Source organism: Panthera tigris, chromosome X, assembly GCF_018350195.1.
Source record: "Panthera tigris isolate Pti1 chromosome X, P.tigris_Pti1_mat1.1, whole genome shotgun sequence".
NCBI lineage: Eukaryota > Metazoa > Chordata > Mammalia > Carnivora > Felidae > Panthera > Panthera tigris.
The window spans coordinates 44,532,320-44,659,945 of NC_056677.1; the positions used below are offsets into that span (position 1 = coordinate 44,532,320).

Genomic DNA, 127,626 nt, shown 5'->3' on the forward strand with positions numbered 1-127,626 from the left:
AAAGTAAGGGGATGGATAACCATCTATCATGCCAGCGGACAACAGAAGAAATCCAGAGTAACCATATTTCTATCAGACAAACTAGGTTTTAAAACAAAAACTGTAAAAGAGATGAAGAAATACATTATACCATAAATAAGGGGTATACACAATAAGAATATCTAACGGTTGTAAATATTTATGCCCCCCAAATTGAAAGCACCCAAATACATGAATCAATTAATCACAAATATAAAGGAACTCATTGATAATAATACAATAATAGTATGGGACTTCAAAATCCCAGTTACAAAAATGGACAAGTCCTCTAAGCAGAAAATCAGCAAAGAAACAATGGCTTTGAATGACACACTGGACCGGATGGACTTAACCGATATGTTCAGAACATTTCATCCTAAAGCAGCAAAATATATTCTTCTCGAGTACACATGGAACATTCCCCAGAATAGATCACATACTGGGTCACAAATCAGCCCTCTACAAGTACAAAAAGATTCATATCATATGATGCTGATTTTCAGACCAGAATGCTATTAAACTTGAAATCTACCACAAGAAAAAATTTGAAAAGACCACATATACAGGGAGATTAAAGGATATCCCACTAAAGAATGACTGGGTTAACGAAGAAATTAAAGAAGAAATAATAAAGTACATGGAAGCCCATGAAAATGAAAACATGACAGTCCAAAACCTTTGGAATACAGCAAAGGCAGTCATAAGAAGGAAGTATATAGCAATCCAGGCCTTCCTAAAGAAGGAAGAAAGGTCTCAAATAGACAACCAAACCTCACACCTAAAGAAGCTTGGAAAAGCACAGCAAATATAGCCCAAACCAGCAGAAGAAGGGAAATAATAAGGGTTAGAGCAGAAATCAATGATATTGAAATGAAAAAAAAAAAAAAAAAAAGAAAGAAAACAGTAGAAGAGATCAATGAAACTCGGAGCTGGTTCTTGAAAGAATTAACAAAATTGAGAAATCCTTAGATGGATTTATCAAAAAGAAAAAGGAGAGGACCCAAGTAAATAAAATTATGAATTAAAGAGGACAGATAACAACCAACACTTCAGAAATACAAACAATAATAAAAGAATATTATGAGCAATCATATGCCAACAAATTAGGCAATCTGGAACAAATGGAAAAATTCCTAGAAACATATAAACTACAGAACTGAAACAGGAAGAAATAGAAAATTTGAATAGACCCATAGCCAGTAAATAAAGTGAATCAGTAATCAAAAATCTCCCAGCAAACAAGAGTCCAGGGCCAGATGGCTTCCCAGGGGAATTCTATCAGAAATTTAAAGCAGAATTAATACCTATTCTTTTGAGTCTGTTGCAAAAACTAGAAATGGAAGAAAAAACTTACAAACTCATTCTGAAGCTAGTATTACCTTGATTCCAAAACCAGACAAAGACCCTGCTAAAAAGAACTATAGACCAATATCCCTGATGAACATGGATGCAAAAAATCTCAACAAGATACTAGCAAATATAATCCAGCATTACATTAAAAATTAATCACCAGGATTAAGTGGGATTTATTCCTGGGCTGGAGGGCTGGTTCAACATCTGAAAATGAAACAATGTGATACATCACATTAATAAAAGAAAGGATAAGAACCATATGATCCTGTCAATAGATGCAGACAAAAAGCATTTGACAAAACACAGCACCCTTTCTCGATAAAAACCCTCAAGATAGTAGGGATAGAAGAAACATACCTCAACATCATAAATGCCATATATGAAAGACCCACAGCTAATATCATCCTCCATGGGGGAAAAACTGAAATCTTTCCCCCTAAGGTCAGGAACATGAAAGGAATGTGACCTCTCATCACTGTTGTTCATCATAGTACTGGAAGTCCTAGCCTCTGCAATCAGACAACAAAAAGAAACAAAGACACCCAAATTGGCAATGAAAAAGTCATTGAACACAGTGGAGGGGAAGGAAAAAATAAGATAAAAACAGAGAGGGAGGTAAACTATAAGAGACCCTTAAATACAAAGAACAAACAGGGTTGCTGGAGGGGAGGCAGGTAGGAGGATGGGATAAATGGGTGATAGGTACTAAGGATGGCACTTGTTGGAATGAGCACTGGGTGTTATATGTAAGTGACGAATCACTAAATTCTACTCCTGAAACCACTAAAAAATAAATAAAATGAAGTAGTATTTACAAAAATAAATAAACAAAAATAAAGAGCTCTTCTACCATCACAGCCCTTATGCCTCGTTGGAATCCTTTGGGGATGTGACAGAGAGGAGGCAGCTCCGTGCAAAACTATAGTGTAAGGATGTACAATATAGTGATTCAAGAATTCCATATATCACCTGCTGGTTATCATTAAAGTTCACTCCTTAATCCCCATCACCTACTTAATCCATCCCCTCACCCTCCCCTCTTGTAACCATCAGCTTGTTCTCTATAATTAAGAGTCTGTTTCTTGACTTGTATTGCTTTTTTCCCCCTTTGCTCATTTGTTTTGTTCCTTAAGTTCCACATATGAGTGAAATCATGTTATGTGTCTTTCTCTGATTGACTTATCTGACTTAGCATTATACTCTCTAGCTCCATCCACGCTGTTGAAAATGGCAATATTTCTTTCTTTTTTATGGCTGAATAATACTCCATTGTGTATACATACCACATCTTCTTTGCCCATTCACCTACTGAAGGACATTTATGCTGCTTCCATAATTTGGCTATTATAAATAATGCTGTTATAAACATAGGGGTGCATGTATCCCTTTGACTTAGTATTTTTGTATTCTTTGGGTATATACCCAGTAGTGTGATTACTGGATCATAGGGCAGTTCTATTTTGAATTCTTTGAGGATCCTCCATGCTATTTTCTGGAGTGCCTGCACCAGTTTGCATTCCCACCAACAATGCAGTAGGGTTCTCCTTTTTCTGCATCTTCGTAAGCAACATGTTGTTTCTTGTGTCATTGCTTTTAGCCATTCTGACAGGTGTGAGGTGATAGCTTATTGTAGTTTTGATTTGCATCTCCCTAATACTATTTGATGATGAACATCTTTTCATGTGTCTGATGGCCATATGTATGTCTTCTTTGGAGACATATCTGTTCATGTCTTCTGCCCATTTTTAAATTGGATTATTTTGGGAGGGTGAGCTTTATAAGTTCTTTATATATTTTGGATACTAACCCTTTATCGGATATGTCGTTTACAAATGTCTTATCCTATTCTGTAGGCTGTCTTTTAGTTTTGTTGATTGTTCCCTTTGCTTTGAATAAGATTTTAATTTTGATGTAGTCCCAGCAGTTTATTTTTGCTTTTGTTTCCCTTGCCTTAGGAAACATATCTATAAAGAAGTTGCTATGTCTGATGTCAAAGAGGCAACTGCCTGTGTTCTCCTATAGGATTTTTATAATATCAGGTCTCACATTTAAGTTTTTAATCCATTTTGAATGCATTTTTGTATATGGTGTAATAAAGTGGTCCAGTTTCTTTCTTTGGCATGTTGCTTTCCAGCTTTTCCAATGCTACTTGTTGAAGACACTGCCTTTTTCCCATTGGATATTCTTTCCTGCTTTGTCAAAGACTAGTTGACCATATATTTGTTGGTATATTTCTGCATTTTCTTGGTGTTAACATTCTTGTCAGCAGGTTGAGAAAGAAACAGAATAAGGAGATCTCACAGGGGGCTTTTGGCAGTCATGCTGGTCAGTGTTGTACATCACTTAGGCCCACTTTCCCTTGACAGGATTCAGTCTACCAGCCACAGTGACCTGCTGGAGGCCTGGGAAACTCCAGGAGGAAAAGAAAAGGAGTTTGGAAAACAGCTAGTCAGTCTGTGCTATTGGTATGACAAATATGTTCACAGGACAGAATATACAAATTTATCTATGTATTTTCAAAATTCCCAGCCTCACACATAATGAAAGAAACGTGTATTTTAATTATAGTAATATACCATCCATTCTCTATCATATTGACAAATATGCAATCATTTGAAGCACACTGTTTTGGTGAGGATGTGGGGAAAGGGAAATGTCACAGCATTCTTAGTGTGAATTTAAATTGATATAGCATCTAGAGAGGGCAATTAAGCAATATCTGCCAAAATTATATGTGCATTTACACTTTGATCCAGAAATCCTACTTCCATGAATTTATCCATTGGACATATTTGCACAGGTGTGGAAAGAAGTTACATATAAGCTTATTCAGTGCAGTATTGTCTGTAATAACATTAGATTGGTAAATCCATAAGTGTCAATCAGCAACAGACGTGTTAAATAAAAAATAAGAGAGAATATGTCAATGTAAAAGGACACCATGCACCTATATTTTTAAAAAAAGTATAATGTTATTTAGCTGAATAGGTAAGTGTACATTCTGAAACTATATTGCAGGAATCCAATCCTGGTTCTTCCTGCTTTTAGCCATATTAACATTGGCAATTTATTTAAATTCTATGTGCTTTAGTTTCCTCATCAAGAAATGAGGATAATTACTTCAGTGGGTAAGATGAGATTAAATTAATTAAGCACTGTCTAATTTTTGCCCACATTATGATCACCCAGAACTATCTCCAAGATACATTAAAAATGAAAGAATGCAGGTCCCAAAAGCTGTTTGGTATTGAACCATTTGTATAAAAAGGGGAGTGGTTAAAATATGTAAATGTTTATATATGTGTAATATACTTCTGCAAGGAAGGACATATAAGAACCTAGTGGAAAAGAGTGCTTGTCTTTGGGGACAAGAACTGGATGCTTCCACAATTGGGGTGAGAGGCATACTTATAACTGACTGTTTTGAAACTTTTGTATTTTATACCATGAAGGCATGTATCATGTAGTCCATTTTTCTTTTTTGTTAAAGGCAAGAACAGAAAATAAAAAGCAATAACACAGACCAAGTTCTATGCAATCTGAATTTGTGACCTCTATGCACGTACAGCTGTATAATGTGTAAACTGAAAATGTGGGGTTTCTTGTTAAAAAATCGGGAAAATAGTTTTTCCTCTTTCTTCCATTGTCCTTCATTTGACTTGTCATTGTGTTTTGTATTTGCAGTTTAATGTTGTGAAGGTCCTCAGAGGTGTCTGGGGGCCCTGCCCCAGACCTAGCAGTCTCAGTCCTGAACCTTCCTGCACCCACATGCAAGTCCCACCAGAGGGAGGAAGGTAGTAGCAGCTACTTGGGCAGGAGAGCGAGAGGGAGTCTGGGTGAGTGAAAGAACCCGTACCAGTGAGGCCAGTAGCTGGTAGGACTGAACCATAGGAAAGCTGAAGCTCCAGGCCCCAGCACATACTGCATCATCCCATGAGACATCATTTATTTACAAAATATAAATTCAAAGAAAAAAGGTTAAGAATTTCAAGAATCAACATTAACCCACAAGCCCAGGAACCCATTACCAGCATGAGCCCCGTGGGACCAACTATACTGGTTGCAGGTCCTTAAAGTCGGACCTGCTACCATGTCTTACCTGTGGCTAACTTCTCTGGGGTTTCAGTTTCTTCACCAATAGAATGGAGAGTGAAGAAAAAAAAAACCCTCATAGGTGTCTTCGTGAGGTTTCAATGGGATTTTATATGTAAAGTGCTTAGCATAGTACCTGGCACACTGTAATAAATCATTATAAGTTGAATATAATTATTAAATTATTAATGAGACTATATATTACATTATCAATTAAAATGAGTTAATATTGTATTGAAATTTGAAATTATTAAATGCTTTATTAAAATAGTTAGTGAACACATGCAAACATTACAACAAATAGAAACATAAACCACAACAGATTAAACAGCAGTACTCCTCCTACAGTTTTGGATAAAGTAATGTGTCCTAGTCCATCCTTAAAGCCCAAATATGTCAGCTGTTCACCCATCTGCAGATAACATCAGCACATTCAGAACAAAGCCTCTGACCATTGTGAATCCATCTTGGGAAAAATTGGTTCCCAGATGCTGAGTTAAGTACCTGAGTTCCCATGGCAACCAAATATATCAGGGAGAAGCATCTCCTATAGCAAATGCAAGGTAAGGCTTTCTCTAAAATGGTAGTCCTATAAGTTGGTGGAAAGGGTTTGTGCCTGTCTTCTAGGTATTGTCTGCTTTACACCAGGCCCACACTGTCTACATTAAAAAAAAAAAAACCTCAACTTTAAAAAAATGGGGTGCCTGGGTGGCTCAGTCAGTTAACTGTCCGACTCTTGGTTTTGGCTCAGGTTGTGATCTCACGGCTTCGTGAGTTCAAGCCTCATATCGGCCTCTGCGCTGTCAGTGCAGAGCCTGTTTGGGGTTCTCTCTCCCTCTCTCTGTGCCCCCCCAACACACTTGCACTGTCTCTCTCAAAATAAATAAAATTAGAAAAAACACCTCTTTGGGTGCTGTTTTCATGCTTCCATGGAGCACCAGTGCCCATAGGTTCAGACATCTTCCATGTCACCAGCCCAGAACACCATCCTTCTTGCTTCCACCTGTCCTTCTTTCCTCATGGGTTTGGGTGCCTCTTCTTTTCACTTACCTAAGTACCACCATCCCTGTACTTACTCTTTTCGTTGGAGTTATCCCAGGGTGTGTTACTTTTCCTCTCCCCATTAATAGGGTGACTAGGTGGGACAGTAGTTGTGGGGAGATTTGGGGATCAACAGGAGAAATTAGGGCATGTTTGTAGCCTAATGAGATGAACCACATATGGTGAAAGGTGTTAGTTTGCTCCATGCAATGAGCCAGTACTCCAAATGTTGACCTTTGAGAAAATAGTGTTGGGATAGGAAATCCAGTATGGGCCCTGAGTGTTCCTTCATGTTTGTGCTGGGTATGCCAAGAATTCAAAGCCCTAACTACTCTTTACCTGGGAAGACTTCTCAGGGTTGTTTTTATATTGAGAAAATTGAGGAATGAGGCAACACCTCCCCAAAGAGCAGAATTGATTATGCTCACTATAAAAGAGTATATCTCCCAAGCTCAGAGTTCTCCTCCTGTATCACTACCCTCTGCATGTGTAGACATCCAGTTAAGTCTACTTGTGTTGCCCTGGGAAACTTAGGGTACATGTAGAACCAGTAGAAGCATGATGCTCTGGCTACTGTTTTTGCTGCAATAAAATCCTTTGTCTCTCACCCAGGAGTCTTCTGTCTTCGGTCAGCTTCCATCAATCTGTGGCAAGTTAACTTGTGAACTTGAAAGTAGGAAAAATTTCAGACTCTCCACAGTCCTTGTCACACAAATTTAGTACATCACTCCTCTGTTCACTTTTGCCTTTAGGATAAAGGTCAACTCTGCAAGCATGGCCTTCCAGGCCCTGCATGGCCTGGCTCTGCCTACCTCTCCAGGTTCTTGTGCCACTTTCCCCAAAATGTCTCCACTCTTGAGTCATATGGAGGAGAAAACTAGTGGCTGGCATCTTATATTACAAGGAAACCTCAGTGTTGCTGAACACATGGCCTGCCACTCATGGCCAAACCATGTTGCTCTCTCATTCCATATAAACAGCTACGTCACCCAAGGAAAACTCAAATCCTATAATAGTTTTTTCTAGCATGATCTTCCTGAAACACATGCGCAGTTCCCCCCATCATGCATTTCTTCACTGCAATAACTAATCAATGCACCTTCTTTAACTATTTGTGTATTCCTGTTGCTCTTTGGCTGTAGGGCATTGACATATACAATATCAGTTATTCTTCAAATTTATCAAGCATGACAATTTTTTTAAGTTTAATTTTTTTTTATTTTTTAAATACAATTTATTGTAAAGTGAGCTAACATGCAGTGTACACAGTGTGCTCTTGGCTTCGGGAGTAGATTTCCATGATTCATCCCTTACATACAACACCCAGTGCTCATCCCAACAAGTGCCCTCCCATCACCCATTTTCTCCTCTCCCCCACACTCCCCCATCAAACCTCAGTTTGTTTTCTGTATTTAAAAGTGTCTTGCACTGTTGGTGGGAATGCAAACTGGTGCAGCCACTCTGGAAAACAGAGTGGAGGTTCCTCAAAAAAAATCAAAAGTAGAATTACCCTACAATCCAGCAATAGCACTACTAGGAATTTATCCAAAGGATACAAGAGTGCTGATTCATAGGGGCACATGTACCCCAATGTTTATGGCAGTGCTTTCAACAATAGCCAAATTATGGAAAGAGCCCAAATGTCTATCAACTGATGAATGGATAAAGAAGATGTGGTTTATATATACAAAGCATTCCAATTTCTTTCTTGCCACAGGGATTTTGCAAATACTGTTCTCTCTGCCTAGAACACTGCTCTCTTAACCTCCTTAACCTCACTAATCCCTCTGTAATTAATTAATTCCACAAATAAGTGTGAAACAGTTACCTGGTGTTAAGCACTGTGTTAGTTTTGAGGACTGTATAGCAGGATGATCAAAACCAGACATTTTCCTAGATCTCCTTTTGCTTCCAGTGAAGCAGGTAAAATAAAAAATAATTCAACACCACATTAATGCATATATATCTTCCTTAATTTACAATGTGGTTATTTTTGTTTCCTTTCCCTTATGTTCATCTGTTTTGTCTCTTAAAGTCCTCATATGAGTGAAGTCATATGATTTTTGTCTTTCTCTGACTGACTAATTTCACTTAGCATAATACCCTCCAGTTCCATCCACGTAGTTGCAAATGGAAAGATTTCATTCTTTTTGATTGTCGAGTAATAATCCATTGTATATAAAAACAGGGAGGGGAACAAAACAGAAGAGACTCATAAATATGGAGAACAAACTGAGGGTTACTGGAGGGGTTGTGGTAAGGGGGATGGGCTAAATGGGTAAGGGGGCACTAAAGAATATACTTCTGAAACTATTGTTGCCCTATATGCTAATTTGAATGTAAATTTTAAGAAAATTAAAAAAATAAAAAAAATTTAAAAAGAATAAATTAAAAAAAAATTACAATGTGGTTATGCCCTGATAAACCCATTGCAATTTGAAACATTGTATGCCAAAAATGCATTTAATACACTAATTTACCAATCATCACAGCTTAGCATAGCCTACCTTAAATGTGCTCAGAATGCTTACATTAGTATATAGGTGGGGAAAATCATCTAACACAAAGCCTGTTTTATCATAAAGTGTTCAATATTTCATGTAATGTATTGAATACTACACTGAAAGTTAACAACAAGATGATTATATATGTACAGAATGATTGTAAGTATATTGGTTGTTTACCCTCATGAACACATGGCTGACTAGGAGCTGTGTCTCACTGCCACTGCCCAGCATCACAAGAGAGAATATTACCATGTCTCTAGTCCAGGAAAAGATCAAAATTCAAGATTCAAAATTCTGTTTCTACTGAATGCCTATCACTTTTGTATCGTCATAAAGTTGAAAAACCATAAGTCGGCCATGATAAGTCAGGGACCATCTTTATAGAATTCTAAAATGACTTAATCAGCTTGATACTAAGAATCACACTCTTGTGAGTTCAAAATAATAGGAATTTAGTCTAGACTTGAGGGTGGGGGACAATTGAGTGGCACTAAAGTCAAGTCTGAAGGATGAATGGGATATTAATTAATGGCCAGTCAGGAATAGCATGTTGAAAAGGCCCTGCGGTCAGAGTAATTACCGTAGGTTCAAGGAATGGAAAGAGGTTTATGTGACTGAAGTGCAAGGTACAAGTAGGAGAGTATTGTGAGATGGGGAGGCAAAGAAGTATAATGGCTGATTTGGCCTATATTTGGCCGTCAACTCTCTCACTTACTAGCTTTGTAACAGAGGTCAAATTCCTGAACTTCTTTGTGCCTTATCTGTATACCATGGCATGATTAAAAACTGCCTTATAGGGTTGTTTGTGAGAATTTGGTGACATAATACCTGTAAAGCTTATAGGACCATAAAAACTGATTACAAGTGGCATTCACTAAATGTTAATTGTTATTATTAGGACTATGGTGGTTAGGCAAAGATGGCAGGGCTGGGACTAAGTGAGATAAGAGCTATGCAAAATTTAAAAAGGCACTTACTTCTTGGTGCTGACCCTGTATTTGGACTACTCAGAGTTTGGGCATTCCCTTACATTTTTGAATTTTAGGTGCTTATCTTTTCCCATCCTAGTCCTGGCTCTTAGTGAGAGATAGGACCATGCATACCATATTAAAGCCTTTGATTTTTCTTCTATGAGCAAGGGAAGATGTCTGAGAGTTTTAACCAGGTGGAGTGAATGGGGTATGCATGTGGCATGCCATAATGTTTGTTTTATAAATATTATTTGAAAAAAAAATATGGATTAGAGGGAAGCCAGAATCAATGTGGATAGTGGCCAGTTAGGAAGCAATTTAAATAGTCAACGTATGACATGATGAGACCTTAGACAAAAATGGTGCCAGTGGAGATAGAAGCACATAGACAATTTTGATAAATATCTAGGAATAAACCTCATAGTACTTGACAGTGAATAGCATGTGAAAGGCAGGGTAAAAGAGGTAATAAGGTTGTTGCCTTGATTTCTGGTGTATATAAATAAATGACCGTGATACCATCGGAAGAGATGATAACACTGGAAGAAATTTAGGAGAAAGAGCATGCATTTGTCTTTTGTCATGTGGAGTTTGAGGTGCTTTTGAGATACTTGATTGGATATATTGGATAGAAAGTTGGTTATTTTAGTCTGGAGTTCTTTTGACAGTGTGGACTGAGAAATAAATGTCCTTGGTAGCTTACAGATGATGATTAAAGATTAAGGTCTTAGTGGCACTTCTTTAGGGAGAGCATGGAGTGATAAGAAGAGGCCTTGGAATCAAGCCCCAAGAAACTCAAATATTTAATGCCTAGATAGAGGAGGATGGCCTTACATCAAGGAGATAAATAAATGGCCAGAAAGGCAAGAACACCAGGAAATTAGTGACAGTGAAGTGAAAAGAAAAGAGTGTTTCTAGGATAAAATCATGTTCTGTGGGGTCAGAGGAGGAAGGATGGTCAAGGGATTGAAGATTGGAAATTTTTCATTGCCTTTAGCAATCCAGAGGTCGTTGGTTATATTAAATAGTGGGAAATATTGCAGGGAGTGATGGAGTGAAAGTCAGATGTAAGCTACGAGGTAAGAAGTAGGTAGGGTAATGGTAACAGAGCCATTTCTTTCAAACATCTGGTTGTGATGGGAGGCAGAGAGCACAATTTCTGGAGTATTCATATGTTAAAGGAAGGGTGACTTTTTTAAAAAAGAGAGAATTTTCCAGGTTTAAATTTTCAACAATTTATTATGAGTTTTTTTCTTACTGGTGCCAGGCATTGTGCTAAATTCTTTACATATATTATGACATTTAATATTCAGAGCAATCTGTAGTTAGAGGGATTATTATCTCCATTCTACAAATGAAAAAACAGAGGCTTGAAGAGGTTAAGTGACTTACCTAACACCACACTGTATCTAAGCGGCAAGGCAAGATGCTGGAGCTAGTGTGACACCAAAGTCTATGCACTTAACCCCTGCAGTAATCCATATCCTTGAATTTCAGCTGTGTCTCCCCCATTCCTTCAGTTCTGCCTGTCTTTCCTCTACTTTAGCTGTCTAAGAGATCCGAGGTAACCAGAGCAACACGGAGAAAACCAGACCTCCCATCATGCTAGAGGGATAGTGAAACCTCTTTGAAGTGGAGGTGAAGGGGCAGCACTTCCGGTGGTGTCTCCGACATTTCTCTCCCACTGGTGAGTTTGGGCGGCGGTGACCTGCCATTCTCTCCAGCCTACGTTTTTTTGTAACACCAGGGATGGAGGATGGCGATTTGTCCGGAGATTCAGGATGGTGGGGTGGGGGTGGGGGACAGACGCTTGGAGGTTTTGTCTGTCTGGCTGCTCTACCTAACTTCTGAAGCATGGTCGCCAAGCTCAAGGACGTAATCACACTGTCTTCTATGAAACATGAAGATTCCTTCACAGGGTTCACTCACATCAATGGAGAATAACAGAGAAAGGAGGGATTCTCACTGAAACCTGGCTTGTTTGAGCTGTGGACAGAAGTACGGACACCTGTGCAGATGGGGTTTATGTTTTAAAAGGCGGCTTCTCAAATATATTTTCAGTGCCCTTTCAGTCTGCATTTACCTACACTTCTGATAGGATCTGAGGACCCGTAAGGAAGTAAGTCATCAGTGTCGTCTGTGCCTTCACATAACCTTACAGCAAGGAGGGGACACACACATTAATCAAAAAAATAACATTTGGGTCTCTTTTGTTCACTGCTCTATCGCTAACACCTAGAACAATTCTAATTTTATTAAATTAATGAAATAATAGTTGGAAAAAAGACATAATTATATGTTTAAATGATAATAATACCAAAATTTATTGAGTGCTTGTTGTGTGTCATGCAGTGTCCTAAGTGTTTTATATGTATAAATTAATTGTGGTATGTGATATGAAAGAAAGCCACCCAGTGCTATAACAGGGTGACCTAACCCAGTTTGAGGGGCCAAGGAAGACCTCCCAAGGAAGGTCATTTGCACTAAGATTTGAAGGAAGAGTAGGCTTTAGGTGAAAAAATGCAGCAGAGATGAAAATTATTCTAGGCACAACATTCTAGAAATAACAAAAAAAAAAAAAACAAAAAAAAACTTTGTGAAGGGGAGAGAACTTGGCTGCATTGAGAGATTGAAAGGCCTGTGTGGTTGGGTTTGGGTGTTTTTGTCTAAGAGTGATCAAGAATTTTAAATTAGAGTATGATATCAGTTTTGCAGAAAATAGTGTCTACACAATAAATAAGAGATGGAAAAGATGTCAGTAGGTCAATAAGGAGAATATTGTAGTAGTTCAGGTATGGCATGCTTAGTCACTTGTATAAGAGTAGTGGTAGTAGAAATGGAGAAAAGTGGAGAGATTTAAGAGCTATATAGAAGCTACAGTCAGCAGGACTTAATGTTGGACAGAATGTCAAAGATGACTCCCAGGGCTGGCCTGTACAACTGGATAGATGATGATACCATCTGCTAAGACCAAGGAAGACCAGGTTGGGAGTGGGGCAGTGAAGATCATGTTATGCTGACTTTGAGGGAAAGCAACAATTATGGATATAGATGCAGGTATGATTTTAGATTTGTTAGTAGGAAGCTGAGATGGTCCCTCCTGAAGATTTTTATTTTCTCAATAAAATAAGAGGTATGGTCAGCTTCTGAGAGTGAGTGGAAAGGAAAAAAGGTGTCTGAGGAGATTTTAACTTTGAAATTGCCATTATTGGTAATTGGAGGGAGAGCTGATTGGAAAAATATACAGTAAATTTATTGGACACTATCTAGGGCTTGGTTGAGGTTGATGTCTGTGATTGTACATGGTACTGGAATCTCTTCATTTGATTTTTAACCAGAAGCCTGCTTGCTTCTTGACTGCAGGCCTGGGTTCATCCAAACTTTGATATGAGAAAGTTTCTGTGTTGGGCAACTGAGTAATGCAAGTGTCCTTAAATGAAGAATTGAATACAGATATGTGCACATATCTGCAGGTAAGGGGAGTGCGTTTAGATGAGATCTAAGTTTGAGGTGCTTGTAGAAATATACAGGATGAGCAAGTGGCAATTGGACATTTTAGTCTGGTGGTCAGGAATGAGCTCCAGACCAGAAATATATATTTAGGATTCACCTCAACTATCAATATCAGATTTTGAATTAATTCATCAAGGATGTAAGAAATAGCTGATGGCCAAGAGTGGGATCTTGGGAGTACTAAGAGACTGAGAAAGAAATTTCAGAAGCATAGGAAAGTAACCAGTAAAAGAAAAAAAATGGAATCACAGACACAAAGGAAGGGTGTGTGTGTGATGCTACAGAGAGGGAAAGTCAGATGAAACTGAGAAATGAGTCCTTTAATTAAGACATCCTTGTGACCTTATTGAGGAGTGTGTCAGTTGTGGCAGGTGGAGACCTTTAGGGAATGAAGTGAGACTGGATTAAATTGGAGAGTGAGGAGGGGAAGCCTATTTTCTTTGAAAGGAAAGGAGGAGGAGAGTTTGGTAGTTAGAGGGGGATGCAAAGGAAGGTTATTTAGGATGGGAAATACTTGAATACATTTTTTAGAATGATGAAAAGGAGGCATTAAAAAGGGAGAAAGTGAAAATGTAGGAGAGAGTCGGACAATTTTTATCCTTCTAATCTCTTAGTCTCAGAACAATCCTCCAGGGAATGTACTGTCATCCCTGTTTTGCAGAGATGAGGCAATGAAATGAAGAATTTCAGTCACTTTTCACTGGTCACACAGCTAGTAAGAAGGATCCAGGACTTGAATCTGGTTATAATTCCAAAATGGCTGCACTTACCACGGTACCATGTCACAAACACCTTGAATATTGCTCTCTCTTAGAACAAAAAAGTTGACATAGTAGCTTCAGTACATTAAAAAAAGTTTACCCTTTTAATGAAAACCCGCCTCATTCTGACAAGTAATATGAGGTTCACCTTTTCTGTAATGACTATTAATGCCAAACACTAAGCGGGATGTTTCATATTCATTATTTGATTTAATTTTCACCGCATTATGGTAAAATAGGTGTAATTAATTAAATTTACTTTAAAGTGAAGAAACCAAGATTCACAGTGGTCACACCTCTTGCCATACCTTAGTACCATTGATTTATTTGTTTAATTTCCCCCCAAAAGACCAGTTTACCTGTGTTTTCCAGAGTCTCTCCAAATTAATAGACAATAGACGATACTTTAAAAAATCCAACTTCATTGACGCATACTCCACATACCATAAATTTCACTCATTTAAAGTATACAATTCAATGTTTTTAGTAGTATTCACAGAGTTGTACAATTATCACTACAATGTAATTTTAGAATGTTATAATCACACTCAAAAGAAACCCCATGCCCATCAGCAGTCACTTCCCATCCTTCAACACTTCATCAGGCAAACACAAATCAAATTTCTGACTTCATAGATTTCCTTTTCTGAACATCACATACAAATGGAATCATATAACATGTGCTCCTTTGTGATTGGCTTCTTTCAGCCAGCATAATGTCTCAAAGTTCATCCATATTGTGGTATGTATCAGTACTTTATTCCTTTTTATTGCTGAACAGTACTCTACTGAATCAATATGCCATATTTTAACCATCTATTCATCAACTGATGGACACTTGGGTCCCTTACAACCCATGGCAACTATAAATAATGATGCTAAGAATATTTGTGTATAAGTTTTTGTTTAGACATATGTTTTCATTTCTCTTTGGTAGATACCTAAGAGTGGACTTGTTGGTCATATGGAAACTCTTATATTTCAAGTTTTGAGAAGCTGCCAAACTGTTTCAAAAGAGGCTGCACTATTGTATATTCCCACTATTAGTATCTGTGGGTTCTAATTTTTCCACATCCTTGTTGACAATGGTTATTGCCTGCCTTTATTATTATATTCCTCCTAGTAGATATTCATCTTTTCATGTGTTCATTGCTTATGTGTATAAATTCTTTGGCAAAATGTCTGTTCAGATTATTTGCCCAATTAAAAATTAGGTTACTTGTATTTTTATTATTGAGTTATAAGAGTATATTACATATTATGGGTACATCTTTTGTTGGACATATGACTTTCAAATATTTTCTGTGAGTTGCATTTTCACTTTCTTGGTTTTTACCTTTGAAGCACAAAGGTTTTTTTTTTTTTTTTAATTTTGATAAAGTCCAATTTATCTATTTTTTTTCTTTTCTTGCTTGTGTTTGGTGTCATATAAGAAGGCTTTGACTAACCCTAAGAATTTTATACTTTTTGTTCTTCCATTTCAGTGTTTGATCAATTTACAGTTTATTTTATATATGGTATGAGGTTTGAGCCTAATTTATTCTTTTGTATATGGATATCAAGTTGTCCCTTATCTTTGTTGAAAGACTATTCTTTCCCTGTTGATTTTTTTTCATACCCTTTTATTTTTTTTATTTTTTTTAACGTTTTTATTTATTTTTGAGACAGAGAGAGACAGAACATGAATGGAGGAGGGGAGAGAGAGAGGGAGACACAGAATTGGAAGCAGGCTCCAGGCTCTGAGCCATCAGCCCAGAGCCCGATGCGGGGCTCGAACTCACAGACTGTGAGATCGTGACCTGAGCCGAAGTCGGACGCTTATCCGACTGAGCCACCCAGGCACCCCTCATACCCTTTTAAAAAATCAATTCGCCATAAATATAAGGATTCATTTCTGGACTCTAAATTCTATTCCATTGATCTATATATCAATCCTTACACCATTGCAACAATGTCTTGATTACTATAGCTTTGTTGTAAGTTTTGAATCAGATAGGGTGAATGAATTCTTCAACTTTATCCTTTTTTCAAGATTATTGTGTTTTTTCTTTGTCTCTTGAATTTTTATATGAATTTAGGATCAGTTTTTCACGTATGAATTTTAGGATCCATTTCTTATTATAAGAAAAAGCCAAAGATTGCCAGAGAAGATGGCAGCGAAGGAGGATGCTGGGCTCACTGCATCCTGCTGATCACTTAGATTCCACTTACACCTGCCTAAATAACCCAGAAAACCACCAGAAGACTTAGCAGAAAGGACTATCTGGAGCCAAGCGTAGACAAGAGGCCCAGGGATGAGGGTAGGAAGGGCGGAGAGGCGGTGTGCTACACAGATTGGAGGGAGGGAGCCGGGCAATGGAGGGGCAACCTGCCCTGCAAGGCAAAATCCCCAAGTCCAGCTTGCAAAAGCGGATGGGCTGGACTGCGTGAGTTCTGACAGCCAGCAGGACTTAACATCTGGAATGTTATAAGTCAACAGCTTTACTCGGAGAGCCGGAGGGCGAGAGGACACCAGGAGGGAGAGGTGTTGAGCCCTGGAGGACAGAGCTCAGCTCTGCGGGGAACAAAGGCACTGGCCAGCGCCATCTCCCTCGCTCATCCCCCAGTTGAAACCCCAAAGGGAACCAGTTTCTGTCACTGAACTTGCTTGCACCGTGCAAATGCCCAACACTGTGCTTCTGTGGATCCATCCCTCCAACGGGTCTGCCTGCCTCCCTCCCGGTGCTGCAGGGCCCCTCCCACAGTGGACCACCAATGGAAAAGCAAGCTAAGCCTGACCCTCCCTCCCCTGTGCACCTTGTGGATCCAACCTGGCTAATACACCAGATCCCTTCAAAGCAGCACCATAAGCCTGGCAGTGTGCAAGTAGCCCAGAGAGGGACCACACCACTCCACAGTGAGTCCTGCCCCTGGGAGAGGGGAAGATAAGTTATACACCAGTCTGACTGTGGCCCCAGCAGTGGGCAAGGGACAGACATCAGGTCTGTCTCTGGCCCAGCCCACCAACACAAGTTACTCCAGACAGCACAGGGGAAGAGCCTGCAGTTCTGCGACACCCCAGGAACTATCCAAAATGACAAAATGGAAGAATTCTCCTCAAAAGAAACTCCAGGAAGTAGCGACAGCTAACAAATTGATCAAAAAGCAATTTAAGCAATATAACGGAACAAGAATTTAGAATAATAGTCATAAAATTATTCCCTGGGCTTGAAAAAACTATACAGGACAGCAGAGACTCTATTGCTACAGAGATTAAGGGATTAAGAAATAGTCATGAGAATCTAAAAAATGCTATAAATGAGGTGCAAAATAAAATGGAAGCGACCAAAACTCAGATTGAAGAGGCAGAGGAGAGAATAGGTGAATTACAAGATTAAATTATGGAAAAAGAGGAAGCTGAGAAAAAGAGAGATAAAACAATCCTGGAGTATGCGAGGAGAATTAGAGACCTAAGTGATGCAATCAAACGCAACTATATCCGTATAATAGGAATTCCATAAAAGGAAGAGAGAGAGAGAAAGGGGCTGCAGGTGTACTTGAACAAATCATAGCTGAGAACTTCCCTGATCTGGGGAAGGAAAAAGGCATTGAAATCCAAGAGGCACAGAGAACTCCCTTCAGACGTCACTTGAAGTGATCTTCTGCATGACATATCACAGTGAAATTGGCAAAATACAAGGATAAAGAGAAAATTCTGAAAGCAGCTAGGGATAAACACGTTCTAACATATAAAGGGAGACTGATAAGACTAGTGACATATCTATCTACTGAAACTTGGCAGGCCAGAGAGGAACCACAGGAAATCTTCAATGTGAAGAACAGAAAAATATGCAGCCGAGAATCCTTTATCCAGCAAGTATGTCATTCAGAATAGAGGGAGAGATAAAGGTCTTCCCAAACAAACAAAAACTGAATGAATTCATCACCACTAAACCATCCCTACAAGAGATCCTAAGGGGGATTCTGTGAGTGAAATGTTACAAGGACCACAAAGTACCAGAGACATCACTATAAGCATGAAACCTACAGACATCACAATTACTCTACCCCCTATATTTCTATAACAACACTGAATGTAAATGGACTAAATGCTCCAACCAAAAGACATAGGGTATCAGAATGGATAAAAAGCAAGATCCATCTATTTGCTGTCTACAAGAGACTCATTTTAGACCCGAGGACACCTTCAGATTGAAAGTAAGGGGATGGAGAACTACCTATCATGCTACTGGAAGCCAAAAGAAACCTGGAGCAGCCATACTTATATCAGACAAACTAGACTTTCAATTAAAGGTTGTAACAAGAGATGAAGAAGGGCATTATATAATAATTACAGGGTCTATCCATCAGGAAGAGCTAACAATTATGTCTATGAATTGAACACCGAAACCCCCCAATAAATAAAACAAGTAATCACAAACATAAGCAACCTTATTGATAAGAATGTGGTAATTGCAGGGGACTTTAATACCCCACTTACAACAATGGATAGACCATCTAGACACACGGTCAATAAAGACACAAGGGCCCTGAATGATACATTGGATCAGATGGACTTGACAAATATATTTAGAACTCTGCATCCCAAAACAACAGAATATACTTTCTTCTCAAGTGCACATGGAATATTCTCCAAGATAGATCACATACTGGGTCACAAAACTGCCCTTCATAAGTATAAAAGAACTGAGATCATAACATGCACACTTTCAGACCACAATGCTATGAACCTTGAAATCAACCACAAGAAAACGTCTGGAAAACCTCCAAAATCATGGGGGTTAAAGAACGCCCTACTAAAGAATGAATGATTCAAACAGACAATTAGAGAATAAATTAAAAAATATATGGAAACAAATGAAGATGAAAATACAACAATCCATACTCTTTGGGATGCAGTGAAGGCAGTCCTGAGAGGAAAATACATTGCCATCCAGGCCTATCTCAAGAAACAAGAAAAATTCCAAATACAAAATCTAACAGCACACCTAAAGGAAATAGAAGCAGAGCAGCAAAGACACCCCAAACCCAGCAGAAGAAGAGAAATAATAAAGATCAGAGCAGAAATAAACAATAGACAATACAAAAAATCTGTAGAGCAGATCAATGAAAATAAGAGTTGGTTTTTTGAAAAAATAAACAAAATTGATAAACCTCTCTCCATGCTTCTCAAAAAGAAAAGGGAGATGACCCAAGTAGATAAAATCATGAATGAAAATGGACTTACTACAACCAATCCCTCAGAAATACAAGCAATTATCAGGGAATACTGTGAAAAATTACATGCCAACAAACTGGACAACCTGGAGAAATGGACAAATTCCTAAGCACCCACACACTTCCAAAACTCAGAAAGAAGCAGAAAACTTGAACAGACCCACAACCAGCGAGGAAATTGGATCAGTTATCAAAAATCTCCCAACAAATAAGAGTCCAGGACCACATGGCTTCCCAGGGGAGTTCTACCAGACATTTAAAGCAGAGATAATACCTATACTTCTCAGCCTGTTCCAAAAAATAGAAAGGGAAGGAAAACTTCCAGACTCATTCTATGAAGCCAGCATTACTTTGATTCCTAAAGCAGACAGAGACCCAGCAAAAAAAGAGAACTACAGGTCAATATCCCTGATGAATATGGATGCAAAAATCCTCAATAAGATGCTAGCAAATCGAATTCAACAACATATAAAAATAATTATTCACCATGATCAAGTGGGATTCATTCCTGGGATGAAGGGCTGGTTCAACATTCGCAAATCAACCAATGTGATACATCACATTAATAAAACAAAAGAAAAGAACCATATGATCCTGTCAATCGATTCAGAAAAAGCATTTGACAAAATTCAGCATCCTTTCTTCATAAAAACCCTTGAGAAAGTCAGGATAGAAGGAACATACTTAAACATCAGCAAATCCATTTATGAAAGGCACACAGCTAATATCATCTTCAATGGGGAAAAACTGAGAACATTCTCCCTGAGATCAGGAACACGACAGGGATGTCCACTCTCACCGCTGTTGTTTCACATAGTGTTGGAAGGGCTAGCATCAGCAATCAGACAACAAAAGGAAATCAAAGGCATCAAAATTGGCTAAGATAAAGTGTAGCTTTCACTTTTTGCAGATGACATGATATTATACATGGAAAACCCGATAGACTCCACCAAAAGTCTGCTAGAACTGATACCTGAATTCAGCAAAGTCGCAGGATACAAAATCAATGTACAGAAATCAGTTGCATTCTTGTACAGTAACAATGAAGCAACAGAAAGGCAAATAAAGAAACTGATGCCATTCACACTTGCACCAAGAAGCATAAAATAACTAGGAATAAACCTAACCAAAGATGTAAAAGATCTGTATGCTGAAAAGTATAGAAAGCTTATGAAGGAAATTGAAGAAGATACAAAGAAATGGAAAAACATTCCATGCTCGTGGATTGGAAGAATAAATATTGTTAAAATGTCAATACTACCCAAAGCTATCTACACATTCAATGCAATCCCAATCAAATTTGCACCAGCATTCTTCTCGAAGCTAGAACAAGCAATCCTAAAATTTGTATGGAACCACCAAAGACCCTGAATACCCAAAGTAATTTTGAAGAAGACCAAAGCAGGAGGCATCACAATCCCAGACTTTAGCCACTACTACAAAGTTGTAATCATCAAGACAACATGGTATTGGCACAGAAGCAGACACATAGACCAAAGGAATAGAATAGAAACCCCAGAACTAGACCCACAAAAGTATGGCCAACTAATCTTTGACAAAGCAGGAAAGAATATCCAATGGAAAAAAGAGTCTCTTTAACAAATGGTGCTGGGAGAACTGGACAGCAACATGCAGAAGAATGAAACTAGACCTCTTTTACACGATTCACAAAAAATAAACTCAAAATCAATGAAGAACCTGAAGGTAAGACAGGAAACCATGAAAACTCTAGAGGAGAAAGCAGGAAATAACCTCTCTGAGCTCAGCCTCAGCAATTTCTTACTTGACACATCTCCAAAGGCAAGGGAATTAAAAGCAAAAGTGAACTATTGTGACATCATCAAGATTAAAAGCTTCTGCACTGCAAAGGAAACAGTCAACAAAACTAAAAGGCAACCAACTGAATGGAAAAGGTATTTGCAAATGACATATCGGACAAAGGGGTAGTCCCCAAAATCTATAAAGAGATCACCAAACTCCACACCTGAAAAACAAATAATCCAGTGAAGAAATGGGCAGAAAACATGAATAGACACTTCTCTAAAGAAGACATCCGGATGGCCAACAGGCACATGAAAAGATGCTCAACGTCGCTCATCAGTGAAATACAAATCCAAACCACACTCAGATACCACCTCACGCCAGTCAGAGTGGCTAAAATGAACAAATCAGGAGACTATAGATGCTGGAGAGGATGTGGAGAAACGGGAACCCTCTTGCACTATTGGTGGGAATGCAAACTGGTGCAGCTGCTCTGGAAAACAGTGTGGAGGTTCCTCAAAAAATTAAAAATAGATCTACCCTATGACCCAGCAATAGCACTACTAGGAATTTCCCAAAGGGATACAGGAGTACTGATGCATAGGGGCACTTGTACCCCAATGTTTGTAGCAGCACTTTCAACAATAGCCAAATTATGGAAAGAGCCTAAATGTCCATCAACTGATGAATGGATAAAGAAATTGTGGTTTATATACACAGTAGAATACTACGTGGTAATGAGAAAGAATGAAATATGACCTTTTGGAGCAACGTGGATGGAACTGGAGAGTGTTATGCTAAGTGAAATAAGTCATACAGAGAAATACAGATAACATATATTTTCACTCTTATATGGATCCTGAGAAACTTAACAGAAGACAACGGGGGAGGGGATGGAAAAAAAAGTTAGAGAGGGAGGGAGCCAAAACCTAAGAGACTCTTAAAAACTGAGAAAAAACTGAGGGTTGATAGGGGGTGGGAGGGAGGGGAGGGTGGGTCATGGGTATTGAGGAGGGCACCTGTTGGGATGAGCACTGGGTGGTGTCTAGAAACAAATTTGACAATTAATTTCATATTTTAAAAAAAGCCAGATAAGATTTGATAGGAATTGCATTTAATCTGTATGTCAATCTGAAAAGTATTGGCATCCATCTTAACAATATTAAGTCTTTTGGCATATGAACATGCAATATCTTTTAACTTATTTAAATATTTAATTTATTTTGATAGTATTCTCTAGTTGTTAGTGTACAAGTATTGCATTACTTTTAAAAAGTAGACTAGTTTGTAGAGCAGTTTAGGTTCAGAGCAAAATTTAGCAGAAACTTCAGTTTGTTCCCATTTACCTTTTTGTCCCCACATATGCACAGCCTCCCCCATTATCAACCTCCCACAAAAGAAAGGTGCATTTATTGCAACTAATGAACATACATTGACACATCATTATTACTCATCGTCTCTATTTTACATTAGGGCTCATTCTTGGTGTTGTACACTATATGGGTTTTCCCAAATGTATAATGACATATATCCACCATTATAGTATTATAGAAAATAGTTTCACTGCCCTAAAAATTCTCTGTGCTCTGCCTATTCAGCCCTCCCTTCCCCCAACCCTTGGCCTTTTTACTGTCTCCATAGTTTTGACTTTTCCAGAATGCCAGATAGTCGAATTATACAGGATATAGCTTTTTCATGTTGGCTTCTTTCACTTAGTAATATGCATCCAAGGTTTCTCTGTGTTTTTTCATGGCTTGAAGAGCTCATTTAGTTTTGGTGCTGAATAGTACTCCATTATCCATACCACAGTTTATTTGTCTCTTCACCTACTGAAGGACATATTTGTTGCTTTCAAGTTTTGGCAGTCATCAAGAAAGCTGCTATAAACCCTGTGCAGTTTTTGTGTGGATATGTTTTCAACTCATTTGGATAAATAGCAAGGAGGGTGAATTCTGAATTTTACAGTATTTTAAAAATTTATTTCCAAGTATTTTATACTTTTTTGATAATATTACAGATGGAATTATTTTCTCAGTTTCATGTTTGGATTCCTCATTGACAGTCTATAGAAATACAATTGAGTTTTGTATTGATTTTGCATCCTGAAATTATGCTGATCTCATTTATTAGTTCTAACAGTGTTTTTGTTGATACCATTGAATTTTTAATGTATTGCATCATGCTATCTGCAAATGGAGATAGCTTTAGTTCTTCCTTCCAATCTGGATTCCAGCCTTTCTTTTTCTTGCTTGATTTCCATGGCTAAAACTGTCAATACAATGTTGTATAGAAGTGATAAAAGCAGACATCCTTGTCTTTTTTCCTGATAAAAGAGGGAGAGCATTCAGCCTTTCACAATTAAATATGATGATAGCTGTGGGGTTTTCATAGATGCCTTTATCAGTTGAGTAAATTTGTTTCCATTTCAAGTGTGTTGAAAATTTTTATGATGAAACGGTGTTGGGTTTTAAAAGTGCTTTTCCTTTAACTATTGAGATGATAATGTCGTTTTTGTCCTTTATTACATTAATACAGTATATTATATTAATTAAATTTTGGAAGTTAAAACATCCTTGTATTCCTGGGATTCATCGCATTTGGCCATGGTGTATGATCCTTTTTGTATGTTTCCGTATTAAGTTTATTACTATTTTAGTTGGAACTATTTATATCTATATTGATAAGTAATATTAGTCTATATTATTTCCTTGGCATATCTTTCCCTGGTTTTGGTATCAGAGAAATACTGGCCTTACAGAATTAATTGCAAAGTGTTCCTTCCTGTTCTATTTTTTGGAAGAGTTTGTAAAGGATTAATATTAATTCATCTTTAAACAATTTAGTGGAACTTTGTGAAGCCACCTGATCCTGTTTTGTTTTTGTTTTTGTTTTTGTTTTGTCAGAAGTGTTTTGACTACTAATTCAATCTCTTCACTTATAGGTTTATTCATATTTTGTATTTCTGTTTTGAGTTAGCTTTGATAGTTTGAGTGTTTCTAAGAATATGCTTTTTTCATATAGGTTATGTAATTTGTTGGCAGACGATTGTTCATGGTATTTCATGTATAATTTCTGTAAGGTTTACTGATGGTCCCTATTTCATTCTTGATCTTAGTAATTTGTGTCTTCTCTCTTTTGTTTCTTGGTCAATCTATTTGTCATTTTCTTTATCCTTTCAAGGAATTAACTTTGGCCATCATTGGTTTTTTTCTATTGGTTTTCTTTTTCTATTTCATTTGTTTTCACTCTAGTTGTATATTAACCTAGCCTTCCTTTGGCTTGCTTTGAGTAAACTTGCCTTCTTTTTCTAGTATCTTAAGGTAGAACTTTATAAGATCCTTGTTCTTTTTTAATATAGGCATTTGCAGTTATAAATTTCCCTCTGAGCATTGCTTTAGCTGCATCCCATATATTTTGTTGTGTTTTCATTTTCATTCACCTCAAAATATTTTCTAATTTCCCTTGTTATTTTTTTCTTTGCACTATTAGGTTTTTGGGATTAGCATTGTTTAGTTTCCACATATTTGTGATTTCTCTAAATTCCTGTTTCTTATTTTTTCTAATTCTATTACATTGTGTTTGGAGAAGATAATTTATATTATTCACATTTTTTAAATACACAGATTTTTTATTACCTAGTATATTATTTTTCTTGGATAATATTCTGTGTGCACTTGAAAAGAATTATTTATTATTGTTGAGTGGAATATTCTATGGATATCTTTTAGGTCAATTTGATTTATAGTATTGTTCAAGTCTTCTATATCTGTGTTAATTATCTGCCTAGTTGTTCCAGCCATTATTGAAACTGGGGTATTAAAGTCTGAAATATTACTGTCACCATTCTCTGTCTTTATTTATGTCAGTTTTTCTTCATGTATTTTGGGGATTTTTCTATAGACATATGTACATTCTATTTGTTAATTCTTTATAATGAATTGAACCTTTTATCATTGTCTCTAGTAACAATTTTTCCTGAAAATCTATTTTTTAAATTGTTTTTTGGAGAGAGAGAGAACAAGGGAAGGGTAGAGAGAGAGAGGGAGGCAGAGGATCCAAATTGGTCTCTGCACTGACAGTAGCTAGCCCAATGTGTGGCTCGAACTCACCAACTGTGAGATCATGACCTGAGCAGAAGTTGGATGCTTAACTGACTGAGCCACCCAGGCGCTCCCCATTTTTTAACCAGTATTTTAAAAAGAAAAGAAAGAGAGAGAGAGATAGAACACACAAGCGGGAAAGGGACACACACACACACACACACACACACACACACACACCAAAGCAGGCTCCAGGCTCTGAGCTGTCAGCACAGAGCCCAGCATGTGGCTTGAACTCATGAACCATGAGATCATGACCTGAGCTGAAGTTGGACGCTCAACTGACTGAGGCGCCTGGGCACCCCTCCTTAAAATCTATTTTGTCTGATTTTAATATAACCACTCCAATTCTGTGTTATTATTATTATTTTTTTTTTTACTGTTTGCATAGTATATAATTTTCTGTCCATTTACTTTCACACATTTTGTGTCTTTGAATCAAAGTGTGTCTCTTGACAGGATAAGTTAGATCATGTTTTTTTAATCCATTTTGCCAGTCTCTGCATTATGATTGCTTTTTGTGCTCCATTTACACTTACTGTTATTACTTTTAAATGGGATTTATGTGTGCTATTCTTCTGTGTATGTCTTATGTCTTTTTTTATTTATCTATTCCTCCATTTATCCTGTTCTATATTAAATGGATATTTTCTAGTGTACCATATTAATTCTCTTCTTTGTTCTTTTACTATGATTTTGAATGATTTTACTAGTGTTTTCAGTGTTGATTACAATTAGCATCTTAATTTAAAGCAATGTTATTCACCCATCTTATGGTTGGCCTCCCTCTCTCTCTGTAACTTTTTTCCCCTTCCCCTCCCCCATGGTCTTCTGTTAAGTTTCTCAAGATCCACATATGAGTGAAAACTTATGGTATCTGTCTTTCTATGACTGAAAGTGGGTGATGGGCATTGAGGAGGGCACTTGTTGGGATGAGCACTGGGTGTTGTATGGAAGCCAATTTGACAACAAATTATATTAAAACAATGTTATTCAGATTAATATTAATTTAATTTCAATAGTATATAAAATCTTTTCTTCAATATATCTCTGTTTCCTACCCTCTCCTTTGGATTTTATTTCAAACAAATTACATTTTCATGCATTATAGGCCCATCAACAAGTATTATAATTATTGCTTTATGCAGTTGTGTTTTACATTCATAGAATAAAAATATTATAAACAAAAATACATTTATACTGTCTTGTACATTTACCTATGCCATTACCTTCACTGGCGCCCTTTACTTCTTAATGTGAATTTGAGTTAGTGTCTAGTGTGGTTTTTTTTTTTTTTAATTTGAGACTGATGGGCTCCCTTTAGTATTTTTTGTAGGACTCATCTGCTAGCAACAAATTCCCAGTTTTTGTTTACCTGAGAGTTTCTTAATGTGTCTTTCATTTATGAAAGATAGTTTTGCTGGACATAGAATTCTTGGTTGACAGTCTTTCTTTAACTACTTTAAATATGTCACCCCACTGTATTCTGCCTCCATGGTTCTTGATGAGGAGACAGCTGTTAATCCTGAGGATCTTTCATATGTGATGAGTCATTTTTCTTTCTTTTGCAACTTTTCTTGGCATTCTACAGTTTGAAAATGATATGGATAGTTTTGCATCTCTTTGACTTTATCCTATTTTGATTTGATTGAGTTTGTAGATGTGCAAATTAATGTTTTACATCAAATTTGGGGAGTTTTAGACAATTATTTCTTTAAATATTCTTTCTTCCCTCTTCTTTCTCCTCTGTTTCTTGGACTCCCATTATGTATGTGTTGGTATAGCTGATGATGTCCCACAGATTCCTGAGTCTCTGTTTACTATTCTTTTTTTTTTTTCTCTTCCTGATGGCTCACAATTGATCTATCCTCAAGTTTGCTGATTCTTTCTTCTGCCAGCCTAAATCTGGTATTGAGCCTTTCAGTGAATTTTGTTTAATTTATTGTACTTTTCACCTCCAGCATTTATATTTGAGCCTTTTAAATTGTATTATTTATTTATTTATTTATTTATTTATTATTTATAATATAATTTATTTTCAAATTGGTTTCCATACAACACCCTGTGCTCATCCCAAAGAAGTGCCCTACTCCATATGGTATCTGTCTTTCTCTGTATGGCTTATTTCACTTAGCATCACACTCTCCAGTTCCATCCATGTTGCTACAAAAGGCCATATTTCATTTTTTCTCATTGCCACGTAGTATTCCATTGTGTACATAAACCACAATTTCTTTATCCATTCATCAGTTGATGGACATTTAGTCTCTTTCCATAATTTGACTATTGTTGAGAGTGCTGTTATAAACATTGGGGTACAAGTGCCCCTATGCATCAGCATTCCTGTATCCCTTGGGTAAATTCCTAGCAGTGCTACTGCTGGGTCATAGGGTAGGTCTATTTTTAATTTTCTGAGGAACCTCCACACTGCTTTCCAGAGCGGCTTCACCAATTTGCATTCCCACCAACAGGGCAAGAGGGTTCCCATTTCTCCACATCCTCTCCAGCATCTATAGTCTCCTGATTTGTTCATTTTGGCCACTCTGACTGGCGTGAGGTGATATCTGAGTGTGGTTTTGATTTGTATTTCCCTGACGGGAGCAACGTTGAGCTTCTTTTCATGTGCCTGTTGGCCATCCGGATGTCTTCTTTAGAGAAGTGTCTATTCATGTTTTCTGCCCATTTCTTCACTGGGTTCTTTGTTTTTCGAGTGTGGAGTTTGGTGAGCTCTTTATAGATTTTGGATACTAGCCCTTTGTCCGATATGTCATTTGCAAATATCTTTTCCCATTCCGTTGGTTGCCTTTTAGTTTTGTTGGTTGTTTCCTTTGCTGTGCAGAAGCTTTTTATCTTCATAAAGTCCCAGTAATTCATTTTTGCTTTTAATTCCCTTGCCTTTGGGGATTGATAATAGCTTTTAAACCCCCTATCAGTTATGTTACTTATATCTGTTTCACTTAGATCTCTGACCCAGCCTTATCTTGGTCTTTCATTTGGGATTAATGCCTCCATCTTGGTATTTTGTCTAAGTCTCTGCCTTCTTTGGTGTGTTAAAAAAGCCACTTATGTCCTGCTCCTGAGAATAATGGATTTGTAAAGAGGAAGTCATGTTTGTCTAGAGCTTGGAACTTCACAGAATGTCTCTGGTATGTGCTGTATGCACACTCTTCTGTTGTGCTTTAGCTGCTCTATCCTTTAAGCCAGTCATCCACAGAGCCTCTCTTTGCCTGCAGTGGCAGTGTTTGGTCCTTCACCAGAGTGTGATGAGTTTTAAGTATGTGTGCTCTGGTCTGCTTGTTAAATGAGACCTGATACTACTTCCACTAGAACTGAAGCCCTGCTGAACTCTCTGGTCGGGAGATATAGTGTGTGCCAGAGTCTCTGCTGGTTTTCTGGGAAATATGCCCATTGCTCTGGGACTGAGGCAAGCTTGAATGAAAATGGCAGTCCCACCAGAGCATGAGGTTGCTGATCTTGGTGTAAGCATGTTAGGCAGCCAGTGTGGGCACTGCACTGCTTTCCACTGGTGTCTCTGTGTTTATGCTGAGGGTCAGGGGAGGGAAATGGTGCCAGTCAGCTCTTTTGTTCCCAGAAAGGCATCTCCATGAATGCTGCACTCCAAGAGGAGTGAATAGTCTCCCCATTGTGTGTCCCACTGTTTTTTCAGATCGCTTTTTCTGTACTGTCTACCTTCAGGTTGTTTGCCTGTCTTCTCTCCAGGAGCAGCGCAGTTGCTTCCAGGCTCTATCCCAGCCAACCATGCTGACTTTTAAAACTCTAGGCTTTAGGGACATGGTGTGGGAAGGGATTTGTGCCTGTCTTCCGAATGAGGGACCTGCTGTACTGGAACTGGGACAAGCTTGAGCAAGAAGGAAACTTGGGTCAGAGTGCTGGGGTGTGGGGCTTGGTATAAGCAAGTTAGGCAGCCAGTGTCGGTGAGCCAATTCCTTTTAAGAAATCTCTGGTTCTGTTGCTTGGAGAGCAGTTACAAATATACTTTGCAATGTAATTTTTGCACTCTTAACTTCATCTTAGCATCTGTTTTCTGAAATCTCATCTGTGACAGAGATTAATATTGCAGGAGATGAGAAGTGGACAGATTCAGGATACAGTTTGAAGGTAGAGTTGACAGAGTTTGCTGATGGATTACATATGCCATATAAGGCAAATACTTATTAATATTTATTTTAATTAAATATACAGTAAATATTACTACTATTCATTAACTTCAAATCTGAGAAATTCTATGCAATGGGGTGTGTCACATTTCCTTGCCCTCTTGAAATTAGACATAGCTATGTTCCTTTCGCTGATAAATGAAATATAAAAGGAAATAAAAAGTGTCACTTATGTTGGAGTCAATTAAGAATTGATTAATGTTTCCCATGCTTTCTTCTTCCTGCTGCTGTAACTGGTGAGGATTCAGAAGTTATAGCCTCCATTATCTTATGTCCCCAAATAGGGATAATGTAGAGAAAATATCCCATCTTATCCATGAAAAACATGTACAATGAGCAAGAAATAAATGTTAAACCACTGAGATTTTTGTGTATTTTATTACTACAATCTAATATTGCTCAGCCTGACTAAAATAGCTACTGGTACTGGAAGTGGATTGCCACAGAAACAAAACTCACAAACAAAACAGAGGGCTTGCTGTCCAGTACCACCTGCATCCATAGCCCTGGCTCCACCAGCACTAAGAAATAGACCAATTTTTACAAGATGTAGTGCTGTAGTGTGCCTGATGGGATACATTCAGTCATGACATCTGAATTTTCCAAAATGCCTTGCTCAGAAGATTCCAGACCTTGTGGAAGTGTATTTTCATTCAAATAACATAGTGGTGATTCCAGAAGCCACTGGGTCCCCTGTAAAGCTCCAATGTTTGGATCTTAGTGACAATGCCTTAAACATTATTTGCCCAAAATTTTGTCATAGAGCTTTGTGTCATTTTTGATTAGCTAATAACCAACTGCAACACCTACCTCTAGTACTCACTGTGGACCCAAATCGTCTATGGTGTGTGCCTCAACATCTCTTCCAGTTGCCTAGTCTCAATGAGCTCTTTATGGCTGGAAGCCATCTTGCATGTTTGCCACTTGGCAGAGACAACAAGAACAAAAATAAGCAAATGGGACTACATCAAAATAAACAGCTTCTGTGCAGTTAAGGAAACAAAATGAAACCAAAAAGCAACCTACTGAGTGGGAGAAGATATTTGCAAATGATGTATCCAATAAGAGGCTAACATCCAAAATATATAAATAACTCATAAAACTCAAATCAAATTAGTCAGAGAAAGACGAATATATGACTTCACTTATATGAAGACTTTAAGAGACAAAACAGATGAACATAAGGGAAACAAAAATAATATAAAAACAAGGAGGGGGACAAAACATAAGGGACTCATAAATATGGAGAACAAACAGAGGATTACTGGAGGGGGTATGGGAGGGGGGATGGGCTAAATGGATAAGGGGAATTAAGGAATCTACTCCTGAAATAATCATTGCACTATATACTAACTAATTTGGAGTAAATTAAAAAATAAAATTAAACAAAAGACAGTAAAATAAATAAATAAATAAACTGATTAAAAAATGGACAGAGGACCTGAATAGACTTTTCCAAGGAAGACATACACATGGTCAACAGACACATGAAAAGATGTTCAACATTACTAACCATCAGGGAAATACAAGTCAAAACCACAATTTGATATATCACCTCACCTATCAGAATGGCAAGGATGTGGAGAAAAAGGATCCTTCATATACTGTTGGTGGGAATGCAAATTGGTGCAATCACTATGGAAGACAGTATGGAGGTTTCTCAAAAAATTAAAAATAGAACTATATTACGACCCAGCAACTCCACTTCTAAATATTTATCCAAAGAAAATGAAAACACTAATTCAAAAAGGCATATGTACCCCTAAATTTATTGCAGCATTATTTACAGTAGTTAAGATATGGGAGCCACCTAAATGTCCATTGATATATAAATGAATGAGGAAGATGTAGTATATGCATACAATGGAATATTAGTCATAAATAATGAAATCTTGCTATTTGCGACATTGATGGACCTAGAGGGTATTATACTAAGTGAAATAAGTCAAATAGAGAAATTCTGTATGACTTCACTTATATGTAGAATCTAAAAAACAAGACAAACTAACAATCTAACAAACTTACAAACTATCTAGGAGTTTTGGTCATAGATACAGAGAACATAGATAGCTATAGAGAACAAACTCAAACAATGGTTGCCAGAGTGGAGGGGGTAGAAGGGCGCATGAAATAGGTAAAGGGGATTAAGGGGTGCATTCTTCCAGTTATAAAATCAATAATGCACAGTGATGTAATGTATAGCATAGAGAATATAGGGATAAAAGGTATAGATGTGTAATTTAGAAAAATAAATTGTATGAGAGCTAGATCTTTGAGCAGGATTTTGTCAGCTAAGTTTTCAATTTGGTTTTGGATCTCAAAGTTTTTAAAATAGAGACAAGAATGTGCAGTACTAGGGAAATCTGGAAGATGTTGTTAGTTGACTTTAAAGCAAAAATCTGGAGTTTCTACCATAGTTTTCAATAAAGTTCTTCAGTTTTGGGGGAGGGGAGAAAAAAATCAGGTATAAGTCTGGCTAGGCAACAGATCAAGATGAAATGCAGAATGAAGACATTGTGCTCTCCTTCATGCTGGCTATTACAGCACTGGAAGACACACTGTTGTAATTCCTGAGCCTGTGCTTGATGGTCGGCATGAAGTCTCCTTCGCTAGGACCTTCTCTTAGGGAACTCTTGGTATTTCTTGAGATTACTACTGTAAATCTCTAAGTCAGAGCTACCTCACCAGTTTTTTGATCTTTTAAAGGAAGCACAGGGATATTTTGTTCATCATGTGTCTCCTTGGCAGTGTCTCCTGACATCATACCTGGATGCTTGGGCACAGCGCCTGTCCTCTGGCACTCACAGCATCCATGCAGCTTGTTAGGTAGCATCACCTCCTACATTATGTGGGAGTTCCCTGCTGATATTGAAATGACGTGTTTTGAAAGACTAACATCATGGTGAACCAGGCCAATGTGCTTTTAAATTCCAGCTCTGCCATTTGATAGCTGTGTGATTTGGGGCTTATAAAGGTTATTTAATTTGTCTAAATCTCAGTAACAGGGTGAAATTAATACTAATTCGTAGCACTATTGTGAAAATTAAATAAGGTCCATTTAAAATACTTCTATTACTCATAAATAATTCATAGACATGGAGACAATGTGAATTATTTTTATTGTTTCACTAGACTGTTAGAAAAGGTTGGGACTATGTGTGTCTTCACTTTTGTACCCCAAGCATGTAGCACAATGTCTAGCCTATTGCTCATAATTGGTTTGTTACCTGAACTATGTAATAGAAATAGAGATGCCGATGCTTGAATATTTAAACCCAACAGAAAAGGAAGCCTGCATTCAAATTCATTAAAATCAATTTATTTTAATTCTTAAAAAATGTATACAGAATTGCACAATGTAACCCATGCACCCACCATCCAGCCTAATAAATTAAACTATATTTATGTTAATGTTTTGTGTTCTTTGAATCATTATTATGGTTCTGCAATTTTTTTAGTAACTCAGTGTGGGACTTTATTCTCTGAAAAACAAATAAGACATACACACACAGGGCAGAAGCATGAGCCATGCAGCATACATGTGAAAGTTCCTTCCTAAATCAATGCATTTTAATTTTATTGTTTTTTCTTTAAATTTTTTGAGTATAGTTGACACACAGTTACATTAGTTTCAGGTGTAAAACATAGTGATTCAAAAAGTTTTTACATTTTGTTATGTTCACCACAAGTGTAGCTACCATCTGTCACCATACAACACTATTATAATATCATTGACTATATTCCTTATGCTGTGCTTTTTATTGCCATGACTTATTCATTCCATAACTGGAAACCTTTATCTCCCACTTCCCTTCACCCATTTTGACCATTCCCCCCACCCTCCTCCACCTGGCAACCTTTACTTTGCTCTTTGTATTTATAAGTTTGATCCTGCTTTTTGTTTGTTTACTCAATTGTCTTTTTTTAGATTCCTCATATTAGTAAAATCATATGGTATTTGTCATTCTCAGTCCAAAACAATGAATTTTTAGGAGTGAGTTTAGAAGTCCAATGCGCTATCCATTGTGCTATGGAGCCTAGGAGTGAGTTTAAAGCAATGACAGTCAACAATCATGTCCACTAAGAAACCAGTTCTTGTCAACAAAGCCAAATTTGGCGACTTTGCCACCTGAAGATTCAGTCAGCCTAAACTGGAATGCAATATTCCAATTCCAACTAAGCTGTGTTAAAAGGGGCCTACCCATTTTATCCCTTTATTTCAGTGTATATTCTCAATCAACACTAAGAATTATCCAACATATTTTAAAAAGATAAGAAAATTAAAATGCAGAAAATGAAAATAAAGGCCATATTTCTTTTTTAATTTTTTATTGTTTATTTCTGAGAGAAACAGAGAAAGACAGAGAGCAAGTGGGGGAGAGACAGAGAGAGGGAGACACAGAATCTAAAGCAGGCTCCAGGCTCTGAGCTGTCAACACAGAGCCCTATGTGGAGCTCAAACTCATGAAACATGAGATCATGACCTGAGCTGAAGTGACAACCGGCTGAACCACCCAGGCACCCCCAAATGTCATATTTCTTTTTTTATATATGAAATTTATTGTCAAAATGGTTTCCATACAACACCCAGTGCTCATCCCAACAGGTGCTTTCCTCAATACCCCTCACCCACCCTTCTCTCCCTCCCACCCCCCATCAACCCTCAGTTTATTCTCAGTTTTTAAGAGTCTCTTATGTTTTGGCTCCCTCCCTCTCTAACCTTTTTTTTTTCCTTCCCTCCCCCATGGTCTTCTGTTAAGTTTCTCAGGATCCACACAGGAGTGAAAACATATGGTATCTGTCTTTCTCTGTATGACTTATTTCACTTAGCATCACACTCTCCAGTTCCATCCACGTTGCTACAAAAGGCCATATTTCATTCTTTCTCATTGCCACGTAGTATTCCATTGTCATATTTCTTTAATCAACAGAACTCAACATTTTTCACACCTATTCTTTTGCCTGGCAGTCTGAAAAACTTAGTTATTCTTCCCTGAATTTCATTGTAACCAATAATAGCATAGTCTTCTCACCTTTCATTTTAATTATATTTATTTAGTTTTGAATATCTCACACATTCACATGACTTAAGATTTTAAATGTAGCAAAGGGTACATATTTAATCATTTATTAAAACTGTGGTGAAAAAAACTTCAGTGAAATAACTATCAGTTGTAAATAGTAATTTTAATTTGCTTCCAACTAAATCAAATATAAATATTTCCTTAAATATGACCATTTCAAATGCACTGTCATACAGTTCCTAGTGTATTGTATTTATTTATGACACTAGTGACTTTGAAAACAAAATGGTACAAATTAACAAAACACAAGATTCTTATGAGGTGGCTAAATTTCACCTGAGATTTAAAACTCCATGCAAACCGGGCGCCTGGGTGGCTCAGCTGGTTAAGCGTCCGACTTTGGCTCAAGTCATGATCGCATGGTTTGTGAATTCAAGCAAGTCCTGTGTGGGGCTCTGGTGCTGACAGCTCAGAGCTTGGAGCCTGCTTTGGATTTTGTGTCTCCCTTTCTCGCTGGCCCTCCCCTGCTCATGCTCTGTCTTTGTCTCTGTCTCTCTCTCTCAAAACTAAAATTAAAACATTAAAAATATTTCTAAACTTCCATGCAAACTATAGTAATGTAAAGTTTATCCAATGCTTGTGCATGCATGAGTTTGCACATACTATTAGAACTAATGTACATTACAAGTGGTATGGTATTAAAAATTTGAAAATACATAAAACATAGAAGTTGAAACTCTAAGGCTAATTCAGTAAATTAATCTTTAGAAAACAGCCTAATGTGATTTTTCCAATTAAGAAAGTTGCATTTATTCATAATTTATATATTTTTTAAAAATATACATATACAACCTGATTACTGTAGCGAAATAGTTTGCATTAGTGTTAACAAAGTCAGTTACCATAACTGTTAAAAGGCAGTTTGGTTAATTCAACTTTCTATGATCAGTTGTAAGTACTAAGTCCCAGATCTCTAGTAAAAAAGCACATTTGCATGACAACCCACATACATGCTTCCTTCACTGGTTCTTCATGTATAACCTTGTATGCAAGGATTCAACAGTGTTCCAGTCTTCTGCATAGAAGATGCTGATTGGCAAGGTCCTTACAGTGCTACAGTGGCAACAGAGATTTTTTTAATACAACTATGCATCTCTTCAGGGCTCTTAGCCTGCACATAGAAAGTTCAAGATGATATTACAATTTCAAAGAAATTGCCCCTTATCATTACATTGCTTTTCTTACATTCTTGTACTTCATGATCCTCTTTAAGTGGTATTGTCAGGAAAATTTCCTTCTCCAGTCAAGATTTGAAATAGCCTATTGTGTTTTTATCCAATAGAAAAAAAATCTTCTCTTCCAGTTGTTTCATCACTACTCCATGATTAACACAATATTCAGCTTTGATAACTGCACTATCTGAAGGTGGTTTCAGAGTAAAGCAAAGAAAGCTTCATGACCACTTCAAATTATTTGTCATACTTTCACATTTACTTACTTCTTACTGAGTTGGAGTAACGATGGGTACATCACTAACATCAGTTTTCTAAGACACTTACTTCTTCCCACATTCACCCTGGCAACTTAGGTTATCAGAATGAAGCTGTGAATCTGACTGCCTTTGAAATTTAATTTTTATAGCTTAGTTTAACACATTTACCCCTTCTACTAGATCCTGCTGATTGTTAGCTTGTAAGGAAATATTTCCTCATCCATGTATTTACAACAAAACAGAACTCAGCCTTTGATCTTAGCTTAGTTGCATTGCTAACATTTGAAATGTACAAAATATTAATGGTTCCAATGCATGATGATCCAGAATATAGGTTGTGTGTATTATCCATACAAAACAATCTTCTCTGGACAGAGGAAGATGGTGATGGAGTAGGAGGTCACCTTGTCCATGAGCACAGCTAGATAACTATCAGTTTCTCCTACTAAATACCCAAGAAATAAACCAGAAAACCTACATTAAAAAACTCTACAAATAAAGGAAGAGAAGGGGCCACATAAAAGAAAGTAAGAAGTGTGGAGACCTGATTTAGGGGAGAAATGGATTGTGGGAGCTGCAGAGAGGAGGAAGACTAAGTTATGGAGAAGGGCAAGAGAGAAAGAGAGGAGCACATGGGGAAGCACATAAAAGGAATGTTTCCCCAAAGCCATTGGCTTGGAAAATGAGAAGGGCTAAATTTCATGAGTTCTTGCAACCAGCAGGGCATAAAGCCTGGAGTCTTAAAGGTCAGCAGGTTTGGGGAGGATAGAAGCCAGAGGGCATGGTGATGTTCCTGGAAAGAAGGCAGTCAAACAACACAGGGTCAGACAGCATGGAAACAGCAATCTGAATAATGCTTGGGAAACATAGTGGGGAGACTGTTCTTCTCATAGAGTGTCCCTGAGAGGCAGCATTCATGGAAATGCTTCTCCAGGAAAAAAGGAGCTAGCTGACCCATTTTCCTATCCTGTCCCTCAACATCAACAGAGAGCCATCTGTGGGAAAGTAGCACAGCATCAATACCCGATGCCTAACTGGCTTAAACTAAGCCTCATCACCCTGCATTCTAGTAGGACTGCCCTTTAAGTCATGCTTGTCTCAGGCTCAACATGGCAGGTCCCTCCCCCAGAAGACCAGCACAAACCACTACCCACACCAAATACCTCAACCAGAGTTCTGCAGGGCTTCAGTTCTGGTGGAGATGGTGCCAAATCTCTTTTCACAAGCAGACCAGAGAACACCTATTAAAACTTGCCACATTCAGGCCAGAGACCAAATGCTGCCTGCAGCAGACAAGGAGAGCCTCTGCAGATGATTGGTCTGAAGGACAGAGCAACCACAACACAACAGCAGAGTGCACACAGCATACACCAGAGGCATTCCCTGAAGTGGTAAGCCCTAAGCATTACATGACCTCTTCTTCAAAGGCCATTACTTTCAGGAGCTGTAGACAAGACTAGCTTTTCTAACACAGAAAAGAAGACAGAGACTTAGACAAAATGTGAAGATGGAGGAATTTATCCCAAATGAAAGACTAAGATAAGTCCATTGTCAGAGATCTAAGTGAAACAGATATAAGTAACATGCCTGATGGAGAATTTAAAGCAAAAATCATAAGGATATTCACTCAAGAGAAAAATGGAAGACATCAGGGAGTCCCTTACCACAAAGATAAAAGAGTTAAAAAAGAATCAATCGGAATGAAGTGCAATATTACATAAAGAATGCAATAAGTGAGACTGGAAACAGGTCTGACGCAATGAACAGCAGGCTGGAAAAAACAGAGGAATGAATTATTGACACAGAAGAAAAAATAATGGAAAATAACATAGCAGAACAAAGATAGAAAGAATTATGCACCACAAGACTAGACTTAGGGAATTCAGTGACTCCATCAAACATAATAATATTCGTATTATAGAAGTCCCAGAAGAAGAAGAGAAAAGGGGCCAGAAAATTTATTTGAAGAAATAATAGCTGCAAATTTCCCTAATCTGGGGAAGGGCACAGATATATAGATCCAGGAGGCATAGAGAACCCCCACCAAAATCAGCAAAAGAAGGCCAAAACTAACATATACTGTAATTAAATTTGCAAAATATAGTGATAAAGAAAAAACGTTAAAAGCAGGAAGACAAAGGAAGTCCTTAACTTACAAGGGAAGACCCATAAGTCTAGCTGGAAATTTCTCAACAGAAATTTGACAAACCAGAAGAGAGTGACATGATATAGTCAATGTGGTGAATGGGAAAAATCTACAGCCAAGTATACTCCTTCCAACAAGGCTATCATTTAGAATAGAAGGGGAGATAAAGAGTTTCCCAGACAATCAAAAACTAAGTTCATGACCACTAAACCAGCCATGCAAGAAATATTAAAAGGGACTCTTTGAATAGAAAGGAAATACCAAAAGTGACAAAGACAAAAAAGGATCAGGGAAATCTCCATAAACAATGATAAAACAAGTAATAAAATGGCTCTAAATACGTATCTATCGATATTACTTTGAATGTAAATGAACTAAATGCTCCAATCAAAAGACATAGGGTGTCAGAATGGATAAAAAAAGACCCATCTATATGCTACCTACAAGAGACTCATTTTAGACATAAAGACACATGCAGATTGAAAATGAGGGGGTGAAGAAACATTTATCAAGTAAATGCATGTCAAAAGAAAGCCAGAGTAGCAAAACATTTTTCAGACAAAGTAGACTTTAAAACAAAGCTGTAATAAGAGACAAAGAAGAGCACTCTATAATCATAAAGGAGACAGCCCAACAAGAAAATATAATAATTATAAATATTTATGTACCCAACATGAGAGCACTCAAATATATTAAACAATTAATAACAAATATAAAGGATTTAATTGATAATAGTGCAATAATAGTAGAGGACTTTAACACTCCATTTACATCAATGGACAGATCATCTAAACACAACATCAACAAAGAAACAATGGCTTTGAATGACACACTGGACCAGATGGACTTAACAGATATATTTAGAACATTGCATCCTGAAACAACAGAATATACATTCTTTTCAAGTTCACATGGCACATTATCCAGAACAGATCACATAGTAGGTCACAAAACAGGTCTCAACAAATACAAAAAGATTGACACCACACCATTCACCTTTTCTGATGACAACACTATGAAACTAGAAGTCAACCACAAGAAAAATTTTGGAAAGATCACAAATATATGGAGATTAAACAACATGCTAAAACAATGAAGGAATCAAAAATACATAGAAACAAATGAAAATGAAAACACAGTGGTCCAAAACCTTTGGGATGCAGCAAAAGTGGTCCTAGGAGGGAAGTATATAGCAATACAGGCCTATATAAAGAAGTAAGTAAAATCTGAAATAAACAGCCTAACCTTCCACCTAAAGAAGCTAGAAAAAGAACAACAAACAAAGCCTAAAGCCAGTGGAAGGAAGGAAATAATAAGGATCAGAGCAGAAATAAATGATATAGGAAGTAAAAACAAAAAACAAAAAACAAAAAACAAACAAACAAAAAAAACCAATAGAACAGATCAAGGAAACCAGGGCCTGGTTCTTCGAAAAAACTTAATAACATTGATAAACCTCTGGCCAGACTTATCAAAAAGAAAAGAGAAAGGATCCAAATAAAGAAAATGACAAATGAGAGAGGAGAAATAACAACCAACACCTCAGAAATATAAACATTTATAAGAAAATATAATGAAAAACTATATGTCAACAAATTAGACAACCTAGAAGAAATGGATACATTCATAGAACCATATAAACTACCAAAACTTAAATGGGAAGAAATAGAAAACTTGAACACACTGATAACCAGCAAAGAAATTGAATCAGTAATCAGAAAACTCCCAACAAACAAAAGCTTGGGGCCAGATAACTTCACAGGTGAATTCTACCACACTTTTAAAGAACAGTTAATACCTATTTTTCTGAAACTATTCCAAAAAATAGAAACGGAAGAAAAACTTCCACATTCATTCTATGAGGCTAGCATTACCCTGATACCAAAACCAGATAAAGACTCCACTAAAAAACATAAATATAGGTCAATATTCCCAATGAACAAGGGTACAAACATTCCCAATAAAAACAGGGAGGGGGACAAAACATAAGAGATGCTTAAATATGGAGAACAAACAGAGGGTTACTGGAGGGGTTGTGGGAGGAGGATGGGGTAAACGGGTAAGGGACATTAAGGAATCTACTCCTGAAATCATCGTTGCACTATATGCTAACTAACTTGGATATAAATTTAAATAAATAAGTAAGTAAATAAATAAGTAAATAAATAAATAACAGAATCCAACAGCACGTTAAAAGAATCATTCACCACAGGCAAGTGGGATTTATTCCTGGGTTGCAAGTCTGGTTCAATATTCTCAAATCAATCAATGTGATATACCACATTAGTAAAAGAAAAGATAAGAACTATATGATCCTTTCAATAGATGCAGAAAAAGCATTTGGCAAAGTTCAATATCCATTCATGCTAAAAACACTCAACAAAGTGTGGTTAGAGGGAATATACCTCAACATAATAAAAGTTATACATGAAAAGAATCACAGCTAATACCATTCTCAATGGGGAAAAACAGAGATTTTACTCTATGGTCAGGAACGTGACAAGGATGTCCACTCTCACCACTGTTATTTAATATTATACTTGAAGTCCTAGCCAGAGCAATCATGCAAAGCCAAAGAAAAAAATGGCATCCAAATTGGCAAAGAGGAAATCAAACTTTCACTCTTCAAAGATGATATGATACTCTATGTGAAAAATCCAAAAGACTCCACCCAAAAACTGCTAGAACTAATACATGAGTTCTGTAAAGTCACAGGACACAAGGTCAATGTACATAAATCTGTTGCATTCTTATGCACAAATAATGAAGCAGGAGAAAGAGAAATTAAAAAATCAACACCATTTACAATTGCACCAAAAACCGTAAGACACCTAGGAATAAACCTAACCAAACACGTGAAAGATCTGTATTCTGAAAACTATAAAACACTAATGAAAGAAATTGAAGAGGACACAAAGAAATGGAAACACATTCCATGCTTATGGATTGGAAGAATAAATATTGCTAAAATGCCTATACTATTCAAAGCAATCTACACATTGAATGCAATCCCTATAATAAACGATCCTAAAATTTGTGTGGAACCACTAAAGACCCCAAATAACCAAAGCAACCTTGAAAAAGAAAAGCAATGCTGGAGCCATCGCAATTCCAGACTTCAAGTTATATTACAAAGCTGTAGTGATCCAAACATTATGCTGCTGGCACAAAAACAGATACATTGTTCAATAGAACAGAACAGAAAACCGAGAAATAAACCCACGACTATACAGTCAATTAATCTTTGACAAAGCAGGAAATAATATCTAAAGGGAACAGGACAATCTCTTCAACAAATGGTGTTGGGAAAACTGGACAGCAACATGCAGAAGAATTAAACTGGACCACTTCCTTACACCATACCCCAAAATAACTCAAAATATATTAAGACCTAAATGTGAGACCTGAAGCCATAAACATTTTAGAGAACATAGGTAATGACCTCTTTGACATCAGCCATAGCAACTTCTTGCTAGATATATCTCCAGAGGCAAGGGAAACAAAAGCAAAAATAAACTATTGGGACTTCACCAAAATGAAAACTTCTGCACAGCAAAGGAAATAACCAAAAAACTAAAAGGCAATCTACAGAATTGCAGAAGATATTTGCAAATGACATATCCAGTAAGGGACTAGTATCTAATATATATAAAGAACTCATAAAACTCAACACCCAAAAAAAAACCAAATAATACAATTTAAAAATGGGCAAAATACATGAAAAGACATTTTTCCAAAGACTTATAGATGGCCAACAGACACACGAAAAGATGCTGAAAATCACTGATCAGGGAAATACAAATCAAAACTACAATGAGGTATCCCCTCACACCTGTCAGACTTGCTCAACACCAACAGCACAAGAAACTACAGGTGTTGGCGATGATGTAGAGAAAGGAAACCCTCTTTCAGTGTTGGTGGGAATGCAAACTGGTGCCCCCACTGTAGAAAACAGTATGGAGATTCCTCAGAAAATTAAAAATAGAACTTTCCTAATATCCAGCAATTGTACTAGTAGGTATTTATTCAAAGAATAAAAAAATACTAATTCAAAGGGATACATGTACCCTGCATGTTCTATGGTAAGTGAAATAAGTTAGAGGAAGACAAATACCATATGATTTCACTCACATGTGGGATTTAAGAAACAAAATGAGCAAAGGGAAAAAAACAGAGAGAGGCAAACCAAGAGATAGACTCTTAATTATAGTGAACTTATGGTTACCAGAAGGGAGGTGGGTGAGGTATGTGTTAAATAGGTGATGGGGATTAGGGAGTACACTTGTGATGAACACTGGGTACTGGATGAAGTTTTCAATCGCTATATTGGACACATGAATGTATTACACTCTACACTAACTGGAATTTTTAATGTTTATTTATTTATTTATTTATTTATTTAGAGAGCACAGGCAGGGGAGGGGCAGGGAGAAAGAGAGACAGAATTCCAAGCAGGCTCTGCACCATTAGTGCAGAGACTGATGCAGGGCTGGTACTCACAAACCGTGAGATCATGACCTAAGCCGATCAAGAGTTGTATGCTTAACCAACTGCGCCACTAAGGAGCCCCAACTAACTGGAATTTAAGTAAAAACTTAAAAAAAAATTCTTCTCTGGTATCCATTATGAAGTACCTTTGAAGAAATTTCACTGTTATCATTTTCCTCAATGTCATATAAAATCACAAATGTGATTCTGACATTTCACTTAGGTACTCATGAGCCTGAATATTACACTGGGTGACCTTGTGCAAGTCACTTTCAACTCTTGCACCGGTCATCTGCACCATTAAAGTATGATGATTCTATGGCACAGGGCAGAATCCACTTCTGACTCAGCGAGCCCAGTGCCCGCTGACTCCTCAGCAGACCCACAGTCACCTCACACCTTGCCTGTCTGCTCTTCATGCCAAACTGCATTGCAGTCCTCCGCCCATCCACAGGCTTCCAGCCACCACAGTTCCCATGCAGTTGTGGCTTCGCTTTCACAGGCATGAACTGCTGGCACTACACATGCATTTCTGGGCTGCCTCAGCCCACACATGGTGACAGAGATTCTAGAGCCCTCATTCCCAGTCCATGAAGTCTCGTAGTTCTGCAAATTTTGAGTACAGCATAAAGATCATGGATATTGATGTCAGGCCTAGGTTCTAGTCCACGTTTTACCTTTTAGTTAATTGACCTGGACAAGTCATTTAACCTCCCTGAGTCTCATTTTACTCATCTGTAATCCTGGGGTAAGGATAAGCGCCCATTGTACTAGGTAGTTGTGACAGTTAAATGAGATCATTTTGTTAATTAAGATGCTTTATAACAGTGCCTGGCACCCAATAAATTTAGTTTCTTTTTAAAAATTTTTTTAAAATGTTTATTTATTTTTGAGAGAGAGAGAGTGGGGAAGGGGCAGAGAGAGAGGGAAACACAGAATCTGAAGCAGGTCCCAGGCTCTGAGCTGTCAGCACAGAGCCTGACACAGGGCCCAAACCCATGAACCGTGCGATCATGACCTGAGCCAAGTTGGATGCTTAACCAACTGAGCCACCCAGGTGTCCCTTAATTTAGTTTCTATTGCCATTTTTGTGTCATCCCAAGCAGCGGAAGGGAAACAGAAGTAAAACATAGTTCTTGTCTTCAAGGAGCTTGTCAAAACTTAAGAAGGATAAAGTGGATACACAAATAGCTACTCTAAGAGCTATAATATGATAAATGCCATAGGGGTACAGTTACCAAAATGCTCTGAGTTTAAAGACTTGAAATGTGGTAGCTGATGTCAGAATTTTGTATCTAATTGTTACATGTGTGATTTTGTTACGCTGATGTCTGGAAATACAGCGTTAAACCAAAGAGGGCAAGTATGCTACCACCCCCTTTCCCATATCCATTGGCAGACACTACTACTTTAAGATAGAGCCTTAAAATTTTTGACATACTGATTCAGACATCATTACTAATCAATTGAAGTTGTCCTTGAAATAAAGTATGGTACCTAAAGTATGATGCTCCTGGGAGGACAGCAAGAAGCGGACATAGGCTAATTGTACCAAATAGTAGAGATAAAAGAGATAGAAACGTATCAATTTTGAAGAAAATGATCACTGGTGAATGAGACAAATTATATTAAATTGTAATATATGATTCATAGTAAAAGTCATAGAATTGGAGCTTAAAGTGGATAGAATTTTAGCTGTTGCAATTGTAGGCATCAGGGAGGTTTGAAGCTAAATATGAAGGGACAATCTAAAGAAATCTTGAAGTCACCCATGGTGATGGTAAAAATTGCATGGAAAACAAGAACTGACTGCATGCCAAAGAGCAATGACAGAATACAATAGATTATAACAAGGAAGATTTGTTAACATGTTCACTCCCTCTACGTGATGTATCTAAAAGCCAAGGAATTATATATATTTTTTTTAAATCTCAGATCTAAATACAGAGTACAAAACATTAAATGAGTGGATGAATGAATGAGGGAATGTTTGGTGATCATCAAGCAAGTAGATGTAGACAATTTATTTAAGAACAAGTTGAAAATACTACCCTAAAAGAGATTAGATTGGGACTAAAGAGAAGTAATGAAAACTGAGTCCACTGAGCAAATCATATCCTCTTTTTCCCGAGTTTTCAACAGGTAAGTTACCCTAGTGAGTATTCATTCTTATCTCAATGTATCCAGAGGTTCTTATTTTTGTCTGCAAGTTACCTTAAACTTGTAAAGTTGTAAAGTCGAACTTACAACCCTGAGATAGAGTGGCACACTCTACTAACTGAGCCAGCCAGGTACCCCTCGTCTTCTGTATTTTTTAAAAATCTCCCCAGGTAATTTGTGCTACTGAGATTGAGAACTACTCAGTTGAGATTAGCTAAAACAAGATGCAGGTGTATTCAATTATCTAATTACACAAAAATTCAACATTAAAGGCAGAATTAATTTCTAGTAATTTTCTGTAAGAAATGGAGTATCTCAGTTGTCAACTTCTACTTACAATGTTTATCCTACAATTACGTAGTGCCTGGAAGCCTACAGATGGTTTGTGTTTGGCCCTCATAATGCTGAGAATTTTTGAATTGACTTCCAAAATTTTAGAAAATCATATTTCACAAAAAAATGAGAACTTGCAACTTCTCTTGATAATCAGAAGCACTGGTAACATGATGTTTGCATTGCCTAGTGGAACAAGTCAAAACTCAGTAGTTGCTGCCCCATGTAGATAGAATGTTCTTTTTTTTTTCACTCTGATTAGAGATTTGTCAATTTTACTGATCTCATTGAACCAGGTTTTGGGTTCATTTATTTACTCTGTTGTTTTAATTTTTTTCTCTTTTATCAGTTCCCACTTTGATCTTTATTATTCCCTTTCTTCTGCTTACTTTGGGATTAATTTTTCTCTTCTTTTTCTAGTTTCCTAAAAAGGATATTGATTTGAAACCTTTCTTATTGTATAATATAGACAGATATTCATGAATTTAGGATAAATTTCATCCTAAGTACTTCTTTTTTTAGATATAATTGAAATATATAACATTATATTATTTTCAGGTGTACAACATAATGATTTGGTATTTAAGTACTTTAGGAGGATCCCACAAATTTTCACATATTTTGTTTTCATTTTCATTCAATTAAAATATTTTTAATTTCCTTTTTGATTCATCCTATAATCCATGAGTTATTTATAAGTTTGTTATTTAGTTTCCAAATATTTACATATTTTCTGGAGTCTTTCCATTATTGATTTCTAAATTAATACCATTGTCATCTGAGACTATGCTTTGTATGGCTTGATTCCTTTAAAATTTATTGGGACTTGTTTTTATTCCACAGAATATGATCCATGTTGGTAAATGTTCCATGTGTACTTGAGAAGAACATATATTCTACTTTTGTTGAATAAAGTGTCCTACAAATGTCAAGCAAGTCTTCTGGTTGATTGTGTTGTTCAAGTCTGCTTCATATCCTTGATGATTTTCTGCTTACATTTTCTATCAGATATGAGAGGAGAGTATTGAAATCCCTGACTATACTTGTAGATTTGAATATTTCACTTTGCAGTTGTGAGATATTAGAAAATATATATACTGGTTTCAGCCCCCAGTTTCTGGCACAGAGCTCCTGAAACCATTGTGAACTCCCAAGTGATAAAAGAACTAGGAGCATCTTTTGTTCCAATGAGGCGACTTTAGGTGGGATCCTGGATGGGGATTTGTCACCAGAAAGTCCAAGCCAATATTAGAAGCTTAGAGTTTTCAGCACTATCAACCTCCCCCTCCCCCCACTCTCCAGAAAAGGGATAGGGGCTGGAAATGGAGTTAATAATTGACCATACCTATGTGAGAAAATCTCCATAAAATCCCAATAATCTGGCATTCAAAGAGCTTCCAGGTTGTACACATCCATGTACAAAGAGGGTGATTCACCCCAACTCCATGGAGATAGAAGTTCTCATGCTCAGGACCATCCCAGACTTCCTCCTATGTATCTCTTCACCTGACTGTTCCTCTGTATCTTCAATCACATCCTTAATAAACTGGTAAACATAAGTGTTTCCCTGAGTTCTGTGAGATACTGTAGCAAATTAATCAAATCCAAAGAGGAGGTTGTGGGACCCTCAGATTTATAAACCGTCAGTCAAAGCACAGGGTGCCTGGGTGGCTCAGTTGATTGAGTATCCAATTATTGATTTTGGCTCAGGTCATGATCCCAGGGTCGTGGGATTGAGCCCCACGTTGGGATATGTGCTGATACTTGAGCCTGTTTAAGATTCTCACCCTCTTCTTCTGCACCTCTCCTCCACCCACTCTTTTTTTTTTTTTTTTTTTTTTAATATATGAAATTTACTGTCAAATTGGTTTCCATACAACACCCAGTGCTCATCCCAAAAGGTGCCCTCCTCACTACCCATCACCCACCCTGCCCTCCCTCCCACCCTGCCCTCCCTCCCACCCCCCATCAACCCTCAGTTTGTTCTCAGTTTTTAACAGTCTCTTATGCTTTGGCTCTCTCCCACTCTAACCTCTTTTTTTTTTTTTTCTTTCCTTCCCCTCCCCCATGGGTTTCTGTTATGTTTCTCAGGATCCACATAAGAGTGAAACCATATGGTATCTGTCTTTCTCTGTATGGCTTATTTCACTTAGCATCACACTCTCCAGTTCCATCCATGTTGCTACAAAAGGCCATATTTCATTTTTTCTCATTGCCACGTAGTATTCCATTGTGTATATAAACCACAATTTCTTTATCCATTCATCAGTTGATGGACATTTAGGCTCTTTCCATAATTTGGCTATTGTTGAGAGTGCCGCTATAAACATTGGGGTACAGGTGCCCCTATGCATCAGTACTCCTGTATCCCTTGGATAAATTCCTAGCAGTGCTATTGCTGGGTCATAGGGTAGGTCTATTTTTAATTTTCTGAGGAACCTCCACACCGCTTTCCAGAGCGGCTGCACCAATTTGCATTCCCACCAACAGTGCAAGAGGGTTCCTGTTTCTCCACATCCTCTCCAGCATCTATAGTCTCCTGATTTCTTCATTTTGGCCACTCTGACTGGCGTGAGGTGGTATCTGAGTGTGGTTTTGATTTGTATTTCCCTGATAAGGAGCGACGTTGAGCATCTTTTCATGTGCCTGTTGGCCATCCGGATGTCTTCTTTAGAGAAGTGTCTATTCATGTTTTCTGCCCATTTCTTCACTGGGTTATTTGTTTTTCGGGTGTGGAGTTTGATGAGCTCTTTATAGATTTTGGATACTAGCCCTTTGTCCGATGTGTCATTTGCAAATATCTTTTCCCATTCCGTTGGCTGCCTTTTAGTTTTGTTGGTTGTTTCCTTTGCTGTCCTCCACCCACTCTTAAATAATGATAAAAATAAGAAGCCCAGGTGACAACCTGGACTTGTGATTGACATCTGAAGTATGATGGGGAAGTCTTGTGGGCCCTGTGGACATGATGCTATCTCTAGGTAGATAGTGTCAGAACTGAATTGAACTGAGTTAAATTGTAGGATACACAGTTGATGTAGCAGAATTGCTTGGTGTGGGAACATCCCCACACATCTGATGTCAGAAGGGTTGTGAGTGTGGTAGTACCATGAGAATAAAGGAGGAACACAGGACGAGAATTGGGTTTTGTCCTAACACAGAAGTTCTATCAAGTTTTCCTCCATATATTTTGATGCTCTGTTATTGGGTACATTGACATAATTGTTATGTCCTCTTATCCAATTGAAAAATTTATCACTTATTAAATATCCTTATTTTAATGTGGTAATATTCTTTGCCCTAAAATCTACCTTGTCTCTTCTTTACACTAGAGTTAACATGGTATCTCTTTATCAAACCTTTTATTTTTATTACATTTGTTTGTATCTTTAAAAGTAAAGTGTACTTCTTATAGTCTATAGACAGTTTCACTTTTATCCAGTCTGCCAATCTATGACATTAAACCAGAATGTTCAAACTGGTTATATTTTGTCATTATTGATATAGTTTGGTTTGAGTCTGGTATTTTTCAATCTTTTATTTGTCCTACTTATTCTCTTTTCTTTTTTCTGTCTTCTTTTTCATTAGCCAAGTATTTTTCTGAATTCATTTTGTCCCTGGTGCCAGCTTATTACCTATAATTTTGGGGGGAATTTTAAGTGGTCAGTCTTGGATTTATGCCATACATGTTTAACTTACTGTCGTCTACCTTCACGTGATATTTTACCAGTTTGGATACCATTTAAGATCTTTAAAATAGCCTGCCCATTTTGCCTCCTGACCTTTATTCTATTGTATATACATTTTACTTTTACATATGTTATAAAACTTACAATACATATTATTATTATTTTTGTTTAACGTCAATTTTATTTTAAAAGGTTTTAAATAAGAAAAGCATTTTCTTATACTTATCCATTTTGTTATGATTTTTAGAGGAAAAACACACTTTTGTGTGTCTCCTCCACTCTCAATACTCTACTACAATACTACCTCACTTCTGACACCAGATGTGTGTATGTGTGTGGGGGGGTGCTGTGTGTGTGTGTGTGTGTGTGTGTGTGTGTATAGGCGTGCATTCTGCCATACCAAACAATTTTGCATCAGCTGGGTCTCCTACAATTTAATTTCAGAGGTTAAAGGCTCAGTCCCACAAAACCACCCACAACTTCAGATGCCAATAGAAAGTCCAAGTGGTTACCTGTGCTTCTGACCTACTGACTATAAATCAGAGGTTCACATGATCCCCTCCTCAGGTTTGATTAATTTGCTAAAGCAACTCACATAACTTAGGAAAATATTTAATTACTAGATTACTGGTTTATTATAAAAGAATAACTCCGGAATAGCCAGATGAAAGAGAAACAGAGGGCACAGAGTTTCCATGCTCTCTCTGGGGACACAATTATCCTCATATCTCCAAATGTACACCAGTCTGGAAGCTCTCTGAACCCATCCATTTGGGTTTTCATGGAGGCTTTATTACATAGGCATGATGGATTAAATCTTTGGTTATTAGTAATTGAACACAATCTCCAGCCCCTCTCCCTATCTTGCAGGTTGGGAAGGATAAATAGAAATGAAAGTTCCAAACCTGTTATCAGGTTTGGTTCTTCTGGCAACAAGCCCCCATCCTTAAAGGCTTTCCAAAAGTCACTTCATTAACATAACCTCAAGTGTGGTTGAAAGGGGTTTGTTTTGAGTAACAAAAAATACCTATTTCACCTTTGTGCTCTGAATCTATTTCAGGAACTGAGGATAAAAGATCAAATATTATAACAAAAGATGCCTCTATAGCTGTTACACAAGAAATTACAAGGATTTTAGGAAATACTTCCCAGGAATAGTGGACAAAGACCAAATATGTTTTTATTATAAATAACATTTTTATAAATAATATCACACCACTTCAGGCCCTCTCCATTCCTTTATATAGGTACATATTTTTATCTATCATTTTCCTTCCACATGAAGCACTTTCCTTAACATTTCTTATATTACAGGTCTGCCAGTAATAAATTATTTCAGCTTTTGTAAGTCTGAAAAATGTCTTTATTTTACCTTCACTTTTGAAAGATATTCTTGTCAGATATAGAATTTTACCTTGACTTTTTCTTCTTTCAATATGTTTAAAATGTTTCTTCATTGTCTTGCTTGCATTGTTTCCAAGGAGAAATCAGATGTCATCATTATTTTTGTCCCTTCAGACATAATATGCCTTTTACCTCTGTTTTTTTTTTAAAGATTTTCTCTTTTTTCACTGGTTTTAAGCAATTTGATTATAATATGCATAGGTGTGGTTTTCTTCATTTTTCTTGTGCTTGGAATTTATCTTCCTGATTCTGTATGTTTATAGTTTTCATCAAATTTAGAAATTTTCAGCTATTATTTCTTCAATTTTTTTTTCTCTTTCCTTCCCTCTCCTCTTTCAGACACTCCAGTTATCCACCTTTTAGTCACTTGGAAAGTTGTCCCACAGCTCACTGATACTTTTGATCTTTTACAATTCATTTTTTTCTTTGTTTTTTTGGATAGTTTATGCCATCAACTACATTAATCTTTTTTTTTTCTGCAGTGTCTAATCTGCCCTTAATTCTATTCATCATGATTTACATCAAATAAATTTTAGTTTTCCTCTCCAGAATGTCTATTTGGGGTCTTTTTAGATATATTCCATGTCTCTACTTAACTTTCTGAACAGATGGAATATAGTTATAATGTCTATTTAAATGTCTATGTCTCCTAATTCTAACATCTCTATCAGGCTTGGGTCAGTTCCAATTGTTTTAATTTTCTCCTCAATATAGTTTATATTTTTATGCATTCTTTTCATTCTTTGTAACATTTAATTGGATATTAGGCAGACATTGTAGATTGTACCTTGTTCAGTGTTGATTATGTCTTTACTCTTTTAAATATTACTGACATATTTCTGGGACATGTTAAGGTACCTGGAAATATTTTGATCCTTTTGAATCATGCTTTTAAGTTTTTTACAAGACTGGAATAGTGTTCAGTCTAGGCTTGATTATTCCCCATCCAAAGCCACCCTTCTATGTACTGTGTGCAATGCTCCATGAATTTTGAGGTTCTCTACTGCGGTTGGTGGGAATAGGCATTATTTCTAGCCCTGCATTCACCCCAGACACTGTTAGCTCTAATCTTTTTGGGTGATTCTCTACCTGGACTTGAGGATACTTTCCTCAAATGCGTGTTCTGATTAGTCCTTAGGTGAATGTTGAAGGGTAATCTTTGTAGATATCTGGGGATTTACCTCTGTGCACTTTCTCCTCTTTAGTACTCTCCCGAAAATTGTAACCATCTAGCTCTCTCTGGACACTCAGCTCCATCTTCTGAATGCAGGGAGTCCATCAGTCTTTTCTTCAATTTTCCCTCCCTGCATCATAGCCCAGAAAATCTCTCAAAGCAATAAACTGGGGAAATCTTTGAGCTCACCTCATTTGTTTCCATATTTGAATCTTTGGATCTCCAGTGTCTTGAAACTGATGTTTCATATGGTTTGAAACATTTTTTGGCTGTCACAACTATGAGAGTAAATCTGATTTTTTTATTCCATATTGTCCACCAGCAAAATTATCTGTTCTTTTTTCTTAATGTCTTTTAAACTGAGGTATTGTACAAGCAATAATACACACTAACATGTGTGTACAGCTCAATTATTTATATATCTGTGCAATCACTCTCAAGATCAAGATACTAAAATTTTCAAGCACTTCTACAAGGCTCACTCATCCCCCTTCATTGTTCTGTTTTATTGAGCGCTATCTACCTTGTCTCTTCATTTTGACCTTGAGGAAACTTTTGCTATATGTAAGCCATGTAATTTTATTGCTGCCACACTTCAACTATCAATCTCTGTCTTTTAGAAGTAGTCTCATTTAAGATATTCTCTATTTTTTTTAAATAAATGATCATTACAGAATAGAGTGGCTTTTTTTGCTTTGTTTTTATTGAGGTATAATTAACATATAGCATTATATTAGTTTCAGGTGTACAACATAGTGATTCAGTATACATATAAATGGTGAAATGATCAAAAGTTTATTTAATATCCATCATTATACAGAGTTACAATTTTTTTTTCTTGTGATGAGGACTTTTAAGATTTACTCTTAGCAACTTTCAAATATGAAATGCAGTATTATTAACTATAATCATCATGCTTACATTATATCCTCATAAATTATTTATTTTATAACTGGTAGTTTGTACCTTTTGGCCCCCTTCACCCATTTTGCCCACCCCTTACCCCCTGCCTCTGGCAACCAGTTTGTTCTCTGTGTCTGTGAGCTTGGTTTTGTTTTGTTTTGTTTTAAATTCCACTGTAAGTGGGATAATATGGTATTTGTCTTTCTCTGTCTGACTTATTTCACTTAGCACAATGCCCTCAAGGTCCATCCATGTTGTTGCAAATGGCAAGGTTTCCTTCTCTTTTATGGCTGAATAATATTCCTGTGTGTGTGTGTGTGTGTGTGTGTGTGTGTGTGTACCACATCTTCTTTATCCATTCTTCCATTGATAGACACTTAAATTGCTTGTATATCTTGGGCTATTATAAATTGTGCTGCAATGAACACAGGGATGCATAGATCTTTTCAAATTAGTGATTGTCTTTTCTTTGTATAAATACCCAGCAGTGGGATTGCTGCATCTTATGGTAGTTCTATTTCTAATATTCAAGGAACCTTCATACTATTTTCCATAGTTGTGGCACCAATTTACATTACCACCAACAGCATAAGAGGGTTCTCTTCTCTCCGCGTTCTCGCCAACACTTAGTTTCCCCAAATACTGGGCCTAAGTATTCAGATTTTCCCAGTTTGATAATGAAATTCACACCAATCTCACTGTTGCCAGGTGTTATCAGTCACATAGTAGAATATCAATAGATGGTAACAAAAGTGAGTGGTGCTAATGGAATTATAATTATGAATTTGATCAGGAAAAGCAACATGATGCTGTGGAAAAAAATAATTACTTCCTCTTCTTCATCTTTTTTTGTCTACATGGTAAGTCAAAAACCTTATTTTTAAATAAGTGATATTCTTTTCTGAGTTTATTATTTTTGTCTGCCATTACCAATATTTCATGTTTCCCATACCTCAACAATTGAGAAATAAAATAATAATTAAAAATGAATATTTCTTTAATTCTGCTCTCATTTAGCCTTCATAAACTTGAGCCCTTGACAAATTCTACCTAAATGGCTTTGAATGAACCTAGGGAGGATTCTTATGCCCCCAAGTTTTCTTGTCTTGCCCATTATAAAGATTATCTCAGAACTATCTGAGATCCTGTCCTCAGAGAACTGATGTGGTTCCTTTTGTTTTGCATTCTGTTTTATTACCATAACCTCTCCCTAAAACTCAATCTTTGGGTCCCTGGGGCATGGCTGGTGGACAGTCTGAATGACTGGCTGGGTCTTATTTATAATTCCTCTCTTCATGTCTTTGATACACATTTTCCTGATGGCTAATGATGTTGAGCATCTTTTCATGTACTTACTGGCGATTTGAGGAATGTCCATTTAGATCCATTGCCCATTTTTTGAGTTGTTTGTCTTTTCATTTTTCCATTGTACAAGTTCTTTATCTATTACATATACAAGTCCTTTATCAGATATCTGATTTGCAAACATTTTCTCCCATTTTGAGTATTTTATTTTCACTTTCTTGATGTATCCATTGAAGCATGAAAGGTTTTAATTTTGGCGACTCCAATTTTACCTATTAGTTTTTTATTTTGTTGTTTGGACATTTGTATCATATCTAAGAGGGCTTTGCCTAACTTATAGTCACAAAGATTTACTCTTATGCTTTCTTCTAACATTTGTACAGCTTCAGCACTTATATTTAGGCCTATGATCCACTTTTTGCTAATTTTTGTGTATAATATGAGGTAGGGTTCAGGAGGTTTCATTCTATTCTTAGTTTGAATTTTTTTATGAAAAGGTTTTGGATTTTGTCAAATGCTTTTTCTGTGTCTTTCCAGATGATTATGTGGTTTTTGTCTTTTATTTTATTGATATGGTGTCTTACTTTAATAGATTTTCAGGTGTTATTACCAATTTTGCATTTCTAACATACATTCCACTTAGTCATGGAGTATAATTCATATATATCAGTGGATTTGGTTTCATAGTATTTTATTGAGGATTTGGCATAAAGGTTTGTGGTTTTCTTTTCTTGTCATGCTTTTGTCTGCTTTTATTAGTAGGAAAATACCAGACCTATAGAATTTGAAAAGTATTTCACTTTTATTTTCTATAACAATATGTAAAGAAATGGTATTGGTTGCAATAAGTTACTTAAATTTTGGTAGAATTTATCAGTGAATTTGGACATGGATTTTTTCTTGTGGTAAATTTTTTTAAATTACAAATTCAATCTCTATAGATGTAATAGGTCAACTTCAATTTTCAACTTCTTCTTGAATTTGTTTCAGTAGTTTGTTTCTTTCTAGTAATATGTTCATTTCACCTAAGTTATCTGATTTATTGGCAAACAGTTGTTCATAGTATTCTCTTATATTCTTTGTTTCTTTAATGTCAGTAGTAATGCCCACTCTCTCATTACTCATTTTAGTAATTTGAATATTCTTCTTTTTTTTTTTTGGTCAGTTTAGTTAAAGACTTATGAATTTTGTTGGTCTTTTCAGACAAGCAATTTTTTTTTGTTTTGTTGATTTTCAATTTATTGGGGCTTATTTTAAGGCATAACATATTGTTTATCCTGGAGAATGTTCTATGTGCACTTGAGAAGAATATGTATTCTGCCTTGTTGGAGGGGAGTATACTATAGATGCTATTATGCCTAGTTTCTTTATATTGTTGTTCAAATCTTCTATTTCCTTGTTAATCTACTTTCATGTTCTATACATTCCTAAAAGTGGAGTATTAAAGTTTCCAACTATTGCTGAATTCCTTATAACTCTTCTCAATCCTGTGACTTTCTGTTTCTTTAATTTGGGGCTCAGTTTTTTAAGTGCATATGCACCTATGTGTATAATTTTACTTTCTTACAGATGGATAGACTCTTTATCATTATAAAATGTTTTTCTTTATTTGTAATAAACTTTCATGTTTTAAAGTTTATTTTTTCCATTATTACAGCCACTCCAGATCTACTTAATAGTGAAAAACTGAATTCTTTCCTTTTATTTTCTGGAACAAAGCAAAGATACTCTACTCACCATTCCTATTCAGCATTGTAGTAGAAGTCCTAAATAGTGCAATTACTCATGAAATACAAACAGCATTAATACTAAATGGAAGGGGGAAAAATCTTTCCCTACTTGCAGACAACATAATTGTCTACAAAAAACATTCCCAAGAAATCTAAAAAACAAAAACTTTTAGGAATATCAAGTGAGTTTAACAAAAATTTGGAATATAAGTCAACACATAACATCTATCATATATCTATAAACCACTAATGAATTAAAAAAAATCTACAATAGTTCCAAAATTAAAATTGAAGAAAACAATATAATTTATGATAACTTAAAATAGGAAAACAATTATGTGTGAATTTAACAAAAAATAAACAAGATCTGTATGTTGAAAACTATAAAGCACTGATTCAAGAAATCTAAGGAGATCTAAAGAAAGGAAAGACATCTAGCATTCGTGGATTTGTAGAATCTACATAGTAACATGACAAATATCCCGAAATTAATCTAGATTTAACACAATTTCCACCAAAACCGATTTTTTTTCTAGTTTTTGGAAAACTGATTCCATAACTTATAGGAAAAATCAAAGGAATTAGAAAAACCAAACAGATTTTGAAAAAGAAGAATATATTTGCAGGAATCATACTACTTGAGATTAAGATTCAATTTATTTTAAAAAATCTTTTTATTTTATTGATTTATTTTGAGAGGGGGGAAGGGAGAGGTGGAGAGAAATGACGACAGAAAATTCCAAACAGGCTCTGCAGTGTCAGCGCAAAGCGCAATGCGAAGCTCAATCCCATGAACTGTGATCATGACCTGAGCCAAAATCAAGAGTCAGAGATTAACTGACTAAGCCACCCTGGCTCCCAAGATTAAGAAGCACTTTAAAACGACAGTGTCATTGACAGAGACAAGATGGTGGTGTAGGAGGACGCTAGGCTCAACGCGTCCTGCTGATCACTTTGATTCCACCCACACCTGACTAACCCAGAAAACAGCCAGAAGACTAGCAGAACAGACTCTCTGGAGCCAAGCATAGACAAGAAGCCCAAAGAAGAGGGTAGGAAGGGTGGAGGGATGGTGCGCTCTACTCAGACTGGCGGGAGGGAGCTGAGGCTGTGAAGGGCAGCCCGCCCTGCAGGGCAGAGTCTCTGAAGTCTAGCTTGCAAAAGTGGAGGGGCCGGACTGCATGAGTTCTGACAGCCAGTGGGACTTAACATCTGGAATGTCATAAGTCAACAGCTCTGCTCAGAGAGCAGGAGGGCAAGAGGACAACGGGAGGGAGAGTTGTTGAGCTCCAGAAGACGGAGTTCAGCTCGGCGGGGAACAAAGGTGCTGGCCAGCGCCATCTATCTCGCCCATCCCCCAGCCAAAATCCCAAAGGGAACCAGTTTCTGTCACCGAACTTCCTAGCACTGTGCAAACACCAGTGCTGTGCTTCTGTGGATCCATCCCTCTGACAGGTAGGCCTGCCTCCCTCCCAGTGCTGCAGGACCCTCCCCCAGCAGACTTCTAATGGCAAAGCGAGCTAAGCCTGCCCCTCCCACCCCTGTGCACCTTGCGGATCCACCCTGGCTAATATGCCAGATCCCATCGAAGCAGCACCACAAGCCTGACAGTGTGCAAGTAGCCCAGACAGGGGCCACACCACTCCACAGTGAGTCCTGCCCCTGGGAGAGGGGAAGATAAGCTACACACCAGTCTGAATGTGGCCCCAGCGGTGGGCTGGGGACAGACATCATGTCTGACTGTGGCTCCGCACACCAGCATCGGTTACACCAGACAGCACAGGGGAAGTGCCCTGCAGTTCCCCAATACTCCAGGGACTATCCAAAATGATGAAAAGGAAGAATTCTCCCCCAAAGAAACTCCAGGAAGTAGCGACAGCTAACGAACTGATCAAAAACGATTTAAGCAATGTAACAGAAAATTAATTTAAAATAATACTCATAAAATTAATTGCTGGGCTTGAAAAAAGCATAGAGGACAGAAGAGAATCTATTACTACAGAGATCAAGGGACTAAGAAACAGTCAGGAGGACTTAAAAAAATGCTACAAATGAGGTGCAAAATAAAATGGAGGCGACCACCGCTCAGATTGAAGAGGCAGAGGACAGAATAGGTGAATTAGAAGGTAAAATTATGGAAAAAGAGGAAGCTCAGAAAAAGATTACAAAATCCAGGAGTATGAGGGGAGAATTAGAGAACTAAGTGATGCAATGAAACGTAATATCTGTATAACAGGAATTCCATAAGAGGAAGAGAGAGAGAAAGGGGCTGAAGGTGTACTTGAACAAATCATAGCTGAGAACTTCCCTGATCTGGGGAAGGAAAAAGGCATTGAAATCCAAGAGGCACGGAGAACTCCCTTCAGACGTCACTTGAATCGATCTTCTGCAAGACATATCATAGTGAAACTGGCAAAAAACAGGGATAAAGAGGAAATCCTGAAAGCAGCTAGGGATAAACATGCTCTAACATATAAAGGGAGACTGATTAGACTAGTCATGGATCTATCTACTGAAACTTGGCAGGCCAGAAAGGAATGGCAGGCAATCTTCAATGTGATGAACAGAAAAAATGTGTAGCCGAGAATCCTCTATCCAGCAAATCTGTCATTTATAATAGAAGGAGAGATAAAGGTCTGCCCAAACAAAAACTGAAGGAATTCATCACCACTAAACCAGCCCTACAAGAGATCCTAAGGGGGATTCTGTGAGTGAAATGTTACAAGGACCACAAATTACCAGAGACATCACTACCAGCATGAAACCTACAGACATCACAATGACTCTAAACCCATATCTTTCTATACTAACACTGAATGTAAATGGACTAAATGCGCCAACCAAAAGACATAGGGTATCAGAATGGATAAAAAACAAGACCCATCTATTTTCTGTCTACAAGAGACTCATTTTAGACCTGAGGACACCTTCAGATTGAAAGTGAGGGGATGGAGAACTATCATGCTACTAGAATTCAAAAGAAAGCTGGAATAGCCATACTTCTATCAGACAAACTAGACTTTAAATTGAAGCCTGTAACAAGAAATGAACAAGGGCATTATATAATAATTACAGGGTCTATCCATCAGAAAGACTAACAATTATAAATGTCTATGCACCGAATATGGGAGCCCCCAAATATTTAAAACAATTAACCACAAACATAAGCAACCTTATTGATAAGAATGTGGTAATTGCAAGGGACTTTAATACCCCACTTACAACAATGCATACATCGTCTAGACACAGGATCAATAAAGAAACAAGGGCCCTGAATGGTACATTGGATCATATGGACTTGACAGATATATTCAGAACTCTGCATCCCAAAGCAACAGAATATACTTTCTTCTAGAGTGCACATGGAACATTCTCCAAGATAGATCACACTCTGGGTCAAAAAGCAGCCCTTAATAAGTATAAAAGAATTAAGATCATACCATGCACACTTTCAGACCGCAATGCTATGAAACTTGAAATCAACCACAGGAAAACGTCTGGGAAACCTCCAAAAGCATGGAGGTTAAAGAACACCCTACTAAAGAATGAGTGGGTCAACCAGGCAATTAGAGAAGAAATTAAAAAATATATGGAAACAAATGAAGATGAAAAGACAGCAATGCAAAAACTTTGGGATGCAGAGAAGGCAGTCCTGAGAGGAAAATACATTGCAATCCAGGCCTATCTCAAGAAACAAGAAAAATCCCACATACAAAATCTAAGATCACTCCTAAAGGAAACAGAAGCAGAACAGCAAAGACAGCCCAAACCCAGCAGAAGAAGAGAAATAATAAAGATCAGAGCAGAAATAAACAATATAGAATCTAAAAACCTGTAGAGCAGATCAATGAAACCAAGAGTTGGTTTTTTGAAAAAAAATCAACAAAATTGATAAACCTCTAGCCAGGCTTCTCAAGAAGAAAAGGGAGATTACCCAAATAGATAAAATCATGAATGAAAATGGAATTATTACAACCAATCCCTCAGAAATACAAGCAATTATCAGGGAATACTATGAAAAATTACATGGCAACAAACTGGACAACCTGGAAGAAATGGACAAATTCCTAAACACCCACACACTTCCAAAACTCAATCAGGAGGAAATAGAAAGCTTGAACAGATCCATAACCAGTGAAGAAATTTAATCAGTTATCAAAAAACTCCCAACAAGTAAGAGTCCAGGACCAGATGGCTTCCCAGGGGTACTCTACCAGACATTTAAAGCAGAGATAAAACCTATCCTTCTCAGGCTATTCCAAAAAATAGAAAGGGAAGGAAAACTTCCAGACTCATTCCATGAAGCCAGCATTACTTCGATTCCTAAACCAAAGAGACCCAGCAAAAAAAAGAGAACTACCAGCCAAATCCCACATGAATATGGATGCAAAGTTCTCAGTAAGATGCTAGCAAATCAAATTCAACATCATATAAAAAGAATTATTCACCGCGACCAAGTTGGATTCATTCCTGGGCCGCAGGGCTGGTACAACATTTACAAATCAATCAATGTGATACATCACATAAATAAAAAAAAAAACCTGATAAGAACCATATGATCCTGTCAATCGATTCAGAAAAAAGCATTTGACAAAATTCAGCATCCTTTCTTAATAAAAATCCTCGAGAAAGTTGGGATAGAAGGAACATAGTTAAACAGCATAAAAGCCATTTATGAAAAGCCCACAGCTAATATCATCCTCAATGGGGAAAAACTGAGAGCTTTCCGCCTGAGATCAGGAACACGACAGGGATGTCCACTCTCACCGCTGTTGTTTCACATAGTGTTGGAAGTGCTAACACCAGCAATCAGACAACAAAAGGAAATCCAAGGCATCAAAATTGGCAAAGATGAAGTCAAACTTTCACTTTTTGTAGATGACATGATATTATACATGGAAAATCCGATAGACTCCACCAAAAGTCTTCTAGAACTGATACATGAATTCAGCAAAGTCACAGCATACAAAAACAATATACAGAAATCAGCTGCATTCTTATACACTAATAATGAAGCAACAGAAAGACAAATAAAGAAACTGATCCCATTCACAATTGCACCAAGAAGCATAAAATACCTAGGAATAAACCTAACCAATGATGTAAAAGATCTGTGTGCTGAAAACTATAGAAAGCTTATGAAGGAAATTGAAGAAGATACAAAGAAATGGAAAAATATCCCGTGCTCATGGATTGGAAGAATAAATATTGTCAAAATGTCAATACTACCCAAAGCTATCTACACATTCAATGCAATCCCAATCAGAATTGAACCAGCATTCTTCTCAAAGCTAGAACAAGCAATACTAAAATTCATATGGAATCACAAAAGACCCCGAATGGCCAAAGTAACTTTGAAGAAGAGGACCAATGCAGGAGGCATCACAATCACAGACTTTAGCCTCTCCTACAAAGCTGTAATCTTCAAAACAGCATGGTATTGGCACAAAAACAGACACATAGACCAATGGAATAGAATAGAAACCCCAGAATTAGACCCAAAAAGTATGGCCAAGTAATCTTTGACAAAGCAGGAAAGAATATCCAATGGAAAAAGAGACAGTCTCTTTAACAAATGGTGCTGGGAGAACTGGACAGCAACATGCAGATGGATGAAACTAGACCACTTCTTACAACATTCACAAAAATTATCAAATAGATACAGGACCTGAATGTGAGACAGGAAACCATCAAACCCCTAGAGGAGAAAGCAGGAAAAAACCTGTCTGACCTCAGCCACAGCAATTTCTTATTTGACACATCCCCAACGGCAAGGGAATTAAAAGCAAAACTGAACTATTGGGACATCATCAAGATAAAAAGCTTCTGCACTGTAAAGGAAACAATCAACAAAACTAAAAGGCAACCAACGGAATGGGAAAAGATATTTGCAAATGACATATCGGACAAAGGGTTAGTATCCAAAATCTATAAAGAGCTCACCAAACTTCACACCCAAAAAGGAAATAATCCAGAGAAGAAATGGGCAGAAAACATGAATAGACACTTATCTAAAGAAGACATCCAGATGGCCAGCAAGCACATGAGAAGATGCTCACATCGCTCCTCATTAGGGAAATACAAATCAAAACCACACTCAGATACCACCTCACGCCAGTCAGAGTGGCCAAAATGAACAAATCAGGAGACTATAGATGCTGGCAATTATGTGGAGAAACGGGAACTCTCTTGCACTTTTGGTGGGAATGCAAATTGGTGCAGCCACTCTGGAAAACAGTGTGGAGGTTCCTCAAAAAATTAAAAATAGACCTACCCTATGACCCAGCAATAGCACTGCTAGGAATTTACCCGAGGGATACAGGAGCGCTGATGCATAGGGGCACTTGTACCCCAATGTTTATAGCAGCACTGTCAACAATAGCCAAATTATGGAAAAAGCCTAAATGTCCATCAACTGACGAATTGATAAAGAAACTGTGGTTTATATACACAATGCAATACTACGTGACAATGAGAAAGAATGAAATATGGCCTTTTGGAGCAACGTGGGTGGAACTGGAGAGTGTTATGCTAAGTGAAATAAGTCATACAGAGAAAGACAGATACCATGTATTTTCACTCTTATGTGGATCCTGAGAAACTTAACAGAAGACCATGCAGGAGAGGAGGGAAAAAAAAAAAAGAGGTTAGAGAGGGAGAGAACCAAAACATAAGAGACTCTGAAAAACTGAGAACAAACTGAGGGTTGATGGGGGGTGGGAGGGTGGGGAGGGTGGGTGATGGGTATTGAGGAGGGCACCTTTTGGGATGAGCACTGGGTGTTGTATAGAAACCAATTTGACAATAAATTCCATGTTTAAGGAAAATAAAATAAACAGAAATAAATTACTTATAAAACTTAAAAAAAAAACTACAGTGTCATATTGGTGAAAGGATGACATATAGATCAGTGGAAAAGAGTAGTGTTTAGAAATAGATCAGTACAAATATGATGAAGTGATTTTTTTTTTACAAAGGTGCAGTTTCAATGGAGAAATAATGGTCCTTTTAACAAATAGTGTGCACACTACAGCCACAGATTCTGCTACATACCTATTCGAATAACTAGCATTAAGAAAAGTGTGAAGGGGCACCTGGCTGGCTCAGCTGGAAGAGCATGTGACTCTTAATCTTGAGATTGTGAGTTCGATCCCCAAATTGGATGTAGAGATTACTTAAATAAATAAAAACTTAAAAAAAGTATGAAGAATGCCAAGTGCTGGCAAGAATGTGGAGCAATTATAAATCACATATTTCTGATGGGAATGCAAAATGGTTCATCCACTGTGGAAAACATTTTGGTAGTTTCTTATAAACACCCATATGCGATAACCATTTATGAGCAATCCTACTCCTAGGCATTTCTTTTGAGATATTAAAACTTATGTTCACACAAAAACCTGTACGTTAATGTTATAGCCTCTTAATTCATCCTCTATGAAAGTGGAAACTACCCAAATGTTTCAATTGGTGAATTGATAAACAGTCTGTGATACATCTATACAATTAAATACTATTCGGAAATAAAAATTAATGAACAATTGAAACATGTAGCAACTTGGATGAATCTGAAAAGTGTTGTCCTAAGTAAAAGAAGCCTGTCTCAAAAGGTAACTTATTCTATGCTCCCATTTATATGACATTTTAGAAAGCAGAAACTAGATTGAAAGAGAAGAGTCTTTGTCAGAGTTTGTGAGTGAGGAAGATTTTGTGATGAAAACAGGATATCATAAAGACTTTTGGGAGTTATGGGATTGTTTTGTATCCTGACTGTGCTGTGGTTACATGAATCTATGCATGTGTTAATACTAAAAGTACTTGTTTATACCAAAAAGTAATTTAATATATTTAATTTTAAGAAATAACAAATATCCTTATGTAATAAGGTGAAACACATGCCTACATATATAGTTAAGTAAAAAAAAATCCTGGTGCAAAATAGTTTGTGTTATATGTTGCTGTCTGGTAAAAATGTAAAATATATATATATATATATATATATATATATATATGTGTGTGTGTGTGTGTGTGTGTGTGTGTGTTTGATTGCATATGTATAAAATATCTTTGAAAGAAAAAGTAAGATGGCTCTTTCTAGCCCCTAGGTGGCTGGGGGCCAGGTACAAAATGAAAAGTTTTTATATACACAAACTTTTATTTACACAACATATAAATTTTTGTAAGTTTTGGGTAACTGTTTAAAATTACTTTTTATTTCTTTATTATAATATATGATATATCCAAAATAATGCATGTGGTTCTAATGGGCACCTAGAATGGAGAACTACTGCTTTATAAGTTCCATATTTATTGTTATTTGTTTATTGCTTGTCTTCCTCTCTAAAATGTGAGTTTCAAAAATGTGAGGATTTTTTCTACTCCTTTGTTTATGCATGTATTTCTACTGTCTTGAACAGTACCAACCGCACAGTAGTTGACCAACAAATGTTTGTTGGGTGAATAAAATAAAGTGATAAGAACAGGGTACATGGTAGAAGCCGAGAAGAGGAGCAGCTGTCTGATTTTGGTTAAGGAGAGGAAGGAAGGGTCAGCAAGGTTTAATGAAAGAGATAAAATAAGAGCTGATCTATGCAAGGTGAATATTAGATAGTAGGGTTTGAAAGTACACAGATTTGAGATTTCAGTGTACTTTCCAAATTGTAAGCACTTTTGTGATACTTGAACTTAGGGTGGGAAAAGCAGAGTGGTGAGAGATGGGACTAGAGAGAGAGAGACCAAGTTAGACTACCGAGGTTTTTGTATACCATGGTAAGGAGTTGGGATTTGGTTAGAAACATGGAGGGTCTGAACTAAGTGATCCTGGTGATTGAGAGGAGTAGATGAAGTCTATAAATATTCATACATCACCTTTTCAGTGAGCTTTTCCATAATGGCATTCTTCTCCCCCTCCCCCATGTACATTGCTATCCTACTTACTTGCTTTATTTCTTCATAGTACTTGTCATTTTCTGGCACGCATTTTCTTAAATATTTTATTATCTGACACAAGAATTTAGTTCCTTTGAAGGCAGAAATTTTTGTCCATTTTGTTCATAGTTCTATCCTCAGAGCCTTATGTGTATTAACAGCTCAATAAATATTTGTTGTGTGAATTTGTCAAAATTTTGAATGTGGATGAAGTCAAGGAAAAATTATCAGGTTTCAATGCCTCTGGATTTATGATAATATACTGGCTATTTTTTCCAGTTCAATTCCTAATTCATTATTATTATTCCAGTTCATTATTCCTAATGATCCAGTCCTAATTCATTATTATATTTTCCAGTTCAATTCCAATTCATTATTGATAGCATAAGCCTCTAATTTTCTGTATTTATTCATCGGTTAATACAATACACTCTAAATCAACCTCTCTGCCTCCAGATTGCAACAATACAACCTATTCTATATATTCTGGTTTTAAACATTAATATATACTTTATTCCTTAAAATTCTTCGACTTTCTGTTTTCCATGACATGGCTTGCAAGTTCCTTCCTTCTTTGGTCTCTTACGTTCAGCTTCATCTCTGATTAGTGTTGTTTTCACAGTATACTTCAATACTATTACCATTCTTCCCTTTCATTCATCCATTCAATAATGTATTCAATATCAAACAAGTCTTTATTGAGCACCCTCTAGGAGATAAGGTATATTTCAGGTTTTTAGTATCCACCAATCAATGGGATAGCCATAGTTCCTACACTGTCTCTTCTACATATTATTTTGTAACAGTATAGTGCTAGTAGTTGTTTGTGTTTATTTCCCCAACAGTTTCGAAGGCCTTGAAATCCAGGATTGTGTCTTATTCTTCCTAAGATGGGCACTATCAGGAACAGAAGCTTACACTCAATGGTTGTTCAGAATCTGCTGGTTGAATGAGAAATTTGAGTTAAAATGTTGAAATGAACTATAAAAAATACCAACAAAAGTAAGGACCTGTTTGCCCCTGATCACATTTTGGTTATTTATTCATTCAACAAACATTGATAATCACCTATTTTATGGTAGGTTCTTTCTTATGCTTAAAATGTCACCTTTAGCCCTTACACTGTGGGTTCCTACTGTAATGTCAGTGGGTGTAGCATAGTATTTGGGACATGGTGGATGCTCACTATATAATTGTGGATTGACTGAAAATAACCACAAAAGAGGAGAACTGGGGTACAGGTTTGGGGCCCAGAAGAGATTTCTGGAGGTAGTGGCAATAGGTGATTCAACATTGAACTTAAAAAAAAATTATGTTTATTTTTGAGAGACAGAGAGAGCATGAGCAGGGGAGGAGCAGAGGGGGGGGTGGTGTACGCAGAATCTGAAGCAGGCTCCAGGCTCTGAGCTGTCAGCACAGAGCCCGACTTGGGGCTTGAACTCAGGAACTGTGAGATCATGACCTGAGCCGAAGTCAGATGCTCAACCGACTGAGCCACCCAGGCGCTCTGAGAACTTTTAACCAGAGTGAGGATTATTTTATTACTGAAACTTTTTGTCAGTTGTCATTTTCTTCGTTTTCTTGGGCTGGTGGTATATAAGCATACAAGAATTCTTTCTAAATGAGTTTACCTTTATTTGTTTTGAAATTTGAGTACAGCATGTAACTCTTTGGATACAATTCCGAGACAAAAATGATTCATATTTAAGATTTTTTTTAATCTTGAAATCAAAGTATGCCACTAATAAAAATAAACTTTGTTTTCAACATGGTATGCCAGAAAACAGTAAACCAGTATAGCAAATATGTAACTGTTGACATCCAAGAGTTAAGGGACTAAGGGTTAGGAATGCAAGATGACAAATTGGATAAGTGGGGTTTGACTGAAATACTGCAGTTCCTGGGATGACTAGAACTAGGATTTGTAAAAAGTTACCGAGTCCCCCTCCCAGCCGGTTTACAATACTACCCAGTTTCTGATCTGACAAGAGAGCCATAGCGATAAAGTATTCCAAGAGCTTGCTAGAGAGGCACGGGAAGTTGCTTGAGTAAAGGGGGCGTGGTGGCGGAAGTTAAATCTTCAGCTCAAAGAAAGAAAATAACACTTCCGGTCACGCTGTCGTTGCGTCGCGGTTTTCTTCACCAAGGTGAGTGTAAAGGAAGACTGATAATTTTCGCAAGTGAATCCCTAAACACCTCGGGGAAGCTTTCCTCCTTCCTATAACGTGGGATGGAACGAAGAATTCATCCCGAGTACATTCTGTGAAAGATGTTTCTGACGAGTATGCCTCTGCTCGCCAATCTTTTCTCCCTTACTCCGAAGATGGCCGGCTGTCATCCCCTCCGCTTTCTGACTCTTGTAGTCCTTTTTTCCCTGGTCATTCTTCACCTCTCTTCATTATTCCAGATCGTCTTCCTGATTTTTCTGAGCCTGAGCCATTCCCTCTACCACAGATTCTTTTCCTACCTCTTACTCCCACCTTCTTCCCCGCCCCCCTTTAGCCTCAAAACTTTTGCAACCCAGTTCTGCCACTCTTAATCTACATTCTTCCTTTTCCTTCATCCCTGGTACTCTACCCCCCTCCTTGCTGCACAAAGTTTCTGATCCATTCTGTCTCCCTCCTGCAGAGGCCATTAAACTATATACTTTCCAAAACCAGGTGTGGCTTCAGTTTCAAGGTCAACGCTGTTTTTGTTCTTAAAAATAAACAGTGGCAGAAATTTTAGAGTCTTAAGAGACATAGGGTCTTGTTCAAATTATTATTATTGTGTTTATTTTTACTCTAAACAAAATTACACATCAGATACTGCACTGATTTTTAACCGTCTATTCGTGACATTAAAAAAAAAATTTGGGGGGCGCCTGGGTGGCTCAGTCGGTTAAGTGGCCGACTTCAGCTCAGGTCATGATCTCGCGGTCCGTGAGTTTGAGCCCCGCGTCGGGCTCTGTGCTGACTGCTCAGAGCCTGGAGCCTGTTTCTGATTCTGTGTTTCCCTCTCTCTCTGACCCTCCCCCGTTCATGATCTGTCTCTCTCTGTCTCAAAAATAAATAAACGTTAAAAAAAATTGGCATAGAACTGAATCCCCACATTTTTATGGGGGCAAACTTAGTGGATTTTCCTGTAATCTGGTGTCATCTCTTGAGGGTGGAAGCTTTTCCATCTCCTTTAGAACTTGTCATAGATCAGAAATCATTGAAATATATGACATCCAATCACAAATTTATTTTTTCATTTGAGTTATGCTTATTATGCAAATCCTTTTCTGGTCTCTGGTAGCAACATTGAACAGCGAACTGGCAGATTTTTCAGTTTTCCTGGGAACTTTGCAAGTATTATCTATTTGGTGCAAGGTCAAATGTATTTTTCTGTTACATTTATCGTGTTTGTCTTGGGAGAACATTAGTTAATCACAATCTATTATTTCCATTTTTTTACCCAAGAGAGGGGGAATGATCATTAAACTTATAATGAGGGTCAAGGTTTTTCAGGCTCTAAAGAGGAATTTAACCAAAGATCTCCTTGAACAAGTAATTTATTCCTCCCTTCTCCTGTAGCTACTGTGTTACACTTGCCAAAATAAGTGTAAGAATAAGTAATTCTTTTTTCTAGGCCAGGAATAGTTTTCAGTTCTTTTATAAAAAGATGAGGCAGAGATGTTGTGATACCAAAACACTTAGGAACTTTTGGGAAGGGTATTGCTGATGTCTCTGTATTCTCTATTCAAATCATAATTACACACCATTTAAATGTCACATGGCTTCAACCCACTGTGCAGCCATTATTTATTCATGCAAGAATTTTTTATTGAATAACTTTTATGTGTCAGACAGTGTTAAACACTGAGAATACAATTGGAAAATAAAAAGTTTTAAAAACTATAATTGAGAGACAATAAATGATTAAAATAAATATGAATAAGTTGTGATAGGGAGAGGATGTACTATTTTAAATTGGATGGTTAGGAAGACCTCCGTGGTAAGGCAGCATTTTGACTACAAACCTAAAGGAGGTGCGAGCACAAACTATATAGATGTTAGTGGGAAAAACAGGATGTATCTATGTCAGTGTCTGCATTTGTTGTTCATTTGGCTCCCCCCACACACACTTTGTCTGTGGTCACTTTTCTGCACAGCTTTAATGCAGCAATCTGCATACTCAAATGACCTAATCCAATCACATAAATTTCTCATTCTTTTTCTCCTGGCTAGCTTCTTGCTATCCAGTTAGGTATATTGTCAGTTACCAGCCCCTCTAGGAAGATATCTCTATATCTATCCTCACATCTTCCTCAGTCTGTTTGTTTGTGGTGCACTGTGTGCTATCCTACAGCATATTTGCTTGCCTTTCTCAGTGCTCTTACTGCTGTGTGTTCATGATATTTTACCCACAAATGTTTGATATGTTAAATTGGAATGAATTTAATACTTGTCTGTCTGTACAGGCAACCTTTTAAATATAGTTGGCCCCCAAATTTCAGAACCACCCTATAAGGTCAGTACTATCATTGTCATTTTACTGTTGATAAAACCAAGACTCAGAGGTGGATAGTAACCTGATATTGGTGGTGGAATTCATGGAGGTAAGGTCTGTGAGACACTCAGTCCTGGCCTGGTTTTCTTTGTCTTTTGTCTGTGTTTCTTTAGCTGTTTATTAATGAGAAGTACAAAATATATGGACTATTTTATTATTTTATAAGACATAATCTGGGTATAGAAATTTCATTTTTAAAAATTTCCTTTAATAAATCAGATTATATCAGGAGCTTGAATTACTTCCTAACTATAAATATTAAGAGCTGAGAGGTGTAGTGAGTCTTTTTACTTGAACATTTTTTAATTAATTTAAACAAGCATAAATTGAAAGAAGAGTACAATGAATACTTTTATACTCTAAACCTAGATTCAGTAGTTGTTAACTTTTGCCATATTAGCTCACTTGTTCACTCACTTGCTCACTCTTAACCATCCATTCATCCATTTATTTAAAAAAATTTTTTTTTTGCATTTATTTATTTTTGAGAGACAGAGACAGCATGAGCAGGGGAGGAGCAGAGAGAGAGGGAGACACAGAATCAGAAGCAGGCTCCAGGCTCTAAGCTGTCAGCACAGAGCCCGACGTGTGGCTCCAACCCATGAACTGTGAGATCATGACCTGAGCTGAAGTTGGCTACTTAACCGACTGAGCCACCCAGGCGCCCCTCCATCCATTCATTTTTAAAATTAAGGCATAATTGTTTATCTATTTTCTGATCTATATATTTTGGTTGAACCATTTGAGATTTGCAGTCTTTATTATTTTTTATTTATTTATTATTTTTTAATTTTACATCCAAGTTAGTTAGCATATAGTGCAACAATGATTTCAGGAGTAGATTTCTTAATGCCCCTTACCCATTTAGCCCATCCCCCCTCCCACAACCCCTCCAGCAACCCTCTGTTGTCTGTATTTAAGACTCTTATGTTTTGTCTCCCTCCCTGTTTTTATATTATTTTTGCTTCCCTTCCCTTATGTTCATCTGTTTTGTATCTTAAATTCTTCATAGGAGTGCAGACTTTATTTTTAAATAAACTTAAATATACACAAAAAGGTACATGTATCAAAAGTGTATGGCTCAAGGCATTTTTAATGTAAATACACATGTGTAACCAGCATCCAAATTAAGAAATAGAACATGATTAGCATCTGAAGGCCCTTGAATGTATTCCCTTCCAGTCACATCTAAACTCCCAATTAGCCACAATCCTTGCTTCTATCACTGTATAATAATTTTGCCTGTTTTTGAACTTTATAAAAATATGGTAGTAAATCATTATTTTTTTTGGTGCCTGACCTCTTTGGCTTAAGATTTTGTTTTTGAGATTCATCCATATTATTGGGTGCAGTAGTATGTTTTTGAGATGCATTCATATTATTGGGAATGGTGGTAATTCCTCCATTCTCATTGGTATGTATTCCATTGTTTGAACATATCATAATAGATGGACATTTTGTTTGTTTATATTTTTGGCTTGTAAACATTTGTGAACATTATAGTATATGACTTTTGGTGATATATGTACATATTTCTGTTGAGCATATACCTAAGAGAAGAATTGCTGAATTAAGTTATGTATATGATTAGCTTTAGTAGAGACTGTCAACTAGTTTTCCACAATGGTTGTACAGGCATACCTTGTTTTATTGCATTTTGCTTTATTGCACTTTGCAGATACTGTTTTTTACAAATTGAAAGTTTGTGGCAATCCTGAGTCAAACAAGTCTTTCGGCATCATTTTTCTAACAACATTTGCTCACTTCATGTCTCTGTGTTACATTTTGGTAATTCTTGAAATATTTCAAACTTTTTCAAAGTGATTATGACTTTCTGAAAGTCAGATGATGGTTAGCATTTTTTAGCAATAAAGTATTTTTTCATTACAGTATATACGTTTTTAGACATAATGTTATTACATACTTAATAGACTAAAGTGTAGTGTAATCATAACTTTTATATGCACTGGCAAACCAAAAAATTCATTTTACTTGCTTTATTGTGATACTCACTTTATTGTGGTGGTCTAGAACCGAATCTACAAGTTCTCTGAGGTATGCCTGTACTATAAAACTCTCAGTACAAATCTTTAAGAGTTCTACTTTCTCTAGAATATTGTCAACACTTGTCATTGTCTTTACTTTTTAAGGAAAAAAAGTAGCCATTCTAGTGGTTATGAATGGTATCTTATTATTTTAATTTGCAGATCTGATGATAAATTTACATCTGTCCATGTTTGTTGGCCTGGATATCTTTTTATGAGATACCTTTTCAATCTTTGACCACTTTTTCTCCTGGACTATCTTACTGATTTGTTGAGATCTTTTTAATTAAGGATGTTAATATTTTGTTATATTTATTGCAGATCTCAGTTGCTTGCATTTTCAGTTTCTTAATGGTGTCTTTTGATGAACTATCCCAATTTTAGTATTGTTGTTCAATTTCATAATGTTCCCCTTTATGGCTAGTGCTTGTTTTGTTAAAAAATCTTTGCCTTTTTCAAGGCCATGAAGACATTTTTCTGTGTTGTGTTATTGTTTAATCTCTCATTTGTATTCACAATTTATTTGTAATTGATTTTTGTGTATGTTTTCAGTATGAGTTATGGGTATGAGTAAAGGTCCCCTCCCTTTTTTGTATGTCAAAATGGACATCCAATCAACCCAGTATCACTTACTGAAAAGATCATTCTTTCCCTTCTATAGCATCATATTTTTGATAAATCAAACGGTTAGGTTATATATGTGGGTTTGTTTCTGAATTCTGTTCAGTTTGGGTTACTTCTCTATCCTTGTATAAGTACCACTGTCATAATTAATCATTTTATAATATACCTTATATACAGTCATTTAGTTCTACAGTTTTGTTCTTTTTCTTCAATAATGCCAAATTGGTTTTTTGAATTTCCATTTGCATTTTAGAATCAGCTTGTCAGTTTCCACAAAAATTCTTCTTGGCATTTTGATTGAGATAGCACTTAATATCATGGCATTTTACACCTAAATATCTCAGCGTTCATCTCCTAATATAAGGGACACAATAATTTCCTAATATCCCCTAACACTTAATCCATTTTCAAATTTCTTTTTTTCCTCAATGACCCTTTTATAGCTGGTATTTCTTAAAAAAAAATACACAAGCAGAGTTTACTGAGGTTCTGTTTTTTATCAGGCAATATATATATATATATATATATATATATATATATATTATTTAATTTAATCAAAACAAAAAAAAGAGTAATGATGTACATATTCTTCCATTTTACAGGAAAGGAAAGGAATCATACTTGGTTAAGAAACTTGTTCAATCATAAAGCTTCAAAGACCATTCACATTCAAATGCATAGTTCTATAATATGAAATCCCTTGCTCTTATCACTGTATCATATCAAATACAAAAGAATGAAAGTAAAACTCAAATCATAAAGGGATAGGGAGAGGAAGAAATTCTGCTGAGGGATCTATTAATTATAAAATGCAGAATATCGTTCTTATGGCTGGTATTCAAAAGCATCACCCAACCTAGATTAATGTATATTTATAGTTTTTGAGATTTTTTGTTGTCATTTTCCCTGTTTTGTTGAACTTGTGGATATTTATATATTTGGTACTTTTCAATCCATTGCAGTCATTATTTCTTCTGTTGCTCAAACTGTCCAGTTTAGAATGAACCAGTTGGAGCCTCTGATATTGGCTTCTTTTTTTCTTTTATTACTGAAATTTTCAAATATATTTAAAGTAGGATATAGCATGTATCCATTCTCAGCTTCAACAATTAATACCATTTTGCTGATTTTGTTTGATTTTTTCTCCTCACCCACTTTTTCACTGGGGTGTTTAAAAATATTTTAAGTTTATTTTGAGAGAGAGACAGCATGAGTGGGGGAGGGGGAGAGAAATAGGGAGACAGGAAGAGAGAGAGAGAATCCCAAGCAGGCTCCACACTGTCAGGGAGCCCGACGCGGGACTCGAACTCACAAAACTGTGAGATCATGACCTTAGCTGAAACCAAGCGTGGGACACTTAACTGACTGAGCCACCCAGGTGCCCCTTCACTGGAGTATTTTAAAGCAATCTCAGACATTATGTCATTACACAGGTAAATAACTCACTATACATCTCTAACTCTTAAGTGCATTATATTAAGTAACCAATAAGCCATTACACTTAATAAGATTAACAGTAATTCTCATACTATGTAATACCCAGTTCATATTCAAATTTCTGTGATTTTCTTAAAGATGTCTTTGTATAGTTTCTTTGTTAAATCTATATCTAAACAAGGGCCACAAGATATTTTTGTCTTCAGTCTGTTTTCCTGTTAAAACCTTGTATAGCCAACCCCTCCTCCACATTTTAAAGACCATTGGTTTGTTAGAGAAACTAAGTCATTTATTGTGTCGACAAATGGATTTAGATGATTGCTTCCTTCAGGTGGTATTCATTTTGTTTTCCCATCTACATGTTTCTGTTCACTGGCATTTAGAACTAGAAGATTTATTAGGTTCACTTTCAATTATTATTATATTTTGTATTTTGTCTTGCTTTTTAAAATTTATTTTTAGTTTTTTATTCTCATGTTAGTTAACATACAGTGTAGTCTTGGCTTCAGGAATAGAACCCAGTGATTCATCTCTTACATATGACACCCAGTGCTCATCCTGAAAAGTACCCTCCTTAATGCCTATCACCCATTTAACCCATCCCCCCACCCCTATCAACCCTCAGTTTGTTCTGTGTGTTTAAGAGTCTCTTATGGTTTGCCTCCCTCTCTGTTTTTATCTTATTTTTCCTTCTCTTACCCTATGTTTATCTGTTGTTTCTCAAATTCCACATAAGAGTGAAATCATATGATATCCATCTTTCTCTGACTGACTTATTTTTTAAGGGAAAAAATCATTTCAAGTAGTGATATGCACTTTCTATTGCATTTCATCATATCTGGTTTAAATTTTTAACTGATTCTGGGGTTCATTTGTGTTTTCAGGTGTTGTCAGCCTGATCTCCATTTTTTTTTAATTTTTAAAAATGTTTATTTATTTTTGAGAGAGAGCGCACGTGTGCACACGCACGCACTCATGAGCCAGGCAAGGGCAGAGAGAGAGAGAGAGAGGTACATAATTCGAAGCAGGCTCCAGGCTCCAAGCTGTCAGCATGGAGCCCAAAGCAGGGCTCAAACTCACAAACTGAGGTCATGACCTGAGCCAAAGTCAGATGCTTAATCTGATGCAGCCACCCAGGCATCCCAACTCCATTGTAGCATCTCCTACCAACCTTTCTCCTGTTTAGCAGCCATTGAAGATAATTGTCTAAATTCATTATTTTACTAATAGTTTAAAAAGAGTGGTCTAATTTTATCAATCCTTCTGCATTTATTAGCTGGAATTATTTCAGAAAAAAGACCTCTTTATCAGCTTTTTTTTGGGGGGGGTCCCCAAATGTATTCTATAAAAAGAGAGTCAGGATAAATGCATTTTTTTTTCATTTATCGGAGTAATGGGTTCGTTCCCTAGAGAATTTCATTGTTTTCTTTAATATTATTAGGAATTCATGGATTTTTATGTATTTTATGTACCCATTGTGGTTTATTTTTGATGCCCAAACTGTGTCATTTTAGAAATTAGGAGACTTTTCCTATATCCTTTACATGATCTCATTAGATCTTGGCTTCCTTGCTTTCTGACATAAGATATTTTAGGCTTATTCCCTGCCCCAGTCCTGACATCAGCCATTTTGCAAGGAGCCATGTATTCCTTCAATAAGGATTGGTACTTAGAAACCAAGATATGAGTGCTCAGGGGATTATTACTATTTTTTTAGTAATGCTATGTGGCCTTTTGTTGTGACCCTTTTCCTTACTATTTTGAATATAAGTGAATGATTCCACCAGCATTACATTGATAATTAGCTAAGCATGGCTTTCGTTTGTTTTTGTAGGCATTCATTCAGTAAAAATTTATAGACCACACTACCATGTATTTGATCTTATGCTGGGTACAGGGGATGTAAAGGTAAACCTGACATGTTTCCTGTCCTTGATGAAGATTCATTATAGTGAGGGTACGAGTAAATGAACAGACAGTGTCTAAAGAGTATGATAAGTACTGTAGTGGGCATAGTACACAGTGGGGGCAAGTGGTAAGCTGTGGGGTAGCACAGAAGGGGCGTCTGAAAATGCTTTGGAAAGGAAAATAATGCTTGATACTGGGTGAATAGAGGAAGTATGAAGGTAGAAGAGCTATGAAGGGTGTTCCAGTCAAAGGAAACTGGAAAGAGGTGGGGGAGATCTTGATATATTCAGAGAAAAACATATGTGTGGTTGGTTATAACTGGAATGTAAGTTTTATGTAGAAGAGGAGAAATGAAACTAGAGACATAGATAAGGGCCAGGATGTTGAGCACCCCAAAAGTCAAGTCAGAGAACAAGGATTTCACTCTGAAGCCTATGAGGAAGAAGCAATGGAATTGTCTTAAGCAGATGAGATACACAGTTCTCTTTGTAATGTACTGATGATGCACTGGGTGAATGGGTGAGAATGAGACAGTAGGAGACTGATAAGGGGGGGGGAGAGGTATAGTGGTCCAGGAGAGAGATAATGTCATGTTACACTGCATTCTGCACCCTATGTGTGTGTGTAGTGTATGGGAAAGTTATGTGTGTATGTATTATATATACTATAATCTATTATAATCCATAATATACATATACACACATTTGTAGGGTGCAGTGTAACATGAAATTTTTTGTATATGATAATATAATATAGACGACATATATGTATATAAAATAGATCTCTGCATACACATGTACATAGCTATATGTGCATATATATCCAGGGGCTGTCCCATTACAGCAGGTCTAAACCAGAGTATATTTCAGTGAAGAAGTATTGCCCAAGGACAACTGAAAAGTGGAAAAGGGCTAATAAGCACTCCCTCCTTGACCAAATGTGAGTCATGCCCCTCGGAGCCCTCTTTTCAACTAGATCTCATCCTTGGGCATTGTCTTTGGCCTGTCTGGTCTAGTTTTAGAAAGTATCCTGCTGAATAAATTTAATGAGACCCCCCCCCCACATTTGATATGTGATCATCCTGGTTTGCCTTCAGCAAGAATTCTAAGTCTGTTTAGCAAGAATTCCCCTATCCTTATGTCTCCTCTTAATTTTCTGTCTACTGACCTCCTACCCCCTCCAAATCTACTCCTTGGCTATAGATTTCCAGCTGTTCTTACTTAATTCAAAGTAGAGTCTATTTTCTCTTCCCTTTTACAATAGTCTTGACACTTCTCAAAATAGTTCTTATAATCTTACCATTTTAACAAGTGTCAGGATAATTTTTTTTTCTTTTAACAGGCCACGTGAGAATTTCGTTTATTGTAGTCTTCCTCTTCAAAGCTCCACTAGTTGGCACTGCGTCCCAGTTGTGTATCCTTGAGTAATCTGAGAATTCTTCTTCTTCCTCTTCTTCCTGGGATTTAAGGGTATGAGGAGGAGATGATTACTCAGCTTCTCCCAGAGGTTGGAAGGTAGCCCTAACAGTTATCTCTGGTGGAGTGGAATGGTAATGAAGATACACATCTCCTTTTATGTGTTTCTGAGTGCCAAGCACTGTTGTATACTAATGAACATGTATTGCGTTTGTCTTTTAAGACTACTATCTTAAACCTTTTTTAATATAAAACATGAAATTTCTTTACATGGTTATATAAGGTGTAGATTCAGAGTTTTCTGTTAGATTAGGGATTTAGGGGAAATGAGGGCAGTGAGTATGTATGGATTAGAGTTAGTGAAGGCTAATGTGCAGAGGACTAATAATGTAAATGGTGAAAGTGTTGATCAAATGAGTGTAGACTTTGGTGTCAAAGATCCTGTCTATGAAAAATAGAATAAATAAGAGGTGGTACATGTATATTTTTAGGATGAGAGATTTGAACAGGTTTATATGTTCTACAGGGGAGGAGCTGATAAAACCAGAGGTTAGAAATAATATGAGAGAGAGGGGATAACTGGAGAAGCAAAATGTGGAAAAGATGTGTTGAGAACATGTGAAGTACCAGCCATGAACATGAGAAGGGACATCACTTCTGACTTTGGAGTTACAGAGAATCAGAAGGGGATGTTTTTGAAGTTTTGGAAAGGCAAGAAACAGGAGGAGTTTCTTTCTTGGTGCCCCTATATTCTCTGTGAATAAGGTAGCGAGGGCATTCTGGAGTGTGAGAGGGGATGGCCAGGGCCAGAGGAAAGAGGAGAAGGTTACAACCTTCTTTACTGAATGAAAAAAGATTGATGGGCAATAATGAGTACCTATCTAGGTTGGAAATTAAGTGTGTTTAGTTTTGTCTTTTTTTTTCCAGATATATTCAGCTGCCAAGAAGTAGGAGCAAGGAAGGCAAACATTGGGCTTGATTTTAGACTTGTAAATGTGCTGGTGATGACTGAGGGGCTAAATAAGTAAGTTGTTGAGGTTACTGATGAGATTTGTTCAGGTTATAGACCATGGGATCTAATCTAATCAGGGAAGAGTATATTCTCAGGAAGATTCATTCTGTGGATCCAGAGAAAGAGAAGCTGTGTGAATATATGGTTGGGTGTGGGAGAAGTTGTATAGAAATTTCAAAGCTCAAAGAGTAGAAGTTAACAAGGTGATATGGCAGACAAGAAATCGTGGTCAAAGTAGGTTATTGGAGCTTAAGATTTCAGAGGAAAGGTAGTTCTGGATGATGACAAGGTTTAGTGGGTGGGTGAGTTGGAATAGAAGAGGTCAAAGAACTGTGAAGCTGGGGTGATGGACAGGTTAGCCATGAGATCATCAAAGATACTGGGGAAGAAAAAGAGTTTAAGGGTTGAGAGGAAGACAAGGAAGATGCTATATTTTGTGGATGGGGTGAGTATAGATGAGAGACAGATGTCATGGTAATCAAAGGAACAGAGATTTTCACAGCAGGGAGGAAGATTTAGGGAATGGGAGCAGCAATGGCTAGCATGAGTTGTTGCCCTTAACCAGTTTAGCAGTAGATCCCTTGGATGGCCCTGGCTTTATTTGTTACATTTTTGTCTTTGTCTCTGCCTTTTTGTGGGGGGGGGCAATTACCAGGGTTAGGTGCCAGGAAAGGACTGGTAGTAAAATCTTGAATGTAAGGGGAGCTAAGATATCCCTCCATATTGATTTCTATTCTTGGAGGGACTTGAACAACTGCCCTTAGCAACTTTAAGGGAAATAATACTGCTGGTAGGACCCTGGCTTGCCCAGATGTGTGTTTCCAAAAATCCCATTGCAAATGAATATGGATAGGCAATCCCATAGCTTTTACAGAAAGAGGTGGATGCTTTTTATATAATATTCCTCATGTCAGAAAGGTTGAGAACATATGCTTTAAGGGAGTTCCATAGGAAGGCCCTGGAGTCTTCCTTTTAAAAAAATATTTCTTGGGGTACCTGGGTGGCTCAGTTGGTTGAGCGTCTGACTTCAGCTCAGGTCGTGATCTCACAGTCTGTGAGTTCGAGCTCTGTGTCGGGCTCTGTGCTGACAGCTCAGAGCCTGGAGCCTGCTTCAGATTCTCTCTCTCTCTCTCTCTCTCTCTCTCTTTCTCTCTCTCTTTTTCTCTCTCTCTCTCTGCCCCTCCCCCACTCGTGTTCTATCTCTGTCTCTCAAAAATAAATAAACGTTAAAAAATATTTCTTAAATTGTGCAGTATAACAAAAATACTGAAAGTTGCATAAAATGTAAATGTACACTAAAGTGAATAATTATAGGGGCACCTGGGTGACTCAGTCAGTTGAGCATCCAACTCCAGCATAGTTCATGGTCTCACAGTTCGTGGGTTTGAGCCCCACACTGGGCTCGCTGCTGTCAGCCTGTCAATGCAGACCCCACTTTGGTTCTTCTGTCCCTCTCTCTCTGCCCCTCTCTTACTTGTGCTCTCTCAAAAATAAATAAACATTTAAAAAATAACAAAGTGAATAAATATAAACACCTATAAAAGAACCTTCCAAAACCAAAATAGAACATTGCAGGTTATCCAGAAGCCTCCATTCTTAATTCTGTCTCTCTCCCAAAGGTAACCATTTATCCTGACTTGACTTTTATGGTAATCACTTCTTTGCTTGCTTTGCTTGTGTGTATAGACATGTGTGCACATAAATACCTATTTATACATTTTACTGTTTATGAACATTTGGATTGCCTTCTTTTTTTGGTTGTTGTGAATAGTGTTGCTAAGAACATTTTTGTACACATCTGTTGCACATGTACATGTGTTTCTCTAAGATATATATCTGGGAGACAGATTACTTGGTAATAGTTTGTGCATCCCTTCAACTTCATTAGATAATGGAAAACTGATTTCCAAAAGGATTGCACCAGTTTTGACTTTGAGATATATGTCGATTTATACTTTGGTATTTTCTCCCCCACAGTTTTGAGGCCAGAAAACTGTGGCTTGGAGTTGATCGGGGTAGCCAGGACCTATGATTTACTGTGGATATGGGGGACTTGGTTACTGTTTCACATTTCTCCTGGAACAGTTACACTTAGCTGCATCAGAGGGCTTCCATAGGAAAACCTTGGTTTGGTCTTATCTTTCCCAGGATCTTAAGGTCCAAGAATTGGGCCCCAGAATTGAGTGTGTTTGCCCAGCCTCTGAGGCCATTTGAGAATGAAGGAGGCTTGATTATTATCCTGCAATGCTCCTCCTTCTTGGGAGGTCCAAACAATTGATCTTAGCAATTAGCCAAGGGTTGTGTAGGGGGACTCTGAGTCAGTTGCCTCTTCTTCAGACTCTGGAGTCAAGAATCAAAACCAGGAAGTTATTATCAGAGATAACCAGCATCTGTGGATGGCAGAATATAAAGACTGGTTTAGTGGCTTAGATGACCCTGTGTCTTTGGAGGGTCCTTGAACAACTATCTTTAGCCATTTAACCAACTCCCTCCTTGTTCTTTTTTTCTCAGAGTTTATCTGTTAAGGAGCCTTTCCTTAGGGAGGGCCCTGGCTTGTTTATTTCCTTCCCAGAGTTTCACGGTTTGGTAGAAGTGCTTGTAGTGATTAAAAATTATGAGTTTATCAACTTTCAGAAAACTGACAAAATGTTCTATGTGAAGATGTGAAATATTATACGTATGTATTATTGATTTTTTTATTTTGAAATAAATAATGGAATAACAAATAATTCTAAACTTTAATTACAATTAGTATTTAATGTACTTCTTGGGCCTGACTGTATTTTTTAGTTATTTCACAAAAAATAACGTATTAGCATATTTACCATTATGAGATGCTTATTTTATATTTTATTTCACTGTTTCTTTACTTTTAACTACTGTTACTATTTTTGCTTTCTTTCTTCATGTTGAGAATTTGAATTTTCAAGATAATGTCATTGAAAACAGTGGCATGTTTGTTGTAGCTCTTCACTTGATATCCTTTCATCCTTTGGCTGCTATTTGTGTCAGGTGGTTTAATGCCTTGACTACAGTCCCTCACATATTCGCAAAGGAAAGATATTCTAGAAAACATGTCATCTTTTTTTATTATCATCAGTTGGGCACTATACGAGCCTTGTTACCTTTTACATGTTGTGCTCTGCTCTGTATCACATGGCAGCCTACCTGAGGATGTCCATCTCACAGATACTGCTTGAATAGTGTGTTACTAACAAGTTTGGAATACTAGTGTGCTGTGGTTTACCAGTTGGGAATGTTGACACCAGGGGTGTGGGAGAATCAGCAGGCTTATGAGAGCACTATTTTATCTATGGCTAGGTGAAGGGGGTGTTCTAAAAATCACTGAAGGATATAGGTAAGCTTCTTTTTCAAGGAGAGAGATTCTACAGGTCACAAAGGAAAGATTCCAGGTGGGAAGGAGAACAGGAAGCGATCGCTTCCAGGGGAAATGAGCATAGCTCACTACTTTTCATGCCTTCTGTTTGCCTTCTTGGCTATCAGGAAAATATTTTTCCAGGGCCTTGGTAGATAAGAAGTGTGCATGAATAAAGGGGGATGTCATAGAAAGTAAGAGGGGAAAGGTACACAGTCTGAGAATGTCAGAAGTGCTAGGACACTAGTGGGAAATATAGAGTAGCCCTAAAAAAATTAGATACACCATTAATTAATTAATCAATTAAGTAAGCAAAAATGTAGTGATCTAGACTCTGCTGGATACTGAGGACATAGTTAAATTAGATGTATTTTCTACTGAATCTAGTGGATGAGATAGGCACAGACATTGCAACAGGAAGTGCTATGATGGAGGGGAGACCCGGATGTGGTACTTTCAGTAGAAACATGAAGGAAGAGGTTCCTCCAATGCATTCTAGAGGCTGGGAGAAGGTCTCCTGGAAGGCACCAGGTTAAGAAATTAATTTTGCATGGAAGTAGCCATTAATCTGGCAGTGGATGAGAATCGTCTGAGTGTGGGGACCAGAGAGCAAGTGGTCATTAGACTGTGTATAGTAGCTGCCTGGGTATGCCATCTAGCCTTGAGCTTGGGAAGTACCTGAAGAAATGGGCTGTTGAGAGGCCACTCTGATATAATAGAGCTAAGGAAAAGAGTTCAAGTAGGAATGAATATTTTCACAAATGGTTAAATTTAGATGTAATATTGATAACCTTAACCCTCATGAAAGAGCAGTCTCTTCCACTTTCCTCAGTATGCCATGAAATTATCATTTTCTACATATGCCATGTTTTCACCTTGTTTAAGGAATTCTTTCTTACCTTGATTTCCTAAAGGTATTCTACTATATTCCCCTGTAAAACTTTTATAATTTGGTTTTCACAATTTTATGATCCACTTGGAATTTTATTTTTGTATATTGTATAATAAGGAGAACATACTTAATTTTTTTTTTCTGAATGATTTATCAGTGGTTTCAGGATTATTTACTTAAATCTATTCTTTCTCCACAGATTTACAATGTTGTATCTGACATATACCAAATTGTAATAGATGTATAGGTCTGCTTTTAGCCTTTCCATTCTGTTTCATTGGTCTATTTGTCTATATTTATACTAGTTCTACGCTGTTAATTACTATAGCTTTGCAATGCATGTTAATATGTGGTAGGGAAAGACCCTTTTCCTTATTCCTCTTCCTCAAAACTATGCTTTTTGCTCTTTACTTTTCCATATGACTTTTAAGGTAAGCTTAACATGGTCTTTAAGAAACATGGAAATTTTTATAAGAACTTCTTTCTATATATCGATATGTAGATTTGGTTGCATCTTTACAACAATGAAGGTGGTTCATCTTTTATCTAGGTATTTTTAATGTCTTTGAAAGAAAGTTTTATAGTTTTCTCCATAAGAGTCTCATGCATATTTTGTTTAGACATATTTCTGTGTCCCTGATAAGCTTTTGTTCCTCTCACTGATATTTTTAAATTACATTTTGTAATTGATTGTGACTGGTGTATGGGAGTGATTGATTCTGGTGTATCGTTCTTAGATCCATTGTGCTTACCTCTTTCTCAGGTCCAATTGTTGTTTATAGGTTTTGTTGAGTTTTTATATAAATTTTATATAAAATATACTTAAAAGTATGTAAATCATAACTCTACAGCTCAATGAATTATTACAAAGTGGTTTTGGCTCGTTAATGTGATTTGTGAATAATTGTAATTTTTCCCCCTTTCAATCCTTGTACCTCCAAAGATTGATATCATTCTGTATAAAATAAAATAGAATTTCTTTTCTGAAACAGTTTTTACTGAAACATCTCTGAAGATTCATACTCTAAATAGTGGTGTTTTATGTATAAATACTGTTGAAGTTATCAAAGAAAGGAAATTACCTTTATTTGGAAATTCCAACAGAACTTAATAGAAGAGCCTTTAGGGTGGTGATATTTCAGTTAATTAACTGCAGTCCAGGATTTGGTGAAATGCTGAAATGAAACTTGGTGCTAGACAAATATATACAAATTAATGTGCTGAGACTAAAATAGATATAGAAAGAAAAATACACCCATTCTACACTAATACATACTTTCTAGTGACCAGAACACTCAGGTCCTCTCTCCAGGGCATGTCAGTTCCAATATTAGGATACTTGGGAAGTCAAACTAAGAAAACAGCTTGTTGCTTACTACGAACATTGAATTAAAGCAAAGAAGGTAGAGAATCTCACAAACATGGGGTCTTTGTGTCGCTGTGGATCATTTGAGGAATACATTTGAATGCGTTGCCCTCTCTATCACACTCCAAGGAGTTTGAGGGACGGCAAGATGTAGTGGAAAAATATTGGATTTTGTTGACATTGAGAGGGACTTGAATTCTAGATCTTTGCACATTATTCTTAGGAAGCAAGATGGTTTCCACCCCTCCACACCTCCAGGAAAGAGAGTACAGAGCCTTCATCTCTCTTTGAGTTTCCTTTTGGTGATTGCAAAGATTTGTATTTGTAAAGTTAGGCTCTGGAATTCCATTAACTAATTTTAAGTCAAAAGCAGATCTGGAACCCAATTTTGCTTGTGAAAGTAGAGAAAGGACTGAAAAAAATTTATTTGTTATCAATGAAATTGTATGCTTTGTGCCTTATAAAGTAATTAAGATTCAGTGTGATCACTTTCACAAGGCCCTGACACCTATTTAGTGAATGAGAGCAGTTTGAGTCTTTAATACTCTTTTCTGTACCTTTTTCTCATTTTGTACTGTAATAATTTTCACAAATTATTTTCTTAATCTGTTGATTAAAGCTATTCCTTGGGTTTTTCATTTGACGCACTGTGTTTTTCTTCAAAAAATTTGATTAGTTTTAATTGTGATATACCACTTGTTATAGTTTCCTGATGCTTGGAAATATTTTCAAGTTTGTTATTTACTTCTTTGTCTGTAGGAAAATAGGTATCTTATAGTTTGTGTTTGCTAACCCCAGTGTTTAAGTTTTTTCTATCATCAGCTCATCCTGCTGTTTGGCTTCTTTATCGAATTCAAGGCTCAAGGATCCCCAGGGCAAGTCATGTAATTTAGACTCAGCTTCAAAATGGCCTGCTTCCATTCATCCACCCCTTGGGAACGTAGGCCTTTTGAGGATCCCGCTTGTTGTAGGAAGAGTCTCCTGTTAGTTTTCTTCTCTGTGTAGTTCTGGACTTTAATCTGTCTCCTTTGAATTTGAAACAACTAAAATGAAAGTTAAAATTTTTTTGGAATGGAAAAATGCCTTAAGGACAGAAATTGCCTCCTTGCATATCTATTTCTCTAGATTCCCCTTTCCCCCTGCTGTTGTCCTGATGTTTCCATATTTTTATTGCCCTGTATTTTTATTGTTTTTAAGTAGATGTTGGTTTTTCATTAAGATTTTGTTTTGTTTGTTTTCAGCTTGAGGGTTTGTCCAAACTACCTCATGGGCAATTACCAGAATTAGGAAAATTTCCTACAACTTTTTCCTACATTTTCTTTGAGATTAGGTTTAGGCTCAGAACTTCTCATTAGCTTGTGAGTTTTCTTTTCTTTATTTTATAGAGGAAACATCCAGTACTCAGAAAAGTAAAGATACTTGCCTAAGGTCACATAGCAAGTAAGTAGTAATATTGGAATATGAGCCCAGCTCTGTTCAACCCTGGAGCCTGTGTGCTTGACCCATTCAATGTACTGCATCCTTTGGATTCCATTGTTTTGTTCCTGGAATATGGGACATTTTTCTTCTAAGAGGAGAGTAAATGTCTCAGTGTGTTTTTCTTACTCGTTTTTTAATCCCTCAAGGTCAGCACTCTCTCTCTTGCTCCTGGGGAACACTGTATTTCTATGTCTTTTTCAGAGATCCATGCCTATTTCTGAGACATCCTAATATATAAGAGACCCTCTTCTACCACCTACCCTGTGACTTTCAGAACTGAATTTAGGGACATTCAGTACCCCAGCTTTAACCACAAAGTTTTATTTCCTTTTCGACTGTGGGATTTTCCACAGTTGATCAACATGCATTCCCAGCTGAATTTGGAAAGAGCTAAGGACAAAGGGATCCAGGAAGAAATTCTCTTGGGTGAGCAAAGAAGGGAGAATGAGACAGGTACGAGCTTGAGAACTTATAGTTTTGTTAGATAGTGTTAGGGTAGTTTTGGAATTTTGGTTGGTTGAATGTCCACAAGACACCTTGACATGGCGGAAAACACAGGAGCTTTGGAGTCAGACACACTTGAATTGACACTCAGTTCCCCTACTTAGTAACTCTAAAATATTGGGTAAGTCAGTTCTCCTCTTTGACATCAGTTTCTTCATGTATACAATTTGAATAATAATACTTACCTCTGTCTCAAGGTTTCCATGTGAAATATAGGTAATATATTTTGGTGAAGTGTATGTAGTTGGTATGTACTTGGTAGATAGTTACAGTAATTATTATCATTATTGTTGTAACTGTAGGGGCAGAAAAGTGTCCCTTTTTTTCTAGGTGGGCTATTTCATGTATTTATTATCTTTTTGCATTTTTTTGTGAATGGTTTACTCATGTTCTTTGCTTATTTCTGTATATGAGCCTATCATTTAGTTGATGAGATTTTGATGAAGAATAGTATCTAGTTCAAAGAGGGAAATTTCAGAAAAAGTTGAAATTCTTGGATGGAACTGGAAGATATTATGCTGAGTGAAATGTCAGGGGACAGATATTACATGTTTTCACTCATATGTGGATCTTGAGAAACTTAACAGAAGACCACGGGGGAAGGGAAGGGGAAAAAACAGTTACAGAGAGGGAGGGAGGCAAACCACAAGAGACTCTTAAATACAGAGAACAAACTGAGGGGGGATGGGGAGTGGGGAAGGGGGAAAATGGGTAATGGGCATTGAGGAGGGTACTTGTTGGGAGGAAGACTGGGTGTTGTATGTAAGCCAATTTGACAATAAATTATATTCATAAAAATTTTAAATCAAGCAGCAAAAGAAAGAAAGAAAGAAAGAAAGAAAGAAAGAAAGAAAGAAAGAAAAGAAAGAAATTCTAAAGAATGTTATAGATCCAGAATCCAAGGCCAGTTCGTCAGTCTCTTCTGTGGAGATTTGGCATGTGATGACATAGGCTACAAGAAAGTTTGTCAGGCAAGAACCGAACATATTCATTTTTTTTCTGGGGAAATATGTTGCGGGTACAGTACTGCCACTTATAAAAGTAATCCTACCAAAGAGAAAGACTTTGAGTGCATTGACTGAGGAAAGACTGAGCTAGGTGTTTCTATATGAGGAAAACCCCTGGGAGAAAGATCATAGAGGTGTGGTTTATAGGACCACAACTGCAAAGGTTTTAGAATTTGTGAGACACTGGAAAATTTCCAATGGGGAGAAGCCCTATGTGTATGATTAATGTCTAAAACCCTTTTTGTCAGTGTTCAAGGTCAATGCCTCAGAGTGCCCATAGTAGAGAGAAACCCTGTGAAGGTAATGAGTATAGAAATTTTTTATCATGATGTCAGGCTTATTTGACATCTGAGGATTCACACCTGAGAACTTATTCCTATGGCTATGAAAACATGGGGAGACGACCTTCAGGCATGATTTAATTCTCTTTCAACACCAGAGATTTCGTAGGGTAGGAAGACTTTCCCAATGTGAGAGAAATGGCAGTGGGTAATAAGGTGTTTTCAGTCATATGAAAGTGCATAGTGGAGAGAAGCCCTGTGAATGTAATGACTATAGGAAAGACTTCAGGACAAGCTCAGACTTTTTTAAACCTAGGAGAGTTCATAGGGGAGAAGAACTTTATGCTTGCAATGCCTGTGGGAAGGCTTGGAGATCAAGGTCAGACCTTACAAAGCATAAAAGAATGGACAGTGCAAAGAAACCTTATGGTATGTAATGAATGTAGGAAAGGGATTTTGGTGATATCAGTGCTTATTGAACATCAGAAAATTTGTAATGGAGGTGGAAGGAGATCTTTGTTTATCACTGTAAATTCATAGTGAAGAGAAACTATATCGTAATGAATAAGTCTTCAATTAGAGGGTAAGTCTTAGCTATTGTCAAATGATTGATAAAGGCAAGATCTTCTGTGTACATTAAAAATGTGAGTATGCTTTCAGTATGATTTAATCTTATTTGACATCAGTGGGTCCATAGTGAATAAGAATCTTTCAGGTGCAGTGAATGTAGAAAGGCCTTCAATTTGAAGTGTAATCTTACTCAGCGTTAGACAGTACAGGCTTCTTAGTAATGTAATGATGTGGGAAGGTCTTTGTGAGAAAATCAGATCATGCTAAAAATAAAGAAAAGATTCATAATAAAAGTTGACTAAAAAAATACTTTACGTTTATTCCATATAATTATACACCTACCATGTGCCAAGCAGTGTAAGAACTTTATGTAGTTTGGTTCATCATTTAACTCTTGAAACTGTCATGTCACGTAGGGACTCTCATCCTTGTTTTACATGTGAAGAAACTGAAGAAATGAGATGGAAGAATTTTCCCAAGGTCACATAGCTATCACTGGAAGAACCAATTTGAATCCTAGATAATTTAATTGTTCTAGGTTTCTAATGATAATGGCAATGTGTAAATCTTCAGAGATGTGTTAGCCTTTATTCATCATTAAGGAATTCATTCCAGAAATTGGAATTAACTCTTCAGTGCAATGAGTTTTGGAAGCCTCTAGTCAGTTTTGGAATCTGATAGATACTCCCAGAAACTCCACATTGGTCTCCATAAAATGGAGTAAAGATTATAAAGAGTTTATTCTGTAACTCCCTTTGAATAGGGATTACCGCTAATCTTGGAATATTTTATTAATAACAAAATTATGCTCTCAGATGCACATCCTAACCATTTCTTATGGCTTAGGCAATTTGGTGTAGTATAGAGAACACAGAGTCTGGGGTTGGCTAGGACAGTTCATCATCAGGAAATAAGGAAGAGCGGTCTAATTCTAAAAATGACTGAGTAGGAATGGAAGACAGACAGATGTGCTGAGAGCCTTAGAAACAGAGCCAGATCATTTTAGTTATTGTAACTAGACAAGCCAAAATAAACAGACTCTAGTCCATAAGAAGTAGAGACTAGGGTATATGCTATGATTTCTCCTTGGATGGGTATAGATACAGGTTGCTTGTCTATCACCCAGTATTCAGAAGAACTGCTACTTGAAATTGCCACAGGAATATTCATTGTCCTAGCATTCAAAGATTGGTGTGACTTCCAGAAACTCAAGGTATAAAAAATGATAGCAAATTGATTTTTATATCCTCTCACTCTGAGGAGGCAGCATGGTACAGCAGAAAGTATCCAGGTTCTAGATCCACATATACCTAGGTTTAATTCCCAACTTAACCACTTTCAGCTGTGTGGCCCAGGTTACATTAATAATCTCTCTGAGTCTCAGGTTGTTTGTTTTTTAGGTCAGGATATTAATACCACATGAAGTTTTAAAGATTCAAAGGATTATAAGGGATATAAAGTGTCTAGTACATTGTATGCCACATAGCACACACTTAGTGAATGTTTGCTATTATTTTTGTTAGTTCTGCCAGGGCTTCAATCCTCTACAATACAGACCTCCCTCACCCCAGTGCTTTACAGCTGTGTTGAAATATTAATCACTTTGGACCATGGGGCCTCTGCTAACTCATGTGGTACCTTTGTGTAAATTGGAAGATGGTACCACTTTTTAAAAACACTTTATTACCACCTGTTAGAAAAAAAACGTCATAATCAATACAAGTATTTATTGATGTGTGTAATGTGAATGATATTCTGCAGAATCATATGTAATGCACCATTAGCACAATCTGCATTTGGTATGCTAAATAATGGACCTCCAGAAATGTCTGCCTCTTAATCCCCAGAGCCTGAATATGAACCTGATGTATCTGATGTGTACCTGAAATAGTAAAAGGGACTTTGCAGATAGATTAAGTGAAGGATTTTGTGATGCAGAGATTATTCTGGATTGTTAGGGTGGCCCAATGCAATCACAAGGATCCTTATAAGAAAGAGGCAAGAGGGTCAGTGTTCTAGAGAGAAGATGTGATGAGGACAGAAGCAGAGGTCAGAGAGGAAGGAAGATGTTAAGTTGCTGGCTTTGATGATGAAGAAAGGGGCCATGAACCAAGAAATGTAGACACTTGCTAGAAATTAGGAAAAGCAAGGAAATGGATTCTTCTTTAGAGCTACCAGAAGGAATCTAGCTTTGTGAACCCATTTTAGACTTCTGACTTCAAGAACTGTAATAAAATAAGCTCATACTGCTTTAACCCACTAAGTTTGTGGTAATTTGTTGTGGGAATAAGAAACAAATTCACTGCGCAGGCAGCCCAGTTTACCTGGAACTTCCAGGCAAGTTATTTCTGGTCATGAACAGTCTTATGCAGTATACTCCATGTGCTCTATACAAATAATCATTGTATTTATATATTATGGATTTTGGTATTTGGAAAAGTGCCCCTGATAGATTGTTTTTCATTTGAGAAAGAGGTTTTTAGTTTCTTCTGTACTTTCCTGGAGGGTCTGGATGCAGAAGGAATGAAGATGATAAGTTGATCCATTGTTTCTCCCAAGTGTGATAGGCCTGTTACCTGGTTTCGCAGATGTAGCACTTTGCTTACTGGGTTTCTGATCCATAGAGATGAATATTTTCTGAATGAGTTGATAAAACTGAAGTATTAATCAGAATACCAATATATGGGGTTTTTGTCTCCTCTTATGACACAATGTCTCTTCAGTGGACATTGCTGGATGCACATGGACAGAATTTACCTCCCAATACCAATTTTTGCTACAACATTCCTTTGTTATTTGTGCCATTGCTATAGTTATACTGTTGCGAAGATTGTTTAGAAGATACTGTACCTAATCCCATGTTAATTCTCTTAGATCAAGTCTGATTATTATTGAGGCATGCCATTGTGGCAGCTTACATTCCAGGAAGAGAAATAAATTTTATATCTGTGCCAATTCCAGCAGATTGAAGTAGGTTTTCATAGTATGCTGTCTTGAGAATGATTCTGAGGTGCAGGGGGACGATACTGTGGTTGATTACTAATGTCTGCCATAGATGTGAGAATGACGTCAGACTAGCCTCATACATTACATCCTCATGATGACTCTTAGTTATCAGAAACATTTATTTGTTAAGCATCTTCTCTATAGGAGGCACTGTAATAGATATTTTGAATAGAGATATGAATAAGACATGCTTCTGGTCCCAAAGGAGCTGATATTAGTAGAAGAGACATGTAAACAAATATACACAGCAGGATATTACACGTTTGATAAAAAAAATCCATATAGAATGTATTAGAGACACAAAGGAGGAAATAGTTAATTCCAGTGAGGGAGAATGCTCCAGAAAGAAATTAATGCTTAAGTTAAATATTGAAAGGTGTGTTCATGTTGTCCATTTTACCTGCTGGGGTTGAGGAATAGAAGAGAGTCAGTCATTCCAAGCAATGATGGTAGGTGCAAAGATACATTATATGAAATAACTCTGTTGTTTACAGTATGTTTATGGTATGTTTAAGAAGCTAAGTATAGTTGGAACATAGAAAGTGAGAGAGGATGTAATGAAAAGGAGCTCATGGTTAGATCAGGGAGATCCTTGAATGCTATACTAAGAACAGTGGGGAGATATTTGGAGATTTTAATCAAGAGATTAACAGGATCAGATTTGCATTTTAGAAATATCCAGTGGAGGGGCGCCTGGGTGGCTCAGTTGGTTAAGCTTCCGACTTCGGCTTAGGTCATGATTTCATGGTCCATGAGTTCGGGCCCCACGTTGGCCCTGTGTTGACAGCTCAGAGCCTAGAGCCTGCATTGGAACCTGTGACTTCTTTCTCTCCCCTCTCCTGTTCACACTCTGTCTTTCTCTGTCTCTCAAAAAATAAATAGATGTTAAAAAAAATTTAAACAAACAAAAAAGAAATATCCAGTGGATGAGAATGTAATGGATAGACTGGAAAAGACAGAACTGGGTACAGGGAGACTAAATCAGAGGCTATTACAGAAGAGGAGAGGTGTTGAAGCCTGAATTAAGGCAATGTGTATACATATGAGAAATTAAGAATTCAGGATATAGAGGGGCCAGTGGAGAAGAAGGAATCTAGGATGATCCTAAATTTTCTTTCTACCTTAGGTAGTTGAGAAGATGTAAGAGCCATTCCATGAGCTGGAGAACTTAGAATGAGGAGCAGATTTGGGGGGCAGGAGGTGGGATGATGAGCTTAATTTTGAACACACAAAGTCTCGAGCACCTTCAATGTGTCCATGAGGAATTATCCAGTAGGCAGTCAGAAATTTATTCTGCTACTGTGTAGCAAGTGAGATTATAGATAGACTTGGAGGTCATCAAGCATGGAGGTGATAGTTTTAAGGTATGAATGAGATTGCTACAGGGAAGTTTGTGGAGTGAGGGGAAAAAAAGGAGAAGGAGGGTGGGGGAGCAGTGCAGAATCCCAGAAACAGGCATTTTAAGGGAGTGTAAACCTAGCTGAAAAAGATGTGGGAAAGGTAGGAGGGGAACCAGAGAAACTATTGCATTCTAGTGTGCCCTCTTGTGGTGGTCTGAGTTTTTTTCCCCCAGAATAAATACCCCCTTTGCTCTCTTCAGTTTCCAGTCTTCCCTGTCCCTGACTAATTTGGATTCCTAATTCCCAGCCCTACTCTACCTGTAAAACTGGGGCTACCAGGTTCTCTGGCAGTCACTTCCAAAGTGTAAAATACCCCTTTAATTGCTACAGTGTAAGAGCGATTTGGAACACCCCCCTGCAAAAGAGTTGCAAAAGAATAAAAAGCAAACATTGGAGGGTTCCTCAGTTTCTACATTTATATGTTCCCCACCTCTTTTGTCTGTTCTACTGGCCATATTAATTTCAGTAAATCCAAGTTCTCGTTACATCCCCTTCCTTTACAATTAAATAGATCCCTTTATAACTAAAATGTATTTATTTTATATTTTTAGTATAGAAGGTATATATTCTATATTCTGGTAAGACCTATATATGGTTTAAAAACCAAATAGTAACAAAAAATGATAGTGTTCAGCTTCACCTTTTCCCACCCACCAGGCTCAAATACCTGAAGTCGCCAGTTTTGAAATATATTAGCTATTTATTTTGCTTTTTTTTTTAATCTCAATAATGCTAAACAATATGGCTATACCGGCATAGCTTGGAGATACTGAGGGTTCAGTTCCAGACAACTGCGACACATTGAATATTGCAATAAAGTGAGTCAAATGAATTTTTTTTGTTTTCCCAATGCATGTAAAAGTTATATTTACACTATACTGTAGTCCATTAAGTGTACAATAACATGTCTACAAAAACAATGTACAGACCTTAATTGAAAAATACTTTATTGTTAAAAATGCTGACCATCATCTGAGCTTTGAGTGAGTTGTAATCACAGATCACCACAATAAATATAATAATAATAAAGTTTGAAATACTGTGAGAATTACCAAAATGTAACACAGAGACACACAGCAAATGCTGTTGGAAAAATGGTGCCAACAGAATTGCTCGATGCAGAGTTGCCACAATTCTTCAGCTTGTAAAAAATGCAACTCTCTGTGAAACTCAATAAAGCAAAGTGCAGTAAAACAAAATATGCTATATAGTGTTTCTTGAGTTATTTCAGACATTAGCTGTTGATTTCCCATTATGATAGATGAAGATTAAACTCTCACTCTTTCTCTTCCACTTCTCTTCTTCATCCTTTTAATATAGTTATAGCATGTATTTTGGTTAATGATAATGTTTATATTGTGATTGTGCAAACACTGTACACTAAAGAGACAAGTAGTTAATTGTGATTACATTTCTCTTGTACACTTTTTCGTCATTTCTAGAGATAATAACTGCTTTTCACTTCCATATTTTATTTTTTTTTTTTTTAATTTATTTTTATTTTTTTTACATTTATTTATTTTTGAGACAGAGAGAGACAGAGCATGAATGGGGGAGGGTCAGAGAGAGAGGGAGACACAGAATCTGAAACAGGCTCCAGGCTCTGAGTTGTCAGCACAGAGCCTGACGCAGGGCTCGAACTCACGGACTGTGAGATCATGACCTGAGCCGAAGTCGGACACCCAACCGACTGAGCCACCCAGGTGCCCCTCACTTCCATATTTTAATATATTCCTATCTTTTCCATCATATCTATCATGTCTGGGTTTTTTGGTTTTTTTTTTTCAACATGCTCAAGTAAGTTAGCTTATCTAAAAAATGCTTTTCTGGAAATCCCCTTTTTAGAGCCTTATGTTCTGCTCCGATCTTCTGGACTATTTCCATTCCTGATTCCTAGAAGGTTTTAGGCTTTCCACTTTATCATCGATATTCTGAAATTTCATAGTGATGTGCGGACTTTGTATCCTATTGTGCTGGACACACGGTAGACTCTCAGGCTCTAGAAATTTTTATTATTTCTTTTTATAATTTCTGAGCTCCATAAGGACAGTGGTTTTTATCTATTTTATTTATTTCCGTGTCCCCACCACCTGAATAATAACAATGCCTGATTCATGATAGGCACATATTATTTTTTGAATGAATTAATTGCTATTTACATTTAAAATAATATAAAGTAATGCCAATAAATCCCCTAGCCAGGGCAAGTAATAGAATATTAGTGGTACCTTAGTGCCCCCCTCCCCAGCATATGCCTTTCTCCAGTCATACACCTATCTGCCTCCACCTAGAGGTAGCAACTACTCTGGCTGTTGTATTAATAACCCTCTTGGTTTTCTTGTAGTTTTATCACCTATATGTGTTATAGATGATATTATAAATGACATATTGTTCAGTTTTTAGAAATTGAAAAGCAAGCACAAATCTAGTTGCATGAGGAAAAGATAATATTGCCCCTGTTAAAGTCTTCCAGGAAAACAGGTTTTGGGTCAAAAACTGACTTCAGCTTCTCTGAGAATTTAATAAAGCCATTTCTGGGAAAATGAGTGAATTATATCATGAAGTTTGGTGTTACTGATGAAAATCCTATGGTCCATTTAATTTACTTTTTCTATTGTAAGTAATTTTTTCTTTCTATCTGTAAGTTTGTAAAATGCTTTCTTTATTCTTTATTTAGTTCAGGAATTTGATCAGGGTATGCCTAAGTGTTTCTTAGAATATAAGCTCCACGAAGGTAGGGATTTTTGTCTGTTTTGTTCACTGATATATCTAAAATGCCTAGAACAACTGTTGGTGGGAATGCAAATTGGTGCAGTCACTCTGGAAAACAGTGTGGAGGTTCCTCAGAAAATTAAAAATAGACCTACCTTATGACCCAGCAATAGCACTGCTAGGAATTTACCCGAGGGATACAGGAGTGCTGATGCATAGGGGTACTTGTACCCCAATGTTTATAGCAGCACTCTCAACAATAGCCAAATTATGGAAAGAGCCTAAATGTCCATCAACTGATGAATGGATAAAGAAATTGTGGTTTATATACACAATGGAGTACTACAGGGCAATGAGAAAGAACGAAATATGGCCCTTTGTAGCAACGTGGATGGAACTGGAGAGTGTGATGCTAAGTGAAACAAGCCATACAGAGAAAGACAGATACCATATGGTTTCACTCTTATGTGGATCCTGAGAAACTTAACAGAAACCCATGGGGGAGGGGAAGGAAAAAAAAAAGAGGTTAGAGTGGGAGAGAGCCAAAGCATAAGAGACTCTTAAAAACTGAGAACAAACTGAGGGTTGATGGGGGGGTGGGAGGGAGGGGAGGTTGGGTGATGGGTATTGAGGAGGGCACCTTTTGGGATGAGCACTGGGTGTTGTATGGAAACCAATTTGACAATAAATTTCATATATTGAAAAAAAAGTAAAAAAAAAATTAAAAAAAAATTAAAAATAAAATGCCTAGAACACTGCCAGACATAAATAATAGATCCTTGTTAAATGTATTGATTAAATTAATATGTGGAAGCATAAATTAATAAATGTATGGGTGAACGGATAAATAAATCAATCTTGTCTTGCAATTCAGAGGGCCCTTTCTTTAGCTTAGGGAAATTTTATTCTCTCATTTTCTTAATATGACCTCTCTTCCCAAGTCTTTTTTCTACTGTAACTCCACAATCCACCCACCCATATTCACATGGTAGGTCCCTAAATATCTTGTCCCTCATTGACTCTGTTCCTTTATTATTATTATTATTATTATCATTATTTAAGTGCTTTGGTATAAATCTTGCATTTAATTTTCTAGTCCAGTAATTCAGAGCTCATTAGTGACCCATCATTTTTCATTTTATTATTTATTTAAAACGTTTTAAAACTTTGAGCTTTCAGAAAGTTTTTGATATGTGTGTGCCGTACTTGACTTTCTTTAGGTGGTTTTTATTACCCTTTAGTCAGGTCTTCACATATCTTGTCTAATAGTTTTATTTCCCTTTGCTGAGATATAATTTTGTTTATATGTTTGTTTTTATGAATGATAACTTTGTAAGCCCTGATGTAGATTGAAAAAGGCAAGTATTTAGGTCAGTACTGCTAGAACACCAACTGTATGTAAGTATGAAAAGTGTTCTTATACAAAAGACATCACATGTGAATTCTAATCCTCACACTATTGTATTTCCAGAGAACAGTTGGCATTTCTTTACAACACTGATTGTCCCAGTGTAGAACTGAAAATTCCAATATTTGGGCCTAGTCACCTTGGACACAAATTGTACTCTGAAATGCTGTTCTTTCACTGAGAGCAGACAAGCACAATATTTAAGTTTGTATGCAAGGGCTCAAAAGCTAGTGCAAAGCTAATGAGCAAAAAAGAAAGAATTGAAATGACTGTTAGATCTAAATTTTCGGAGAACCTGTTAACATGAGTATCCTATCAAACTAAATTCCAGTTTTTTATTAAAAGATTTGTAACCCCGGGGCACCTGGGTGGCTCAGTTGGTTGAGCATCTGACTCTTGATGTAGGCTGAGGTCATGATCTTATAGTTCATGGGTTTGAGCCCTGTGTTGGGCTTTGCGCTGTCAGCACAGAGCCTGCTTGGTATTCTCTGTCTCCCTCTCTTTCTGCCCCTGTCTTGCTAGCTCCCCCTCTCTCAAAAATAAATAAACATTTAAAAAAATAAAAGGTTTTTTACCCCTTAAGAAATGGTTCACATTGATCTTTCTTTAATAAGGCTTCCATACATCTGGATGAATATCTAAATCCCTGATATTCCATATAAAGATTTGCTGTCCCATCCCATGACAGAGCTCTTGGCTTCACCCTCCTAGGACTTAACAGTATGGCCAAGGAAGATAAGTCCAGTTGGTGCCTGTTCCCCACCATCCTGATTAATTAGGTAGCACCTACTGTACAATGGCAACTACTTCACATTCTGGACTCCCTAATCCAGAGGAATTGGGAGCCTCCAGGTGGTGGACATACAGTTTCCTTGCTTAGACCTAATCTTAATTGCTGCCAAGTGTTTGTCTAGGTGCTAATCAAAAACAAACTTCACGTGGAAACTCCTCTGTGTTAAAACCTGGATAAAGCCAGTAAAGAGAATTTCCATGATTTCAATGGTCCACATTGTGTGGGAATTATAAAGGACCAATAAAAAACACTTGTCTTCTCTGCCTAGGTTCAGAACCAATTGAAATATAAATTTAAGAATCAGGTAGATGGAGACCAAAATATCATCTTCATTACTAATAAAGATGGTTGGAGAAGATGGTTTTAGTGTGGACTCTCTAATGCTGGACTCCAGAATTAGGCAGACTTACCTAGGCAATTACAAGCAATGCTGAAAAACAGAGACTCCAGGCCAAAAGTAGGCCCCTTATTGCATGGCAAGGAGCTGATCAGAATGCATGTTCTCTATAGGCATTCAGACTCCTGGGAGAAAAGCAGAGAGCAAGGGCCTGAGCCAAGTACACTCAGATATTTCTCTCAAACATACTAATCTTACAACTCATTCTTCCTCACTTGGGCAAAAAAGGAGTGCTAGTCTACTTGAAGTTCTTCCACATGGAAACATGAGAAGTAAAGATTGAGTGTTCCCTCTAACACAGCTCAGTGATAAATTCAGTATTGCCATTTGCTTGAAGCTGTCTGTCTCTTCAGGACCAAAAATATCACAATTTTGCTATAACAAAAAAAGCTATTAGGATATTTTAGGAAGACTTAAGTACAGTGCAGATAGCTTAATTGCATAGATCGTAATCAAAGATACATCAGCGAAGTATTTAAAAAACCTCATCCAAATGCTGTAACAAAATATGAATAAATTCTGCTTAAAGGCAAATGTACCAAAAAGAATCCATTCACAACTATTTGCCAAGTAAGAACACTAAATATTGTACCTTTTGAGCATGATATGTGCCTCTACTTACTGAAATGAGGCTTCAGGTTAGAAATTTCTCTATATTATCTGAGTTCATGTAATATCCACATGTTGGGGACAATGGAAGGGAGAAAAGAGAAAATGAGGAGTGTTTTCAGGGATGGGCACAATGTGTAAAATTGTAGATGATCTGGGCCATGTGTTTTATGCAGAGATAGGAAGAGTATTGAATGACAGTGGGATAGTGGGAGTGATGTGAGCAAGGTATGTGTGATAATCATGGCATTGGGGACGGTGTGAATAATGGGGGAGAATAGTATGAAGTCATTTTGAAAATGAAAGGGGAGCAATGTGAATAATAGTGACAGGACAAGATCAGAATGTATGTGATAATGGTAGTTATGGTCACAGTGTTGTGTGTCATACTGTGGAAGATGAGAATTGTGTGTGCATGTGTGTGTGTGAGAATGTGAGGAGGGAGAGAGAATAGTGGGAAAGGACACAATGAGAGAGTGGGATTATTGTGTTTAAAAATGTTGATGGGGATTTATAAAGATAGTGGGTGGAATGGGAAAAGTTTATGGGCTGGTAGAAAACAGATACATAGTGGAAGTGATAGGGTTAGTGTGTGTGTGTGATGCTGGGGAAAATGAGAAGCGTATCTACTTTTGGGAGCAGATAGGTGCAGTGAGTATGAGTGATAAGGGGGAATGGAAAAGCGTTATGATAATTTGGAATGTGGACATCATGAGTGGGGATGTTGAATAAAGTATATGATGGGAAAATGCAGAGTTTCATATGTCAGTGAGGAACAGGAAGAGTATGTGTGTGACAGTAGAGGTGACATGGGTATTGGTTGTGAGTGTGTATGATAGGGAGATGGCATGAGCATGTGGGAAAAATTTGGTAGATGATGAAGGTTTTATAGTGGGGATAAGGACTATGTTTGATAGTGGGTGTGGTTAGAAACTGTTAGTGTAGGGATTGAGTGATTGTAGGTGTGATTGTGAATGATGTCGATGGTATGTGTGACAGTGGGGGGATGATTAGAACTAGTTGTATTTGACAGTGAGAGTCATGGTACTGTATGGACATTGTGTATGTGATAGTACAGGATAAGACTGTACATACAAAAATGAGAGTAATAGAGATACTGTGCATGCTCGTGGGATAGTTTGGGGAATTGGGACAGTGTGGAGAGATCATAAGTCATAAATCATAGTCATTATAAGTCATAGAGGGAATCATGTGTGAATAAAATAGTCTGTTAAAGACCGTGTGTGTGAGAGAGAATGAGAAAGACAGAAATTTTTCATGTTTTGTGATGGGCATTTGGAATTGCATTTGGGTATATAAGTAACAAATCTGAAAATGAATTGTTTAAAATGATTAGGGGATATTTTATCTTATCTAAAAACCAGTGAATTGAAGTCCAGGGCCTCCATGATTTCATCAATGTCTCAGGCCTCTCACATATATATATATTTTGGTTTCATGATCTTTAGCATGTGGCTCCCATCTTTCAGGTGCCTCATGGTTGTAGGATGCCTTCTACAACTCCATCCGTCATTTCTATGTTCCAGATAGGATAAGGAAGAGGAGAGGACAAAATACCTTGTCAGTAGAATTAGTTTCCTTTATATGGAGCTTTCCAAAAAATCTTACCCAACAATTTCCACTTATATCCATTGGACAGAAATGTCACATATGGCCACCACTGTCTGCAAGGTGTCTGGGAAATGTAAGTTTACGGCTGAGAATGTTGTCACCTATAATAAAAATCAAGGTTTATTTCGTAAGAAAGAAAGAATGTTGGGTAGGATATAGCCAGTAGAAAAGGAGAGTGTTTGCAAATATGGGAGAGAATGTATAATTAAAAGATCAGAATCCCAGGGGTAACAGATAAAGGCAGGATTCAGGGTATAGGGGCACTATAAGACTGGCACAGTTTCCGATGCTGGTGATACCATGGTAAACAAAAATAACCATGTTTTCTCTGCCCTCATGGAGCTTACTGTCTTGTGATTAAAGACCCAAACATTTGTGAGGCTGACATTGTCATAAGTGTTGTGAAGTACATGGTTCTGTGAATAGATTTAAAGAGGGTTTGACCTACCCTGGAAGGCCAGTGATGGAGGAAGTGACAATTGAACTGAGACCAGAGGGCAGATTCAGAATTAACTGGTGGAAGGATTGATGGATGGTTGGGATGGGGGAAGAATATTCCCAGAAGAGGAAATGGCATAAACAAAAGCACTCATATGCTCTATTTGTTTTTAAAATGTATTTTATTTTTATTTCATTTAGAATATTTGCTGTTGTTATGTCTTCTTCAAGTTCACTAATCTTTACTAGTTAATTCCATCCAGAGAATTTTTTATTTCCAATATTATGGTTTTTATTATTAGACATGATTTGCACCTTACTAAATATGTATCATTTCTCTACCTAACATGACCATTCTTCTAGTTTTTTGCATATAAGGAACACAGTTGTAGTAACTTTTTAAATGAGTTTGTCTGCTAAATATAACCTCTATGTAAGTTGTGGATCCGTTTGGATTTATTTATTTATTTATTTATTTATTTATTTATTTATTTTCCTCACGACGGGTCACATTTTTCTGTTTCCTCACATGCCTGGTTATTTATTTACTTATTTATTTTTGAATGCCAGCCATTATGAACTTTACCTTTTGAATTTTATATTTTGGTGAAATTTTGGTAAATTTTTTACCTTTTGGTGCTAGATATTTTTGTATTATACATCGTCTTGAGGTTTATTATGTGATGTAATTATTTGGTAGCAGTTAAATCTTTTTTGAGTCTTGCTTTTAAGATTTGTTAGGCAGGGCCACAGCAGTGTTTTGCATAAAGCTAATTATTCCAGACTACTGAGGCAAGGCCCTTTTCAATACCCCATACCTCATGAATTATGAGTTTTTCTGTGCTGGATGGTGGGAACAGGTGGGAACAGGCATGATCCCCAGACCTGTTTGATCTTCTGACACTTGTTTCCTCTAATCTTTTCAGGTGGTTCTTTCCCCAGTATTGGATAATTTCCTTATATGTATTAAGTGATCAGTTTTCTGCTGAATACTTGATAGCAATCTTTCAAAATTCTCCAGAATTCTCCTTAAGTGCATCTCTCAGCTTTTTGGTATTCTGTTCTCTGAACTCTAGACACCTTGGTCTTTCTGATCTCATCTCTGTCACTTCAACAAAGGAAACCCTCTGGGTTCTGATTGCATTCTCCTTCATTGCACCACAAACTGGAAACTCTCCCAAGTTGTAAAGGCTCACCTCATCTCCTGCCCCCTTCATCTCTCAGGGATCACTATTTTTCACTGACTGATGTCCTATGTCTTAAAAACAATGATTTCATATCTTTGTCCCTTTGTCCCTTTGTCCCTTTTTTAGTGTTTTTGTCATGTTGGAGGGTAAATCCAGTCCCTAGCTTGCCTCTTAGGAAGATATGTGGTGGAAACTTGTTAGATAATCCTTTCCTTTTCTTTTTCTCTTCCTTTTATCTCCTCCTCCTGTCTTTTCCCTTGAGCTTGCAGATATAAGTGACAGTTTTACTTCTAAAAATTTCATTATCAAGATGAGGAGGAAGAGTCTGAACAAGACAAGAAACATTCAAAATCAGGGATTTGGAGAAGATTTTGGATCACAGGGAGTATGAACACATATTCCAAGGGTAACTCTTCATGACTTCATACTTAAGAAACTTCTGAATATAAAAATAAAGTTAAAGAGGAGATTAACCTCCTTTCAAAGGAAGGATATTTAAGGCTTGCAATAGATACAGGACTTGGCTCCAAGCCAGGGAGCTTCCAAGACTATAGTAAGTGTTAGAGTAATGGTGCTCTAATCTCTGACAATGTCCTACATGAGAATGAACCCATACATAGGACAGGCAGCCCACGGTGTGGATCACAGGATTATAGCTTTACCCAGTTTCAGAGATTATAAATCACTAAGAAGGTTATGATGGTGAGAAAACATGTATAAAGAACAAAAAGAGCTTTAGCCAGGCTTCATATTTTGTTAACATCAGAAAATTCATCAGTAGAGATAAACCCTGCGAATGTAGTGATCATGGGTCTTTGAACCAGAGTTCAAATGTTAATTCAATATAGTTGAATAAATGGTGAAGGGAACCTATAGGAATGCAGTCAATGTAGAAAAGCCTTTAGGAGCAAGTGAGACTTGAGTTTAAAAGTCACATTCAATATCCTGCTAAATTTGTATTGTTTCTGCATGCTGCAATGACAGAAATAGACTTCTGCCATTGTTTAAACATCAGAACAATTTAGATTTGCATAATTCCCCACTAAGAACAAAATCTTCATAGGTAAGTTACTGAGGAAGCATAGATTATTTTAGGCACTAAGTATGCATTTCTGAATTACTTTCCATAAAAATGAATATTTATTTGGCTTTTGAATAGGTAAGGACACCCCTAGCATTTTTTAAAGAATGGAGTAAATGACAGTGGAAAAGAAAGTAATAGTTTGCATGTTTTCCTTGATCAAGAATTCATGAACGAAATTAAGAGGCAAGCCACAACCTAAAATAATGTATTTGCAACAAATATGATAGACGTAAGGTTAATATCTTTAATATTTAAAGAACTCTCACAGAAGTAGAAATGACTAAAGAACATTGTGTGTTCCCCTTCATTAATCATAAAATACAGTTTAAATCAATTAAATATTTTGCCTATCAAATCAGAAAATTTTTTTTATTTACTTAAAACATTTTTTAACATTTATTTTTGAGAGACGGAGAGAGACAGAGCATGAGCGGGTGAGGGGCAGAGACAGAGGGACACACAGAATCTGAAGCAGGCTCCAGGCTCTGAGCTGTCAGCACAGAGCCTGACGTGGGGCTCAAACCCATGAACTGTGAGATCATGACATGGGCTGAAGTCAGGCGCTTAACCAACTGAGCCACCCAGGCGCCCCAGAGAAGATATTTTTAAAATACTTAATATGATCAAGGGTACATGAGAACTCATATGCATTACTAGTGTTGATAAAACTTTTTGGAAAGCATTTTGGTATTGAATAACAGCCTTAAAATAGTTTATACCCCTTTGACCTAGTAATTCCATTTCTAATAATATGCCATAAGGAAATAATTGGAGATATGCACAGAGCTTTGTGTGGAAAAAAATCACCACAGTGATAATCTAATGAACAAAAATAAATGGAAGCAACACCCTGTTAATCAGCTGAGTAGGTAAATTTATATAATGGGATATTATATAATTATAAAGAAGTTTGCAAAGGCTTTTTAATGTCTTGGGAAATCTTATGTCTGAATAATTGTTATGTAACATTATCTGCTAAAAACAATCTCAGGTGCAGCATATTAATTATCATTGTCCATGTGGAAGGGTGTGTGTGCAATGTTGGAATTGGTATGGACCATTTTCCCAGTGTTTTTCAGTTGATCCTTGTTTCATAAAATGAAATCAGAAAATGCCATAAGCTGAAGTGTGTGATGACTTAAGTCCAGCTCCCTACCTGTTACAGTTGTTGGTAATGTTTCATGATTCTCAATTTAGGTGGTTTATAAATTTTATATTGATGGTGAGCATTGAGGATACATATGGAGCTAAGTCATAACCTAGGTATCTAAGAACATTCAGATATACCTGTGGATTTTCCAGTGCACATGACAGAGGGCCTCTAAGTCACAAGATAACAAAGGCTCATATGGTAAGATTTGAAATATCAAACACCTTCAAACTGCATGGAGGTTCTACTTGCAGGCTTCCTCCTCTTGTCTCTTCTGATAATCTGCTTTTTAATGGAATGCTAATTGCTATAGGTTATGGGAGTGAGGAATTAACTGGAAGGGAACAGGGAATTGTTCATTGTGATGGAAGATGTAACCTATTTAAGTTTATGCCAAGATCATTTGATGTAATCTTGAGATGTTACTTTCCCTGCTCTCATGTTGCAAATTGGCATCGAAAACTCAATAAAGTATGGTAAACTTGTGCAAGTCTAACTGGACTCAGTTTTGTTTCCATTTGACTGAGATGCATTAGTCCTTGAAAATAAGTAATGCACGTGTTTTTGCTCATCATTGTTTCCCCAGAATTTATCACAATGCATAGCCACTTAGTAGGCATACTTTAAAATTTCTTTTAAAATTCTTACACATACACAAATAAAGGAGATAAAGTCAAGTTAGCTCCCACCCAGAAAACATGAAAGAAGGATTTAAGAATTCTGTAGTGCTCATTTTGAACCACCATAATGTTTTTGTAATTTAATTTTTTTTAATTTTAATTCCAGTATAGTTAACGTACAGTGTAATATTAGTTTCAGATGTACAATATAGTGATTCAATAATTCTATACATTACTCTGTGCTCATCATAAGTATTTTCTTTAATCCTTATCACCTATTTCACCCATTCCCCCACCTACCTCCTCTCTGGTAACCATCAGTTTGTTCTGTATAGCATATAATCAGTTTGTTCTGTATAGCATATATATATATGATAAAGAAGATGCAGTATATATATATGTGTGTATACACATATATATATACTGCATCTTCTTTATGAATGGATAAAGAGGCAGGTGAGGGGCAGTATATATATATATATATATTATATATATATACATATATATATATATATATATATATATATACTGCAGAAGATGCAGTACTGCATCTTCTTTATCCATTCATGTATTGATGGAGATGTGGGCTGTTGCTTCCATAATTTGGATATCTGCAATAAGCATAGGGGTGCATATATACCTTTGAATTAGTGTTTTTGTATTTTTTGGATAGATACCCAGTAGGAAGCACCATAATGTTTTATGTTTGGGTCTCAATGTATATAGTACCTATGCAGAAGTTTCAAGAAGGACCCATTATTTCATAGGATTATTCTATCATTGACTTAGAAAAGGGTGTTGTAGTCTCATGTTATGATTTTGGTTTTATTATGGTTTTGGTATTATGGTTTTGTAGTCTCATGTTATGATTTTGGTTATGATTTTGGTTTATTCTTGCATATCTGTTAAATTATGATTTGTATATTATTTATATTATCCTGTGAACTTTTCATCTAAAGTAATGTTTTGGCTTAAAGTATTATGTCTGTTCTTAATACATCATCTTTTGTTTATTGTATGCCATAACTTACTCCATCCTTTTGTTTTTATCCTTGATACATGTTTATGCTTGAGATACTTCTCTTTTGTATTGCATGCAATGGAAAAATGTATTGCATAAATTTCCTTTGATTAAAGCACCACAGAATATCGGTAATTGCAGTTTTGATTTCCTCTTCGAAGGAAAGCTTCATTTATTCCCTTTCCAATGTGCTTCCTGTCTATGTAGTTCCAAGTTTCTGCCCTATACCATTTTCATTCTGCCCCAAGAAAATCTTTTAACATTTCTAGTAGGGTAGATATACTGGTGGTGAATTCCTTCAGTTTTTGTTTGTCTGAGAAAATATTTCTCCTTCACTTTTAAAGGATACTTCGCTAGATATAGAAATGTAGGGGCACATGGGTGCTTCAGTCATTTAAGCATCCGACTCTTGATTTCAGCTCAGGTCATAATCCCATGTGGTTTGTGATCAAGTCCCACATCAGGCTCTGTGTGCTGACAGTGTGGAGCCTACTTGAGATTCTCTTTCTCCCTCTCTCTCTCTCTGCCTCTTCCTCACTCATGAGGCTCTTCTCTTTCTCTCTCTCTTTCAAGATAAATAAATAAACTTAAAAAAAGAAATGTGCATCAGCGTGTTTTTTCTTTAATGTTTTAAAATATCTCCTTCCACTCTCTTCTTGCTTACATGATTTCTGATGAAAAGCCTTCAGTAATTCTTATCCATGTTTCATTATAAGTAAGATACTTTTTTCTTCTAGTTTCTGTCAAGATTTTCTCTTTGTCATTGGTCTTCTACAGTTTGAATATGATGTGCCTCAGTGTAAATCTTTTAGTATTTACCTGTTTGGTGTTATTTGAGTTTCCTGGATCTATGATTTGTTGCCTTCATTAATTTTGGAAAATTCTTAGCTATTATTATTTGCAGTATTTCTTCTGCCCCATTTTTCTCCCTCTGCATTCCATATATTCACATGTTGCATCTTTTGAAATTGTCCCATAGTTCTTAAATGTTCTATTTTTTTAAAGTTATTTTTCCTTTTTAACTTTCAGTTTGGGAATTATCTCTTAATCTACCTTTAAAAAGCTTTCCTCAGTTGTGTCATCTACTAATGAGTCCACCAAAGGCATTCTGCACTTGTTACGATTTTTTTTTCTAGAATTTCCTTTTGATTCTTAGAATTTCCATCACTCTGCTTACTTTACCCATATCCTTGCATGTTTGCTTTTTTTTATTAGATCCTTTAACATATTAATTACAGTGTGTTAAATTCCCTGTCTGATAATTCAAACAGCTCTGTCATATTTGAATCTAATGCTTCCTTTGTCTTTTCAGAATTTTTCTTCTTGCTTTTTGGCATGCCTTCTAATTTTTTGTTGAAAGCTGGACGTGATGTATTAGGTAATAGGAACTGAGATAGATTGGTCTCTAGTGTCAATCTTGCTAGCAGCTGGGCTTTGTTTAAAGTTTCTTTTAGTATTAGGTGCCAGAGTTTCCATATTCTTCTTGTATCCTTCATTTTGTTTCCTTTCCTGAGTTTGGGCTTCCTTAGAGAGTCTTTGTCTTGCAGCTCATTCAGCTATAACCCAGTTAATACACTCAAGCCCTGTTGGTGTGGTGGTATGGTATGGGATAAAAGGGAGTGTTTTATAATATTCTAATTAAGTCTCAGAGTTCTAGTGGGCCTGTCACCTTTACAGGTATTTTTCTTGTGTAGTCCCCCTCTCTGTGCCCCTACTTTAGGTGAGATAGGAAAGCTAGAGGGGGCTGGAGTGAGAAGGATGTCCTTCCTACATGACTCTGGAACAAGGCTCTGGTGGTCCTTTGTCCTGGAAAGTAGGCCTTTGTTATGGAGAAGGCTTTGGGCATACTTCATAGGGATATTCAAAAGGACTCTTTCCCTCTTCCTGCCAGGGCCACAAGGGTGTCTTTTTTGGATCTGCACTGTGAGAACCTGGTGAGATTCCTGGAAATAAAGCCCGTGAAAGTGTGTCTGCCCCTAAGACTACCACTCCCGAGTTTCTCTTTCACTCTAGTCCACATTCGGCCTCCAGCAGCTTGTCAAAATTATCAGTTAGGTGTCCCTACAAGTTTATAGCTCTAGTGGCTTCTGTTTCAGGTAAGCATATCTCATTTGTGACTCTGGATTTGCCTATCCCTCATGATTTCAGGATGGTGGTTTGTTCTGAAACCTCATTTCCCTGTTGGGTCCAAGAAAAGTCATTGATTTTTAGTTTGTTTAGCTTTTTGTTGTTTTAGTACTTCTTTTCAAGGCTGTTCTTCACATTGATTGTGTTGAGAAGAAAAGCAGAGACGAAACAAGGAGTCAGTAGATATTGTGGATTCCTGAAAACCAAAGAAACCTAGGCCCTGTATTTCAGGGATGGGAAGAAACCCCAGGTAGGTTTGCCAAGATCTTCTAGCAATGTGGCCTTGTGCTTCACTTCCTGGGTAAGGCCAGGGGGGGTCAAGACTACAAAATAAAAATAGTTGTGTGGTGTCTATAGGGATTTTGAGCTTTAGGCCTCCTCACATAGTCTCTCTCAGCTCAGGGTATCATAGGAGTATAAGAATATGTTAGACAAAGACAGCATCACAGAGATAAACAGGCCCCAGCATATGATAGGAGCTGCAGAATATTTCCCATGTATACGAACGGTATATGACACCCTCAGAGAGTAAGACCCCAAGAGGGTTTTGTAGTAACGAATGACGCTTAACTCAACAACTACCTGATTGGAGAGACATTGGTAAACCAGAGATGACATGAATGCCAGAATGGATATAGTATACTCAACAGTTATCACCCATTCTGATGTTTTGACACTAAGGTCCCATAACTTAAGACACAACCCCAAAGAAAAGGTCGTAAGGAGAACTCCATACTGCTGAAGGTTGAGTTTTAACCACTCAATGGATTGGGAAGTTGAAATAGAATTTATAAATTGAGTTACAGAGAAAAACAAAACGTATTTCCTATATACCTGAATTCATCAGATAATATCCATACCTGATGAACGACCAGCAGCAGAGAGTACGTGATAAATGCTGAGTATTCCAAACAAATATATCTATTCAAAACATGGGACACATGGCTCTTACTAATTGAAAACCACAGTGGTCTTACCTCAAGGCAAGAGTGACATCATGTGAGAAATGACTTCTGGCACTTTGATGGGTATCAGATATAAAGAGAACTGGGTATTTGAGGAGAAAAAAGAGGAACTCCTTACATTCAACATTCTTCTCTCTGCAGAATGAAATCTGCCACTAATGAGGTGTCATTCCACATCATTTCTTTTTCTTATCTCTGTCCCTCTTATTCAAACACTTCTCTTTTCTCCCTTATTGTTTATTTCCGATACTCCCTTCTTCCTCATTTTCTTCCTTCTCCTTTCTTATGTTCCTTTCTTCATCTACTTATTAACCTCTCTATTTCCTTCCACCTCCCTCTCATACTCTTCCATCCTATGTCTCTTCTTCCTTCTACATTCTACTTCCTTATTCTCTTTCCTCCTACTTTTTCTATTTCAACTTAATATCTATTCTTTCTCTACTCTCTTATTTCTCCATATCTTAATTATTCCATTTACTTGCAACTGCTATTTTCATTCATCTTTTCTCTTATCCCTGTTTTCTTCTTTCCTTCTTCCATCTATTCCTCTTCCTCCCCTCTTTTCAACTTTTCTTTCTCCATTTCTCCCTCTTTTCATGCTCCCTTCTAACAATATGATTGTAGAATAGAGTGGAATTAAAGTATACTTAAAATGGTAGAGACAGCAGGAGTAGGTGATAGATTAGATTTGTGAATGAGGCAGAGGAAACATTATGAATAACTAAGTAAAATATAAAGAGAAACTACTAAATAAGATTTTTTAAACTACTTGTAAAAAAGCAGTAAACATTCTTAATGGTGAAATGGTAATCATTTCAGGAAAAAGGAAAGGTTGTTCCTTATTGAGATTATTACCCAAAATTGTTCCTGGTGTTTTAGCAAATCATATAAGACAATAAGTGCTGTATATATTGTAAAATAAGAGATCAAGTTATCTTTCCTACAGTGTGATTGTACATTAGAAATTCCAATAGTTGTACTTTTTTAAAAACACCAGAATTGAGGACTTCTACTTCCAGCAGTAAGGGGTAAATGGCATAGATGTACTTTCCCCTGGGCATTATATATAAACCAAACACAAGAAGACCTTGAAAGTTATAGATAAGATGGCATACTCTCTAGGGAACTTGCATCCCAAGGAATAACATGGTGGTGAGTTCCCTGGATTTTCTTTTGGCCTCATATAGCCCAGATCACCTCCTGAAGAAGCTTGCAAACTGGAAACACCAAAGGACATAGAAAAAAAAAAAAACCTCAACATACCTCTGTTCTTTCCATATCTAAAAGACAAAGACAGCACAACAAGACAAAAAAAATTAGACAATAACTGCTCTACTCTAGCTATATATTAGAGGGAGAACTGTGGCCCTATCCCTGCCAGCAAAATCCAATTTAGAGACCCTATACTTCCACCCTTGCCAGCCTGTAATGGGGTCTCTAATCTTCTGACAGAGTGTCAGAGAAGGGCAAATGGGGAATGGGAATAACCTAGTCACCACAATGCCAGAAACCATGTGGGGAGCTTCGATCTCCATCTCTAAAGATGATAATGAGATGCTTCTGCCCCTAGCCAATGAAGTCATGTCAAAAAAAAAAAAAAAAAAGGCCTAGTGGAAAATCACCACCCAGCACTAAAAATGATAGACATTTACCATGTAATTAGGTACGCAGGTCTCTTGCAGTCAGGCTGATACTAGTAAAACTTTAATATGGAGCTGGAACTTAGCCCTCAATAACAAAGAGCCCCTTGCTCTCAGGTGCCAATGGAGGCTGAGTGGGAATGTGGACTTCCAACCACATGTGATAAAAGAGAAGATTTAAACAAAATTCAGATCCTCATAGCATACTATGCAAAATATCTAGGTTCAATTGAAAATGACTCGTTATATTAAGAACTATGATAATCACAACTTGAATGAGAAAAGACAGTCAATACACACCAACACCAAGAGGACACAGAAATTAGGATCATCTAAAAAGGATTTTAAATAGCCATCCTAAAAGTGTTTCAATGTGCAGTTTGAGCATTCTTAGAACTAAAGGAAAAATAGAAACTCTTTAACAAAGAAACAAAATCTTCCAGGGTGCCTGGGTGGCTCAGTCGGTTAAGCATCTGACTTCAGCTCAGGTCATGATCTCATGGTTCGTGAATTTCAGCCCCGTGTCGGGCTCTGTGCTGACAGCTCAGAGCCTGGAGCCTGCTTCAGATTCTGTGTCACCCTCTCTCTCTGCCCCTCCCCTACTCACGCTCTGTCTCTCTCTCTCTCTCAAAAATAAATAAAAATGTTTAATAATTTTAAAACAAAGGAAACAAAATCTTCCAAAGAAATAGAAGATATAATGAAGAATCAAAAAGAAATTTAAGAACTGAAAAATCCTGGGCGCCTGGGTGACTCAGTTAAATGTCTGACTTTGGCTCAGGTCATGATCTCACTGCTCATGGGTTTGAGCGCCATATCAGTCTCTGTGCTGACAGCTCAGAGTCTGGAGCCTGCTTCAAATTCTGTGTCTCCCTCTGTCTCTATTCCTCCCCCACTCATGCTTGCTTTCTCTCTCAAAAATAAATAAACTAAAAAAGAACTGAAAAATCCAATAAATGAACTTTTAAAAAACCTCAGTAGATTACTTCAACAGCAGAACAATATGATGTAAGAATGAATCAATGAACTCTAAGATAGAACACATTAATGGCTGCTAAGGGTTAAGGATAGTGGAGGGAAGGATGATGAGTGTGAGTGTAAAGGGGTAGTACAGGGAAATCTGTGGGGGTGGAATAGTTCTGTATCTTAATTGCTGTGGTGACTACTATAGAAACCTCCACATGTGATAGAATTAGACATATATATCATACCAATGCCAATTTCTTGAATTTGATATTGTATTATAGTTATAACTGTGCCCATTGGGGAAAGTGGCTGAAGGGGTACTCTTTACTATCTTTGCAATTTCTTGTGAATCTATCATTATTTCAAAAAGTTACAAAAAAATAGAGCAGAATTGATAAAATAATTTGTTAAGAGCATCTGGCCCAGCCATATTTCAAAAATCATGCCATGAGTATTAGCTGGTGGCTCCCATTACTGCTACCACTGACACTGGATACTAGATGCTGCCCTTGACCCTGCTACCAATGCCACTCCTAGAAACTGGATTTTCTTGTGGCTACAGATATGGCATTGAATTCCATCATTGCATCTTTGAATCACTCCTTTCAGACTAAGTGTTAGGTTGGAGATGTGACTATTTATGCAGTAAAAGAATTGACTCCACAGGTGTGTGGGGTATACAAACCCTGGCATTCCAAAGCAAAATTGTACATTCCAAAGAAAGGTCTGGCTCTTGACAAGCTCCTGGGGATAAACCTCTAAGTTTGTAGTATCCTGCCTGATTAGACTGTCTTTTTGTTCACCTGGGGCTTGGGCCACACCAGATAGTTTACGTTAACAATGTAATTTATAGTGGGTCTTGGCCCTTGTGGTGTTATATATTGGCTTGTGACCTTGTGGTACCTCTGCACAGGCTGGAGACTAAAGTCAGCCACACAAGTGTCCCATGCCTACCTGATCCCCACCCCCTTAAAATCCCAGCTCAGGCAAACTTCCCTGGTTGCCACATACCTCACTGGGAGATTTGAGCATGGGCCATACAACTCCACTGAGAAAAGACAACTGGAATCTTATGCCTGGTTTCTCATGGAGTCTTTCCTGTACACTTTTTAGTTTTGTTGATTTAAAATCAGTATCCTTTCACTGTAATAAACAATAGCTATGAATATAACACCTTTTCTGAGTTCTATGAGTCCTAGTGAATCACTGAACCCGAGAGTAATTTTCAAGACCCTACCACAGTGGTAAATCCTACACCACGTTCTCTTGGCTGTTGAGAGAATGTGAAAAAGTGAATATCTGGCCTTTATGTCGAACAGTTATGTAATATAAATTATATACATAGTATTTCCTTACTAAAATGTGAAAAAATAATTTAAATATATCTAGTCCTAAGGGTTTTCAGTAAGCATCTGTAAGGCTGTATAAAGAAGTCCAAAAAATAAGACAGACAACACAAAATAAATAGGTAAAAGACTTGCACAGTTACTTTACAAAAGAAATCTAATCAGTCCACTAATATATGAATATGTGTCTCACTACTTACATGAGAAATGTAAACTAAAACCACAGGAGATACCAATAAAATACACATCACATTGGCAAAAAGTTGGAAAAGTCTTCATATTACCAAGCACTGTAGAGTATGCCAGTCTTTCTCCCAGGCATCTGGTCACAGGAATGAAAAACATTAAACATAAAATACAAGGATATATGTAACAAATATCTAATTGCAATGCTTGTATGTATGTGCCCCTGAAACCTGAAACTAGAATGACCATCAGTGGGGAAATGGTTGACTACATTGCAGTACATCCCTGTCATGGAATATTATGCAGCAATGTAAAAGAATGAATTTGGTAGATTAGCATTAACTAATAAAATAACTCTGATGCATTTAAAGTGTATATGATCTTAATTTTGTAAAACAGTAAAGAATGACTTTTTGACCATGGAAAAATATAAAAATGGCTGTTAAAATGTATGTTTGGCAGATGAAGGTAGAGGTGAAAGGAATGGGAGGCAATAAGCAAAAGAATGCAATTTAAAACATTTATGGCATACATATAATCCCATTTATGTAAATATATACGCATGGAGTGTTACATGAAAAGGTAGCATCAAAATCTTAATAGCAGTTATCTCAGGGTGGTGCCATTGGGAGTGATGTTTACTTAATTTCTAAAATATTTAAGTTATGTTTAAATTTTTAATGACAAATATGCATTATTTGTATAATGAGGAAAAGTAAGTGAATTCATCACAGGAAAGAAAAAAAAATGCCTCTCAGGTTTCTTGCTTGAGCAACAGGGTGGATGGTGGGATTTATTCATTCATTAACAAACATTTTTTAGCATACAGAATCTACCAGGTATCATTGTAGATACAGGGGATACAGCAACGAATAAAACAAACAAAAATTCATCTCCCTAAAAGGCTTTTATTCTAATTGGGGGAGTGGCATGACTAAAGGAGAAACACACTGTTTGAGGAAGAGGATATATACAAAGGAGTCAGTTTGAGACCTGTTCAATTTGAAAATATTAAGGGTTATCCAATTGCAGAAGTGAGGCAGACAGTTGGATTATGGATCTAGAATTCATAGGCCAAGTCAAGACTGGAGATACAGATACAGAAGCAGATAGCATTCAAAATGGTGTTTCAGACCTTCTTTCCTGAGTCTGATCACGTACCACTGCAGACACTTTACAGAGGAAATGCTGAGAAAAAACAGGCAGCTGACAGGGGAGGTTGCTATGCAACAGATGAGGAAAGTCATCCAGCCAGGCAGAATTGATGTTGGCCTTTGGGGACCAAATGCTGCCATCCTTTCTAGCATTAGCTTTCTTTCATATGCAGACTCCTGGCTGGAGCTGATGCCAGAACATATGTGAAATGTACAAAGATCTGCCTTGGATTTTTGGAAAGTTATCAGTTCAATTTGAGTCATTTCACATCTGTATATGATTTTCTGACTCTCCAGTCCTCTGGAAGCAGAGCAGCATGTATGTCCTTGGGTCGGACTCCAGTCAGTGCTATTTGTGCTTCCCATTTTGCATGTTGAGAAGCTGGCTCAGAGAGGTGGAATGACCTGAGCAGGCTCACACAGCTATGGATAGAATGACACAGCAGTCCATCCCAGGAATTGAGGACCCAAGCCTGGAAGGAACCAGGGTAAACATTTACTCTGAATCCAGGCTTGCCATGGGTCAGGCACACAAATTCCTGATTGTCCTGGCCGCTCCAGTGGGCACCAGCAAGGCCTCATGGGCAGTGTGTTTGTGCCACTCACAGGGAGAGGCCTGACAGAGTAGGGAGTGAACCCTGAAGAACAATCCCCACACCTGGATGGAACCACATAGAGGGGGTGGGGACTAAGGGCCTCTACCTGTGTTCAGTGTGCAGAGCATGAGCTTAAGTCTTGGAGAACACAAACCTTGCTTCTTTGGGGCAGGTGTTGACAGGGCAGGGAGTGTGTGTGTGTGTGTGTGTGTGTGTGTGTGAAAGAGAGAGAGAGAAATCTGTCACTCAACCTGAAGAGGGGAGGGTGCCTCAGTTCCCAGGCCAAAAGTAGTGGAACGTGGGTTTTGGAGTCAAGAAGGCCCTGGCCTGCGTTTTACATTTTCTGTTTATTGGCTCTATAGCCTTGTCTAGTTTATACAGTGTATCTGTGCTTTAGCTTCCTGACCTATAAAATAGGGATGCTGACACCCACCTCCCAGGGCTGCTGTGAGAAGACAAGCCCCAGCACAGACTGTGCTGTGATGTTTAAGCTGTGCCCTTCCCTCCCCATCTCACTAGCACACAAGATAAGCGCATGGTTGGAGCTGCACAAAGTGCAGGAAAGAATCTAATGTTTAGGAGTCTGGGATCTGTTGAGGGGGATCATATAGATTTGTGTGTCAGGTGCAGACTTGTTCTATCTCCAACAGTGTATTCTCTCTGTCTGTTCCTTTTCCTGGGTCCCAAAGTAGGTAAGCTTAGCAGGAGCCTAGCACTTGTTGCAGTTAGAGACCCCACACAGACACCTCCTTAACAGTGACCTAAGTGGTGCTAGGCAAGGGGGTGGCGATGCATGCCGACCCGACGGGAGGGGCCATAAGAGGGGAGGGATAGAATGGAGACGCATTGCGGAAAAGGTTGGGGGCCGGTGTGGGGCAAGGGGTGGGACCTAAAGGCGCCGCGCATCTGTTCGGGGGAGGGGATATTGAGGAAAGAGGTGGGACCCTGGTATACTGTCGACCTGGTTGGTGGTGGGGTGGTGTGTTGGCAAAGGGGCGGGATTGCTTGCCACTGCACATGCGCACCGTGATGTTCAGGACGAAGCTTTTGTTGGGGAAGCGGGCGGGACTTATATTTGGTCGGTCAGTTCTTGCGCATGCGCAGAACTATCTGAGGCGGTGGGTGGTATATTAGGCGGAGAGGCGGGGTCTTCTTAGCTGCCGCGCTGGCATTTTCTCCTGGACAAGGAGAGGGTGCGGCTGCCGAGAGCCGATCACTGCAATCCCGATCCTCTGAGTCGTGAAGAAGGGAGGCAACGAGGGGGTTGGGGTTGGGGCCTGAGGCAAGGTGAGAATTAGCCCCCAGACAGGGCATCTGCCCCCTGGTGCGGGCCCCCTATTTTTCATTTTGATCCCTTTACCCCGGATTCTGATTCCCCTTCCACTCCCCGAACCCCGATTCACACCCCTTACCCGACCCTCCTTTACTCAGAACCTCTGTTCGCTCTCCGAACCCCTCCCATTGTTAAAAATCTCCACAGATTTCTCGACCTCAATCTGTACTGTCATACGATTCCTCCTGATTCGAAACCTCCATTCAATTTACCATATGCGAGTCCTAACCCATTCCCCTTGGATTCAGAACTGTTACTGGTTTTCCGAACCCTGATTTGAAGCTTCTTTCAGGCAGTAGCTTCTCAGGATTCAGAACCACCATCCTGACACCCATTCACTTTTCCCACCCCGATCCAGCCCGTTCCCCTCACATTCAGCGCCTCATTCACCCCCACAGTCAACCCCCAGACACCCCCCCCCAGTTCGGTCCTTCGTATTTGCCCTCTGTAGTATAACGCCCAGCTCCCCCCCCCCCCCCCCCCCCGCCCAGGCTCTGCTCTTGCCAGAGGGACAGGAGCCATGGCTCAGAAAATGGACTGTGGTGCGGGCCTCCTCGGCTTCCAGGTGAGATCTCCACTCCCCACCCCACCATTTCCCTAGCCGACAGTTCCCTAGGGCCCCTTTGGCTGGATCTGATTTTTACCTCTTCGTGCCTAGACTCTGTCGTCTTTCAAATTCCCATGGTTTATTGAGGGGGGGAGGGGCATCCCTTTTCAGCCGTCAGTCCCTGCTTAGAGAAAGGGGAGACCCTGTTAGTAGTCAGGGCAATCTGCCCAGAGAATGCGGGTTGGGTAAGGAACCATTTTTTTTTCCACAGTCCTGACGTTTGTAGAGCAGTCTGCCACCCCCTCCCCCCAACCTCCTGACGCCACCCTCCGTCTGTCTTGCATTACCCATCCCTGCGACCGACCCCTCTTATTCTCCTCAACTCCTGGAGGCGGCACCCTTGCTCTGCCTCACCTCTTGTCCTGAGCTGCTCCTGAGCAGCCGCACACCGCATTGCTCTGCTGTAACCTCCTCCATCACCACCCCCCCGCCCCCTTCATTCCACTTCGACCCCACTCCTCATTCTGCCCCACCCCTCATTTAGTCCGTGCCCTACTCCATCCCTGCCACACGTTTTGTTACCACTCCGCCTCCCATCGCCCCTTGCTGGTGGTCTGGATCTGTGCCTCAGACTTTTTGTACCATCCTCCTGCCTGTACCTCCCCTGCATTGCTCCCCCTACCCTCCCGCTTCAAATTTAATTTTTCCCCCTGTATTTGCAGGCTGAGGCCTCCGTAGAAGACAGCACCTTGCTTATGCAGACCCTGATGGAGGCCATCCAGATTTCAGAGGCTCCACCTACCAACCAGGCCACAGCAGCTGGGCCGAATGCTAGTCCCCAGAGTTCACAGCCCCCAACAGCCAGTGAGATGGCTGACATTCAGGTTTTAGCGGCTGCCGCTAGGCCCAAAACAGCCTTTAAGGCTCAGAATGCCACCACAAAAGGCCCAAATGGTGCCTATGATTTCTCTCAGGCTCTTAATGCCAAGGACATGCCCAATGCACCGACTAAGGCAGCCTTTAAGTCCCAGAATGCTGCTCCTAAGGGCCCAAATGCTGCCTATGATTTTTCCCAGGCAGCAACCACCAGTGAGTTAACTGCTAACAAGTCTGAGATGGCCTTTAAGGCCCAGAGTGCCACTACTAAGGTGGGCCCAAATACCACCTACAGTTTCTCTCAGTCTCTCAGTGCCAGTGAGGTGGCCAACACTCAGCCTAAGACAGCCTTTAAGGCTTGGAATGACACCACTAAGGCCCCAACGGTTGATACCCAGATCCAGAATATTAACCAAGCCAAGATGGCCACTTCCCAGACTGAGGTAGAGACCAACCCAGGTATCCCTGAATCTGATGGTGCAGCTGCACAGACATCAGCAGATGGTTCCCAGGCTCAGAATCTGGAGTCCAGGACTATAATTCGGGGCAAGAGGACCCGCAAGGTGAGATCCCTCCTAGCTCCACTTTGCTTTGGGCTCTCTCCTTTCTTCTCTGAGGTTGTTCATTTGTTCTAAACAAAACAAAACATATGTATATAATGGCCTGTATTCAGCTAGGTTGTAGGGGATAACAAGATAAATGTGATCATTTCTGCTCTCTGAATATCCACGGACTGATAGGGAGATGAGACATGGACACATAATATATGCACCCCGCATGTAATTCAGCTTAACACTTTTCATAGTAGCCACTATGTGTTAGGGTTGAGCTGGGCACATTCACACAGGTTATCTCATTAAATCTTCAAGATAATACCAGGTAGGGATCATAGTCTCAGTTTTACAGAGAAGGAAACTAAGTCCCAGAGAGGTGAAGTGACTTGAGTGATTTGTCCAGGGTGGTACAAGCAGAGCCAGTGGTGGACATAGGAAGAGGAGAAGCCTCAGGCCCCACCCTTGGGTTGCTCCTGGCCTGGTTCAGAGATGAAACTCCTGCCTGGAAGACAGTGAAAGACAAGCCCAGGACTCAGGGTGACCATTGGCTAGTGGGTCAGGCTGTCACTACAGGTGAGGGTTTTAGGGGGCTTTCCTGGAATAGATAGGGTGAGGCCACAGAAACAGCTGGTGACCCTGGACTTTCCTTCTCTCTGATGATGCAGATTAATAACTTGAATGTGGATGAGAACAGCAGTGGGGATCAGAGACGGGCCCCACTGACTGCAGGGACATGGAGGTCTGCACCGGTTCCAGTTACCACTCAGAACCCACCTGGCGCACCCCCCAATGTGCTCTGGCAGACCCCATTGGCCTGGCAGAACCCTTCAGGCTGGCAAAACCAGCCAGCCCGGCAGACCCCACCAGCACGTCAGAGCCCCCCAGCTAGGCAGACCCCACCAGCCTGGCAAAACCCAGTTGCTTGGCAGAACCCAGTGATCTGGCCGAACCCAGTGATCTGGCAGAACCCAGTGATCTGGCCAAACCCCATTGTCTGGCCTGGTCCGGTTGTCTGGCCGAACCCACTAGCCTGGCAGAATCCACCTGGATGGCAGACCCCACCTGGATGGCAGACCCCACCAGGTTGGCAGGGTCCTCCAGATTGGCAAGGCCCTCCTGACTGGCCGCTACCATCCGACTGGCCTCTACCACCTGATTGGCCACTTCCCACTGACTGGCCACTCCCACCTGACTGGATCCCCACTGATTGGCCAGTCCCACCTGACTGGCAGAACCTACGACCTTCACCAAACCTGCGACCCTCTCCCAACTCGCGTGCCTCACAGAACCTGGGTGCCTCACAGCCCCGAGATGTGGCCCTTCTTCAGGAAAGAGTAAGAACTATTATTCCTAATCACTTTTCCCTCTCTTCCTCTTGTCTTTGTCATCCTTCCATCTGTAATGTAATCAAGTTTTCTATAAATATCTTAGTAACTTTAATGATTTCCTTTTCCCCTCCCAGGCAAATAAGTTGGTCAAGTACCTGATGCTTAAAGATTATACCAAGGTGCCCATCAAGCGCTCAGGTAGGCACCCAGTGCCCTCCCCCGGCACCCTGCCCTTCCCCTCACCGCATGCTCTGTGGACATCCCTTTGCTTATAGTCCCCTTCTTTTGAATCCCCTCTTTCCATGGCTGATTCTTCTTGTTTCATCCTTGAGGGCCCTGATTATTTTCCCTTTGGTAGGGCTGGCAAAGGGGTTGTAGCTCTGTGGCGCCTGCTCAGCTCAGGTACTCTCTTCTCCTACAGAAATGTTGAGGGATATCATCCGTGAATACACTGATGTTTATCCAGAAATCATTGAACGTGCATGCTTTGTCCTGGAGAAGGTGAGAAGGCAGCCCTGAGGAATAGGAATAATGAGGGAAGGTCTTGATTTCAAAGATTCATGGGATTCCTACTGGGCATTTAGGGCTGAAGTATCACAGGGAGGTGAGCAAGTGAGTATGGGTAGCTTACGCTAGATTTTGTAATTTCATAGTCTGTTTTCTTGTCCCTGTAGAAATTTGGGATTCAGCTGAAGGAGATTGACAAAGAAGAACACCTGTATATTCTCATCAGTACCCCGGAGTCCTTGGCTGGCATACTGGGAACGTAAGATGGGAAGAGAGATGGAACATTGCCTTTATCAGTGCTTTTTTTCTGGGAGTGTCAAGCAGGTCAGGGTCCAAGATTCAGGGTCACATACCAGGTCATGGTCAGAACTGGGGTAGAATTATCCCCTTGTTGAGGAATGCTGGGTAAGCTATATCGATAAGCTACCTGGGGTGTCTCATACAGATGGCTGCTGAAAATATAACTTTCTGTACTCTGTTAGGACCAAAGACACACCCAAGCTGGGTCTCCTCTTGGTGATATTGGGCGTCATCTTCATGAATGGCAACCGTGCCAGTGAAGGTGAGTGGCTGGACCTGCAGCTGGGGGTTGGCTACAGCCTGATTTTCATGCTCATTTTCCGTCCCTTGTCTCCCCTTGCCTCCCATTGCAGCTGTCCTCTGGGAGGCACTACGCAAGATGGGACTGCGTCCTGGGTATGATTGGGCTCTCTCATCTCTTGCCTGTTTATATCATCCTTTGGCAACAGAGGATGGTCCCAGGATTGCATCAGCCTAGTGGTCTAGGGGGATTGGTTTGGGGAGGTACAGAGCCCAAGGATGTGACCTGGGTGGATGGGGAAATCGTCCTGAACTCTATGCTTCTTCTCTCATCTCTGACCTCTGTGCTTGAAAGCTCTTTTCTTTTCTTTGGGCAATCTCATAGTCTCTGATTATGGGTTTCTTTTTTATATTATCAGGGTGAGACATCCTCTCCTTGGAGATCTGAGGAAACTTCTTACTTACGAGTTTGTAAAGCAAAAGTAAGTGATGTCTAAGGGCCTTTGTTTGGTCCTCATGAGTTCTATGTGCTGGTCAGCCTCAGACAGTCCTTCCTGTGCTCATTTCTTACACTATACCTATACATATACATAGAAAAACACACATGTACTTGGAAGTGTTGATTGAGTGGACTTGCTCATGGTTGGATTTTTCTGCAGTATAATTATCTTGCATGTGAAGCCTGTCCAGTATACCCACAGTAGACATTTCCAAGGCTGAGGTTTACACCCCACTGTAATCATTGCAATGGGCCAACTATGGCTTAATAACAATATTACAAAAATGTGGAGCTAGAGCTGTGATGGAAGAGGTGAGATTAAGCATTGTCCTTTCTATGACCCTATATAAGCCACCCTGAAGTTCTAGGTGATTACTTAATGTAGAAGCGCTGGTACAGGAATTTGAAGGCCTATTAGAATATAATTATGCTAGGTTTAGGAATGATTCTGGGGGGACTTGCTACCTGAAATTGGGGGTGTCAAAATATAGTATCATTCATTGTTGGACTACCATTCTTGCCCGGGTGGAAACAAAGACCTTTCTGCTCTAAGGTACCTGGATTACAGACGAGTGCCCAACAGCAACCCTCCTGAGTATGAGTTCCTCTGGGGCCTCCGTTCCTACCATGAAACTAGCAAGATGAAAGTGCTGAGATTCATTGCAGAGGTAATAGAGGAATTGCTCTAGAGCTGATAGGTCAAGGGATGAGGTATGACTGGCTGGGAAGGGTCCAGAGCAGGAATGAGACCTTAGATATCACACATGGTAGTGCTGCATTACTGGTGGCATTTATTGTCGTTGTTATGTAAACAGCAGCACAAAGTAGGGCACTGAATAAATAGTAGGTACTTCATAAATATTAACTCATACAATTAGGGATTTTTTTTTTTTATTTTCTGTTCCTCATCTCAGGTTCAAAAGAGAGATCCTCGTGACTGGACTGCACAGTTTATGGAGGCTGCAGATGAGGCATTGGATGCTCTAGACGCTGCTGCAGCTGAGGCTGAGGCCCGGGCTGAGGCGAGAACCCGCATGGGGATTGGAGATGAGGCCGTATCTGGGCCCTGGAGCTGGGATGACATTGAGTTTGAGCTGCTGACCTGGGATGAGGAAGGAGATTTTGGCGATCCCTGGTCTAGAATCCCATTTACCTTCTGGGCCAGATACCACCAGAATGCCCGCTCCAGATTTCCTCAGACCTTCGCTGGCCCCATTATTGGCCCTAGTGGTACAGCCAGTGCCAACTTCGCTGCCAACTTTGGTGCCATTGGTTTCTTCTGGGTTGAGTGAGATGTTGGGTAGGTATATCACTTTGGATTGGGCAGTTAGGGTCATTGGTAGATACAGGATCCATGGGAATGTATTTATGTATACCATCTGGGAGTCTTAGGAAACCCATGGTGGGAAGATGAAGAAAGTATAGGGAAACACTATTTGGTGTTTATATTACTATTTGATATATATCATTGATTTTATTTTTTTTCTTTCTTATGTCCACAGATATTGCTAATCAGTTGCAATAGTCTTTCCCCTGAGTGAGGCTGAAGCCTCAGATTCCTTCTAAACACAGCTATCTAGAGAGCCACATCCTGTTGACTGAAAGTGGCATGCAAGATAAATTTATTTGCTGTTCCTTGTCTGTTGCTTTTGCCCCCCCTTGTGTGCTGTCAAGTTTTGGTATCAGAAATAAACATTGAGACTGCAAAATGAATGAGATGTGCTCTCTGTTTTTCCCATGTTTGAGGAGCGATCAACTTGTTTATATGGGAGAGATAGGGCCTCAGTGCTAGCCTCAGGGGCAGATTAGCTTTCAACTGATAAAAATATGGGTAGACCCTGCTTATGGATTAGGAAACAAAGGAGGGAGTAATGAACACAGTGTTAATCAAGAACTACTATGGTCTACTTTATAAGTAATACTTAAGTGAATTATATGTGATAGACATGCTGCTAGGTGTCCTGGGGTGACATTAAAAGAGATGAAATAATGGGAGAGGGTGTAGGTGGTCAGACAGTTGCAATTAAGAAGACAAAGGAGGTAGAACTCCAGGTAATGACAAGGTCCAGAGAGGGTGGTTGAAGGGGAGGGAAGATAACTGTTCCTGGAGATGATGTTCCTGGGATTCCAGGTTGTTGGTTGTATTAACCATGTGGAAAGTGAAATAGCTCCAGGATGGGGGCAGGAGTAGGAGCAGAGAACACTGTGATCCAGGTACCTGAGTTCTCCTATGTGAGTAGGAAGATATCATACCCTTAGCCACGTTGCCTATAAAGAGGTGGATTCATAAGGCACCCCCTCCTCATCTCTGAATATGCTTCCCAGGAACCTGTCCCTCTAGAAAGCCCTCCTAGTCTCCCATCTCCACAGGATCAGGGCCTCATCACAGAGACAAGTTCTTATGGATAATAATGGAGGCCTCACATTGGCCTCTTCTCCCCTCCTGCTGGGAGAAAGAGGAAACTTTGTTGCTTAGAGAATAAGAATTGAGAAAGACAAGGCCTTGTGAGAGCTAGCCTTCCTTTTGGCGTGACTGTAAACAAGAACCTGGCTTGAGCTGCTGAGGTCTTTGCTGGAAGCAGAGCTCTCAGTGAGGGTGAAATTAGGCCTCGGCCATAACTTCCTCAGAGGCCTGGTGGTACCTACGCATGTGGGCAAGGGCAGAAACAGGAGCTATCAGGGTAGAAAACAAGAGCAAAGGCAATTTAGCCTCCTGGGAAGGGCTCAGTAGTGGGTAGGGACAGTGTCCAGGGCTTCCTCAGGTTCTCGGGAGATGTCCACATTCTGGGGAGAGCCCAGGATTAATAGGAAGGAGCCAACACTATGGAGACCCAGCCCCTCCCCTGCCTCTTGTCCTTACTGCCAGGCTCCACTCAGCCAGGCCTGGATCCTGACCCTTTTCTCAGGCAATACTCTGGGGAATTTCAGCATGAGGTCTTTTAGGTAAGGGTTGCTCTAGCCCTGTATCTCTATGTCACCTCAGGCCTGGGCCACGGTTCCTACATTTTTGGGTGCTGGTTATTCTACCTGTTGATATGAAACACCCAAACTCTGTGGGATTGAGGAGGCATTTCTGCGCAGGTGGATGATTTCACCACGTGCCAGCATATGCCATGGAATCCCTCACCTACCTCAGGTTTTTCCCATTGTGTGTTTACAGTTTCCATATTCAGGTAGATGGAATCCACTTTGCAGCCTCAGAAAAGAACCAATCCATCCATAAGCCCCCAAGGTAGGCACAGGTGTCATCCTGAGGTGTCATTCACTTCCATACCCATCACCACCCATACCCCCAGCTCCACGCTGTGTGCAGATTGTGACTGGGCTGTAGGGAGGGGAATGTATACCAGCTGTGTAATGTGTGGGGAAGACATCAGGTCTAAGAAGAGCCAATTGGTGTCCTCCCACCTGCCCCTAGTAGTTTCAAAGTTCTCTGAGCCTCAGTTGCTCAACTGGGAATGGGAAGGACATGAGAACAGGTGATCTCTGGGGCCTCCCCCAACTCTTGTGATTTGTGAGGCAGCAATCTAATCTATACAATAATGATGGAGCCCTGTGGATCTTCTAAGCTGTGTTAAGTGCTGAGTGGTGGAAGAGTCTTGGGACAATCAGTCCCAGGTAAAGTTTAGAGAACAATGTGGTTATGGCAACCATAACCATAACTAGAGGTGTGGAAGGTCACAAGGAAATTCTGGAAGCCTGAAGAGAGGAAGGGTTGGATCATTGGAGCCTGGGGATAGCAGAAGAGGCCCAACATCTGTGGAAATCCCCTTAGCTCCATCCCTGTGGATTACACACCCTACTCGGGGCTTCAGTGCACTGTCTGCCCTGTTCACACCCCAGAAGAGATTTAATTCTGTCCCTCCCCTGCTCATGAAATTTTGGTACAATTTGGACAGTTGACAAAATCTATTGAATAATGTCTCCAAATTAAATAAGAGTATTATATCAATGTTAGTGGTCTGATTTTGATTATTGTACTGTTTTCTGAAAGAGAATACCTTTGTAACTTACACTCAAAATATTTTAAAAACTGTGTGTGTGTGTGTGTGTGTGGAGACAGAGAGAGAGAGAGAGGATGAGACATACAATAAAATGTCAACATTTTATTGAATCTAGGTTAAGTGTATACAGGAACTATTCCCCATTATATCATGGAGAAGTTAGTTGGCTTTATGATTTCTCTGAAATAAACGAGTATTTTAGATATGGAATTGACTTTTCTGCCTACAAGTACTTCTGTCTGCACCATAACATGTGATCTTACAAAGAATTCTTCACAGTTTTGAATTTTATGCAAAATTGCTTCTGATCAAGGGACTCACTTTAAAACTCAAACTGTGGTGATTGGCTTATTCCCATGGAATTCACTGGTTTTATCATGCACTGCACCACTTAGAAAAAAGTTGTCCTTATACAATGGAATAATGACTCTATTGAAGAAAGATAGTTATGCCATCAGTTGAGAGACAACACTCAATGTGTTAGAGGTGCTGTCCTACAATATATAGTATATAGTATACATTGTGTGTGTGTGTATAATAAAAATATATAATAATAATATATAGTATATATTCTAAACTAGTCACCAATATATTTAACGCCATCTAGTCAACCAGAATTCCTAGATTTAAGAACTAAATGATGGAACTTAAAGTTGTCCTTGTAACTTTGGGCTCTACCAGTTTCAAGATTTTAGTACCCAAGCAAGGCATGTTTCTACCAGGTTACTCAACAATGGTTCCATTGATTTGGAAGTTGAGATCTCCACTTGGCAGTTTGGTAATAGTCATGCCAATGGACAAATAAGTAAAAAATTGAAGCTTTTGTACTGGCTAAGATGATTGATTTCAATTTTCAGGAGGAAATAGCGCTGCTACATAATGGGGCAGAATGGGGGGTGTCTGGGGACTAGGAGATCTTCTAGGGTGACTTTATCACATCCCAAAGTGGTTAAAATTCTTAGGCTACTACCGCAATCCTATGTGGGCAAGGCTAACAATTCCTCAGACTACACATAGACAAATATTTGAATCATTTCTCTAGATAAAGAACCGATCTGACTGAGATGGTGACACTCTGATGATAGAAAAATGACATGGGGAGTAAAGAAAATGTTTATATCAACTTTGACCTGGTAACCTGTTTTAAAAATGAAGACTAGGAGGATTTTCTGAGGGGAGAAAAGATGAAATATATATATATATATATATATATATATATATATATATATATATATATTAAAAGCAACAAAAGATTAGAAAGGACCAGAGAACATCGCCAGAAACTCCAACTCTACAAGCATCATAATTGCAATAAATTCATATCTTTCATTACTCACTCTAAATGTCAATGGACTCAATGCTCCAATCAAAAGACATAGGGTAACAGAATGGATAAGAAAACAAGATGCATCTATATGCTGTTTACAAGAGACCCACTTTAGACCTAAAGACACCTTCAGATTGAAAATAAAGGGATGGAGAACCATCTATCATGCTAATGGTCAACAAAAGAAAGCCAGAGTAGCCACACTTATATCAGACAATCTAGACTTTAAAATAAAGACTGTATCAAGGGATGCAGAAGGGCATTATATCATAATCAAGAAGTCTATAGACCAAGAAGACCTAACAATTGTAAACATTTATGCGCCAAATATGGAAACACCCAAATATAGAAATCAATTAATCACAAACATAAAGAAAGTCATCAATAGTAATACCTTAATAGTAGGAGACTTCAACACCCCACTCACAGCAATGGACAGATCATCTAATCAAAAAATCAACAAGGAAACAATGTTTTTGAATGACACACTGGACCAGATGGACTTAACAGATATAGTCAGAACATTTCATCCTAAAGCAGCAGAATACACATTCTTCTCCAGTGCACATGGAATATTCTCCAGAATAGACCACATGGTGGGACACAAATCAGCCCTAAGTAAGTACAAGAAGATCAAGACCATACCATGCATATTTTCAGGCCACAATGATATGAAACTTGAAATCAAACACAAGAAAAAATTTGGAAAAGTAACAAATACTTGGAGACTGAAGACATCCTACTAAAGAATGAATGGGCTAACCAAGCAGTTAAAGCGGAAATTAAAAAGTATATGGAAGCCAATGAAAATGATAACACCACAAGCCAAACCTCTGGGATACAGCAAAGGCGGTCACAAGAGGAAAGTATCTAGTAATCCAGGCCTTCCTAAAGAAGGAAGAAAGATCTCAGATACACAACCTAACCTTACACCTTAAGGAGCTGGAAAAAGAACAGCAAATAAAACCCCAAAACAGCAGAAGACAGGAAATAATAAAAATTAGAGCAGAAATTAATGCTATCGAAACAAACAAAAAACAAACAAACAAACAAACAAAAAACAAAAACAAAAAAAACCAGTAGAACAGATCAATGAAACCAAAAGCTGGTTCTTTGAAAGAATTTACAAAATTGATAAACCACTAGCCAGTTTGATCAAGAAGAAAAAGGAAAGGACCCAAATAAATAAAATCAAGAATGAAAGAAGAGAGATCACAACCAACACAGCAGAAATAAAAACAATAATAAGAGAATATTATGAGCAATTATACGTCAATAAAATGGGCAATCTGGAAGAAATGGACAAATTCCTAGAAACATATCCACTACCAAAACTGAAACAGGAAGAAATAGAAAATTGGAACAGACCCGTAACCAGTAAGGAAATCGAATTAGTAATCAAAAATCTGCCAAAAAACAAGAGTCCAGGACCAGATGGCTTTCCAGGGGAATTCTACCAAACATTTAAGGAAGAGTTAACACCTATTCTCTTGAAGGTGTTCCAGAAGATAGAAATGGAAGGAAAACTTCCAAACTTTTTCTATGAAGCCAGCATTACCTTGATTCCAAAACCAGACAGAGACCCCAGTAAAAAGGAGAACTATAGACCAATTTCCCTGATGAACATGGATGCAAAAATCCTCAGCAAGATATTAGCCAACCGGATCCAACAATACATTAGAAAAACTATTCACCATGACCAAGTGGGATTTATACCTGGGATGCAGGGCTGGTTCAGTATCTGCAAAACAACGTGATTCATCACATGAATAAAAGAAAGGACAAGAACCATATGATCTTCTCAATAGATGCAGAGAAAGCATTTGACAAAATACAGCATCCTTTCTTGATAAAAACCCTCAAGAAAGTAGGGATAGAAAGAGCATACCTCGAGATGATAAAAGCCATATATGAACGACCCAACGCTAATATCATCCTCAATGGGGAAAAACTGAGAGCTTTCCCCCTAAGGTCAGGAACAAGACAGCGATGTCCACTCTTGCCACTGTTATTCAACATAGTATTGGAAGTCTTAGCCTCTGCAATCAGACAACACAAAGAAATAAAAGGCATCCAAATCGGCCAGGAGGAGGTCAAACTTTCACTCTTCACAGATGACATGATACTGTATATGGAAAACCCAGAGATTCCACCAAAAAACTCGAACTGATTCATGAATTCAGCAAAGTTGCAGGACATAAAATGAATGCACAGAAATTGGTTGCATTCCTATACACCAACAATGAAGCGACAGAAAGAGAAATCAAGGAATCAATCCCATTTACAGTTGCACAAAAAGCCATAAAATACCTAGGAATAAATCTAACCAAAGAGGCGAAAAATCTATACACTGAAAACTATAGAAAGCTTATGAAAGAAATTGAAAAAGACACAAAAAAAATGGAAAAAGATTCCATGCTCCTGGATAGGAAGAACAAATATTGTTAAAATGTCGATACTACCCAAAGCAATCTACATATTCAATGCAATCCCTATCAAAAGAACACCAGCAGTCTTCACAGAGCTAGAACAAATAATCCTAAAATTTGTTTGGAACCAGAAAAGACCCCGAATAGCCAAAGCAATCTTGAAAAAGAAAACCAAAGTGGGAGGCATCACAATCCCAGACTTCAGGCTATACTACAAAGCTGTAATCATCAAGACAGTATGGAACTGGCACAAGAACAGACACTCAGATCAATGGAATAGGATAGAGAACCCAGAAATGGACACACAAACGTATGGCCAACTAATCTTTGAGAAAGCAGGAAAGAATACCCAATGGAATAAAGACAGTCTCTTCAGCAAGTGGTACTGGGAAAACTGGACAGCGACATACAGAAGAATGAACCTGGACTACTTTCTTATGCCATACACAAAAATAAACTCGAAATGGATGAAAGACCTCAATGTAAGACAGGAAGCCATCAAACTCCTCAA

The 127,626-nt window shown here is 38.0% G+C and overlaps 1 protein-coding gene and 1 pseudogene across 3 annotated transcripts; one reads left to right on the forward strand and one right to left on the reverse strand.

The window, feature by feature from the left end:
- Positions 1-35,566: 35,566 nt before the first annotated feature.
- On the reverse strand, positions 35,567-43,217 carry LOC102950438 (annotated as a pseudogene).
- A 23,162-nt stretch (positions 43,218-66,379) lies between these two features.
- Positions 66,380-121,068, forward strand: MAGED1 (MAGE family member D1). 3 transcript variants are annotated; one of them, XM_042974047.1, is made up of 13 exons: positions 66,385-66,432; positions 114,996-115,069; positions 115,774-116,490; positions 117,147-117,815; positions 117,944-118,007; positions 118,231-118,310; positions 118,484-118,575; positions 118,799-118,878; positions 118,970-119,012; positions 119,276-119,338; positions 119,909-120,023; positions 120,270-120,655; positions 120,858-121,068. In XM_042974047.1, the coding sequence occupies exons 2-12, from the start codon at positions 115,025-115,027 to the stop codon at positions 120,645-120,647; spliced, it is 2,346 nt and encodes a 781-aa protein (XP_042829981.1). In that variant the 5' UTR covers positions 66,385-66,432; positions 114,996-115,024; the 3' UTR covers positions 120,648-120,655; positions 120,858-121,068. The 3 variants fall into 3 exon arrangements, with proteins under 3 accessions (XP_007096371.3, XP_042829981.1, XP_042829980.1); XM_042974046.1 differs by lacking the exon at positions 66,385-66,432 and adding an exon at positions 114,250-114,458; XM_007096309.3 differs by lacking the exon at positions 114,996-115,069 and having other exon boundaries at positions 66,380-66,432.
- Positions 121,069-127,626: the final 6,558 nt, after the last annotated feature.

Coding starts and splice junctions, on each gene's coding strand:
- MAGED1 (XM_042974047.1), top strand. CDS start 115,025: ATGGCTCAGAAAATGGACTGTGGTGCGGGCCTCCTCGGCTTCCAG. Junction 117,816..117,943: donor TGGCCCTTCTTCAGGAAAGA/GTAAGAACTATT, acceptor TTCCCCTCCCAG/GCAAATAAGTTGGTCAAGTA. Junction 118,576..118,798: donor TTGGCTGGCATACTGGGAAC/GTAAGATGGGAA, acceptor GTACTCTGTTAG/GACCAAAGACACACCCAAGC.